This window comes from Papio anubis, chromosome 18 (genome assembly GCF_008728515.1).
Source record: "Papio anubis isolate 15944 chromosome 18, Panubis1.0, whole genome shotgun sequence".
Taxonomy (NCBI): domain Eukaryota; kingdom Metazoa; phylum Chordata; class Mammalia; order Primates; family Cercopithecidae; genus Papio; species Papio anubis.
This window is the reverse complement of record NC_044993.1, coordinates 44947046-45061060: the sequence shown is the minus strand read 5'-3', so window position 1 is coordinate 45061060 and position 114015 is coordinate 44947046. Positions and strand designations below refer to the sequence as shown.

Here is a 114015-nt window from a genome sequence, read left to right as displayed (position 1 = left end):
GTCCCTGGGTGTTACCCATCACTAAGTCCGTCCTCTTGGATAAGCTGGTCCTCACTGTTGTGCCCAGTTCCTGCGGAAGCAAAGATTTCAGATCCTGAAACCATCATTCTCTCCAGACGGAGAGAAAACCACAGAATTTTACTACAAACTGCAAAGGAGACTAAGGAAACTGCTTTCCGAATCCTATAATCAATGCTTCTTTATTATTATTTTCCTTTTTCCTTTTTTTTTTTTCTTTAAAGACAGGGTCTGTCTTTGTTGCCCAGTATGGAATGCAGTGGTATGATCTCTGCTCACTGCAACCTCTGCCTCCCCAGCTCAAGTGATCCTCCCACCTCAGCCTCCCAAGTAGCTGGGACTATAGGTGCACAGCACTAGGCCCAGTTTTGTTTTGTTTTGTTTTGTTTTTGGTAGAAGCCGGTTTTTATAATGTTGCCCAAGCTGTTCTCCAACTCCTGGGCTCAAGCGATTGGCCCGCCTAGGCCACCCAAAATGCTGGGATTACAAGCGTGAGCTACCATGCCCAGCCTCCTATAATCAATGCTTCCCCTCCCCCCCCCCCTTCCCGGCCCCTCGAGAGGGAGTCTTGCTCTGTCACCCAGGCTGGAGTGAAGTGGTGCTATCTATCTTGGCTCACTGCAACCTCCACCTTCTGGGTTCAAGCGATTCTCCTGCCTCAGCCTCCCCAGTAGCTGGGATTATAGGTGCCTGCCACCATGCCTGGCTAATTTTTTTTTGTATTTTAGTAGAGACGGGATTTCACCATGTTGGTCAGGTTGGTCTCAAACTCCTGACCTCGTGATCTGCCCACCTTGGCCTCCCAAAGTGCTGGGATTACAGGCATGAGACACTGCACATGGCCAATCAATGCTTCTTAATAGTAAGATTTATTTTAAAATTTGGATTGGGGTTATAAGACTTTTAGTAGTCTTGGATATTACCGTCTTTATCCTGAATGAAAGTGTAGCAAGAGGCTGGGCACAGTGGCTCACACCTATAATCCCAGCACTTTGGGAGGCTGAGGCCAGAGGATCCCTTGAGCTCAGGAGACCAGCCTGGGCAACAAAGCAAGACCCTGTCTGTATTAAAATTACAAAAGTGTGGTAAGGATCATTTCCTCATTAACCTTGAACATCCAAACACAAACCATCAAAAAGAATCAACTTCAGAAAGCCATTATTGCTTTATTGGTTACGGTGATTAAAAGAAGGGGGCCCCTCGGGTCACAAAGATAATTAACTGATTTGTCACAAACCATATTGAAACTCTTTTTTAAAAAGGGTATAGATAACTTTGTAATTTACAATTTTAACAGTCAAATTAGCCAAGAGTAGAGTTTACAATAGGACTAGAAAATACTCCAGTGGCTCACATATAAGTGGGTTAATTTTATCTATTTTTAGGCCTCCTAGGCCTATCAGTCTGGATTTTCCATTACTTGGAAATGGGGGCTGAGGAACAGATGCTTCTGGCCACTCTGAGCCCTGGCTTGATCCTTGGGACTCATCTCTCTCTCTCTCCCTGTTTGTGCGTCACCTCACAGCGGATACCTGGCTCTTATCTCAGGACCTGACCTCCCACTGAGCTCCAAGCCTGCAAAGCATGCTGCCACCCAGGTATTTCCCCCTTAACATCCTGCCATCACTTCAGATGTAATACCCCTATGCCAAAAAATCACTGACTCCTAATTTCACTTTTGTCGGTGGCACCAGTTTCATTCTCTTGGACACCTAAGCTTAAAAACGGTGGAACTTCTTTTGAATCATCCCTCTCCTTCCTTCCCTAGAAGTGAGCTACCATCAGTCACCTGGGAAATGCAAATTAAAACCACAGTGAGTGCCCTTATGCACCCACTAAAATCAAGCAGACCGATGATGCTAATTGTTGCTGAGGATATGGAGTCTCACACGTTTGCTGGGGAAATGTAAAATGGCCTGGGCACTTTGGAAACCAGTTTCGGTTAACAGTAAATTAAATGTACACTTACCACATGACTCAATCATTCTACTCTTAGGATTTACCCAAGGAAAATAAAAACGTATGTCCACACAAAGACTTTTTCACAAATGTGCATATCAGCTTTATTCATAATAGGCATAAGCTAGAAACATTCAAATGTCCATCAATGGGTGGAAGAATAAACAAAGTGTAGTTTACCCATGTAACAGAATACTAGCAACAAAGAGGAGCTGCTGTTACCTGCAAGCAATGGAAGAATCTCAAAATTATGTTAAACCAGAGAAGCCAGACACAAGAGAATGCATAATATATGATTCAATTTCTGTGAAATTCTATTTCTACAAAAAGCAAAACTTATTAATAGGGGCAGAAAGTAGACCGGTGGTTCTCTGCGGCTGGGTCAGGGAGAGAGCAGCTGACTGCACAGAGCATGAAAGGGTGATGGCAAAGTTCATTCACATCCTGAATGTGGTGATGGTTATGCCCATGTATACATTCACCAAAACCCAGCAACCTGGACACTTAAAATGGGTGTGCTTTATATATAACTTATACTTCAGTAAGGTGTCGACACAGATAGGCTAAGCTTTTTCAGAGATGTAACACAGGTAGACAGGAGTATCAGTGCTGACTGGCCAACTATCTTTACGAGATTTTATTAAGCTATAAATAAAATGGAATTGAAATAGCCAGGATTTACCGTGTACTTACTATGTGACAGGTACCATTCTAAGAGTTTCCACATACTGGTTAGACCTCACTACAACTCTCCAGGGCACTAACGATTACCCCATTTTACAGATGAAGAAACTGAGGCATAGAAAGGTTAAATAACTTTAAAACGCCATACATATGGTAAAAACATTTTTGGCTCCGGGGAGCTTCCTCTTTACTACTACGCCACAATACTTCTCATTAGGACAATTTTGAAATAGACACATCCCTTCCTCCATAATTTCATCTCTACAAAAAATATTTTCACATTTGCATATTTTATTCAGGCTTTGCCAACATGCATACGCATTTTAACTACTCCATAATCATAGTTTAGAGACAGAGCAAGAGGAAGCCATTCCAAGCAACAGACGAGTCTAATTTTGCTCTCTGAAAGATAATACATTTTTTTAACTTATGAACATTTCTCATTCATTCATATTCTTTCATAATGATCTATTTTAATGGCTTTTTTTGTTTGAAATACCATGTATATTGTATTAATTTCCTTTATTACTGGAATAGATCATTAGTAGAGATAATGCTGTAATGAGCATCTTCATGGAATGCACAGAGCTTAGTTTTTTCCCCTGTGGAATCTTTTTTATTTTTATTTTTTGAGACGGAGTCTTGGTCTGTCGCCCAGGCTGGAGTGCAGTGGCGCAATCTCGGCTCACTGCAAGCTCCGCCTCCCGGGTTCCAGCCATTCTCCTGCCTCAGCCTCCCCAGTAGCTGGGACTACAGGCGCCCGCCACCACACCCGGCTAATTTTTTTGTATTTTTAGTAGAGACGGGGTTTCACCGTGTTAGCCAGGATGGTCTTGATCTCCTGACCTCTTGATCCGCCCTCCTCGGCCTCCCAAAGTGGTGGGATTACAGGCGTGAGCCACCGCGCCCGGCCTTCCTGTGGAATCTTTTATGTAGGAATCATTCCCAGGAGCGCAGCTGCTGCCCCGTATAAGAAAGGGCCTCTGGCCTCAATAAAGCAGCAGCTTTTATACTACTATGAATGAGCTACTGTTCAATTTGCTAGTGCCTAAGACTGGTCCAGACTCCAGCCATTCATGGTCTTGAGGGCCCTAGGAAGACCAAAGCAATTCCCGCAACTCTCCTCTGGGAGTCAACGGGGACATGTTACCGAAATCAGTCCTTGTGCCAATTGAAAGTACCACAGGCTGCCAGAAATTTCCATCTAGTTTTCCACTATCACCCAACATTCTTCCTGTGACTATAACTCCTCTCCTACATTCCCTGTCACCAGCCTTGCCCAGGCTTTCCTGATCTCATCCCTAGATGAGTGTGTGTTTTCCAGTTGGCCTTTTGTGATTTGATTCCCCTCTCTTCCAATGAATGATCTGACACAAGGGCTGTCCAGCATGTTTGGTACTATAGGGCAGTGCTTCCTGTTTTCACAGCATGGAACCCACAGAAAATGTTACAATTTGAGCAACTCATAGGGATAAAGGGTTGAGACTGCTCCCTACTGGCGGTGCCCGGCCTAGCGCTTCGGGCCACCCTAGGCCCTACCTATCCGCCTCAGGGGTTAAAGCAGTGGTTCTCAGCACTAGCTGTGCATTAGGATTACCTGGGAGCTTTCAAAATTATTTTGCCTGTGCTGTACCCAGGAATAACAACATACAGCAAAGGTTAAGAACCTTTTTAGCTAAATGGTTATCTGTTTATCCTCAGTTACCTCCGCAGCTTATCCTTCTACTACAGTGCCTCCTGAGGAATGGGCACACCGTACACTATTATTATTGATTATTATTATTAGAGACAGACTCTCCCTCTGTTACCCAGGCTGGAGTGCAGTGGCACCATCATGGCTCACTGCGGCCTCGACCTCCTGGGCTCAAGCGATCCTCTGTCAATCTCCTGAGTAGCTGGGATCACAGGTGTGCACCACCACACCTGGCTAATTTTTTTTTTTTTTTTTTTTTAATAATTAGTGGAAACAGGATCTCGTTATGTTGCCTACGCTACTCTCAAACTCTTGGGCTCAATCGATCCTCCTGCCTTGGCTTCCCAAAGTGCTGGGATTACAGACGTGAGCCACAACGCCCAGCAGAATACAGAAGTAAAAAACTAAGGTCAAGGCCATGTACTGAGGTGTTCAAGGCTCTGAACTGCTGGACTCAATGTCACAAGATAAATTTTAACCTCACCAAACCCTCTCAGCTTAAAGAGTATTTGCTAAGTTCTGAGAAAGAAAACGGGGCGTGTGAAAAGATGGGTGTTCATGCCTATGTGTGTGTTGGGGGGGGGCGGTGATGTGGTTAAGGGCAGAACTCGGGGAAGGAGGCCGGGATTTTAAGGCGGGCAGGTGTGCTACAGTCAACACTGCCGGAGAATCTCTGGGAAACGGCTCCAGCAGGAGAATAGAGGGTGGACGGCCGCAAAGGCGGCGGAGGTGCTGGCCGCCCCTTCCCTGATAAGACCGACGTGCGTGTGGTGTCCACGGAACGCCCCACCAAGCCTCGCCTGGCGCGGGGTCGAGGGGCTCGGCGTTGGCGCGTGTTCAGAGGCGGAGGCAGTGGGCCCGGGCTGCGGCCCGTCGCTTTTTTTTTTTTTTTTTTTGAGACGGAGTCTCGCTCTGTTCCCCAGGCTGGGGTGCAGCGGTGAGATCTCGGCTCACTGCAACCCCTGCCTCCCAGGTTCAAGCGATTCTTCTGCCTCAGCCTCCCGAGTAGCTTGGACCACAGGCGTACGCCACCGCGCCCAGCTAATTCTTGTATTTTTAGTAGAGACGGGGTTTCATCATATTGGCCAGGCTGGTCTCGAACTCCCGACTTCGTGATCCGCCTGCGTCGGCCTCCCAAAGTGCTGGGATTACGGGCGTGAGCCACCGCGCCCGGTCCCTTAGCTCGCTCTTACCCGGTGAGGTCCCGTGCCCGCGTACCTCCCGCATGGCACTTGGGCGTGCGGCCGAGCCGCGAGTGCCCCTGCCCCGCGAGCCGCCCCCGAGGGACACGGCGTATTGGAACGCAGCCAGGCACGCAGCTCCGGGAAGGGGACGCGGCGAGGACCCGGCCGCCGCGGGGCCTGCGGGGAAACGTGGTCCCCGCAAGGGACCCTGGGAGCTGGAGGCGTCCAGGCCCGGCGTCCAGGGCCCACGCCCCAGGACCAGGATGCCGGGGGTCTCGGGCGTCCTCCCTAGCTTCAAGCCATAGGGCGCTCCGTATCCAGCCCGCCCTGCTTGCCTCTCGCTTCCCCCAAATACTGCCCCGACCTGTCCCCTGGCCCCCACCAAGACAGGGAGAAACGACCCAGGAAGTGAGGACGCCGCAAACAGCCGCCTGAGACCCAACCTCTCCACTCCCTGACCAGGCTAAGGGAGTCGGCGCCACGCGCATGCGCACGCCCCGGCCTCACCGCCTCCCACCTTCCGCGCCTTGACGCGCGTCTTGCCGGGGAACGCAGGGAAGCGAATGACGGCGCGACGGCGACCCCTAGGGGCGGGAAGAGGCTCGAGGAGCCAGGCTGGGGAGCTCCATGGTGCAGGTTGAAGGGGGACATTGGGTCACTGGGCTGGGATTAGGGTAGGGCGAGTGAGGCACTGGCCTCTGGCACAAAATTTAAGGAGGCACCCCAAAATTTAGTAATCAAGATAAACAGACTGGGCGCGGTGGCTCACGCCTGTAATCTCAACACTTTGGGAAGCCAAGGCGGGAGGATTGCTTGAGGCCAGGAGTTAGAGATCAGCCTGGGGAACAAAGCGAGACTCCCATCTCTACAAACAAATTTAAAATTTAGCCGGGGTTGGTGGTGGGCGCCTGTGGTCCCAGCTACTCAGGATGCTTAAGTTGGAGGATCACTTGAGCCCAGGAGGTTGAAGCTACAGTGAGCTATGATGGCACCTCTGCACTCCAGCCTGGGCAACAGAGCAAGACCATGTCTCTAAAAAAAAAAAAAAAACGCCAGACGCGGTGATTCACGCCTGTAATCCCAGCATTTTGGGAGGGCAAGGGTAGTGGATCACTTGAGGTCAAGAATTCGAGACCAGCCTGGCCAACATGGTGAAACTAAAAAAACAAAAATTACTCTACTAAAAATACAAAAGTTCGCCGGGTGTAGTGGCGCACACCTGTAATCCCAGTTACTTAGGAGATTGAGGCAGGAGAATCGCTTGAACCCAGGAGGTGAAGGTTGCATTGAGCTAAGATCATGCCACTGCACTCCAGCCTGGGTTAAAGAGTGAAACCCTGTCTCAAACAACAACAACAACAATAAAACAAAACAAAACAACCCCAAAGTATATTATACACACACCCTACTGAGTTTGATTCCTGTTCCACCAGTTAATAGCTGTGGGAGTTTGGGCAGTTTGGTGAGTCTAATCTCTGTATCTCAATTTCTTCATCTGTAACATGGGAATAATAACAGCACCTACCTACCTCATAAGGTTGCTGGGAAGATTCAAGGAGATAAGCCACGTGAAGAGCTTAGCACAATGTCTGGTTCATGGTAAGTGTTCAGTGAATGTTAGTCAGTTGGTAGCTATGGCAGCCATCTGCTGAGATAGTTCCCAGTGATCCTACTCCTGGTGTTCACACCCTTGTTAGTACCTTCCCACAGTGCACCAGGGTTGGTCTTTGTGACCTGTGGAATACTACAGAAGGAGTTTCTTTCTTTCTCTTCTCTTTCTTTTTTCTCTCTCTCTCTCTCTTTCTTTTTTTGTTTTTTGGTTTTTTTTTGTTTTTGTTTTTGACAGAGCTCTATCACACAGGCTCTAGTACAGTGGTGTGATCTCAGCTCACTGCAACCTCCATCTCCTGGGTTCAAGCGATTCTTGTGCCTCGGCCTCCCAAGTAGTTGGGATTACACACACAGCCACCACACCTGGCTAATTTTTGTAATTTTAGTAGAGATGGGGTTTTGCTATGTTGGCCAGGCTGGTCTCGAACTCCTGACCTTAGGTGATCCACCCACCTCAGCCTCCCAAAGTGCTGGGATTGTGGGCATGAGCCACGGTACCTGACCAGAATTACTTATAATTAGGTTATAAAAGTCATGACAGTGAAAACTTCCCAACTTATTCTGAGTTCAGTATTACCCTACTGTCAAAATCAGACAAAGACATCACAAGAAAACTAGAGACTAATATCTCTTATGAATATAGACATAAAAGTCTTCAACAAAATACCAGAAAATAAAATTCAGAAATATATAAAAAGGATAACCAGGTGGGATTTATCCCAGGAATGCACAATTAGCTTAACCTATGAAAATCAATTAATACACTACATCAATATAACAAAGGGAAAACATTATTATTTCAATAGGTATAAAAATCATTTGACAAAATTCAGCACCCTTCATCATAAAAATAGAAAACTAGGAATAGAAGGAAACTCAATTAACGTGATAAAGGTCATGTATGAAAAATCCCACTGCCAACATCATACTAACGGTGAGAGAATAAAAGCTTTTCCTCTAAGATCAGGAACAAGAAAGAGATGCCCACTTTTGCCACATCTATTCAGCCTTGTACTGGAAGCTCTCACCAGTTCTTGCCTTGAAGCTCTTGCCATCAGGCAAGGAAAAATAAAAAGCAAGCAAATCAGAAAAGAAGAAGTAAAACTATCTCCATTTACAGATGAGGTAATTTTATAGAAAATCTTGAAGAATCCATGAAAAAAAAAATCTTGGTAGAGCTAATAAACAAATTCTGCAAAGTTGTAGCAACAAAATCAATACACCGAAGTCAGTTGTGTTTCTACACTCTTGATATATTCTATATTCTGGTGTAGTCTATTTTCTGCTGCTATAACCACGCCACAGATTTGGTAATTTATAAAGAAAGGAGATTTATTTGACTCACAGTTCTGCAGGCTTAGAGGTCCGACAGCATGGCACCAGCATCAAGGGTTATCCATGGCAGAAGGTGGAAGGGCATTGTATTAGTCTGTTTTCACACTGCTGTAAGAAACTACCTGAGACTGGGTAATTTATTAAAAAAAGAAAAGAAGAAGAAAGAAGAAGAAGAAGAAGAAGAAAGAAGAAAGAAGAAGAAAGAAGAGGAAGAAGGAAGAAGAGGAAGAGGAAGAAGAGGAAGAAGGAGGAAGAAGGAGGAAGAAGGAAGAAGGAGGAAGAAGGAGGAAGGAGGAAGAAGGAGGAAGAAGGAAGAAGGAGGAAGAAGGAAGAAGGAGGAAGGAGGAAGAAGGAAGAAGGAGGAAGAAGGAAGAAGGAGGAAGAAGGAAGAAGGAGGAAGAAGGAAGAAGGAGGAAGAAGAAGAAGAAGAAGGAGGAGGAGGAGGAGGAGGAGAAGGAGAAGGAGAAGGAGAAGGAGAAGGAGAAAAGGAGAAGGAGAAGGAGAAGGAGAAGGAGAAGGAGAAGGAGAAGGAGAAGAAGACATGTGCGGTGGCTCACGCCTGTAGTGCCAGCACTTTTGGAGCCAAGGTGGGCAGATCACTTGAGGTACAGAGTTCGAGACCAGCCTCGCCAACATGGTAAAACCCTGTCTCTACTAGAAATACAAAAAATTTAGCTGACCGTGGTGGCAGGCACCTGTAATCCCAGCTACTCAGGAGGCTGAGGCAGGATGATAGTTTGAACCTGGGAGGCAGAGGTTGCAGTGAGCTGAGACAGTGCCACTGCACTCCAGCCTGGGTGACAGATTGAAACTCGGTTTCAAAAAAAAGAAAAAAAAAAAAGAGGTTTAATTGACTCACATGACTGGGGAGGCCTCAGGAAACTTACAATCATGGCAGAAGGCAAAAAGGAAGCAAGGCACGTCTTACATGGCAGCAGAAGAGAGAGAGCAAAGAGGAAGAGCCACACCAGATCTCCTGAGAATTCGATCACGAGAATAGCAAAGGGGAAGTCCATTCCCATGATTCAGTCACCTCCCACCAGGCCATTCCCCCAACATGTGGGGATTACAATTAGAGGCAAGATTTGGGTGGGGACACACAACCAAATCACATCAGGCATGCAATCATGTGAGATGTGAGACAGAGAGAGAAATGGTGCTGAATTTATCCTTGTATCAGGAGCCCACCCCTGTGATAACTAACTCATTCTCATGATAATGGCATTAATCCACTTATGAGGACAGACCTTTCATGACCTAATCACCTCATAAAGTCCCCATCTCTTAATATTGTTACAATGGGAATTAAATTTCAACATGAGTTGGAGGTGACGTTCAAACCATAGCACTCTCAATAAAAATTATACAATAGGCAGGGCGAGGTAGCTCACTCCTATAATCCCAGCACTTTGGGAAGCCCAGGTAGGCAGATCACCTGAGGCAAGGAGTTCGAGACCAGCCCGGCCAACATGGCAGAACACTCTCTCTACTAATAATACAAAAATTAGCTGGGCATGGTGGCACACACCTCTAATCCCAGCTACTCGAGAGGCTGAGGCACGAGAATCCCTTGAACCCAGGAGGCAGAGGTTGCAGTGAGCTGCAATCGTGCCTCTGCACTCCAGCCTCAGCAACAGACGATCCCTATATCATAACATATATAAAAGTTAACACAAATTGGATCATAGACCTAAATGTTAGAACTCTTAGAATCTTTATAACTTTGAATTAAGCAATGCTTTCTTAGACATGACACCAAAAGCACAAGCAACAAAAGAAAAAAATACAGAAACTGAACACCATCAAAATTAAAACCTCTTGTGCTTCATATGACATTATTCTTTAATTTTTTTTCTTTTTCTTTCCAAATACCCAGACTTCAAGGAGATTCACAGGACATTATTAAGAAAAGGAGAAGATTAAAAAAACAGAAAAGAAAAGGAGAAGATAACCCACGGAGCAGCTGAAAATCTTTACTAATCATATATCTGGTAAGGGATTTGTACCTAGACTATATAAAGAGCTATTGCAACTCAATGACAAAAAACACAAATAATCCAATTTAAAAATGGAATTAGGCTGGGCGTGGTGGCTCAACCCTGTAATCCCAGCACTTTGGGAGGCTGAGGTGGGCGGATCACCTGAGGTCAGGAGTTTTAGACCAGCCTGGACAACATGATGAAACCCCGTCTCTACTAAAAATACAAAAATTGGCTGGGCATGGTGGCATGTGCCTGTAATCCCAGCTACTCAGGAGGCTGAGACAGGAGAATCACTTGAACCCGGGAGGCGGAGGTTGCAGTGAGCCAAGATCTCGCCACTGCACTCCAGCCTAGGCAAGAGAGCAAGACTCAGTCTCAGAAAAAAAAAAAAAAGAAAGAGAAAAAGAAATTAATTAGTCAGGTGTGGTGACCTGGCCTTCTACTCAGAAGGCTGAGAATCACTTGAACCGTGGAGGTGGAGGCTGCAGTGAGCTGAAATTGTGCCACTGCACTCCTGGGCAACAGAGGAGTCCCTGTCTCAAGAAAAAGAAAGAAAAAGAAAAAAAATTAAATGGGCAAACGACTTGAATAGATAGTTCAAAGAAGTTATATAAATGGCCAATAATTACATGAAAAGATCCTCAACATCATTAGTCCCCAGATAAATGCAAATCAAAACTACAGTGAGGTGCCACATCATACATATTAGGATGGTGATAATAAAAAAGACAGGTAATCAGGCCAGTAGCGATGGCTCATGCCTGTAATCCCGTCACTTTGAGAGACCGAGGTGGGCAAACCACCTAAGCTCAGGAGTTTGAGACCAGCCTGGCCAACATGGTGAAACCTAGTCTCTACTAAAAACACAAAAAATTAGCCGTGCATGGTGGCGGGTGCCTGTAGTCCCAGCTACTCAGGAGGCTGAGGCAGGAGAATCGCTTGGACCTGGCAGGTGAAGGCTGAAGTGAGCTGAGATCACACCACTGCACTCCAGCCTGGGCAACAGATGGAGACTCCATCTCAAATAATAATAATAATAATAATAATAATATTTTTAAAATGATAATATTTACAGGTGGTGGCTCACGCCTGTAATCCCAGCACTTTGGGAGGCGGAGGTGGGTGGATCACCTGAGGTCAGGAGTTTGAGACCAGCCTGGTCAACTTGGTGAAACTCTATCTCTACTAAAAATATAAACATTTGCTGGGTGTGGTGACAGGCGCCTACAATCCCAGTTACTTGGGAGGCTGAGGCAGGAGAATCACTTGAACCTGGGAGGCATAGGTTGCAGTGAGCTGAGATCACGCCACTGCACTCCAGCCTGGGTGACAGAGTGAGACTCCGACTCAAAAAAAAGAAAAAAAAAGACAGGTAATTAACAAGTTTTTATGAGAATGTGGAGAGATTGGAACCCTCACACATGGCTGGTTGGAATGTAAAATCGTACACTAACTTTGGAAAATAGTCTGGCAGTTCCTCAGATGTTTAAACATAGAGTTATATGATCCAGCAATTTCCCTTCTAGATATGTAACCAAGAGAAATAAAAGCATATTCCACAAAATGCTTGTACATGAGTATTCATAGCAGCATTATTCATAGTAGCCCCAGAGTGGAAACAACCCAAATGTCTGTCAACTGATGATTGAAGAAACAAAAGTGGCATATCCATGTCTTAGTCTGTTTTGTGCTGCATCATGGAATACCTAAGGCTGGATAAATTATAAAGAATAGAAATATCTTTCTTTCCGTTCTAGAGGTTGGGAAGTCCAAGGTCAAGGGCCCTGCATCTGGTGAGGGCCTTCTTTCTGCCTCATCCCACAGCAGAAAGCAGAAGGGCAAGACAGTGCAAGAGAGGGGTTGGGGTGGGGGCAGAACCTATCCTTGATAACTAACCTACTCATGCAATAATGCCATTAATCCATTCATGAGGGAAGAGCCCACATAACCTAATCACTTCTTAAAGTTCCCACCTCTCAACAGTTGCATTGGGGGTTAAGTTTTCAACACATGAACTCTGGGGGGACATGTTCAAACCACAGTAATTCATAAAGTGAAACCGTATTATTCCTAATAAAAAGAAATGAGATGCTACGCTGTGGATGAACCTTGATAACGTTATGCTATGTGAAAGCAGCCAGACACAAAAGATCATGCACTGTATGATTCCATTTATATGACTTGTCCAGAATAGGTCATCTGTAAAGATAAGATGTAGAGTAGTGGTTGCCTAGGGTTGGGGGATAGGGGGTGTTATGGACTGAATGTTTGTATCGCTCCCAAATTTATACATTGAAGTTTAACCTCCAGTGTGACTGTATTTGAAGACAGGGCCTGGCTGGGCATGGTGCCTCACGCCTGTAATCCCAGCACTTTGGGAGGCCGAGGCAAGCAGATCACCTGAAGTCAGGAGTTCAAGACCAGCCTGGGTAACATGGTGAAATACCGTCTCTACTAAAAATTCCAAAAAATTAGCCGGGTGTGGTGGCAGACGTCTGTAATCCCAGCTACTTCGGAGGCTGAAGCAGGAGAATGGCTTGAACCCAGGAGACGGAGGTTGCAGTGAGCCAAGACCGCGCCATTGCACTGCAGCCTGGGCAAAAGGAATGAAACTCCTTCTCAAAAAAAAAAAAACAAAAAAGATAGGGCCTGTGAGAAGGTGACCTTAAATAAGGTCATCAAGACGAGGGACTTCCAAGAGGAGTGCTGGCGATTAAGAGAGCTGGGACCAGGTGCAGTGGCTTACACCTGTAATCCAACACTTTGAGAGGCCAAAGTGGGAGGATCCCTTGAGCCTAGGAGTTCGAGACCAGCCTGGGCAACATAACAAGACCTCGCCTCTATTTGTAAATTCAATTAAAAAAAAAAAAAGGGAGAGAACTGCAAGGAGATTAAAAAAAAAAAAAAAAAAAAGAAAGGGCCAAGGCTGGGTGCGGTGGCTCACACCTGTAATCCCAGCACTTTGGGAGGCCAATGGGGATGGATCACAAGGTCAGGAGATCAAGACCATCCTGGCTAACACGGTGAAACTCTGTCTCTACTAAAAATACAAACAAACAAAAAAACTAGCTGGGTGTGGTGGCATGTGCCTGTGGTCCCAGCTACTCAGGAGACTGAGGCAGGAGAATCACTTGAACCTGGGAGGTGGAAGTTGCAGTGAGCCGAGATCGTGCCACTGCTCTCCATCCTAGGCGACAGAGTGAGACTCCATCTCAAAAAAAAAAAGAGAGAGAGAGAAAAAAAGGGCCAAATAATTCAGTTCTAAGCTTTGGAATTTCTTTTTTGTTGTTCTGTTTTTATTTTGAGGGGAAAATGTTGAAGCAATTTAAAAGTGTACTGTAGAGAATAAATACAGCGATATTGTTACTAAAAAAAAAATCTAAAAACCAAAAACCCGAAACCCAAGAACAAAACCTTCCCAGGGTGCTGACAAAGCCCCGAATCTCCAGGCTGCAAACATTCTCCCAGCTGCTCATTTGTGAGGATCCAGTGACGTGTGTCCACTGCTGGGAAGCGAGGGCATCTGCTGGTGTGGAGCAGCCATGCCGAGGGTGCGGCGAAGCGTGTGATGGACGCAGTTCTCTGCGCTCTGCCCTGTGCTCTCTCTGATGTCTTCCACACCCCCACCTCTTCACCCTCCCCGGGGCTTTCTTCTCTACCCATCTAGGGACTACAGCCCAGAAAAATGCTGCCACACCACACATTGCATTTAGTTGTCACAACTCTCTAGTCTCCGTTATTCCAGAGCATCACCTCAACCATTTCTTGATTCTGATTACCTTAAAACTGTTTGTTACACACCTGTAGTACCAGCACTTTGGGAAACTGAAGTGGGAGGACCGCTTGAGCCCAGGAGTTCGGGGCGATCCTGGACAACGTAGCAAAACCCCTGTCTCAACAAAAAAATTTAAAAATTAGCTGGGTGTGGTGGCATGTGCCTGTAGTCCCAGCTACTTGGGAGGCTGACACAGGAGGATCACCTGAGCCCAGGAGGTCGAGGCTGCAGTGGGCTGTGGTCGCACCACTGCACCCTAGTCTGGGTGAGAGAGTGAGACCCTATCTCAAAAAACCATAAAAACCTTTTTGTTATTGAGATGGCACTGCTCCAAGGCCTTCCAGAGCTAGGGAACATATGGACATTTACACACATCTGCGTGCACATACACATATACACACCCATACTAATTTCTATGTCTATCTAAACACTTTCTGAAAATCCTGAGTCTACTCCTATACCTCCAGTTCCAATTCGACACACAAGCGCCACCCACATTCTCTCCCTTTCCTAATCTGTGTCTCGGTTTTCTTTGACACTGAGAAGCCTGACTGTCGTTATCTTTCATATGTGTACTTATTTGACCAATAGCTGGTGGAAGCAGTTTCTTATCTCTCTTGCCATCTCCTTCCCATGGCTGATGCCCTCCTAATCCTATCAGGTTCTGCCACGGGGAGCCAGGCCACCCTCTCGTGTGGACACCCTCCCCCCGCCTGCTGGAGCTCTGATGCGCGCTCTGGCCTCCTGCGTCTCACTCCCCACATCCAGCAGATGCCTCTTTGGCTCTGCCTGCCCCTAGAGGCTGTAAGACAGCATTGTTCAGGAAAAGGAGGAAAGGGAATGGGTGTAGGAAAGGAAGAGCAGATCTCCTTTGAAGAATTCTCTTTAAAAAAAAATATATATATATATATATAAATATATATTAGAGACAGGGTCTCACTCTGTTGCCCAGGCTGGGGTGCAGTGGCACAATCCTAGCTCACTGCAGTCTCAAACTCCTGGGCTCAAGCTGTCCTCCTGCCTCAGCCTCCTGAATAGCTGGAACTACAGTGAACATCACCACACCTGGCTAGTTTTTTAATTTTTTCTAGAGATGGGATTTGCTATGTTGCTCAGGCTAGTCTCGAACTCCTGGGCTCAAACTGTCCTCCCACCTCAGCATCTCAAAGTGCTGGGATTATAGGTGTGAGCCACCACCTTTTTTTTTTTCTAATTTACTATAATATTTCTAGTAAACCATTGGCTTAGAAACCAGATTGACTAATTCATTCATTTGTTCTTCACATTACAAAATTTTTAACTGAGTGAGGTCTTTCTTTTTTTTTTTTTTTTTTTTTTTTTTTTTTTTTTTGGTGACTTGGAGTCTCAGCTTTCCTGTCGCCTAGGCTAGAGTAGTGGCGGATCTCGCTCACTGCAAGCTCCGCCTCCCGGGTTCACGCCATTCTCCTGCCTCAGCCTCCCGAGTAGCTGGGACTACAGGCGCCCACAACCGCGCCCGGCTAGTTTTTTGTATTTTTAGTAGAGACGGGGTTTCACCGTGGTCTCGATCTCCTGACCTTGTGATCCGCCCGCCTCGGCCTCCCAAAGTGCTGGGATTACAGGCGTGAGCCACCGCGCCCGGCCTTGAGTGAGGTCTTTCTTGAGAATTGAGGGCATGAGCTTTGGTGCATGGACTTGGAAATCTCTGCTTCCTGAACTCCTAGGGGCTCCCTTTATTTCATTCACTCCCGGAGCTCAGCAAGGTTCTGAATCAGGGAGGTTGGCCAGCGTGGGAGAAGTCACCCACGCCAGGAGGTCTCAGTACCTCTCTTTTTATCCTATCACTTGGGAATCCTCTAGGATGTGTCTCAGGGAGTCTCTGGTTAACCCTGAGACATGAGTGGTGCGGTTGAGACTCCTGGGGTCCAGGAGAGGAGGAGTCTGGGATTCTCTGCTGACGGGATTCCTGGAATCCCAATCCTGGCTCCTTCCAGCCGATCCTAGCAGGAAACACTGGGAGCCTGGGAGCCTCTGGGTCCGAATTTTTGCCCAGATGATGACTGGAGTGGGGTTGGGGTTGTTTCTCCTTCATGATGAATGAAAGTTCTCCATTCTCAAGTTATTCATGAGGGCATGGCCCCAGATGGAGCTGCTGTCTCCCCTCCACCCCCTTCCAACTCTGAGTGGCTACAGCACAAGAGCCCAAGCACGCCTGGGGTGGAGGGAGGTGAGAGGCAGCATGTCCATGATCTGGAATAGCGTGTGTGGGGAAGCAGTGGAAGGAGAGAGGAAGGGAGACCCCATGGGCACTTCCCAGGCACCAGAGACTCATTTGCAGGCACCAGAGACCCATTCCCAAGAATCAGAGAGAGCCATTCCCAGGCAGCAGAGACCTATCTCAGAGGTCCTCACACCCCTGAGATTAAATCAGCCAGGAGGTAGGGTGGAGAGGGGAGTGTCCTATCAGGTCCGAGGAGGTTGTCAACTTCCTGGACTTCTTGCTAAGGACTCCTCTTCCCACCCTTCATGGTAGTTGAGGTCAGGGAATCTGTGGGGACAAGACTTTCTTTTAAACGCTAATCTGCTGACTAACCCTGAGTCTGGGAATGCCTCCAAAATGTCAAGCTGATGGTTTTTTTTGGTTGTCGTTTGGTTGTTTGTTTTTTGAAACAGAGTTTCACTCTTTCTTTCAGACTGGGGTGCAGTGGCATGATCTTGGCTCACTGAAACCTCCGCCTCCTGGATTCAAGCAATTCTCCTGCCTCAACCTCCCAAGTAGCTGGGATTACAGGCACGTGCCACCATGCCTGGCTAATTTTTATATTTTTGGTAGAGACAGGGTTTCTCCACGTTGGGCAGGCTGGTCTCGAACTCCTGACGTCAGGTGATCTGCCCACCTCCGCCTCCCAAAGTGCTAGGATTCCAGGCGTGAGCCACCGCGCCCGGCCCTCATGGGTTACTCTTTATGTAGAAAGACCTCTTCACTGTAAGTTTCCTCCAAAACAACCCTTGTGCTATTCCAGAAATCAGACGCTGTGACACTCACAACCACCTAGACATTCCTTCCAGGGCATGCATATTTTTTCCCCACGATATAAGTCCTGGGTCTGGGGCCTTGCAGTGCAGAGACCTCCATTTTGCAGGTAGACCACGCTTCTGCCTGTAAGTTTCCCTAATAAATCACCCAATACCGGCAAACTGGATTGTCTGCCTCCTTCTTTGGTTTCTTGACTCCATCAGCATTTGGAGTCACTTTACATGACTCTTTCTCAGAACTGAATCCTTGACCTCCTTTTTGCAGGTCTTGGATCTGCCAGCCATCCCCTTCCGAAATGGACCCTGGTCTCTGTCCCTGGCTAGGGATTCACCTGCGCCCATGGCTGAATAGCCCTGGGGCCTTCAGCCCTGCAGCTGCGCTGGGGTAGAAGGTAGGCAGGGCTGCCCTGAGCCAGCCTCCCCTCCTCAGCCCTTCCTGGGACAGCTTCCCCCTCTTCCTCTACTCCTTTGGGAAAGGGACCCAGATCCCAGGAAAGAGAAGCTGCCAATCACCTCGGCAGTGCGGGGCCCTTTCTCGTGGCTCTCTATGCTTGCCCCTTGTGGGATGTGGGGGACTTAGGAGGGACAGTGCAGACAACAGTCTCTGTCCTCCTGGAGAATGCCTATGGGGATGTCCAGGGAAGGGACGGAGGGAGGGAATCTGGCCTAGGACGGGGGACACTCCTCCAGCATCCCAAGTACCCCTCCAAAACTGCCTGCCTCACCACAGCTGAGCTTCCGGGTGGGTGGGCTCCAGTGGCCACGTCCACCCCACAGCACCAGCCTCTGTGTGTCTCACCAGGCTCAGAGCCAGGAACCTGGGACCCGGGACTGGGTGAGCTCAGAGACGTAACTGTGACTGTACTGGAGTCAGTCTTATGCCCAGAGCTAAGCAGGAGCAGGGCCAGCCCAGAGGAGACGATGCTACCCCCTCCTGTCTAGCGTTTAGAGTACCTCTATACTGGCTTGCTTCCTACAGTCGCTCCGGGAGGAATGTCTGCCAGGGACCCTGACCTCTGACCCATGTATGCAAGGGTCTGCCTTGCCTAGCTGAGCCTGTGCACTCTGTCTCTGCCTCCCTTCAGATAGGGAAAGGAGCTTCAAATGAGGGGGTGATGTCATAGCAGGGAGTGGAGGTGGGGTGGCAGGGGCTCAGGGAAGGAGGTCAGGTATTTCATAGAGGAATTCTGGGGGAGAAGAAGGAAAATGGCAGAGTAGGGAACAGGGAGAGGTGAAGGAAAGGGGAAAAGTGGCTTCACTGCATGGAAAAGTCCTTCTCACCCACAGTGGGGTGGGATGGAGACCGTAACCTCAAGTGCTTTTCTGCAGGGGACAGGCAAGTAACACATATGAAATGTACTGAGTCAGGGATGCAAGAGGGAGTGTCCCTGTCCCCATGTCCAGGACAGCCACTACTCGACAAATTGCTCCCATAAAGATCCAATGTTCCAGCATCTTTTTTTTTTTTTTTTTTTTTTTTTTTTTTTGGGCGTTTTTTTTCTCTCTGGCCGGAGGGTGGGGTGGCCGTTGCCAGCTTTTCTCCCCCCTCCCAGCTCCCCCCCCCGGGGTCACGCCCCTCTCCTGCCTCAGCCTCCCAAGTAGCTGGGACTACAGGCGCCCGCCACCTTGCCCGGCTAGTTTTTTTTTTTTTTTTTTGTACTTTTTAGTAGAGACGGGGTTTCACCATATTAACCAGGATGGTCTCGATCTCCTGACCTCGTGATCCGCCCGTCTCGGCCTCCCAAAGTGCTGGGATTACAGGCTTGAGCCACCGCGCCCGGCCTGTTCCAGCATCTTTTGATACAAATAATAAAGCAGGCCGGGCGTGCTGACTGACGCTTGTAATACTACCACTTTGGGAAGCTGTGGCGGGTTGGGGAGGGAAGGGCCAGGGCAGGGGATCTTTTTTTTTTTTTTTTTTCCTGAGATGAAGTCCTGCTCTGTCACCCAGGCTGGAGTGCAGTGGCAGGATCTCCGCTCACTGCAAGCTCTGCCTCCTGGGTTCACACCATTCTCCTGCCTCAGCCTCCTGAGTAGCTGGGACTACAGGCACCCACCACCACGCCCAGCTAATTTTTTCTATTTTTAGTAGAGACAGGATTTCACCGTGTTAGCCAGGATGCTCTCAATCTCCTGACCTCGTGATCTGCCCACCTTGGCCTCCCAAAGTGCTGGGATTACAGGCGTGAGCCACCGCGCCCGGCCGGCAGGGGATCATTTGAGCCTAGGAGTTCAAGACCAGCCTGCAACGTGGCGAGATCCTGTCTCAAATAAAAAAAAATGAGTAAACAACAAACCAAACCCCAGAAATCGACTGTGATGTGAAATCTCCTTATTTAAACGTTGGCTCTTTAAAAAAATAAAAAGACCAGGTTAGGTGACTCACACCTGTAATCCCAGCATTTTGGGAGGCCAAGACTAGAGGAACACTTGAACTCAGGAGTTCAAGATCAGCCTGGGCAATCTTGTGAGACTCCGTCTCTACAAAACATTTTTTAAGAATCAAAAAAGTTAGCCAGGTGTGGTGGTGTATGCCTGTAGTCCCGGCTCCTCAGGAGGTTAAGGTGGGAGGATCACTTGAGCCCAGGAGATTGAGGCTACAGTGAGCCACGATTGCACCACTGCACTCCAGCCTGGATGACAGAGTGAGATTCTGTCTCAAAAATAAAAATAAATAAATAAACGGGCGTGGTAGCTCACACCTGTAATTCCAGCACTTTGGGAGGCTGAGGCAGGGGGATCACTTGAGCCTAGAAGTTTCAGACCAGCTTGGGCAACACAATGGAACCTCAAAAAGTAAAAATCTTGGCTTGTTTGAAAACACGCACACACACACACACACACACACACACAGCCAAAACTAATGTGTTTCGCATCTCGGGTTTGGACACTGGGTCACAAGCTTGGACAGTGAAGCTGCTTCTAAACCCAGCACAGGGTACAGTGCATGCAGGACATGGGATATACTCCTGTTAGATTAAGCCCGTCCCTCTGCTTCTGAAGTCTGGCCTGCCTCCCTGTTCTGGTCAGAACCTGTTGTATGCAATTGGAGAGGAGAGGGGTTCCAGGAATACCTGCCCTAATGTGAGAAATTAGTTTACAGGTCTCTGAATCCTCCTTCCATCGCTACTCTACCCATACCTAAGCAGTTACGAATTTTGCAGAGGTCTACAACACTTGACACTTACTCAAGGCGACTCTGAGGAAACGGAGGCTTAAAGGCCACTAGTAAGCAGTGTAAAAAGGACCTGATCATGACAATTATTCATTGAGTGCCTACTATGCGTGTGCTGGGCTGAGGCCCTTCACTCAAACCCTGGCTTGTACTCCCTGAAGGGCCCTGGGTGAGGAAGATGTTAAGAACCCTGTATCTCATCACCGACCCTCTGCCAGGGGCATGTGCTGCTCCCAGCCTGAGATGAGTGCTGTTCATTACATGTCATCTCCATGAAGCCTCCCGCATTTGCCCCAGGAAAGGCCCCTTCGCCACCCCGGCGTCATTCACTCTGTGCTGTTGCTGATCCTGAGCATGTTTCCTTCAAGGGGCAACAAGCTACCCAAGGACTAAGGCTGCTACCTTCATTTCTGTAACCTCAGTGGGGAGCTCTCATGTGAGCTGCATGATGCTTGCTAACAGAGCTCTAGGCAGGAGGGAGAGGGAAACTGAGGTCTGCTGAGTCATCCCTGGCCCAGCTGCTTCGTGCATGTGCGGTGTTCCCATGGCATCTTTACCACAACCTCCATCCCTGTTTTACGGATGAAGAAACAGGCTCAGAAGAGGAAGACGTGTCTAAGGTCACACAAGCCTTGACACCATGAGCTAGAAGCTGAGGGCGAGGTCACTTCACATCCCTTCCCTTTAGCTTCTACTCTATGTGGGTAGCATCCTAGACACAGAAGGCCTGATAAAAGATGGCAAAATTGCCAGGCGTGGTGGCTGATGACTGTTATCCTAGCACTTTTGGGGGCTGAGGCGGGTGGATCACTTGAGGTCAGGAGTTTGAGACCAGCCTGGCCAACATGGTGAAACCCTCCACTAAAAATACAAACACTGGCTGGTGTTGTGGCGCATGCCTGTAGTCCCAGCTACTCGAGAGGCTGAGGCAGGAGAATTGCTTTAACCCAGGAGGCGGAGGTTGCAGTGAGCTGAGATCATGCCATTCCAGCCCGGGCAACAGAGTGAGACTCTGTCTCAAAAAAAAAAAAAAAAGATGGTAAAATTTGGGGGCAGCAGACCAGATGCCTGGATTGATGGTAGGACTGTCCTACAGGGGTGGGCATTAGGTCCTTGAAACAGACAACTCCCTCCCCTAGCAGGCCTTACAGCTTGGTCTCTGCTCTGAGCACAGGTAGGTGCTTGGGAAGCCTCCCCCCGGCTCCCACATACAGTAAGGACCAGCCCCACAGGGTTGGTGGGTTTTTCTCCCCGTGTGCGGAGAACAAGAGATCACAGAAATAAAGACACAAGACAAAGAGATAAAAGACAAGACAGCTGGGCCCAGGGGACCCCACTACCACCAAGACGCGGAGACTAGTAGTCTTGGTGGTAGTGGTCCCGAACGCCAGGCTGCACTGTTACTTACTGGATACAAGACAAGGCGGCAGGGTAAGGAGTGTGAGCCATCTCCAATGATAGGTAAGGTCACGTGGGTCACATGCCCACTGGACAGGAGGCCTTTCCCTGTTCAGCAGCCAAGGCGGGAAGAGAGGGTGGGGGAGAGAGAGAGAGACAGAGAGAGAAAGACAGCTTACGCCATTATTTCTGCGTATCAGAGAATTTTAGTACTTTCACTAATTTTGCTACTGCTATCTAGAGGGCAGAGCCAGCTGTACAGGATGGAACATGAAAGTGGACCAGGAGCATGACCATTGAAGCAAAGCATCACAGGGAGATGGTTACGCCTCCAGGTAACTGCAGGGGGGCCTAATGTCAGGCCCTCCACGAGAGGTGGTGGAGTCGAGTCTTTTCTAAACTCCCCAGGGAAAGGGAGACTCCCTTTCCCGGTCTGCTAGGTAGCAGGTGCTTTTCCTTGACACTGACGCTAGGGCTAGACCACGGTCTGCTTGACAACGGGCGTCCTCCCAGACGCTGGCGTTACCGCTAGACCAAGGAGCCCTCTAGTGGCCCTGTCCGGGCACGACAGAGGGCTCGCACTCCTGTCTTCTGGTCACTTCTCATCATGCCCTTCGGCTCCTAGCTCTGTATGCCTGGCTTTCCCTAGGTTATGATTGTAGAGCAAGCATTATTATAATATTGGAATAAAGAGTAATTGCTACAACTAATGATTGATATTCACATATAATCACATCTATGATTTATATCTAATATAACTATTCCTATTTTATATATTTTATTATACTGAACAGCTTGTGCCCTCGGTCTCTTGCCTTGGCACCTGGGTGGCTTGCCGCCCACACATACACAACGTTTTACCAGTAGAAATGTATGTTTGGGCAATGCCCAGGCAAAAGGGCCACATTCAGTCCCCAGTGTCCAAGCACAAGTGACTCTTCACCACTCTTCCCTCTCTTGACAGAGTGGCAGGAAAGGAGCCCGGGGAACTTGGAAGGGAAGGGGACAAGGAAGGGGAAGGGGCCTCTTGCCCCTGCCCAGAAATGCAACAAAGCATCTCCTGAACTCAACATACAGGTCTGTTCTGGGGGTCCCACCACCATAGTATCACCCATAACGATAGTTGTCACGTGCTGAGAGGACTTTTGAAGGGCTCACACACCCAGGGCTCACACAATGGTCCCAAGTTCAAATTCTCTGGCCCGTCTGCCAGAACACAAGCTCCCTCATGGTTCCCTCTGGAGGTTAGGAATGCCCTGCCCCGGCACTCCTCACGGGGCTTGCCTGATCTCTGGTCCCACTCCTCTGGGAAGAGGTGTGATTAACCCCATCACTCCCTAGGCTGTGAAGCAACTGCATCAGCTACTGCCACATCTGCAGGCAGCTGGGTCCAAAACTCTCTCCTGCCATCCCAAAAGTCTCCCTTCAGCTGGTCGACGTTCTGCCTTTGTAACTTCAAAGAACAAACCTAAGCCTTCTTAGCTGGGTGGGCTCTTTGAAGGCAGTGATCACAGACAGCTCTAGTGTTCAGATTCTTCCAGACTCGGGCTCCTTTCTTTAAAAAAAAATTTATTATTTTTTTGAGAGTCTCTGTTGCCCAGGCTGGAGTGCAGTGGCACGATCTTCGCTCACTGCAGCCTCCACTTCCCAGGGTTCAAGTGAGTCTCCTGCCTCACCCTCCCGAGTAGCTGGGATTACACGCGAGAGCCAACACGCCTGGCTTGTTTTTTTTATTTAGTAGAGACAGGGTTTCAATATGTTGGCCAGGCTAGTCTCGAACCCCTGGCCTCCAGTGATCCGCCAGCCTTGGCCTCCCAAAGTGCTGGGATTATAGGCATGAGCCACCACGCCCAGCCCAGACTGGGGTTCCTTGACTCGGCAAAGGTTGGGCAAAAAGATGTGGAGACCCCCCCACTCCGCCCCAACCAAATCCCATCATTAGCTCTAAAATTAACAGCCCTAGGGGAGCAGAAGGGGGTCTGCTTAGAGACCTGGTTCCTTCCATTTCCTTGAGGTCTGAACCAGAGTCAGAGCTGAAGTTTCAGCTAAAACTGAAGCCAGGGCTACAGGCAGAGGCTGCCGCCCTGGTGAGTCCGCCGGTGCTGGCCCAGGTTGAAGCTTCCGGCTAAGGCCTTGCCACACTGCAGGCAGATGCAGGGCTTCTCGCCGCTGTGGGCTGCGTACTGGACGAGGCAGGTGGGAGCTCTGGCGGAAGCTCTGGCCACACTCATCACCAAGCATCAGGTTTCCAGACTTTGTGACTGTGCTGGTGCCGCAGCAGATTCCAACTGTGCACAAAACTCTTACTACAAACAAGGCATTTAGAGGCCTTCTCACCCATGCGGACCGCAGGTGCTTCAACAGGTTGGAGTTAAGCCTGAGGCTCTTTCCGCAGTCCCTTCAGCGGTAAGGCTTTTAGCGGTGTGTAAGCGCTGGTGCTGGATCAGGTTTGAGGTGATGCTGAAAGTCTTACCACACAAGGCACAGGTGTAGGGCTGAAGCGATGGTCACACTCTGGGCAGGAGTATGGCTTTTGACCTGTGTGTACCCAGTGGTGCTTAACCAGATCAGAGCCACATCGGAAGCTTCTGCCATACCCCGGACAACGGTAAGGCTTGTCACCAGCGTGGCTGCCTTGGCGGTGAATGAAGCCGGGGAGGTAGGCTGTGGTCAGCCCACACTTCCGGCACTCGCAGGTTTTGGGGCTTGTAGACGGTTGCTCTTGGCAAAGGCTTCTTCCTCCCCAGGGCCAGAGCCTGACGATTTTCCAGGCGGGCAGCTGCCCCTGCCACACCAGGAAGGGCCCTCAGGCGGAGCCACCTCGCAATCCAGGGGTGACCTGGGGGCTCCCCGCGATGCTAACGTTCCGCTCCCCCGCCGCCCCGTCCCGTCCGGATTCTCCCTTGTCTTTTCTGGCACAGCCGACTGCACTGCGGGTGAAGAACTCCCTGTTTCCTAGACGTCAGCTCCTGAGCTCAGGACCACGTCCAGAGCGGAGGACACTCGGGATACCGGGGTCCAGCTCCGGAAACGGAAAATTCCAAAAGCCCGTCACCCTAGGAAGAGGCAGCGAACGTTCTCGGTAGGTTTAACCCTCTTCTTTAACCCGCGTCTGCGGCGCGGTCAGGACCCTCGCACTTTCGGCCCGGCTTGGGGTTCTCAGAGTCGGTCCCGGGGCCGGGCCGCACCACCGCTGGGGGGCAGCGAAGCGAGCCTAGAGGAGGAAAGGCGGTCCCCGCCGAGTGCACGCCGGGGGCGGAGCACGGCACGAAGGCTCCGTGGTCGGACGTCTGGGCTGTCCGGAGGCCCCGGCCCACCTGGAGGGCCTTGGAAGAGTTTCCCGCGCGTCCCGAGGTAGGCGTGCGAAGCTCGGCGCGGACCACACCTCCCGCATGCACTACCGGCGCGTCCCAGGTTGCGCAGCGATAAGGGTACCGCCGCACCTTCTTGCAAGGACAGACTTCCGGGGTCGAGAACTACAACTTCCGACTTGCATCGCTGCGACGGCGCTATTTAAACAGCGTCAGCGAGGCGGTGCCCGGCGACTCCCCTGTCTTCCAGTTCCGCTCCCTGGGATCAGCGGCGAGAAGCGGGGCGGAGTCTGAGGCCCGAGCCAAGATGGCGGCTGCGAAGCCAACCCTCACGGACTCGCTCTCGTTTTGCCTCGCGCAGCTCGCGGCGGCGGCCGGGGAGGGTCTGGGTGGGGAAAAGGACCCAGCTACCAACGAGACACCCCTGGGCCGCGCGCTCCTAGCCCTCCGCACGCGCCACATCAAGGCAGCGGGGGGAATCGAGCGCTTCCGGGCACGCGGCGGGCTCCGCCCCCTACTCGCGCTGCTACGGCGAGCGGCTGCAGCGGGTTCCGCCCCGTCCCAGGCAGGCCCCGGCTCCGCCCCCTCGGCCGCGTCAGCAGCTTCTAGCCCCGCCCCCGCATCGGGCCCCGCCCCCTCTGTGCCGTCGTCTACGCCTTCACCGCCAGTGCGCCTGCGCAAGACGCTGGACTTGGCGCTTAGCATCCTAGCCGATTGCTGTACGGAAGGGGCGTGCCGGGCCGAAGTGCGCAGACTCGGAGGCATACTCCCTTTGGGTAAGTGCTCCGCCTCCGTTTCCTAGAAAGATTGGGTTTGCAATTCGCTCGCTGTCTGGGCCGGGAGTTTGGAGTTCTTTGTGTCATATCCCGGAATAACGTGCTTTGTGATGGCGCACCGCTCCTGTTTCTCAAGCTGTTGTGCCCCGTGACGTCACTGTTGTCTCTTTAGATGAGAGAGAGTCCTCCCAGACCAGATAATTACAGCCATTATCTAGGAATTGGTTGTTGAGGACTTCTTTCGAAGCTAGACTAGCGGAGGCCAAAGGGTTATTTGGTGACTTTTCCAGATGATTCTTATTCTCCAGTTATGATGTTCATAGCAGATATTCAGTGCCCACTGTGTGTCCGGCCCTGTGCAAGGTTCTGAAGTCCCACTGTTGAGCTGGAAGGTGTAGTGGTTCAGAAAGGGAGTTCTGCAAAAGTCACCTAACCCCTCTGAGGCTAGGATTCCTTGTAAAATGGGACAGTGATAGCTACCTCAGAAAATCAAAGTGGGGAGAAAACGAAGTACAAATACAGTACGAATATACAAATATTCTAAGCATGGGGACTTCAGGTTATTAAAAACTAGCATAAGCTGGGTGCAGTGGTACACGCCTGTAGTTCCAGCTACTTGAGAGGCTGAGGGGGAAGGATCCCTTGAGCCTGGGAAGTAGAGGCTGCAGCGAACAATGACTGTGCCTGTGAATAGGAACTGCATTCCAGCCTGGGCAACATAACAAGACCTCATATCTTAGAAAACTAAACAAACCAGTAGTCACTTAGGAAGCAGGAAAAAATAAATAAAAATAATTAAAACCAGCACAGTAAGAACAAATCCTAGCAAAACATAAGCTTTTCTGTTTACCAGCTAAATTGGTGCCTCCTAGTGGCAGTGTGTGAAAGCAGTTTACATGTCACTACCTGCCTTCCACAAAATTAAGCTAGTTTTGATGGCATCTTAACTTTTTGGATAAAGGGAAGCATTAATGTATTTAAAATTTACATAAAATGCATCTGGACCATCTATGTTTGATAAGAGCCTTGGTTATTAAATAACCCCCATCACTCAGCTACTATTTTTCATTTTAAATGTCTTCTGAATCTATCTGCTTCTCTCTCTCCCTACTTCCGTTGTGTGCCCAGAGACTGTTACCTCTGTGCTGTGTGATGCTGGTAGCTGGGTTGGTTCAAGCTATTGTCTTTTCATGCTTGGGCTATTATGATAGCCTTTTGACTCCTCCCTTCCTATTCTTTCCCCCATAATGCATTCTCCCTATGGATGCCAGATTGTATCATGTCACTCCCCTTCATAAAACCCTTGTGTGGCCCCCAGTGCCTTCACATTCAAGTCCTGATCCCTCGGCCTGACATTTGAAGCCTTTCACAGACACTGCATCTTACCTCTGGGCCTTTGGAAAGGCTACTTCCAAACTCGAAATGCCTTCTCACTCCCCCATCCACTGTGCTTCTGGCAAATACCTTCCTGTGTACCCCTCCAGACCCAGCTCGAGTGTTAGCCTCTTCCTTTTATTTATTAATTTTTTTTGAGATGGAGTCTTGCTCTGTCGTCTGGGCTGGAGTGCAGTGACACAATCTCAGCTTACTGCAACCTCTGCCTCCTGGGTTCAAGCAGTTCTCCTGCTACAGCCTCCCAGGTAGCTGGAATTACAGACGCGCACCACCACACCTAGATAATTTTTGTATTTTTAGTAGAGATGGGATTTGGCCCCGTTGGCCAGGCTGTTCTCGAACTCCTGACCTCAAGTGACCCACCCACCTTGGTCCCCCAAAGTGCTAGGATTATAAGCTTGAGCCACTGTGCCCTGCTGAGCATTAGCCTCTTTTGAAAGCCTTCCCAGCCCTCTCAGGCCACATTCTCGAGGTGACTGATGAGAGAGACAGTAAGGGGTAGAACCCTCACAAGCCCAAACTCTCCTTGCAGTGACCATTCTTCAGTGCATGAAGACAGACAGCATCCAGAACCGAACGGCCCGTGCCCTGGGGAACTTAGCCATGGAACCTGAGAGCTGTGGGGACATCCACTGTGCTGGTGAGAGGCTTTGAGGGTGGGATCTGCTAGGGCTCGGAGTGGAAGAAAGGCTTGAGTGTCTGTCCTTCTTCACCCTCTGTGCTCCTCTTTCCTGCCCTCAGGTGCTGTTCCCCTGCTTGTGGAGAGCCTGACAGCCTGCCAGGACTCGCAGTGCCTGCAGAGCGTGGTGCGTGCCCTCCGCAACCTGGCAGACTCACCCCAGCACCGCCTGGCCCTGGCACAGCAGGGAGCAGTGCGCCCTCTGGCCGAGCTCCTAGCCACTGCCCCAGATGCTGCACTGACCTCAGCCCTCGTCCGTGCCCTCCTGGAACTCAGCCGAGGCTGCTCCCGGGCCTGTGCTGAGCAGCTAAGTCTGGGTGGGGGACTGGGCCCACTCGTCAGCCTGGCATCCCACCCCAAGCGGGTAGTACGCGAGGGAACCATTCTGATCCTCGCCAACCTGTGTGCCCAGGGCCTGATTCGGCCTGCACTGGGCAATGCTGGTGGGGTGGAGGTGCTGGTAGATGAGCTTCGGCAGCGCCGGGGTCCTAATGGAGCTAGTCCAGCCTCCCAGCAGCCCCTGGTGCGGGCTGTGTGCCTCCTGTGTCGTGAGGCCATCAACCGGGCCCGGCTGCGGGATGCTGGTGGCTTGGATCTACTGATAGGCCTGCTGCGGGACCCTCGTGCCAGCGCATGGCACCCTCGTATTGTGGCTGCCCTTGTGGGCTTTCTGTATGACACTGGGGCCCTGGGCCGGCTCCAAGCTCTGGGACTTGTGCCTCTCCTGGCTGGGCAGCTGTGTGGGGAGGCTGGCGAGGAGGAAGAAGAGGGAAGAGAAGCTGCTTCCTGGGACTTCCCTGAGGAGAGGACCCCTGAGCGGGCACAGGCTGGAAGCTTCCGGAGCCTCAGGTGAGTCCCTGCCTCAGGGCCTGGGAGGGTGAGCAGTGTGGTGGCGTGGGGTTTGTGTCTGTCTTGGTCCTCTTCACTACCTCCACCCCCATTCTGTCTGAATAAGACTTTTATTACCCAGACTCCTGATTCCCACACAGCCACCTGCCAGTTCCTGTCTAACACACTCTACTCCCCTGGGTCTACCTTTTTTTTTTTTTTTGAGACAGGGTCTCATTGTCATCCAGGCTGGAATGCAGTGGTGCCATCTCCACTCACTGCAACTTCCACCTCCTGGGTTCAAGCAGTTCTCCTGCTTCAGCCTCACGAATAGCTGGGATTACAGGTGCTGGCCACTATGCCCAGCTAATTTTTGTATTTTTAATAGAGACAGGGTTTCACCGTGTTGGTCAGGCTGGTCTCGAACTCCTGACCTCAGGTGATCCACCCGCCTCGGCCTCCCACAGTGCTGGGATTACGGGTGTGATCCTTTGCACTGGCTGGATCTACCTTTTAACCTTGGTTCCACCCCAGCACCTTTGAACTTTGGGCCCCAGACAGGTTCACTGGGAGGTGGGATATACGCAGATTAAGATGATGGACTCTGGAGTCCAAGTTCTTACTCTCTTACTGTCACTCATGAGCTGAAGCGTCACAGGAAAGCTGAGGAACTCTTTTTATTTTTTTGAAACATTAGAGTTGGGGATCTCGCTTTGTTGCCCAGGCTGGTCTTGAACTCTTGGCTTACAGTGATCCTCCCAGCTCAACCTCCCAAAGTGTAGGGATTACAGGTTTGAGTCACCATGCCCGGCCCCCAGCGCTTCCTATTTCCTTTTTATTTTCTCCATGACCCCTGTACTCTACACTGGTCCCACACTAACATAACTTATGGTACTCTCACTTCTTGTCTGCTTCTTCTCACTGGAACATAAACTCCAGGAGGACAGGCACTTTGTTCAGTGCTTCTACCCAGCATCTAAAGAACAGCTTGGCACATGACAGGCATCAGTAATTGCTGAATGAGATTTTAGTCCTATCCCCTCTCACTTCCATTTATCCCCTTTCTCCACGCTCCTCTCCCCTGGCTTTTCCTCCCTCCAAGACAGCTTTTAGCTCATGCAGTGGCTCACACCTGTGATCCCAGCGCCTTGGGAGGCCAAGGCAGGAGGATCGCTTGAGCACAGGAGTTTGAGACCAGCCTGGGCAATATAGCAAGACCCATCTCTACAAAACATTTAAAAAATTAGCTGAGTGTGGGGGCACACACCTGTAGTGCCAGCTACTTGGGAGGCTGAGGTGGGAGGATCGCTTGAGCTCAAGAGTTCAAGGCTGCAGTGAGCCAGGATCCCACAACTTCATTCCAGCCTGGGCTACAGAGGGAGACCACGTTTCTTTAAAAAAAAAAAAAAAAAAAAAAAAGACCGCTTAGGCCTCTTGGACTCTGCCCCTTCACCTTGGCACTGGGTTCAGTCTCCTTCCTTTCTTCCCTCCACAGGTCGTGGCTGATCTCCGAGGGCTATGCCGCGGGCCCTGATGACATCTCCCCCGACTGGTCTCCTGAGCAGTGTCCTCCACCGGAGCCTGTGGAGCCGGCCAGCCCGGTCCTCACCCCGACCTCGCTGCGGGCACCTCGCACCCAGCGCACTCCAAGCCGCAGCCCCGCCGCCGCCATCGAGGAGCCTTGGGGACGCGAAGGGCCAGCCCTGCTGCTGCTTTCACGCTTTTCCCAGGCCCCTGACCCAAGCGGGGCACTTGTGACCGGCCCGGCCCTATACGGCCTGCTGACCTATGTGACCGGCGCACCGGGCCCGCCCAGCCCACGTGCACTGCGCATCCTGTCGCGCCTCACCTGCAACCCTGCCTGCCTCGAGGCCTTTGTGCGCAGCTATGGCGCAGCGCTGCTGCGGGCCTGGCTGGTGCTGGGGGTGGCGCCGGACGATTGGCCGGCACCACGTGCCCGGCCCACTCTCCACAGCCGCCACCGAGAGCTGGGTAAGTTCCCACACCCACCCGTCTCCTTGCCCCCGTGCGCGTCTCCGTCCTCCCCCATGGCTTCCAGGGGCTCAGAACCTCACCTTTCCACTCACCCGTCCTCCCCAGCCCGTCCTCCAGACAACCTGTCACCGGAGTGGGGTGGGGAGCAGGACGTTCTGGTCCCTCCATGGGCCTACAGGCAGAATTCTGCTGTGTCCTCTGCCCAAGCCCTGGGGCCTAGATACCCTAACTCCAGATGCAGTCCCACGCCCAGGATCCAGGCCGGTCTGTGGTTCTTTCTTGGCTCTGCCATTGGTTCAGCGCTGTCCTGACTGCTCCCCACCGGCACCCTGACCTGTGAACCCCACCGGTGTGAACCCCGCCCTCACCACCACCCCCAGCACTGCCAGGAACTGCCCTGTCTGCTGTGCCCTGACCACAGGCTGCTTCAGGGGCCCAGACTTACACCCTGACCGTCCCACCTTCTGTCCTGGTCCTGGACCTCAGGTTCCCAGTGTCCCAAGCCCAGCACTGCCTCTTCAGTGCCCTGATTTCTCACCCAGAGGTTTTACCCTCCTTCATCTCATGGGCCCAGAGTCCTGTCTCAGACCCCAGCTCCCAGCCTGACAAGCTTTCCACTTGCAGGGGAGAGGCTACTGCAGAACCTGACGGTTCAGGCTGAGTCGCCCTTCGGGGTCGGCGCCCTCACACACCTCTTACTCTCCGGGAGCCCTGAGGACCGCGTGGCCTGCGCGCTGACCCTGCCCTTCATCTGCCGGTGAGTGGGAAGTGGGTGCCTTGCCGGGCTGGGGAGGAGTGCTGTGTTTCCCAGGCCCGTTTCTCACCTTCTGAAAGGCCCTCTCTTCCCTGTAGGAAGCCGTCTCTGTGGCGCCGGCTGCTCCTGGAGCAGGGTGGCCTCCGGCTCCTGCTCGCGGCGCTGACCCGGCCGGCCCCACACCCGCTCTTCCTCTTCTTTGCCGCGGACTCCCTTTCCTGCCTCCAAGACCTGGTGTCTCCCACCATGAGCCCAGCCGTCCCACAGGCAGTCCCCATGGACCTAGACTCACCGTCCCCTTGCCTCTATGAACCTCTGCTGGGCCCAGCCCCTGTCCCAGCTCCCGACCTGCACTTCCTGCTGGACTCAGGCCTCCAGCTCCCTGCCCAGCGAGCAGCCTCAGCCACCGCCTCCCCTTTCTTCCGGGCCCTGCTGTCAGGCAGCTTTGCAGAAGCCCAGATGGACCTGGTGCCCCTGCGAGGCCTGTCACCTGGCGCAGCCTGGCCTATCCTGCATCATTTGCATGGTTGTCGGGGCTGTGGGGCTGCCCTGGGGCCCGTGCCCCCTCCAGGCCAGCCCCTGCTGGGCTCAGAGGCCGAGGAGGCACTGGAGGCTGCTGGCCGTTTCCTACTGCCTGGGCTGGAGGAGGAGCTGGAAGAGGCCGTGGGCCGCATCCACCTAGGACCCCAGGGTGGCCCAGAGTCAGTGGGTGAGGTGTTTCGCCTGGGCCGGCCCCGGCTGGCTGCCCACTGTGCCCGCTGGACACTGGGGCCAGAGCAGTGCCCGAGGAAGCGGGGTCTGGCCCTGGTGGGGCTTGTGGAGGCAGCAGGTGAAGAGGCAGGGCCCCTGACAGAGGCTTTACTGGCCGTGGTGATGGGGATCGAGTTGGGGGCAAGGGTCCCTGCCTAGACTGTTGAAGTCCCCTGGGAAGGGGACCCAAGGATGAATTGGCTGTGAAGGAGCCTCCCTGAGACTGGCAAGGGAGGAGGCTGAGCAGAAGGAGTCGTCATAGAGGAGCGGTGAGAACATGGAGCCGGACCCCAGGATGACGACGATCTGAAGACCCGGGAGTGAGAAGCCAAGGCCAGGGTCTGGGCGTGGGGCCCAGAGAAGCAGAACAGCCCAGGGCCCCAGGTGCCTGGCCTGGCCCAGACCTCTGGAGTTGAGATTAAACACTTTGGAGTTGGATACCCGTGTCGTGTGGTGTGTCTGCTTCTGTTTCTTCGCCCACCAAGCAGGGGCTTGTTCAGGTCTTTGTGTCTGGATACAGACCACCCTTGCATGTGACAGTTTAATAAGTATTGGGACAGGGTTGAGTTCCCAGGCTGCTGCTTAGGATGTGGTTTTGGGCCCCAGGGGAAGCCTGCTTCCTGTTGTCAGGGCCTCACTGCTCTGACACAGCAACCCAACTGGACACGCAGACCTTGCTCGGGGCTGAAAGGGTTGTGCTGAGGGAATGCTGTTAGTCTGATGATGTGTTGAAGGCCTTTGCATTACTGACTGTTGCCCATCTTGGGTCCCCATTCTCTGGCTCCCTTTTCATCTCCTGGGCCATGTGCCCTCCTGCTGTCTGTCTGAGGGAAGACCTGCTGTGGAGGGAATCTCATGCCCAGAGACAGACAAAGACCTGTGCTGGCATTGAGGAGAGGGAAGGGCTCACATTGCTTTGGTCTCCAAGGCAGGGTCTCCATCACCTGGCTTCCAGATCTTTTTTTTTTTTTTAAACTATTATTTTGCTTTAGATTCAGGGACATGTGCATGTTTGTTACACGGGTGTATTGTGTACTGGGGGGATTGGGTTTCTAGTGAACCCATTACCCTAAGAGTGAACACTATACCTAATAGGTAATTTTCCAGCCCTTGCCCCACACCCACCCGCCCCCTTTTTGGAGTCTCCAGTGTCTATTTCCATCTTCATGCCCCTGTGTACCCATTGCTTAGCTCCCACTTATAACGGAGAACATGCAGTATTTGGTTTTCTGTGCCTGGGTTAGTTTACTTAGGATAATGGCCTCCAGCTCCATCCACTTTGCTGCAAAGGACATTATTTCTTTTTTTAAGGCTGTGTACTATTCCATGGTGTATGTGTATCACATTTTCATTTTTTTTAAAGAGACAGGGTCTTGCTATGTTGCCCAGTTGGTCTCAAAATCCTAGGTTCAAGCAGTCCTCCTGCCTCAGCCTCCCAAAGTGCTGGGATTTACAGGCACGAGCCACTGTGCCAGCCAACATTTTCTTTATTCAGTCAACTATTGATGGATACTTAGGTTGGGTCCATGACTTTGCTATTGTGAATAGTGCTGCAATGAACACAACGAGTTCAGCTGTCTTTTACATGATTTCTTTTCCTGTGGGTAGGTACTCGGTAGTGGGATTTCTGGGTCAAATGATAGAGTTGTAGGTCTTTGAGAAATCTCCATACTGTTTTCCATAGAGGTCGAGCTAATTTACATTCCCACCAACAGTGTATAAGTATTCCCCTTTCTCCACATTCATGCCAACATCTGTTGCTTTTTTACTTTTTAATAATTGGCTTGCAGATTTTTGACTCCTCAGTGGCAGGCTGATTTTGGGGAGAGCTGCACTGGGCCTGCCAAGGTCTGCTTCTGGGCAGCTGAGGTTGACACTTGCTGTCTCTGAGCCTCTGTGAGTGTTGGTTCAGGTCTCTGGTTTTCAGGCTATGCATTAGAACCAAGCAGAGAGCTTTGAAAAACTATCGATGCCTGGGACCTTTTTACTCACATTGGACTGGGCATCAGTATTTTATTTTATTTTTATTTTTGGAATCTTGCTCTGTCACCCAGGCTGGAGTGTGGTGGTGCAATCTTGGCTCATTGCAGCCTCCGCCTTTCTGGTTCAAGCAATTCTCGTGCCTCAGCCTCCCAAGTAGCTGGGATTACAGGTGCCACTATGCCCGGCTAACTTTGTATTTTTAGTAGATACAGGGTTTCACCATGTTGGCCAGGCTGGTCTCGAACTCCTGATCTCAGGCGATCTGCCTGCCTTGACCTCCCAAAGTGCTGGGATTACAGGCGTGAGCCACCACACCCAGCCAGGCCCTATCTTCAAATATAGTCACACTGGGAGTTAAACTTTGATGTATAAAAGTGGGAGAGGCACAAACATTCAGTCCATAACACTCCCTTTCCCCCAATCCTAGGCAACCACTAATCTACATCTTACCTCTACAGATGACCTATTCTGGACATGTCATATAAATGGAATCATACAGTGCGTGATTTTTCGTGTCTGGCTTCTTTCACATAGCATAATGTTTTCAAGGTTCATCCACACTGTATCATCTCATTTCTTCTTATTAGGAATAATACAGTTTCACTTTATGAATTGCTGTGGTTTGAACATGTCCCCGCAGAGTTCATGTGTTGGAAACTTAACCCCCAGTGCAACTGTTGAGAGGTGGGAACTTCAAGAAGTGATTAGGTTATGTGGGCTCTTCCCTCATGAATGGATTAATGGCATTATTGCATGAGTAGGTTCGTTATCAAGGGAGTGGACAGTTGATAAATGGATGGGTTCTGCCCCTACCCCACCCCCTCTCTTGCACTGTCTTACCCTTCCACTTTCTGCTGTGGGATGAGGCAGAAAGAAGGCCCTCACCAGATGTAGGGCCCTTGACCTTGGACTTCCCAGCATCTAGAACACAAAGAAAGAAATCTCTGTTCTTTATAAATTATCCAGCCTTAGGTATTCTATGATGCAGCACAAAACAGACTAAGACATGGACATGCCACTTTTGTTTCTTCAATCATCAGTTGACGGACATTTGGGTTGTTTCCACTCTGGGGCTACTATGAATAATGCTGCTATGAATACTCGTACAAGTTTTTTTTTGTGGAATATGCTTTTATTTCTCTTGGTTACATATCTAGAAGGGAAATTGCTGGATCATATAACTCTATGTTTAAACATCTGAGGAACTGCCAGACTATTTTCCAAAGTTAGTGAATGATTTTACATTCCAACCAGCTATGTGTGAGGGTTCCAATGTCTTCACATCCTCACAAAAACTTGTTAAATGCCTCTTTTTTTCAGGTTTTTTTCTTTCTTTCTTTTTTTTTTTTTTTTTTTGAGTCGGAGTCTCACTCTGTCACCCAGGCTGGAGTCCAGTGGCACGATCTCTGTGCACTGCAACCTCTGCTTCCCTAACTCAAGTGATTCTCCTGCCTCAGCCTTCCGAGTAGCTGGGATTACAGCTGCCTGCCACCACGCCCAGCTAATTTGTGTATTTTTAGTAGAGACAGGGTTTTGCCAAGTTAACCAGGCTGGTCTCAAACTCCCGACCTCAGATGATCCGCCTGCCTCGGCCTGCAGGCGTGAACCACCGAGACTGGTCTTTAAAATAGTATTATTACTACTATTTGAGATGGAGTCTCACTCTGTTGCCCAGGCTGGAGTGCCGGGGCACGATCTCAGCTCACTGCAGCCTCTGCCTGCCAGATTCAAAGTATTCTTCTGCCTCAGCCTCCCAAGTAGCTGGAAATACAGGCGCCCACCACCTTGCCCGTCTAATTTTTTGTGTGTGTTTTTAGTAGAGACTGGGTTTTACCATGTTAGCCAGGCTAACACGATCTCTGCTCACTGCAACCTCTGCCTCCCGAGTTCAAGTGATTCTCCTGCCTCAGCCTCCTGAGTAGCTGGGATTATAGGTGCCTGCCACCATATCCAGCTAATTTTTGTATTTTTAGTAGGACGGGGTTTCACCAGGTTAACCATGCTGGTCTCAAACTCCCGACCTCAGGTGATCCGCCTGCCTCGGCCTCCCAAAGTGCTGGGATTACAGACATGAACCACCAAGCCTGGCCTTTAAAATATTATTATTATTTGAGATGGAGTCTCGCTCTGTTGCCCAGGCTGGAGTGCAGTGGTGCAATCTCAGCTCACTGCAGCCTCCACCTGCCAGGTTCAAGGGATTCTCCTGCCTCAGCCTCCCAAGTAGCTGGGACTACAGGCGCCTGCCGCCATGCCCAGCTAAGTTTTTGTGTGTTTTTAGTAGAGACTGTTTGCAACATGTTAGCCAGGCTGGTCTTGAACTCCTGACCTCAGGTGATCCACCCACCTCGGCCTTCCAAAGTGTTGGGATTACAGGCATGAGCCACCACTCCTGGCCTAATTACCTGTCTTTTTTATTATTGCCATCCTAATAGATATGATGTAGCGTCTCATTGTAGTTTTGATTTGCATTTCTCTGGGGACTAATGATGTTGAGGATATTTTCACGTAATTTTTGGCTATTTATATAATGTATTGAACTGTCTATTCAGGTCATTTGCCCATTTTTTTTTTTCTTTTTCTTTTTTATTCTTGAGACAGGGTCTCCTCTGTCGCCCAGGAGTTCAGTGGCACAGTCTCAGCTCATTGCAGCCTCCGCCTCCCGGCTTCAAGCCATTCTCTCCTGTCTCAGCCTCCCAAGTAGCTGGGATTATAGGCACCTGCCACCACGCATGGCTAATTTTGTATTTTTAGTAGAGACGAGGTTTCATCACATTGGCCAGGCTGGTCTCGAACTCCTGACCTCAAGTGACCTGCTCGCCTTGGCCTCCCAAAGTGCTGGGATTCTAGGTGTGAGCCACTATTCCCGTCTGGCATTTTAAAAAGCTCCCCAGGTTGTTCTGATTTGCTCCTGGGTTGAGACCCACAGTCCAGTGCCCAGATCTGTCCAAGAGAGTGGCTGCCGCACAGTTGTCTGTCCACAGCTACCTCTAGGGCCTCTTGTTTCCACCTCCTTTCTCAGGGTCTCAGTCTAGGGAAGCCTTGCTACTTTGTGGCTGTGGCTGGGGGTTGGTTGCCTGCGAGTGTTTTCCCCGAATTTGCAAAGGGCTTGCGCCCGGGTTCGAGTTTACCTGTGTCTATGACCAAGTCTTGGAGGGAAGGTCCCAGTGTAGAGTCTGTGGGTGGGTTCACTGTGTCTGTCCCTGTCCTTGAGATTTCTTTGTGTCTAGTATGTATGCCTCTTGGGGCCTCTATTTAATCTGTCAGGGTCTCCGATGGGAAGGTCTCTGAACCTGAGGTCTGAGTCTTAGAACATCTCTCCCGCTACCAATCCAAAAATTCCGTCTGGGACAAGTCTCCCAGGAATGGCATGGGTGGGAGGGAGGCTCTTGTCTAGGACTCAGGCTCTGGCTGTGCGGGGTGTCTGCTTGGGGGCCGCAGTCCATGTCTGTAAGTCTCCCTAGGGAGCGGCTACGGGGCTTGGTCTGAGAAGCCACTTCTTTCTGGCACTGGCCTCCTGGGGCTCCCTGCAGCTGAGGCCAAGGCTGGGGTGTGGCCGCCTCCCCGGCAGGCCGGCGGGCTGGGCTCGGGTGGGCCGGGGCGCTCCCTCCTTTCCACGCCCCTACCTCGGGTTCCCCCGTTCATCGCCCCCCCATCCCCATCCCAGCGGGTCCCGGCTTCCTTACATGGTCACGGCCGGGCTTCCAGCTCCCGGACGTCCCCCGCCCCCCGCCCCCACCGGACACGGCCCCCGCCCTGTTCGCCCCGCGCCACCCGCCCGCGCCCCGCCATGGAGGACCTGGGTGAGTGGGGCCGGATCCCCGGGTCCGTGGCCCCTCACCGCTACCCAGATCTGCCTCCCCGCCGTCGCTCTCCCGCATCTCCCCATCCCTGTCTTCTTGCTTCTGCTTTTCGCCTCTGCCCGCGCCTCCTTTCCAACTCCACGTCCCCCTTCCTGCCTCTCCCTTCCTGCCTTTCCCGGGCCGGCCGCTCCCTCCCTTCTTCCCTCGCTCCGCTCCTCCATCCCAGGCTGCGGCGGGTGGAACGGGAGGTGCGGCGCCCGCGGGCGCCCGGGCGCGGGGCTCTGGGGAGGGAGGGGTTAAAGGGGCCTCGGCCCGGGGACCGGGAAAGTAGAGGGCACGGGAAAGTCTGGCACCAAGTTTTGGAGAAAAAAAGAGGGCCTGCCTGCGCCAGGGTTTTGGGAGAGGAGGAGTTAAGGGCTCCTGAGCACGGTGAGGGTCGGGTCCTTGGAGGAAGGAAGAGAATAGTAGCTCAGGAGTGCCTAGGCGCCCGCGAAGGCTTCAGGGTTTCACGCGGGTGCTCAGAGACGAAGACTGAGGGCAGGACTTCTGGGTTCTGGAAGTGAAGGGGCTCAAAGGACCCGGATCTCGGTATGCAGGGATGGAGAGTGGTGTCTTGTCCGGAAAGGAGGACCCAGGTATCTCGTCCTCCCTTCGGAGCCTGGGGCTGGAAGGCTGTGCGCTCCACCGGAGAGAGGGGATTCCGGCCCCCGGCGGTAGAGGGCGCTGCTCGGTAGGGGTAACTGCGGTACCGCAGAGAAGCAGCCAATCAGAAGACAGGTCCCAGCGAAGCGCCAGTGAGGAGCGCAGGGCGGGACTCAGGGGCCTGGTAGTGGCTAGGCTGGGCGGGGCCTGTGTAGGTAGTGGGAGGAGTTAAGGAGCACGGAAGAGAGAGCGTCCAATGAGAAAGCTGGGGGCCAGGCACTGGGCCAATGGAGCAGTTTGGAGGGGAGCCAAATTTGGCTTGGTTGAAGAGCCCATTTTGACTGCATCAGAGAAGATGGGGAGAATAAAATAATCAGGAGGCTGGGTTTGTGCTTGGCTCCCAGCGTGAGCAACTGGGATATTCCGGTCATAAATATTCCTTGCTACCCTTTGAGCAGTGCTCTGCCTGGCTCTGGCCCTTTGACCTCTGCTCTTAATAATGGCTTCTGTCCTTCTCCAGTACTACCCACTGGGAACCTTATCTTCCGATCTAACCGTGACCCCTGTCTCTCTCCCTGATGTCCTCTTCCTGCAGACGCCCTGCTCTCTGACCTGGAGACTACCACCTCGCACATGCCAAGGTCAGGGGCTCCCAAAGAGCGCCCTGCAGAGCCTCTCACCCCTCCCCCATCCTATGGCCACCAGCCACAGGTGAGATCGGATGTTGGGGCCTGGGGCAGCCACTAGGGCCAGACTCGGCCTAGTGTATGGGGGATCTCAGCCTGAGTGGGGCAGAGTGCAGGCCTGTCATCCCACCTGTGCGTCTCCGCTCTGTAGACAGGGTCTGGGGAGTCTTCAGGAGCCTCGGGGGACAAGGACCATCTGTACAGGTGAGGGGTCTGGCAACCAGGGCATAGGGGGCCAACTGAGGTTCATCCGTACAGGTGAGAAGGCTTGGATTCCCCACCCCTGAACCCAGGCTCCCACTCTGCTTCCCAGCACGGTATGCAAGCCTCGGTCCCCAAAGCCTGCAGCCCCGGCGGCCCCTCCATTCTCCTCTTCCAGCGGTGTCTTGGGTACTGGGCTCTGTGAGCTAGATCGGTTGCTTCAGGAACTTAATGCCACCCAGTTCAACATCACAGGTACCAGGGTGACTGAGAGAGACCTTGATGGGATGGGGGCAGGGGAGGGAAGGGCAGGGCAGAGACTAAGAAGAATACACGTCCCAGAGTAGCAGTTAAAGGGACCTAAAGCCTCAAGTGGGAGGGTGCGTTGAGCACAGCCCTATATGCAGCTTCCTCCTCCCCTCTCTCCAGATGAAATCATGTCTCAGTTCCCATCTAGCAAGGTGGCTTCAGGAGAGCAGAAGGAGGACCAGTCTGAAGACAAGAAAAGACCCAGCCTGTGAGTTTGGCATTGTTGTCAGGGCTGAGAGGAGATTAGTCCTAGATGTCTGAGTCACTAGAGGGAGCATTGCTCTGGGAGGCTCTGAGATGACACAAGCATGTTCTTCACAGCCCTTCCAGCCCATCTCCTGGCCTCCCAAAGCCTTCTGCCACCTCGGCCACTCTGGAGCTGGATAGACTGATGGCCTCACTCTCTGACTTCCGTGTTCAAAACCATGTGAGTTGGGCAGTGGGCCAGTGTCCATTTGTGGCTCCCCAACCCCTTCTAGATAATTCCACATCTGCTGCCTTGCTGACTCAATTCTCATGTCCTCCCCGCTGCAGCTTCCAGCCTCTGGGCCAACCCAGCCACCAGTGGCAAGCTCCACAAACGAGGGCTCCCCGTCCCCACCGGAGCCGACTGGCAAGGGCAGCCTAGACACCATGCTGGGGCTGCTGCAGTCTGACCTCAGCCGCCGGGGTGTTCCCACTCAGGCCAAGGGCCTCTGTGGCTCCTGCAATAAACCTATTGCTGGGCAAGTAAGTGGAGCCTTGTGAGAAGGGAGGCAGAGACCGATCACAGACCCATCTTTAGTGGGAGCTGGGCTTTATGCTGTTGCCTTTTAATAAGTTAATCTGGGAAGTGGGTATCATTGTTACTTATATTTTATGGATGAGGAAACTGAAGCTCTGAACCACACAGCAGATTAGTGGTAGGGTGAAAATTCCAACCATGTTACCATTTATTATGGTCCTACTGTGTGCCAGGCACTGTGCCAGCTCCTTTACAAACCCTCATCTCATCCAATCTTCACAAAACACTCAGTGACTCCATTCACCATCTCTTATGCATCTACAAAGGCTCTCTCTTCCTCCGTCAGAGTCTGGACTGGGTTCACTGGTCCTTGGCTTATTGACTGAGCAGATGTGATTGACAACAGCTGTGCCTAGGGTTTAACCTAGTGCCCCCTGCTAGATCAAGTACCTGACTCCTAGCCCAGAATTGCCCATCTCAGCAAAGGAGGGTGGCATTGTGACTTTTGTAAATCATAGGCACTTTCATCTTCATGAATCCCTTTGTCCATTAAAATACATAGTTTTTTATGCCTGTGTTGGTATAAAGATGGGTATGTTATTATTATATATTAAAGCATTTTCTTCTAGTTCATTTTTTTATTCTGAATTTTTAAAAACTGATTTTTCACTTCCTCCCTCTTATTTATTTTGAGACAAAGTCTCACTCTGTGACCCAGGCTGGAGTGCAGTGGTGCGATCGTGGCTTACTGCAGCCTCGACCTCCTGGGCTCAAGCAATCCTCCCACCTCAGCCTCCCGAGTAGCTGGGACTATAGGCGCCCGCCACCACGCCCGGCTAATTTTATTTATTTATTGTAGAGATGGGGTTTCGCCATGATGCACAGGTTGGTCTCAAACTCTTGGGCTCAAGTAATCCTCCCACCTCAGCCTCCCAAATGCTAGGATTAGAGGCACGAGCCACCCAGCCTGGTCTTAACTCTGATTTAAAAATAAGTAAAACGTTTTTATGGGCCCCTAAATGTATTGTGGGCTCCAGGCTCTGTGCCTGCTGTGCCTCATGCATAGGTCAATCCTGGAGCGCAGGTGGAAGATGGGAGCTGGATCTCCATCGCTTACAGGCTGCGTGATCTGGAACACTGGATTCTTTATTCTGATAGCTCAGAGAGGACTCGAAAAACGCCGCGTAAACCTTGCCTCGCTGGGCATGTGGCCGTCAGAGCCGCTCTGACCACGCCTCACCTCCCACTCGCAGGTGGTGACGGCTCTGGGCCGCGCCTGGCACCCCGAGCACTTCATTTGCGGAGGCTGTTCCACCGCCCTGGGAGGCAGCAGCTTCTTCGAGAAGGATGGAGCCCCCTTCTGCCCCGAGTGCTACTTTGAGCGCTTCTCGCCAAGATGTGGCTTCTGCAACCAGCCCATCCGACACGTGAGCTCTGCCCGGCCGCACTGAGCCCGCCCTGTCTCACCCGGAAAGCTGTGGGACGGGCCTCCACCGCATGGGTCCCGCCCCACCCGCGCTACCCTACCCTTACCCCTTGGCAATGTCCACGGCCCCTTGGACTCCACTCTTCCTTTCTGACTCCCACGTTCCTAGTTAGATCTTCTCCCCCTCCCCCCACGCATGCCTTAGCCCAGTCACCCGGGTTCCGCGCGGGAGAGGAAGGCGCGAAGGCCGCGCTGAGTGTCCTCTCCCTCCCTGCAGAAAATGGTGACCGCCTTGGGCACTCACTGGCACCCAGAGCATTTCTGCTGCGTCAGTTGCGGGGAGCCCTTCGGAGATGAGGGTGAGAGTGAACTTGACTCCCACCTTAAAAGCTGCGGGTCCCCTCGACGTCTCGCCCCAGCCCCTCCGATCTCCGGAGTCCTCAGGGCCATGGTTTTCCTTCTGCTCTCTTCTAGCCCTGCCCTCTCCCACACAGACTCCGGACCCAAGCCCTCCCGCTCCGTCCCGCCCCAGACCCGGCTCCTCCTTCCCCAAGCCTCCTTCGGACTGCCCCTCCTCCCGCCCCAGATCTCAGGTCTTGTGGGTCCCCCGTCCCGCCCGCACCCTTTGCCTTCAGCCCACTCGGTTCCCTCTCCTAGGTTTTCATGAGCGCGAGGGCCGCCCCTACTGCCGCCGGGACTTCCTGCAGCTGTTCGCCCCGCGCTGCCAGGGCTGCCAGGGCCCCATCCTGGATAACTACATCTCGGCGCTTAGCGCGCTCTGGCACCCGGACTGTTTCGTCTGCAGGGTGCGCGCTGCGGGGCGGGGCGTTGGAGGGGCGGGTCAAGGGTGCAGGGCTGTGGGGCGGGGCCTTGGAGGGGCGGGTCACTGGAGGTGCTGCTAGGAGCCTCGGGTTGGGCGAGTTTTCCTGGCAGGGTCCCACTGGACGGGAGGCTTCGCGTCTAGGAAGGGCGGCGAGGTCCCATGGCGTTATCCGCTAGTAACGCGCGTTGTCTGGCGGGGGCCGCTGACCTTTCTGTCCTCTTTCGCGGCCTCCCTTCCCCAGGAATGCTTCGCGCCCTTCTCGGGAGGCAGCTTTTTCGAGCACGAGGGCCGCCCGTTGTGCGAGAACCACTTCCACGCACGGCGCGGCTCGCTGTGCGCCACGTGTGGCCTCCCAGTTACCGGCCGCTGCGTGTCGGCCCTGGGCCGCCGCTTCCACCCGGATCACTTCACATGCACCTTCTGCCTGCGCCCGCTCACCAAAGGCTCCTTCCAGGAGCGCGCCGGCAAGCCCTACTGCCAGCCCTGCTTCCTGAAGCTCTTCGGCTGACAGCCCGCTCGGCTCGCCCTCTCCCCCGGAGGCCACGCCCTCCCGGTAAAGCGGGTCCTGCAGACCCAGAGGCCTCGCTTTCAGAGTGTGAGGCCCCACCCACTGGAGAGCCCCGCCCCTAAGGTACTCTGAGTCCTTAGGGGTCAAGTTCAGAAAAGGCCCAGCCAGACCTAAACCCACACGCCCACAAAGTGAATCGCACACAGACGAGAGCTCCTGTGCGAGCCTCCACTCTCTATTCCCACCCTTGAGGGGGCCCCCTGACTGGGGGAGGGTCCTTGCAATTCCAGCGAATCGGAGGCCAGGCCAGGACGTCCTTGCTCCCTGCACCCTCACTGTTCTGTGCACTTTTTCTACCTACATAAACACACGCATTCCACGTCTCCCTCGTGCTGTCTCTGAATGCGCGCGGGAGCCTGGCCCTGACGCCCCGCCCCCGCATTGGCTCTGTCCCCGGCCGTCTCTAGGCCACTGCCCTGTGGCCGCAGCGGGACCTGCAGCCTCAGCCCTTGCAGATAGCCACTCCTGCACTTCCTGCTTCAAGTATCAGATGAGCCCGAGGCTGGAAAGGGTGGCGACCCGCGCAGGACTGTACAGATAGTGGCAGAGCCAGGACAAGAGCTCCAACTGAGGCCCCACCGAATCTTCCCGCCCTCATTACTCCTTCAGTTCTATGTTTGCTTTGTTTTCTTTTGTCCTAAGAGATGAGGTCACACTTTGTCACCCAGGTTGGAGTACAGTGGTGCCATAGCTCACCGCAACCTCGAACTCCTGGGATCGAGGGATCCTCCCGCCTTGGCTTCCCAAAGGTGTGAGCCACTGTGCCCACCCTTCCCTTTATTCTTGAAATAAGCTCTTACGGTGGTTCATGTCACTTTGGGAGGCCAAGACGGGTGAATCACTTAAGGCCAGGAGTTCGAGACCAGCCTGGCCAACATGGTGAAACCCCGTCTCTACTAAAAATACAAAAATTAGCTGGGCATGGCACACGCCTGTAATCCCAGCTTCTGGGGAGGCTGAGGCAGGAGAATCGATTGAACTCGGAAGGCAGAGGTTGCAGTGAGCAGAGATGGCGCCACTGCACTCCAGCCTGGGCAACAAAATGAGACTCCATCTAAAAAAAAAAAAAAAAAGAAAGAAAAGAAAGGAAGAAAGAAAAGAAAGGAAGAAAGAAAGAGAAAGAAGAAAGGAAGGAAGGAGAAAGAAAAAAGAGAAAAGAAAGAAAGAGAAAAGGAAGGAGGGAGGGAGGGAAGGAAAGGAAGGAAGGAAAGGAACAAGCTTAATCTGCTCCCCTCCTGCACTGCCTTTGGTTCCTAGATTTTTTCCCCTATTAAAGGGCCTTGAGGGATGGAGCTCTACCCAGAGTGCCAGCTGTGCCCACCTTTTGGTTCTGGGCACTAAGGTACAGCTTCTGTCTTACTATTGACCCACAACATCTCGGATCAGCTGAATGCTTCATGTAGAAAGGGTTAAGCCTCAGCTTAACCCTTTCTCACTCCCACCCCCAGGTGTCCCAGTCAAGGCAGAACAATCAGCGCATTCAGAGCCATTACTTACTGTCCCTGCTGGCCCATCTGCCACCACCTGAGGCTTCTCCCAGCCTAGCCCTGTGCTGGGTGGTGCTGGGTCTAGAGATGAGTGAGGCTCACTGTCCTGGAGAGCCCCAGGCTGAGGAGGCAGATACTTGGACAGAGGATGATGACACTTGGTGTGGCCAGGGTGTGACTGAAGGAAGCACTGGGGGTATAGAAGCCAGAAGGTGGCTTCTTAACCCAGACTGGGAGTCAAGGTATGCTTCCTGGAGTGACTGACACCCAGGACCTGAGCCAAGTCCCAGCAGAGAAGGATGGGGCCAGGGGTTTTCAGGTATGGAGGATGGGGTCACGGGTTTCAGGTGTGAAGAAGTTCAGGTTCCATCTGAGTCCCTATGTCCCAGGGTGGCCCTCTGGGTCCAGACTCTAGGGACCTCTGGTGTTGGAAGCGATAGGTCCTCAGAGTCCTTTCCAGCTCATCAGGAAGAGCTAGAAGCTGCAGGAAGCATGTATGGGCACGAGGAAAAGGTGAGGCATCCTTGGCCCCAGCCTCTCCCAGGTCCCCAGATCTCTTCCTTTCTAAGGCTCCTCTCCCATGGTCTTCCCAGGTCTCCTGCTCTTTCCCTTCCATATATTCTCCCCGAAGAATGTCCCCCCCACCCCAGCCTGTAACCACCTTCCTATCTTGAGGATGCCCAAATTGGCATTCATTCATTCACCAAATATTTATTGAGCACTCCTGTGCCAGGCTCTGGGGAGACAATGGGGAACCAAGCAGCTATGACTCTTGCTTTCAGGGAGCCGAAGTCTAGTAGGGGAGACAGATGACAGCCAAGTACAAAGGTGACATGAGTAATGAAGGAGCGGTACCTTCCCGATCGCCTAGCTAAAGCCAGCGCTTCCCTGGTGTCCATGCCACAGCCCCTCCCTAGTTCCTCCCGAGCATGCAGTGCTCTTGCAAGTAGGAGTTTTTGTTTTTGTTTTTTTGAGACAGAGTCTCGCTCTGTCACCCAGGCTGGGGTGCAGTGGTGCCATCTGGGCTCACTGCAACTTCTGCCTCCTGAGGTTGAACCTCCAGGTTCAAGCGATTCTCTTGCCTCAGCCTCCTGAGTAGCTGAGATTACAGGCATGTGCCACCACGCCTGGCTTTTTTTTTTTTTTTTTTTGACAGAGTTTCACTCTTGTTGCCCAGGCTGGAGTGCAATGGCATGATCTCAGCTCACTGCAACCTCCGCCTCCCGGATTCAAGTGATTCTCCTGCTTCAGCCTCCACTGGGATTACAGGCATGCACCACTACACCCAGCTAATTTTGTATTTTTAGTAGAGACGGCATTTCACCATGTTGGCCAGGCTGGTCTCGAACTCCTGACCTCAGGTGGTTTCCCTACCTCAGCCTCCCAAATTGCTGGGATTACAGGCATGAGCCACCGTGCCTGGCCCTTATTGTTTTTGGCTTCTATCTGATTCTGCAACCGGAACAGAAGCTCTGGAGAGCAGGCAGTGCATTTGTTTTGCTGACCATTTTCTCCCTGGTGTCTACAACAGGTCCAGTATGTAGCCAGTCTCCATATGTGTTTGTTAATGAAGGAAGGAGCCAGGAAGGAAGGAGAGAGAGAGTACAAAGGACAAAATAGAGAACTAAGTTAGGGGAGGTGGGGAAGAGATTCCTTTCACCAGGTAGTGAAATGTAAGGTCTCAGCTGAGAGCTGAACATGAAGGAGCCAGCCATGCAAGTCGCCAAGGAGAGCATTCCCAGCAGACAGGAAGCAGGTGCAAAGGCCAGGGAGGAGGAGAGAGTCTGACGCCTTGGAAGAAAGAAAAGAAGGCCACTGTGGCTGAATTGGAGCCAGCAATGGGGAAAGCAAGAGGGGGCGAGGCCAAAGAGGAAGGAGATGTCACATCATGAAGGCCTTTGACGGCTGTGGTGAAGGGACCTTATCTGAAGTGTCTGTAACACACACGTGTCCTCTGACACTTGGCACTGGATTTCTCTCAGACACTTTAAACTCATCAACCCCTGAAGCAGACACTGTGGGTGCCCCACCCATTTACCTGCATGGCCCACCTTGGAAGTCACATACAGACAGTTTCCAGACACCCTGACTTGCAGCTCCTCCCGGAGTTTCTTGTCTGAGGCTGCTCTTGGGAGGAGGGAGTGTGTTCCGTGTTCTCAGCAGGCCTGAAGCGTGTGTGGGCATCTCTGCAGCTTTTAGCCAGTGACAGACACAAATCAGGAAATAAATACCCCAAGCAGCTGACCCTCAAGGATCATTGCTATGGTGCGTTCTTCACAGTGTCTCAGAGTGTCCTTTTTGGGATCAGGCTCCAACCGCTCTTGGTGGTAACCTGATAAATGACACAGCCTTGCGCCAGATGCGGTGGCTCACACCCGTCTGTCATCCCAGCACTTTGGGAGGCTGAGGCAGTTTGGCTCAGGATTTTGAGACCAGCCTGGGCAACACAGTAAAACCCCATCTGTATAAAAAAATACAAAAATTAGCCGAGTGTTGTGGCGTGCCTGTAGTTCCAGCTATTCGGGAAACAGGTGGGAGGATCCCTTGAGCCCCAGGAGGTCGAGGCTGCAGTGAGCTGTGATCACACCACTGTACTCCAGACTTGGTGACAGAGCGAGACCCTGTCTCAAAACAAAGAACCACATGCTTTATTGGCTTTTCTCCTTGTTTCATGTCTCTTCCCTACTCCTTCACAGTCCATACTGGAACCACCTCCTCAGGAAAGTCGTTGCACACAAATTCTCATCTCAGGGTCTCCTTTTGGAGGAACCCAAACTAAGGTACTCCTCCATCCAAACTCTGTCATATTACACTGAAAGCATTTTTCTCTTTTTCCCATCTCTGGGATGACCATCACTGCCATAATCAGGCAGGACTTCCCTTCAACTGTCTCCTAACATTCAAGTCTGGACCATTCTTCTAGAAAGGTAGACATACAGATATTAACCAGCCTAGCCCTTCTTGAATCCAGTCCTGTGCTGAGCAATGAGACTCCAGGGATAAATCAGATCAGTCCTGCTCTTTTAAATTTTTATTTATTTTTATTTATTTATTTATTTATTTATTTATTTATTTTCTGAGACCGAGTCTTGCTCAGTCGACCAGGCTGGAGTGCAGTGGTACGATCTCGGCTCACTGTGAACCCCGCCTCCCAGGTTCACGCCATTGTCCTGTCTCAGCCTCCCGAGTAGCTGGGACTGCAGGTGCCCACCACCACATCAGGCTAATTTTTTTTTGTATTTTTAGTAGAGACAGGGTTTCACCCTGTTAGCCAGGATGGTCTCAATCGCCTGACCTTGTGATCCACCTGCCTCGGCCTCCCAAAGTGCTGGGATTACAGGCGTGAGCCACCACGCCCGGCCTATTTATTTCTTTTTTAAGGGACGAGGTCTCACTCTGCTGCCCAGGCTGGTTTCAAATTCCTGAGCTCAAGTGATCCTCCCGCTGCAGCCTCCCAAAATGCTAGCATTACAGGCATGAGTCCCCACACCCAACCAATCCTGCTCTTGAGGAGGCTCTAGTTTGTTGGGAAGACAGACCTGGACCCAGGCAAGGGCCACACAGTGTGCTCAGAACTGCATCAGAAATGGCAGAGAAGTCTTTCTTCAAGAGGCGACATAGGCTGGGTACTGAAAGCTGAATAGGAGTTGGCCATTTGGGAGACAGGGAACCGCTCTACACAGAAGACACAGTTTGTGCAAGGATTTGGTGGGGATAAAAATATCTGGGCAAAAAAAGCAAAAAGCAAAAATCTGGGCTGGGTAGGTTAAGGGAGTGGGAAAGGATTTCTGATTTCCTCTAGATTTGGTTTGGAGAAGCAGGGGGAAGGATGAGCGGGAACTGGGGCACGGCTGGGGTTGGAAATCAGGCTGAAGAGCTTGTACTAAGAGCTATGGAGGGTTCCTGAGGAGGGTGAGTGGCCCTGTCAGACTTGGGTTTGAAAATGATTCCTCTGGATTAGTTAAATCCAGGGGTGCTCGCTTAGCTAAGAAGGAAGAAATGCATTTTTAGGGAGTAAAAGAGGTGATTTTGAGCCTGGGGCACAGGGAAGAGGGCAGAGGCTAAGGCCCAGGAAGGAGTGCTCTTGAACTTGGAAGGGCCCAGCTCCCCAGGACCAGCCTTCAGCCTTGATATGACCTGATTCAGCTAAACAAAGCTGGGGAGCGGGAACGAGACCTGGGGGACTTGTCGGCTCAGTGCCCCTGAGGTAACCATTAATCCTTCCCTGGGGGAATCCAGGGGCTGGTCCCTGGATGGGGCAGATCCTGGGGAGAATGGAGGAGCACACAGAGGCAGGCTCGGCACCAGAGCTGGGGGCCCAGAGGGCCCTGATCGACAATCCTGCTGACATTCTAGTCATTGCTGCATATTTCCTGCTGGTCATTGGTGTTGGCTTGTGGGTAAGAAGTTGGGGGTGGGGTGCTGCTGGGGGCTGCTGGCTTCGGGGCCTGGGAGAAAAGTCTCAGGGGGCCAAGGGTGGGAGAATGATGCTTGGATCTTTGAAGGAGAAACCTAGGCCTGGGGGCAAACAGGTCTTTGGAGGGCCTCAGGAAGGCCCAGCCAATATTCCTTCCTTGTCTTCCCACCTTGGGACTGTGCTAGCTGAAGGGGTCCATGGATTTTCATCAGGGTCGACATTCTAAATGGGGTATCATTCCCCTGGCCACATTTGGCTGACCAGCAGAAAATATCCAAGGCCCCCAGGAAGGTCAAGCCAAATCCACGCACGATAAATCCTGGGGAGCTGGGACGGGACTAGTGGCTCACACCTGTAATCCCAGCACTTTGGGAGGCCAAGGCAGGGGGATCACTGAGGCCAGGAGTTTGAGACCACACTGGCCAACGTGGTGAAACCACATCTCTGTTTTATTTTAAAAATTTATTTACTTATTTATTTATTTATTTATTTATTTATTTTTTTTTTTGAGACGGAGTCTCCCTCTGTCGCCCAGGCTGGAGTGCAGTGGCCGGATCTCAGCTCACTGCAAGCTCCGCCTCCCGGGTTCAGGCCATTCTCCTGCCTCAGCCTCCCGAGTAGCTGGGACTACAGGCGCCCGCCACCTCGTCCGGCTGGTTTTTTTTTTTTATTATTATTTTTTAGTAGAAACGGGGTTTCACCGGGTTAGCCAGGATGGTCTCGATCTCCTGACCTCGTGATCTGCCCGTCTCGGCCTCCCAAAGTGCTGGGATTACAGGCTTGAGCCACCGTGCCCGGCCAAAAAATTTATTTAAAAATTATTGATTTTTAAATAGAGAGGGGTCTCACTCTGTTGCCCAGGCTGGTCTTGAACTCTTAGGCTCAAGCAATCCTCCTGCCTCTGCCTCCCAAAGTGCTGAGATTACAGGTGTGAGCCACTGTGCCTGGATGAAACCTTGTTTCTTAAAAAAAAAAGGAAAAGAAAAAAAAAAGAAAGGGAAAATTAGCCAGGCATGCTGGTGTGTGTGCCTGTAGTCACAACTACTCGGAGGCCAAGGTGGGAAGATTGCTTGAGCCCACGAGTTCAAGGCTGCAGTGAGCTATGATCATGTCACTGCACTCCAGCCTAGGAGACAGAGCAAGACCTTATCTCTAAAAACAGATGTGGGGCTGGGCACGATGGTTCATGCCTGTAATCTCAGTACTTTGGGAGGCCAAGGCAGGTGAATTGCTTGAAGCCAGGAGTTCAAGACCAGCCTGGCCAACTTGGTGAAACCCTGTCTCCACTAAAATATATAAAAATAAATAAATAAATAAATGCAAATAGCTGGGTGTAGTGGCACGTGTCTATAATCCCAGCTACTTCGGAGGCTGAGGCATGAGAATTGCTTGAACTTGGGAGGTAGAGATTGCAGTGAGCCAAAATCATGCCCCTGCACTCCAGCCTGGGCAACAAGAGCAAGATTCTGTCTCAAAAAATGAAGGAAAAGAAAAGGAAGAAAAAGAAAAAATATGTGAAAAGACTTGGGGAATTGGACACTGGGATTAGAGCCTGGGTTGTCCTGAGTGGGAGGAGTTGGGGGTGGCAGTGCAAATGATCAGGGAAACTAGGGTCGTTAATCTTCAGCCAGAAACAAGGCTGAGGAATGTGTTGAGGACGCTAATGAAGTCCAAGGCTGTGCCCCAAACCCAGGTCTCCCCCACCTCTCTCCCAGTCCATGTGCAGAACCAACAGAGGCACTGTGGGCGGCTACTTCCTGGCAGGACGCAGCATGATGTGGTGGCCGGTGAGACGGGCTGGACTGGGAACGGGAGGGGGCCTGGAGAAGCAGCCCTGCTCACTCCCTCCTCTGGCCACCCAGGTTGGGGCCTCTCTCTTCGCCAGCAACATTGGCAGTGGCCACTTTGTGGGCCTGGCAGGGACTGGCGCTGCAAGTGGCTTGGCTGTGGCTGGATTCGAATGGAATGTGAGGCCCTTTTTTTCCAATAACCCCACCCCCACTGAGAAAATCTGGAAGGGTCACACCTTGGGCAAACTCCGGGAAATGGGGAATGAGACTGGCAGTGGGACTTTCCACCTGCGGGGTGAGGTTGGGCTGGGAGTGGAGGTCACACATCCAGCCAGGAAGCAGAGGGGTGCAGGGGTGACCACTGTCGGTCCTGCTCCTGACTTGCCATGTGAGCCAGCCTGCACCAGCCACTGCCTCTAGGAGCTTCCATTTATTCCTCTCTGAGTGGGGTGAGCAGCCTCAAAGCCAGGGAAGCACCTGCTCAGATGTGCTCTGAAGCTGTGGTCTGTGAGGAACTTGGGGCCAAGTTAAAGCCTTTTGTAGAAGTGAGGAGCAGATACAAAGCTCTGGGACTGAGGCTCCCGTTGGAGGGGAGATCAGGCTTTGAGCTCAGGGCTTCCTCGAGGAGGAGGCCACTGAGCTGAGCCTTGAGGGACACAAGGTTTGGGTGGCTTTGGCTCGGGTCAGTCTGAGGGGTCTATTATGGGGTTCATATCTAGATGAACATAGGGACAACATTGGGAGAAACGGGCCAGGAGTGATAACCTGGGAAGACAAGGAGGGCTCCAGTTAAGAACCCAGGGGGGTGTCAGCTCTGTTCCTTGGTGCCCCGGGCCCTGGGGCCATCGCCTGCAGTTGTCCTCTGGGCCCCAGATGTGGCCCTTTCCAGGGTCACTTGCTTGGAGTAGCACCTTCACAAAGAGGTCAGATCCTCAGGGATGAGGGCAAAGCCACCCTCAGCAGCAGTACTGCCCCCGGCAGGCGCTCTTCGTGGTGCTGCTACTGGGCTGGCTCTTTGCACCCGTGTACCTGACGGCAGGGGTCATCACGATGCCACAGTACCTGCGCAAGCGCTTCGGCGGCCGCCGCATCCGCCTCTACCTATCTGTGCTCTCCCTTTTCCTGTATATCTTCACCAAGATCTCGGTGAGCGCGTGTGACGGACGCGATGGGGCCCTAGAAGGGCGGAGTCATGAGTGGGCTCTCTAGAGAACTCTGGAGGGCGTGGCACCTAGGAGAAACCACTGTGAGGGTTATGATGATGGAGGCAGAACCTGCAAGGAGTGTCTCCAGGGCACTAGCCACAGTGCTGGGACCTGGAAAAATGGAGGGAAGCTTTGAAGCTAGTAGGGCATGGTCTGGGCAGAAGGTGGGCCAGGGACACTGCCCTGGGTCCTGACCTGGCACTTGCTCCTCCCCAAAGGTGGACATGTTCTCCGGAGCTGTATTCATCCAGCAGGCTCTGGGCTGGAACATCTATGCCTCCGTCATCGCGCTTCTGGGCATCACCATGATTTACACGGTGACAGGTGCCAGCAGGGGCTTAGGAAAAAGAGTGGGCCTGGGACACTGCTGCCAGCTGTGGCCAGGGTTTGGGGAGTTGCCAGAGGAAAGCAAGCTGGAGAGGTTTGGAAGTGTGGTGTGGTCCAAGCAGGAGAAGGGACTAAATATTTGGAGAGCAAAGGCTTCCTCTCTTTCCACTGTCTCTTGGATTTTGACCGGAAGTTCAGAGAGAGAAAACCATGCTGGGCTTGAGTGAGGACTGCGAGAAAAGGAAGATTTAGCAGCTCTTGCCTGCCTTGAACACCTGGGAGAGTGCACCTGACGAGTCTCCAAGACCTCTAGACAAACCCAGTATGGTTCAGAGGGACCTGGGGTGGGGTCTGAGGTCAGATGTGGACCAGAGTAGGCAGGGCTTGGTGCCAAGGCCCACTTGAGGGGCCCCACCTTGAGAAGGAACAGAACTGAGTATTGGATCTTAGAGAATCACCCTCTCCTATGATGACAGAAAAAACTGGGGGTGGCTGGGAGCAGTGGCTCACGCCTGTAATCCCAGTACTTTGGGAAGCCGAGGCGGGCAGATCACGAGGTCAAGAGTTCGAGACCAGCCTGGTCAACATGGTGACACCCCATCTCTACTAAAGATACAAAAAATTAGCTGGAGGTGGTGGCACGCGCCTGTAATCCCAGCTACTCCGGAGGCTGAGGCAGGAGAATTGCTTGAGCTGGGGAGGTGGAGGTTGCAGTGAGCTGAAATTCACCATTGCTCTCCAGCCTGGGTGACAGGGCAAGACTCCATCTCAAAAACAAAAACAAACAAAACTGGGGCCTAGAGGGCGTTGCTAGTGGGGGTCCTGCAAGTGTGGCCTGGCCCTAAAACTCAGCCACACTCTGCCCGCCAAGCCCTGCTTGTTGGTGCCTGCGTGCATGAGCCCCGAGAATGGGCTATCGTTTTGAAATTTATTCTCCAGGAAGGGGAACTCTCTTAAATTCCCGCAAAGACGCCTTATTGATAAGACCAGCCTGTCTGTGACATAAACAGCTGGGCTGTCCCCTGACCCCGGCCTGTTGCAGGAGGGCTGGCCGCGCTGATGTACACGGACACGGTACAGACCTTCGTCATCCTGGGGGGCTCCTGCATCCTCATGGGTTACGGTAGGAGCTCGCCTACCAGGGAGGGGCGCGAAGGGCGTGGTCGCGGAGCTCTCGGCCTGCGCGCGGGGCCGTCGCGCCTCTCAGGTCTAAGGATCCTAAGAAGGGTCCTCTGACGGCCTTACCCGGCAGCCTTCCACGAGGTGGGCGGGTATTCGGGTCTCTTCGACAAATACCTGAGAGCAGCAACTTCGCTGACGGTGTCCGAGGATCCAGCCGTGGGAAACATCTCCAGCTCCTGCTATCGACCCCGGCCCGACTCCTACCACCTGCTCCGGCACCCCGTGACCGGGGATCTGCCGTGGCCCGCGCTGCTCCTGGGACTCACGATCGTCTCGGGATGGTACTGGTGCAGCGACCAGGTGCGGAGACAGGGCTGCGCCTGCAGTGAGGCCGGGGCGAAGCCGAGACGGGTGGAGCCTGAGTCCCTCCCTGCCTTTCCCACAACTGTCTAAGGCGCAGTCTGAGAGGCGGGAACCCCTCCAGGGTGGTGCTAAGCCAGACAGAAGGCTCCATCTGCTCCGAGCGTGCAGCTGAACTTGGGGCACTCACCAGCCAGAGGCGGGGCACATATTAGAGCCGGGGCGCGGGGCGGGGCCAAGGAGAGGCCCGCACGTGGGCAGCTGAACGCCCCTCCCGTAGGTCATTGTGCAGCGCTGCCTGGCCGGGAAGAGCCTGACCCACATCAAGGCGGGCTGCATCCTGTGCGGGTACCTGAAGCTGACGCCCATGTTCCTCATGGTCATGCCAGGAATGATCAGCCGCATTCTGTACCCGGGTAACGTCCGCGTCCCCGCCCCGCCCCTTTCCTGTGCCAGCGACCGGGCACCCGTCTCCCAGTTTAGCCACCCTCCTAAGACTCGGGAGTTTGGGCGCGGAGTCCCGCCTCCCTTCGGGGATCGCACGCCTCCTGTGCTAGGATTCCCAGTCCCCACCTCCTGGGATTCCCAGACCAGGCCCCGTCCTAGCCGCGCGGTGGCCTTTCTCTGGCAGACGAGGTGGCGTGCGTGGTGCCTGAGGTGTGCAGGCGCGTGTGCGGCACGGAGGTGGGCTGCTCCAACATTGCCTACCCGCGGCTCGTCGTGAAGCTCATGCCCAACGGTGAGGGCGGTCCCGGGCCACAGGCGCAAGCTCGCTGCGGAGCCCGCTGCTGGGAGGGGTCGTCCTTCGCGCAGCTGCAGCCGCCCTGGACCCCCAGTGGCCCCAGCCTCACGGCTGCCCTCGGCCCGCAGGTCTGCGCGGACTCATGCTGGCGGTCATGCTGGCCGCGCTCATGTCCTCGCTGGCCTCCATCTTCAACAGCAGCAGCACACTCTTCACCATGGACATCTACACGCGCCTGCGGCCCAGCGCCGGCGACCGCGAGCTGCTGCTGGTGGGACGGTGCGGCCTGGGCTCCCCTCCTCCCTAACGGATCAGCCCGGGTCGGGGGCTTGCGCACGCGCAGGGGAGTCCAGGGTCCGGGGTTCGATCCGACGGCCTCCGCCGCAGGCTCTGGGTGGTGTTCATCGTGGTAGTGTCGGTGGCCTGGCTTCCCGTGGTGCAGGCGGCGCAGGGCGGGCAGCTCTTCGATTACATCCAGGCCGTCTCCAGCTACCTGGCACCGCCCGTGTCCGCCGTCTTCGTGCTGGCACTCTTCGTGCCGCGCGTTAATGAGCAGGTGAGCGGCACGCGCGCATGGCGACGGCGGGCTGGGTTTGCACATCCTGAGCAGGCTGACCTGTTTCCTTCGCAGGGCGCCTTCTGGGGACTCATCGGGGGCCTCCTGATGGGCCTGGCACGCCTGATTCCCGAGTTCTCCTTCGGCTCGGGCAGCTGTGTGCAGCCCTCAGCGTGCCCGGCTTTCCTCTGCGGCGTGCACTACCTTTACTTTGCCATCGTGCTGTTCCTCTGCTCCGGCCTCCTCACTCTCCTGGTCTCGCTGTGCACCGCGCCCATCCCCCGCAAGCACGTGAGTGGCCGGGTGCCTCAAACAAGCACTGTGCGACACAGCAACCACTTACACCTGCCCTCTGCTTCCTGGAGTGCACAGTGGGGAGGACGTGAATTTCTAGACTGAGCGTTGGGAGCGGGCTGGGGGTCCAGCCGCAGTTGCAATTGCAGAGCAAGCATTTTTATTTAAATACATTTATTTGAACCGGCCTGGGGGAGGCTTGATGTTGATGGGTTGGTGATTAAAGCCTCCCAGAGCCAATCCTTGGCATGGCCTTTGGGACTCAAAACACAGGATCTGACTGGTGGGGCACAATACCATCTTGAACGCCCACAAAAAGGTTTGGTTTTGTTGCTGAAGGGCAGGTGGCTCCAGGCAGGGCTGATGGTGGCAGGGTGGGGTGAGGACAGGACAAGAGATCTGGGTGTGGAAGGATGACAGGGATTCCGCAGCAGCAGGAGGGAAGGGTGGGAGCACACAGGCACAGAACACTGTGAGCAGGACTGCCAGGCCAGGGTCGCAAGCGCTACCATCTGGGTGTAGACAGGGGACCTGAGCTGATGAAGCTGGGGGAGCAGGGCCAACGGCTGTCAACACAAGCTCAGGGGCTCGGGGTTTACCCCAAGAGCACAGGGCAGCCATGTAGGATGGAGTTGGCATGAGTTGAGCCTGGGCTGGCTGTGTGGTCTCAACAGAGGTGGGTAGGGCAGGCAGTGACGAGCTGGTGTGCAAGAGACTTCAGGGTCGGGCATGGGGGTACAGAACTCCCACCTAGTCCGTGCTCCCACCCTCCCCAGCTCCACCGCCTGGTCTTCAGTCTCCGGCACAGCAAGGAAGAACGGGAGGACCTGGATGCTGATGAGCAGGAAGGCTCCTCACTCCCTGCACAGAATGGGTGCCCAGAGCGTGCCATGGAGATGGATGGTAGGGCACCATGCCGGCAGGTGGGGCTGGGGGAGCTGAGTTCCCGCAAACTAACTGCAGGGCCTCAATTTCCCCCAGAGCCCCAAGCCCCGGCACCAAGCTTCTTACGTCAGTGCCTGCTCTGGTTTTGTGGAATGAGCAGGGGTGGGGTGGGCAGTCCTCCGCCCCTTACCCAGGAGGAGGCAGTGGCAGCAACCAGGCGGCTGGAGGACATCAGTGAGGACCCGAGCTGGGCCCGTGTGGTCAACCTCAATGCCCTGCTCATGATGGCGGTGGCTGTGTTCCTCTGGGGCTTCTATGCCTAAGACCAACTGTGTTGGACACTATAAGCCACAGCCTCACAGGAAGTGGTCGGGAGGAGCCTGCGGTGCTCCCCAGAAAAGGGGAAGGGGCAGTGCGGTGAGAAGGTCCTGGCTCTCCTTCTCCCAGCCTTCCTCTGCCTGGGGCCCACTGCATCTGATTGGCAGTCACTTCCCATGAGGGCCTGGCCCACCCGCTGCAGTTGCCCTAAGGAGAAATAAAGCTGCCTTTCCCCTGTCCTGCTGTGGCCAAAGTGTCCTTGCTCCAGGTTCCTGTCCTGGGCTTGGGCCTCTGTCTGGGCCGCTCACAAGACCTTCTTTTCGGGAGACAGAAGCCATGTAGCCCTCCACTCATCCACCTCTAGCTGGTGCTTCTCGGTCTTCCAGCCAGCATCCTGCAGTCCTGGGGAGAGATCATGGGTGCTGCCAGGAATGCTGGGGACAAGGGTAAGGAGAGGCACAGGCTGGGTGCGGGCTTTGTGCACTACTGGGGCTCCCACTGCCTCTGCTGGGTGAGTCTGGCATAAATGAGGCTGAAACCACACCTGGCTGCAGGAAGAATTCATTGAAATGGCACGCAGAAGAGCGCTGGGATGGAACAGGCACCAGACAAAACGTCCTCATCAGTCAATGTGAGGGCCTCCCCACTCCATCCTCCCATTTCCTACATGCCAATGGGGATTACACAGACTGTCCACGCTGATACCACCTCAGAGACCATTCTAAGCTGTCCGTCCTATAGACAGGGAAACTGAGTGCTAAACTTAGGATTACAGGGAGAACCCATCTTTTTTTGGGGGGGGATGGGGGTCTCTGCCACCCAGGCTGGAGTACAGTGGCACCATCTGGGCTCACTGCAACCTCTGCCTCCTAGGCTCAAGTGATCCTCCCATTTCAGCCTCCTGACAGTCCCACAGGCGTGCATCACCACGCACAGCTAATTTTTTTTATATTTTTGGTACAGACAGGGTTTCACCATGTTGCCCAGGCTGGCCTTGAACTCCTGAGCTCAAGTATCTGCCTGCTTTGGCCTCCCAAAGTGCTGGAATTACAGGTGTGAGCCACTGTGCTCGGCAGTCTTTTTTTTTTTTTTCTTTTTTGAGAGAGAGAAGATCTTGTTGTGTCACCCAGGCTGGTACAATCATGGCTCACTGTAGCCTCGACCTCTCCCAGGTCAGGTGATCCTCCCACCTCAGCCTCCTGAGTAGCTGCAACCACAAGTGCAGAATCACACCTAATTTTTGTATTTTTTTGTGGAGACAAGTTTTCACCATGTTGCCCAGCCAGGGTGTCAAGCAATCTGCCCACCTAGGCCTCCCACGGCGCTAGAATTATAGGTGTGAGCCTCTGCATCAGGACCAAGAACCCAAGTCTTTCACCTTTCAGATGGAAGGGTGGGAGTGGGGGGAAGGTGGGGCCCCCAGGGACAAGGCTTCAGGGACCAAGCAGCCATGAGCTGAGGTATGTTACCTTTCAAGAACTTTGGGAACAGCATGTCCAACACTTGGTGTGTCTCCTTGACGATGACCCAGCTCTCTTTCTTAGGACCTGGGTGCGGGGGTGCAGAACCAGAAGCTCTGTATCCTCCAGCAGGACAGAGTCTGTCCCCTCTCCTCCCCGCCCTGAGGCATCAGCAGTCTAGATTGTGAGGCACTTACCTGCCCGCACTTGGTTCCTCAGCTCCTCCAGCTCTGCTGGAAGGGGTCCGTCTCCCTGCAGGGCCCCAAGCATCAGCCCATGTGTGGCGGCCCTTAGGACGGTCTTGGGGCCTGCGTTCTGGTTCAGAACTACCTGTACCTGGTCTGGAGGGACCCAGAGACAGACTGGTATCAGGGAATGGAAACCTTCCAAACCCCCTCGATCCCATCACCCTGCTTCCCCTGTCTGCCCCGAGACCTTGGCCTGGCATGGAAGGCCAGCACCTCACCCTTTCCTTTCCAATTCATCTGTTGCTCCCCAATGTTTGGGCCAAACTGACCAGTTTCCAAATACAACTTCACAGCAGCTCACTGGGCTGGGTCTATTTTGCATTTCTTTAATGGCTGGTGAGAATAAGCGCCTTTTCACACTCACCAGCAGACCAGCACACTCAAGGACTTGTTTACCCAAGAGGCAACCGAGGACGGGAGAGAAGGGTGGTTTTCCCAGCGACAGCAAAGATCACAGCCTTACTAAGAGTGCTGCAATATATAAGACGCTTTGCAGTCACATTATCTGATCCTCATAAAAACACCGCAGGGAGTAAGGCGGTACCGTTAGCTCCGTTTTACACAGGGGTGAAGAGAACTTCACTGGGGCATTGCAGCTGTAATTTGAATGGTCTAGAGCAACCCCCAGAACACGCAGCCTCCAAACTGCCCAGAGCTGGGGGCCCTGGATTGGAGGAATGAGAGGCTGACCCGGGAGGGTGCATCGTAGGCTGGGAGAACTAGGCACACTCACTTCGTGACTGGTTCCAGCAGAGGAGGTAGGGTTCTTGGTGCCCCTCAACCAGCTGTTGCAGCTCAAAGACACTGTGGGGGAGAGGAGAGTGCAGTGGGGGTGGAGGACAGCAAAGGCAGGCATGCCCAACCAGCCACTGAACAGCCACCCACGGTGAACCGAAATGATCCAGGCTTCACTCGGGGCCCCTCGCTTCCTCTCTCCCTCAGCCATTACCCACACACCCAAATCTATCCTTTCTTCCTATATCCAGTCATCCAAACTCCCCATCTGCCCATTCTTCCTTCACCTTTCAAACACATCCCTTCCATCTGCTTCATGTTATACACCCTTTCCTCCCTCACACACCCACACTGCCCCCATGTCTGTTCAGCAGCAATGAAGAACCCAGGACAGAGAGGTGGGGCCTTGCCAGGGAGGCCAGTGTGTAACTGGAGTGAGGGGTGTGTGCGGGGAGTGTGGGTGGCAGCGGTGATGAGTGGGAGACGCCAGGCCACTCACCTGGAGACCAAGCGGTGTAGGGGGACTCCCAGGGATAGAGACGGAGCTGGCCAGAAACCTGTGGGAAGCTGGGGTCAGGACGCCTAGGCAGTGGGAGAGGCTGAGACACAGGACCCGAGACAAGGGGCAGAGTCACCTGTCCACAGCGGCTCCATGCGATTGGCTGCAGTGGGGTCGAGTACCTCTCCCCTCTGAAGGTAGTGCTTCAGGACCAGCCGGAGCCGGCCTTCGTTCAAGGTCTCCATGACCAGGGATCGGACCGCGCGGTAGTTGGCATAGATGTGGAGGGCAGTGAGGAAGAAGAAACATCCAAGGCTGAAGCTGGGGTGAGAGAGTGAGGTAGCCGAGACGGGCAGAGGCCCAGCTGGGGCTCTCCTGCCCACCCTGCTGGCAGCTTACCCAGGGCAACCTGACACCAGAGGGAGCATCAGGAGGCTGACCAAGAGCCCTGCCAGGTTCACCAGCGTCTCCTGGAAAACGGCAGAGGGAGTAGGAGTTGGAGGGTGCCCCTCCAGGCCACTGAGTACCCTTGAGTGCCTTTCACCCCATCCTCCCTGCTCCACAACCTCCCAGGGCTCCCTACTGCAGTGGGAGTAAATTTTTAGTTTTTGGTGGGTAAACTATCATTTAAAAGATGCCAGCTCGAGGTGGCTCACACCTGTAGTACCAGCACTTTGGGAGGTTGAGGTGGGCAGATCACTTGAGTCCAGGAGCTTGAGACCAGCCTGGGCAACATAGTGGGACCCTATCTCTACAAAAAAATTAAAAATTTGGTGGGGCATAGTGGCTTATGCCTGTAATCCAAGCAATTTGGGAGGCCGAGGTGGGCAGATTCCCTGAGCTCAGGAGTTTAAGACCAGCCTGGGCAACATGGTGAGACCATGTCTCTACTAAAAATACAAAAAATTATCCGGGTATGGGGGTGTGTGCCTGTAGTCCCAGCTACTCAGGAGGCTGAACTGTTTGAGCCTGGCAGGTGGAGGTTGCAGTGAGCTGAGATCACGCCACTTCACTCCAGCCTGGGCAACAGAGCAAGACTCTGTCTCCAAAAAAGAAAAAAACAATTAAGCCATGATTGCACCACTGTACTCCAGCCTGGGAGACACAGTGATACCCTGTCTAAATACATATATGTGTATCAGTTGCTTCTCTGCCCAGGTAGGTGCCCTTGGAATACCCATGAACGCGTCATCTTTGTCTTGCAAGTCACCAGAATAGACCCACACTCAGGCACTTACTAATGTGTACTTTTTTTTTTAAAGAAATAGGGTCTCGCTCTGTCACCCAGGCTGGAGTGCAGTGGTACAATCATAACTCATGGCCACCTCAAACTCCTGAGCTCAAGTGATCCTACCACCACGCCTCCACTGATTATTACTGCATTTTTTGGTGAAGATGAGTCTTGCTATATTGCCCAGGCTGATCTCGAACTCCTGGGCTCAAGCGATCCCCACCTCAGCTTCCCAAAGTGCTGGGGTAACAGGCATGAGCTGGAATAACTTTTATCTACTGATTTTAAGTTGACTGCTCCCCTCCCACCAAGCTCCTTTGGTATGCAGTAACTGGCAGATAAATTTGCAAAGGGGTCAAGGAACCACCCTGGAAGAAAAGGAACAAGACCCACACCTCTTCCCTTGTGTATCGATGTTATAAGAACACTCTGATGGCTGGACTGAGATCACCCTAGGGGACCCCAGGCTACCTGCCCCCAACTCATCTTGAGAGTGGAGTCTGGATGAGTGCCCCTGACAGCTGGGCTCCCAGGTAGAGCTGGTCCTGGCATAGAGAGGACCTGAGACTGGAGAGCTCTTCTCACCCAGCTCCCCACCCAGGAAGGGCGTATGCTGTGGGAATAAAGGCTGTGGGTGTGGCAGGAAACTGGGGATCAGGAACCTTGGAAGCTAAGGAGCAGAGGGACCTCCTCTCTCCCAGGTGGGAAGAGTCATTTCCAGTGGCCACATCCAGTGACAGCAAAGCTGCATCGGCAGAAAGCTGGGGTCTGCTGCGGGACTGACACATTCCCAGGTTGGTCCTGGATACGTTCCCGACTCTGTGGACCGAGGAAGCCCTGGGGCCTTGGGAAAAATGGCTTGGGCTTAGGGTGAGGGCTGAGGGCCAGCGAGAGAACAGGCGAGGGACAGCAGGCATGGAGCCGGGAGTCGTGTGGTGAGGGGCCTGTGCTGTGCTTCCTTCTTGCTCCTTAACAGCCTGTGGACTTAGGTTCGGAAGAGACAATGGGTGGAATGAGCCTGAGCATCCTGAGAGAAGGGACTTCCCCAGGGGTCCCCAGGGAGATGGGACCTCTTCATGCTTTATTTCCTCATCTGTACTAAGGCAACCATGAGCATTTACTGCACATGCCCACTGTGAGAATTTAAAGAGTTCCCAGAAATGAAATACTTGGCACATGGTTAGTGCTTAATAAATATTAGCTTGGGTTAAGACTATTGAGCCAAATAATGGAAGAGAAGGCCAGAAAGTAGGAATGCATAGAACAGCAGTTTCTAAATTGCTTCAGCGTCAAAGAAAACCATCTCACACTTCTGGGACTTCCCTGGACCTTAATTTCCTCGTCTGTAAACCAGGGCTAAGTAGTACCTACCTCGCAAGGTTGGTGTGAGAGTTTGTTTTTGAGACAGGGTCTTGTTCTGTCACCCGGGCTGGAGTACACTGGGGTGATCATAGCTCACTGTAGCCTCCACCTCCTGGGCTCGAGGCTGGGACTACAGGTGTGCACTACCACACCTGGTTAGCGTTTCTTTTATATATTTTGTAGAGATGGGGTCTCGCTGGGTTGCCCAGGCTGGTTTCAAACTCCTGGCCTCAAGTGATCCTCCCACCTCGGCCTCCCAAAGTGCTAGGATGACAGGCGAGAGAGTTAAGCCCTCAGCACGGGGTTTGTGGAGGTCTAATCCATGCAGAGTTCAGCCTTAGGGGTGTCCCTACTCCAACTCTAGGCTCCCTGGGGCGGGTAGGGGGGCTGGGCCAGCAGGCCTGCTAAACTGCTGAGTGGAGGCCCCAGCCAGTGACCCAGCAAACCCACGTGCTGGGTGCCTCTGACTTGCCAACTGCCTTGACATGTGGGGCCTCATGTGATCAGAACATCCAGCTTGCAAGGTGGGGTCTGGAGAGGGCAAGGCTGAGGGCTTGCTCTCAGCCACCCAGGTGGTGGGCAGGGCCTAAGATCAGCTCAGACTTGCTGCCACCAGAGCCCAAACCCTACTCCTGCTTGGGTATCTTGAGTCAGCAGGGAGCACCCACACTTCTTCCTGTGTATTCCTGGGCCCTCCAGGGCACTCAGGGGCTTCTCCCCACGTCCCCTCCCCACCCCACGCCCTCCCTCCAGCTCTGGCGCTCACCTGGCTGCTGTCCTTGGCTGACACGTCAGCCATGTTGTTCCTCCGAGCCTGGTGCACCGTTAGGGCAGCCCGAGTGGCCCCACCAGCAACACTCACGATACACTGGGTGGGGAGGGGAAGAGAGAAGGTTGGTGGAGACACGTGTCCTGGTAACACAGGCACTCAGACCAGCTGGAGAAAACCTGGCCCTGACCAAACTCTGAATGCTGTCCTTGGTATCTACTTCTCACCTGGATGCCCCCTAGGCTCAACTTCCCTGTCCTGTTCTAGGAAACTGGAGTCCCACCTGCCACTACCACCTTGGGGACTGGCCTCACAGAAACTTAATTTCCTTCTCCAAGGTGGAGGCCCAAAGACCATTCTCATCCCAGAACTCCCAGCCCTCCAGCTCCTGCTTTGGCCACACCCTCCCCATTGCTGGCAGGAGGCTCAGGTTGGTTTCCAGCTTCATGCTTACATCTGCCTCCTGTAACTCCTCTACTCTCCTCCTGCCCCAGTGAAAGCTGTCGAAACCTACACTGATGGCCCTGACCTCCCAGGGCGCCCAGATCTCTCCCTCTGAGATTGCAGGATAAAGCTCATCAAGGAGGGTCACTAGTCACCCACAATCATCCTGAGTTCATCAAAGCTCTTTTATTACTATTTTAATTTATCCTTAGTTTTTGAATACAGAGTCTCCCTGGGTTGCCCAGGTGGGCCTGGAACTCCTGGGCTCAAGAGATCTTCCCATGCCAGCCTCCCAAAGTGCTGGGATTACAGGCGTGAGTCACCACCCCTGGCTGAGGGCTCTTTTAGAGGCCAGACATAGACTTAAGTGCTGTGATACAAGTCAGACCCAGGCCCTGCCCTCATGGAGCGTATAGATCAACAGATAATAAATAAACAAGTTAATATGCAGACAGAGGAAACAGTCTGTTCCAAAGCCAGAGGAACGAGGGACAAAGTGAGGGCAGAGTGGCTGACAGGGACCTGACCACGCAGAGCCTGGCAAGGCTGGTGAAGGTCTTTCCCTAAGAGCAATGGGGCAGCAGAGTGACTTGATCACTTTTCTCTTTGAAAGGATCACTAGGCTGCTCTGAGAGGGGAGCAGCAGGGAGGCTACCCGGGAAGCAACAGTGCTCTCTCAGCAGTGAGAGGTGGTGACAGGGAGACGGAGGAGAGAATGGATTGGAGATTTTGAGGAGGGAAAAATAATAGAACTGAAGGTTCAGCTGAAGGTGACAGGTAAGGGGAAGGGGGAAGAGGAGGAGGAGGTGGCAGTGGTGGTGGCGGTAGCATGGATGACAGCCAAACTGGCTTCTCTTGGTGCAGCTGGACATGGAGGTTGTGGAGAGGGGAACTCTAGAGAGGCATCTTCAGAGGGAAGCTCATGGCCCTGTTCCATTCCCTTGTTGGACAGATGAAGAGACTGAGGCCCCAAAGGCAGAGTTTGAAGCAAAAGCCAGAGGGCACAACCCTCGGTCCACAGCTATAGCCGTGCTTTTCTCTGGGTTTTCCTACCCTGTTTAGGAGTGCTCATAGCATTTAGGCCTGCACCAGGGAAGCTAAATGTCCTCCACCATAAGGAACCGTTGTAACCCAAATGCCAGTGCTTATGGAGAAGCATGGCCCTAATGTGATTTTAAGTTGATAGACGGGCCTTGGAATGGGTCTTCCATTTTTTTGAGTTTCTCCTCTGGGCCAGGTACTTAACTCTGACAGGATATGCTCTTTGCTGAACCACGCCAGGCCTCAGTGTCCTCATTTGGATGAGACCAAGCTGTAAAGGTTGTGCGGGCAACAGCCTGGCGTGGAGGAAGAGTGTACCTGCACCCGACATGTCCCCCAGCTCACGGTGCGGTCTGTGCTCCATCTCCATCTTGCCTCCGGACCTGAAGCTGTGCTGTTTCTTTTGCCCAGAACACCCGCCCTGCACCTTAAACTCCATCTTCAGGACCCAGGCTCAGGGGAGCTCTTCCTACACTCCCTGACCAGGCTGGAATCCCCGCCTCACTCTCTTGCAAGCCCCTGCATTTCTCATTTGGAATACCTGTACCTATAATTCCACAAACACTGAAGCAATGATGTGTGGTTTCTTTCCAAAGCCAGGGGGCCACATTCTGTGCCAAACATGCAGCAGGCACTCCATAAATACTGTACTGAAAGAACCAAACGGAAGTCAAGGAAGCTGGTCCCAAATGTTGACGTTGGACAACCCCCTTCCACTTCTCAGCTCGGAGCTCCCTCCCCAGTCCTGTGGCTCTAGACATTGCCTTACACTTTCTGGGGCACTAGACGCTGTCTGGCTGGAGGAGGGTCAGAAAGGATGGTTGGGTTTGAGTAGAAACATCTGAACTTTCTTGCTCTTCTCAGAGTGGCTTGAACACAGAGCCCAGGTAAACTCACACACTACCAAGGCAGGTGTCTTGGGCAGATGGGTGCCCCACAGGTGGCTACCTTGGCCAGGTTGCTGGTGGAGACGGTCATAGTGAAACAGATTGGGTATACAGGAGCCATAATCTCAAGGAACATGGCTACATCATTGAGGATGTCCGCAAAAAGCCTGGGGAGGGATCAGAGGTTAGAGGTCAGAGGTAGGAGACTTTCATAATGGAAGACTCTCCTCCCTTATCCCCGCTCCTCCTCACCTCCACTGCTTGGCGTTGCAGTCCAGTTTGCTCCTGTTGGGGAGGAGAGGTTGTTGTAATGTGGATTTAAGAAGAAACACATCGTATGGGCAGTTGGGGGAGTCCTGGACCACAGTAAAGTCTGAAGAGCTCAGGAAAATCCACACCCCCAGACAGACATCTGTCCCCACACCCGGTCACTGCTACCTAAAATGCCACCATTAGCTGGGAGGATCTTCAGTGACTGACTGATTGCCTAGTGTCTCCCGCTTATGAACTCATGATTTACCAAGGAAAACCCTGATTGTCTTGTGGCTGCTCCCCAACCTCTGTCCGTCCTTAGAGGGAGGCTCTTCCTGGGTTCCTCTGCCTCTCCCCGGGTTCCTCTGCCTCTCCCCGTTCTTCTTGCTTTAGAGTAAGGGTACCCAGCGAGTGTATTTTGGACTAGTAAACATCACATTGAGTGTGTAACCCTGCATGTTACAGACAACTAGCCCTGATAGGGGATATGATTTCCCTGGATCACATGAACAGTGGGGGAAAAGGCTAAGAGAGCCGGGCTCCGACATCCAGGCCTAGGGTACTTCTGTTACATAACACCGTGGATGACTACCTCACCTGCCCTTTTCGTCAGACAGTGACTCCCTGCCCTGTGCACAAACACTTGGAAACAACTTCTCTAGGGTCAGGAGGATACTGCAGCCCCAGGCCAGCTCAGGATTTGCAGCATTAGGCCCAAGTCTCAGTGTGAGATCTCCTGGAGGGAATGGGAATATTCTTGGGAGGGGTATCAGACACACATAAGGAGATCCTGAACACACAGCCTGGTTGAAGGTTCTGCCCAGTGAACTGCCCAATACCATGGAAAGCACAGGCTTCAGGTTCAAATCCCGTCTTGCTAGTTATAAGCTGTATGGTCTGGGCAAGTAACTTCCCTCATTCACATTTATGAAATGTACATATCCAACCCCATCCTACAGAGTTGCTGTAAGGATTAGAGACAACATACAGAGGCTCAGGGGGCACCGTTACAGCTGTTAATGGTGGCTAGCGTTTACTGAGCCCTATTATGTACGATGCCACAGGCATTAAGCACTTTGCATAGACCATCTCATGGAACCCTTACAATCAAAATTAATGGCAATACTATTACTATCATTACTACCCCCACTAGGAAGAGTTGCCAGAGTTGCTGGCCGGGAAGACAAACTCACCCTTTCCACCAGGCAAAGACGATGCGGCCCAGCATGCCGGTTGAATCTGGGGAGAGAAGGCACGGGTAAGGAGCAAGGAAGAGGTGTGGGAGCTGTGGGGCCTGGCAGACCCTGGCACTGAATTGGCCAGTTCACCCTGAGTCACTGCCCTTGAGAACTCAATCTGGTACTAGAAGTTGCGGACAGTCATAGCTGCATGACGGGGTCAGAAGTGCCTACACATAGCAGTTCCTCAATATGTCCCCTAGGAGACACGGACAAGAAACGTTCTTTGCAGAATTGTTCACAACAGCAAAAAACCTGGGAATAATGCGAATGTTGACTGACAGAATACATACATTCTAGTATATTCACCCAGAGGCATTCATTCATAGATGAACACTACTATTAAACTCTTGTATGAAAATAACTCATGAAGACCACATACAGCACAGTTCGTAAAGCTCTAAACTTAAAACTAAACAACATAGCACTTAGGAATATTTACCTATTTGGTAAAACTATTCAAAAAAGCAGGAAATCTTAAGTGGAAATTCAAAGGTTATTGCTAACCTATTCTAGCTGTTAGGCTGGGCAGGTGGCTCACAGATGGTTATTATGGGATAAATAAATAAAAGGATTTGGGCTGGGTATGGTGGCTCAGGCCTATAATCCCAGCACTTTGGGATTACAGGGGGTTTGGGCCCAGGGATCGCTTGAGGCCAGGAATTCAAGACCAGCCTGGGCAACACAGCAAGACCCCATCTCTACAAAAAGTACGAAAGAAATTAGCCAGGCATGGTGGCATGCCTGTAGACCCAGCTACTTGGGAGGTCGAGGTGGAAGGATGGTTTGAACTCAGGATATCAATGCTGCGGTGAGCTATGATCACGTCACTGCACTCCAGCCTGGGTGACAGAGCAAGACCCAGTCTCAGGGAAAAAAAAAAAAAAGATTTGAACTGCAGCTGGGGTTGCACCGCAGAGGGACAGGCCTCCGTAGGCTGGGCAGAGTAAGAGAAGTCTCTGGAATCAGTGGGACCTTCGTTTGCACAACCAATGCTTTCTGGCTACCTAACTCTCTCTGCCAAGTACTTCATGACCACAGTGACCGAGATGATTCCACGATCAAAATCCAGCCAAAGAGCAGACAGCAATCAGTATAGAAAACACTGATTTAGACCAGGGATCAGTAAACTGTTACTACTCCCTGGTTTTGGAAATAAAGTATTACTGGAATGCAGCCATGCCCATTTGTTTACAGATTGTCTATGGCCGGTTTTGCAAGACAATGGCAGAACTGAGTTACTGCAACTAAGATTATAAAGTCTGCAAAGCCTTAAGATCTGGCCCTTTACAGAAAAAATTTGTCAATTTGGACCATCCATTATACAGAGAGTAGCACCCATTAAGCCTGGCAGGAATATTTTAGAATGAGACACCTGGGAGAGACTCATACAGTGGACATGGGAGAGGACAGATACCATGGGGAGAGGATTTGGACTTGTCTGAGCTTGAGGGCACTGACCCTGAGGTGGGGATGTAGGAGAAAGGACACTACGTTATGGGAACGAGGGCTGGGAGCTTCCACAAAACATAAATGCGATGACCTGGGCCAGCCCTCCCATTCTCCACTGAGAGCAGATGCATTCTCCCCTTTCCAGAGCCTTCTTGGGCACTGAGTCATGCTTGCCCACCCTGGACTTGAGGGAAATCAGTAAGCGCTCCGGTGCACACCTGAAATACCTGTGCCTTTTCATCTTCACAATGATCCTGAGACCTTGGGAGGGATCATTCCCTTTCACTGAGACTCCCATTAGATTGATGAATAAAATTGGGGCATTTTACAAGAAAATATGGATTTCCAGCTTCTCTGGAAGAACCTGAAGACATGGCCACACTGGGGCTGCCCTCTCTCACGGCCACCATCAGCTGGGGCTACCTCACTGAAGGAAAGCATGGGTCCAAGCTACTGCCATCTGGTCTGCTTTGTTTCTCCATTTCTGTCCTGTCTGACCCTGGAAGTAATATGCAACAAGGTGGTTTTACAGGCCTCCCATCACTCACTTTAACCTCTTCCCTTCAAGTACATTATATTCTTGGCAAAATCATCATTGTGCCATTCAAGATTCTGGTGCTGGATCAACTTAGTGACTGTGAACATGGCAGGATTACTTTTACCTGTTGAGAAGGAGTCCAGTGGGGCAGACTCTATTTTTCTTTTTTTTGAGATGGAGTCTCGCTCTGTTGCCCAGGCTGGAGTGCAGTAGTGTGATCTTGGCTCACTGCAACCTCCATCTCCTGGGTTCAAGATCTTCTCCTCCCTCTGCCTCCTGTGTAGCTGGGATTACAGGCATGCGCTACCACACCTGGCTAATTTTTGTATTTTTAGTAGAGACGAGGTTTTACCATGTTGGCCAGGCCAGTCTCAAACTCCTGACCTCAGGTGATCTGCCTGCCTTGGCCTCCCAAAGTGTTTGGATTATAGGCATGAACCACTATGCCCAACCCAGACTCTATTTTTCTTCCCTTTGGCTACACACTTGTATCCACTCAGGTGTATGTCCTCCTTGGGTCACCTGGCAGAAAGGGAGCCTATGCTACCTTTCCATAGATCATCAGAGGCATTTACAGGACAAATGATATATATACTCCCTATCATCTGAGTCAATACTGTCCACTAGAATAGAAAACTTAACTCCCACTTGCTTTTTTTCCCTCCTCATTTACAATTAGCCAAGTTGTAAGATCTAGAAACATCTGAGTCCTAGTAAGGAATGACCACAATTGTACTTCGCTCCACTTGAAAATCTTAGCTGGCAAGAGTGTGGTAGTTAAGAGTGGAACACAGGAATAAGTCTGCCTGGGTCAAAATCATGGCCCTGAGTGACCCTGGATAAGTTACATAACCACACAAAAAAATTTGTCTGTTTTTCCATCTAAAAAATGAATAATGGTAGCTAACTAATATGGCTGCTGCAGAGATACATATAATGGTACAAAATGTGTGGCTTAAGGTAGGTTGCCAAAATATTAGCAACAAGTTTTATTACTACTGCTACTCATGACAATTTAGCATCATGTTCCACTGAGAGACATGTAACTGAAAATGATCACATCAAAAAATTCCAAGTAATTTTCTCATATGAAGCTCTGCACAGAAATTTCCCATGTCTGATGAAAATGAGCTTGTAAAATCCTGAGAACTTCTTTTACTATTGATAACAAGCCTTATTTATTTATTTTTTAGATGGAGTTTCACTCTTGTTGCCCAGGCTGGAGTGCAATGACACGATCTCGGCTCACCACAACCTCCGCCTCCCAGGTTCAAGCGATTCTCCCACCTCAGCCTCCTGAGCAGCTGAGATTACAGGCGTGCACCACTACGCCCAGCTAATTTTGTATTTTTAGTAGAGACGGGGTTTCTCCATGTTGGTCAGGCTGGTCTCGAACTCCCGACCTCAGGTGATCCGCCTGCCTCGGCCTCCCAAAGTGCTGGGATCATAGGCATGAGCTACTGCACCCAGCCAATAACAAGAAGCCTTTAGGCCGGGCGCGGTGGCTCAAGCCTGTAATCCCAGCACTTTGGGAGGCCGAGACGGGCGGATCACGAGGTCAGGAGATCAAGACCATCCTGGCTAACACGGTGAAACCCCGTCTCTATTAAGAAATACAAAAAACTAGCCGGGCGAGGTGGCGGGCGCCTGTAGTCCCAGCTACTCGGGAGGCTGAGGCCGGAGAATGGCATGAACCCGGGAGGCGGAGCTTGCAGTGAGCTGAGATCCGGCCACTGCACTCCAGCCTGGGCGACAGAGCGAGACTCCGTCTCAAAAAAAAAAAAAAAAAAAAAAAAACAAGAAGCCTTTAAAGTAGATTTTTCATCCTTTTTCTTTGAGACAGAGTCTCAGTCTGTCGTCCAGGCTGGACTACAGGTGCCTACCACCACGCCAGGCCAATTTTTGTGTTTTTTGTTAGAGATGGGGTTAAACCATGTGGGCCGGGGTGGTGTCCAACTCCTGACCTCAAGCGATCCACCTGCCTTGGCCTCCTAAAGTACTGGGATTATAGGCGTGAGCCACCACACCTGTCCCCCCTTTTTTTTTCGTATCTTAAAATGATTTTAATTTTTATTAATAACTTGTCTGAGTTAAAGGTTGAGCGTTCCTTTTTTGTTTCAGACAGGATACTGCTCTGTTGCTCAGGCTGCAGTGCAGTGGCACTATCTCGGTTCAGTGCAACCTCCACCTCCTGGGTTCAAGTGATTTTCCTGCCTCTGCTTCCCGAGTAGCTGGGACTACAGGCATGTGCCACTATGCCCGGCTAATCTTTGTATTTTTAGTACAGATGGGGTTTTACCATATTGGTTAGGTTGGTCTTGAGTTCCTGACCTCAACTGATCCGCCCACCTTGGCCCCCCAATGCCAAAGTGCTGGGATTACAGGGATGAGCCACCATGCCTGGCCAAGGTTAAGCATTCCTAATCAAAAAAACCTAAAATCTGAAATGCTCCAAAATCCATAGCTTTTGGGAGTGCAGACACGATGCCAACAGTAGAAACAGCCAATGGTGAAACAGCACAAACTGTTCTTGTAGGGAAAAGAGAGATCAGACTGTTACTGTGTCTGTGTAGAAAAGGAAGACATAAGAAACTCCATTTTGATCTGTACTAAGAAAATTGTTTTGCCTTGAGATGCTGTTAATCCGTAACTTTAGCCCCAATCCTGTGCTCACAGAAATGTGCTGTATGCAATCAAGGTTTAAGGGATCTAGGGCTGTGCAGGATGTGCCTTGTTAACAATATGTTTACAGGCAGTATGCTTGGTAAAAGTCATCACCATTCTCCAGTCTCGATTAACCAGGGGCACAATGTACTGTGAAAAGCTGCAGGGACCTCTGCCCAAGAAAGCCTGGATATTGTCCAAGGTTTCCCCCACTGAGACAGTCTGAGATGTGGCCTCGTGGGAAGGGAAAGACCTGACTGTCCCCCAGCCCAACACTCTGTAAAGGGTCTGTGCTGAGGAAGATTAGTAAAAGAGGAAGGCTTCTTGCTGCTGAGGTAAGAGGAAGGCCTCCGTCTCCTGCATGTCCCTGGGGACAGAATGTCTCGGTGTAAAACCTGACTGTACATTCGTTCTATTCTGAGATAGGAGAAAACTGCCCTGTGGCTGGAGGCGAGATATGCTGGCGGCAATGCTGCTCTGCTAGTCTTTGTTACACTGAGATGTTTGGGTGGAGAGACGCATAAATCTGGCCTACGTGCACATCTGGGCACAGTACCTTCCCTTGAACTTATTTGTGACAGATTCCTTTGCTCACATGTTTTCCTGCTGACCTTCTCCCCACCATCAGCCTGTTTTCCTGTCGCATTCCCCTTGCTGAGACAGTGAAAATAGTAATCAATAAATACTGAGGGAACTCAGAGACCAGTGCCAGTGCCGGTTCTCTGCATGCTAAGTGCCGGTCCCCTGGGCCCACTGTTCTTTCTCTATACTTTGTCTCTGAGTCTTATTTCTTTTCTCAGTCTCTCGTCCTGACAAGAAATACCCACAGGTGTGGAGGGGCTGGCCCCCTTCAGTTCTGAATCAAGGCAATCATGGTAACAGTGACAATGAAGAGGACGTTGTTAACACTGCAGAAAAAGTGCCTATAGACAGTATGGTGAGGATGTGGGAGGGGATTACTGAGGCACTAGAGCAGCATACATTCATAATAGAATCCAAGAGAGACTTCTAAGATAGAAACCACAGTTAATGAGGCAAATGACTCTGGAGGAAACATTTTAAAAAGCCACCCAGCAGAACACTTCCTCATCCCTAGAAGACCCACTTCCTGTCCTTCAACCGCTTCTGTTTCTTCTCACCTTAAAAAAATAAAATATGGTGTCCAGTAACCTTTTCATCAAAACAGCTGAAGACTGACAGCCTGCCGTTTTTGTTGCTGCTGCTGTGGTTCAGAAGCTGATACAGGTGTTCTGGTGACCTGCTGTGCTGCTTAGTTACCCTGAACACACAATTTCTCACTGTATTAGTGGTGTATCATGTTTTATACTGTTAAGTACTTATGTGTGAATAGGTATAAGAAAATGACTGCTTCTTGATAGCATATGCATTCAGAGTCAGGAATGATGGGGAGGTCAACCAACCAGATTGTCCACATGTGTGGCTGAGACAGTGACATCTTTGCTTTCTGATGGATCAATGAACACAAACTTTGTTTCAATCACACTATTGAAAATATTGTATAAAACTGCCTTTAAGGTATGTGTATAAAGTATATATGAAACATAAACGAATTTCATGTTTAGACTTGAGTCTCATCCCCAACAAATCTCATTATATACATGAAAATATTCCAAAATCCAAAAAAAATCCTGAAATCCAAAACACTTCTGGTTGCAAGCATTTTGGATAAGGGATATTCAATCTGTATAGGCAACACGCTGGTAGTATCACATGAAAACAGCAACTACTGACCCAAGCTCCAAATGCATTCCAAAAATACGGCCAATAAGCCGGGTGCAGTGGCTCACGCCTATAATCCCAGCACTTTGGGAAGTTGAGGTGTATGGATCACCCAAGGTCAGGAGTTCGAGACCAGCCTGGCCAACGTGGTGAAACTCTGTACTAAAAATACAAAAAATTAGCGGGGCAGGGTGGCACACGCCTGTAATCCCAGCTACTTGCCAGGCTGAGGCAGAATCGCTTGAACCTGGGAGGCAGAGGCTGCAGTGAGCTGAGATTGTGCCACTGCACTTCTGCATTCCAGACAGTGAGACTACGAGTCTAAAAAAAAAAAATAGAGATGGGGGTCTCCCTATGTTGGCCCGGCTGCCTCGGCCTCCCAAAGCGCTAGGATTAAAAGCGCTGTGAGCCACCGCGCCCGGCCCAGTTTTCTCAGTCTTAATGGTAAAGATGTAAACAAGAGGCTCCTGTTTCTCAAAAAAAATCCAGAGAGGCTCACAAGGGATGTGGCCAGACTGATTCTACTAACGGAATGAGCTTTCCCTTAGAGCTGATGTATCAGTTTGGTGCAAACGTAATTGCGGGTTTCCCATTACCTTTAATGGCAACGACAACAAAGAAATTCCACAATTACTTTTGCACCAGCCTAATATCCCCTGGGAGCAGTAGTGAAAGACAAAGGACAGTGGCAAAAGCCATGGGACCTCCTCCTGTAGAACATGTAACGATTTCCCTTTTCTGTTCTATTTCCCTCTCTGGGTGGCATGGTACCAAACTGTATCTTTTTTTTCTTTCCTTAAACAATTTTTTAAAAGCTGTACACACTCAGCAGATAGTCACTCTATTATTTACAGCATCATCTGGTATCCCAGAGCATACACAATACCTTCCATTCTTTCCAGGCTCTCCTCCCTTCTACTCAGGACCAATCAAATATTTTTTTTTTGGAGCTCACCAATTTCCCCTATCCTGGGCAGCGGGCAGTTTTATTCAATCAATCGCATTCTCATGCAATCTTCCACAAAGAGAATAGGGATAAAGGGGAGGGGACGGGATTTGGGATCCAGATGATTTAGACTCAGAAGTCTGTGTGGGGAATGGAGTGCGGCTGCCAAGCTGGTGAGTGGGATGAGGGTCTTCCAGATGTCGGCAGTAAGACTCGGTTACAAAGCACCGCTCTAATCAATGGGGAGACCTGCCTGAATTCTACCTAATGGGGCACGAGTCCATACATATATACACATAAGAGCCCAGCGAAGGCAGGGCTGAGAGCAGCAATACGTGAGGCTCCGGGGGTGCAGCTCACCTTTCACGAGCCAGGTGGCCGTGGCAGCTGAAACAGTGGCTTTTGCGTTCCCCACCCCTATGCCCAGCAAGACTGCCTGGGTGGCCAGGGAGCCGGAGAGGCTGGAAGCAAAGGCCTGGAGAAGAAAACAAGTAGGGTGAGAAGCGGGCGCAGGAGCGTGGCGGTCTAAGTGCCGTCATCTGTTCTTGTTCTTGTTGTACGGGGCATGTCGGATCCCGCCCGCTCGGCTCCGGGCCTCAGTCACCCGTCCATAACTGGGGAGGGAGGGGTGGCCTGCACTGTCCCCTGCCCCAGACGACCGAGCTGACCTGCACAGAATCCCACAGTTGGTAGGGCAAATAGTCCGGGCTGACGCTATCAGGGAAGCCCTGCGGCAGGAACACGGCCTGGAGCCCGGAGAGGGGTGGTGAGGCGGCCCTGGGAGCCCCCACTTCGCCCGCATCTCGTCCTTCGGGTTTGACCGTGAAGGCCCTGGAGAGCCCCCACCAGCGCCAGCCCCCGACCTCCCACTGCAGGCTCCCGTCCGCGGCGGCGCGGCAGCCCCGTGCCTCCCCGGACCCGAACTGCTCGGAACACAGTTGGGTCTCTAGGCCCACGTCGTCAGCCATGCCGAGCTTCTGGCTCCCAGTCCCTCCCCTGCCGCACGGTGGACGTGGCAGGTGGCACTTCCGGCTGGGCTACGGCGGCTGCGGAGGGACATCATTCACGAACAGGCGCCGCGCGGGAGTCCCCAGCTTAGTTAGGAAACTGACGGTTGCTCTTACTGGACTACGCACCGCTTCCGACACCCCGGCACCGGCCGGGCCCCGTTGCTTTGTAGCATTCTGCAGCTGGGCCGCAGGCGACGTGGGCCTCCGCTAGTTGTGTTGGAGACGCGGTTCGTCCACAGAAGTTTTAGCTGTTTGACTTTGGGCAAGTCAGTGGCCCTCTCTGGGCCTTAGGTGCCTTTTTTGCTGTGAGGCCGGCGACTGTATTTTTAACCCTGATTTTATCCCTAGATCTACCCAACACATAGTAGGTTCTTAAAAGATATTTATAAGTGAATGAATGCATCATGAGAAGAAATTGGACCAGATGAGGCCCTGTGAAGCTGCTTGGGTTTTTGTTGTTGTTGTTGTTGTTCTCTCTCTTTTTTTTTTTTCTCTCTCTCTTCTGAGTGTCCCTGGCCTGAACTAGAAATTATCCATCCTTCGGCCTTCTGCGAGACTGCAGGAACATTACTTTTGAAGGATGCTAAGGAATTCGAGGGATGAAAAAAATCAAGGGATTGCAATGATGTCACAAAACACGGAAACAAGGCGGGAAGTTCCTGTGTGTTTTTGGGGAGGGAGAGTCCATGAAATTGGGGGGAGTCCAAAGAGGGAGTGTTTCTGTCCTTGAACTCACCTTTTCTTCTTTGCATTTCTCTTCTTCTCCTTCCCATCTAGCGCAGCATATTCATTTCAAAGCATAAATTTGCCAACAAAGCGTCCTCTTTTTATCAGAAAATAAAATATCCTGGTTTCTTAGCCTGGCATTCTTGGACCTGCACAGTTTGATCCCAACGACAACTCCTTACTTGAAACTTCAGATTCTCCCAAACTGTCACCTTCCTCGTGGACTTAACCCTGGAAGGCCCTTCTACCCCACTTCGCCTTGTCTCACACTAACACAGTCTCTCTCAGACTGAAATGAACACTTCTTTTCTTTTTTTTAAATTTCGGGTTTCAAAATACAAATGGCCTAGTCACAACATTTCTGTAACGTTGTCTAAATTCAGGTACTGGTTTGAATAGCGGACAAAAATAAAACAAGGTTTGAAGACTAAGTACTCTTTAAAAACATATTTATTTAAATAGAGATAGGGCCTCCCTATTTTCCCCAGGCTGCTGTCAAACTCCTGGCCTCAAAAGTGATCCTCGGGCTGGGCGTGGTGGCTCACACCTGTAATTCCAGCACTTTGGGAGGCCGAGGCAGGTGGATCACTTGAGGTCAGGAGTTCAAGACCAGCCTGGCCAACATGGTGAAACCCCATCTCTACTAAAAATAAATACAAAAATTAGCTGGGCGTGGGTCTGGTGTGCCCATAATCCCAGCTACCTAGGAGGCCGAGGCAAGAAAATCGCTTGATTTTGTCATTGACTCTGTTATCTTTTTTTACCAATGGTTTGCCAGTTTCTTCTACAAATATCTGTTGCTACCTATTATGTGCTCATTGGGATAGTGAGCAAAAACAAACATGGGTCTTGGTCTTCTGGAACTTATATTAGGGAAGGATATTGATCAAATCATACAAATAAATGCAAAGTTGGCACTACTTCAATTGCTGTAGGGGGTATATGCTATTTAATATGAGGGCTTTTAGAAGGAGAATTGAACTAATCAATGGAATCAAGGGAAACTTTTTTTTTTTTTTTTGAGACAGAGTCTCCCTCTGTCACCCAGGCTGGAGTGCAGTGGCGCAGTCTTGGCTCACTACAACCTCCGCCTCCCGGGTTCAAGTGATTCACCTGCCTCACCCTCCCGAGTAGCTGGGATTACAAGCCTGCACCACCACACCCAGCTAATTTTTGTATTTTTAGTAGAGATGGGGTTTTTGCCATGTTGGCCAGGCTGGTCTTGAACTCCCAGCCTCAACTCATTTGCCCACCTCGCCTCCCAAAATGCTGGGATTACAGGCATGAGCCACTATGCCCGGCCAAGGGAAACTTTTTAAGAAAAATTTAAGATGGGGTCTCTCCGTGTTGCCCAGGCCTCCCGCCTCGGTTTCCCAAAATGCTAGGATTATAGGCATAAGCCACTGAGGCCAGTTGGGAAACTTTTTTTTTGAGGAAGTGTGTATTTAGCTGAGATCTAGAGTAAGAGTTAATTTGATTATGATGGGAAAATAATTTTCTGGAAAGAAGGAGCAGCCCATCCTGAGTGGGGAGGGAGCATGGTACCTAACATCCAACAAAGGCCAGTGCAGCAGAATTCTAGAGCACGAGGGGCGTGGGGAAAGGGCTGCTAGGGAGTTAGGGCCCAAACTGCAGGACATTGTAGGCCAAACTCTTCTTCATCCTTAGGGTTAAGATTTATTTTTTATTCCATCTATCTATCTATCTATCTAAGAATGAATGAGACAGGGTCTTCCTCTGTCACCCAGGCTGGAGTGCAGTGGTACGATAATAGCTCCACCGCAGCCTCAAACTCCTGGGCTCAAGTGATCCTCTTGCCTCAGCCTCCCAAGTAGCTGGGACTATAGGCATGCACCACCATGCCTGGCTAACTTTTAAAATTTTCTGTAGAGATGGGATCTCACTGTGTTAACCAGGCTGGTCTCGAACTCCTGGCCTCAAGCGATCCTCCTACCTTGGCCTCCCAAAGCTCTTGAGATTAAAGAATATACTGGTATATATTGGAGGGCATTACAGAGAAGTAGTTGAATAAATTTAATTTTTTTTTTTAAAGACAGGTTCTCTGTCACCCAGAGAGTGCAGTGGTGCGATCACACCACAGTCTCACTACAGCCTCAACTTCCAGGGTTCAAGCGATCTGCCTCAGCCTCCATAGTAGTTGGCACCACAGGCGTGTGCCACCATGGCTAGCTAATTTTTGTATTTTATTTTTGTAGAGACAGGGTTTTTTTATGCTGCCTAGTCTGGTCTCAGACTCCTGGGCTCAAGTGATCTGCCCACCTCAGCTTCCCAAAGTGCTGGGCTTATAGGCATGAGCCACCGTGGTTGGCAGAAATTTAATGTTTAATTCTTATTTTCCATTTAGCTTATAACGCTGTCAATAAATTATCTTTTCAAAATAATTTTGAGTTTCCTTGTACAGTGAAAGATAGAAGGGCTACAAGCATTGTGTTATATTTGAAAGGTTAGCTTCTGTGAGTGGATAGGACTCTGGGGCAAACATCTTTGAATGAATTCCATCAGAGGGCCTTGCTGTGAATGTAGGTTCTGTCCAGGATTGTAGCTGTGAGATCTTGGGCAAGTTACATATCTCTCTGTCTTTCAGTTTCTTCTTCTGAAAGACGAAATGGAAATGGTAAAATGGAAATAATACTAGTACCTACCACATAAAGTTGGAACGAGAATTAAGAGTCATGTCATGGCTGGGTGCAGTGGCTCATACCTGTAATCCCAGCACCTTGGGAGGCTGAGGTGGGCGGATCACGAGGTCAAGAGATCAAGACCATCTTGGCCCATGGTGAAACCCCATCTCTACTAAAAGTACAAAAATTTAGCCGGGCATGGTGGTGGGCGCCTGTAGTTCCAGCTACTCGGGAGGCTGAGGCAGGAGAATTCCTTGAACCTGGGAGGCGGAGGTTGCAGTGAGCCGAGATTGCACCACTGCACTGCAGCCTGGGCGACAGAACAAGACTCTGTCGCCAAAAAAAAAAAAAAAAAAAAAAAAGTCATATCGTATGTGCAAAACTCTTAAAGTATTTAGCACATAGTACATACTGTTTAAGTGTTGGTTCTTATTTGGAGATAATATCAAGTGTTCAAATGTGAGGCGCTTGGCTCCATGTGAGGCAGGTGGCCTTCATGACTAGTGTCACTACATAATTTATTGTGCAAACCAGGACTTTTGAGAGGGTCATTAAAGGAAGCACTGGTAATAATTGTGTTGGGAAAACAGGTCTGCAGTGGAGCTGTTTCAGGCAAACGGGAATATACGGTCACATTAATTATGAACCCACCGCAGCTCTACTGATCACCGTTGTCCACCTTGACCTCTCCCTACTCAGAGACCATGACAGCCCTGTTTGTTGTAGCATTTACTTAGCCCTTAGCCTATGCTGTCTGGAGCCAGTTTGCATTTGCTTTTGTTAGGTATCGATGTCCTGTCTTCCCAAGTGGACTGTAAGTGCCTGAGGGCAAGAACCCCATCATACACTTCCCTGTGACCCGAGTGTGCAGATAGGTGGCTTGACAAAGAGATGAGTGATAGTTCCACTTTCTCTGGGGCTGAAAGCCACCATCACTACTTGAGACCATCATTACAACAGTTAGTACTGTTACTACTTGAGACCTTCACTACGATATTACTACTGTTACTACTTGAGACCTTCACTATGACAGTTACGACAGTTACTACTGTACTACTGTTACTACTTGAGAACATCACTATGACAGTTACTATTGTTACTATTTGAGACCGTCATTACAGCAGTTACTGACGCTACTCCTTGAGACCCTCATTACAAGACTGAATGAAGGGATGAAGGTAGAAAATGAAAACTTAAAGAAAAAGAAACGGTTTTAAAGGAAGGGTCCAGGGGAAGAAGAAGAGAGCTCCCTGCTTCTCGTGAGCAGCCCTTGAGCTTCCACAGCCCTTCATATTTATTGGGTAGCAAGAGCAGGGAGGAGGAGGTAATGATCAGTTGGCTGCTTAACTGATAACAGGTTTATATTATTATTAACAGGCTTCAGATGTACCTAATTTGCAAGAAACACTGTGCTTGGGGCATGACTGCCCTCAGCATTCCTTCTGGGTGGCAGATGCAGTTTGTCAGGTTGCCAACATTCTGCATTTACAAGAAACAGTTTGTTGTTTACTCATATAGCCTCCAGTGGTATACTGAGTTGATCATGACCCTCATTCTTTCGGCCTGTAACATTTCTCTACCTTATGAGGTCTCTTGAGGGCCTGCACCTAAATCCTGTCATTTGACAGTGCAGTTGTCTCTTGTTATAGTTGGGGAATTGGTTCCCAGACCCTGGAGTATACCAAAACCTGCACACACTCATCTTGCAGTTGGCTCTGCATATATGTGGCTTTTGCATCCCTCCGTTACTGTATTTGCTTTTTTTTATTTTTAAGACAGAGTTTCGCTCTTGTTGCCCAGGCTGGTGAGCAGTGGCAAAATCTCGGCTCACTGCAACCTCCGCCTCCTGAGTTCAAGTGATTCTCCTACCTCAGCCTCCCAAGTAGCTGGGATTACGGGCATGTACCACCAAGCCTGGCTAATTTTTGTATTTTTAGTACAGACCGAGTTTCACCATGTTGGTTAGGCTGGTCTCAAACTCCTGACCTCACATGATCCACTCGCCTTGGCCTCCCAAAGTCCTGAGATTATAGGCGTGAGCCACTGCATCGGGCCTGCTGTATTTTCTTTCTTTCCTTTTCCTTTTGTTATTTAACTGAATAAGAAAAAATGTTGGTATCCTTTCTTTTCTTCTTGCTCTGTTCTCCCCTCCTTCCCTCCCTTCTTTTCCTTTCCTCCCTCCCTCCCTTCCTTCCTTTCCCCCTTCCCTTCCTTCTTCCTTTCCTTCCTCCCTCCCTCCCTTCTTCCCTTCCTCCCTTCTTCCTTTCCTCTTTCTGGAGATAGAGTTTCACTCTGTCACCCAGGCTGGGTGCAGGGGTGTGATCATGGCTCACTGCAGCCTTGACCTCCTGGGCTCAAGTGATCCTACCATCTCACCTCCTGAGTAGCTGGAATTACAGGTGCATGCTACCACTTCCAGCCATTATTATATTTTTGATCTGTATTTGGTTGAAAGAAATCTACATTTTAAGTAGACTTGCCCAGTTCAAACCTGTGTTTTCAAAGATCACCAGTATATCAAGCACAGGGCAGAATACTCCAAGCTCTCAGCCCCTCGACTTTCCCCTAGTTGATTTCCCCTCTTCCATTCCTGCCTCCTGCAGTCACTCTCCACACAGCTTCCAACTTCCTGGTTTACAACCTCTCAGTGGGCTGGGCACAGTGGCTCATGCCTGTAATCCCCGCACTTTGAGAGGCCGAGGTGAGTGGATCACTTGAGGTCAGGAGTTTGAGTCCAGCCTGGCCAACATGGTGAAACCCCATCTCTACTGAAAATAGAAAAATTAGCCAGGCGTGGTGGCACTAGCCTGTCATCCCAGCTACTTGGGAGGCTGAGGCAGGAGAATCGCTTGAACCTGGGGGGCAGAGGTTGCTGTGAGCCAAATTGTCCCACTGCACTCTAGCCTGGGCGACAGAACTAGACTCTGTCTCAAAAACAACAACAAAAACACCTCACAGTGGCTTCTCATTACTTTTATGGAAGGAGATTGCAACATTCTCCTCCAAACCCTTCAATGGCTTTTCTTCATACTTGAAAATAAAACCCGAACTTTTTGTCAGAGCAAACAAAGCTCTGCAGATCTGTCCCTGCCCCATCTCTCGAACCTCACCCCTGCCACTCATCCTGTCGCTTCCCCTAATGATCATAAGATCCAGGAGCACTAATCTATTCCCAGGGCTTTGTATCAGTGCCTGGCACGAAGTAGGGTCCAAATACCTATTTGTGGAAAGTATAAATTTTTATTTTTTAAAAAATAGAGATGAGCAGGCTGGGTACGGTGGCTCATGTCTGTAATCTCAGCACTCTGGGTGGTCGAGGCAGGTGGATCCCCTGAGGTTAGGAGTTCGAGACCAGCCTGCCCAACATGGTGAATCTCCGTCTGTACTAAAAATGAAAAAATTAGCTAGGCGTGGTGGTGCGCACGCCTGTGGTCCCAGCTACTTGGAAGGCTGAGGCAGGAGAATCACTTGACCCGGGAGGCAGAGGCTGCAGTGAGCCGAGATCACGCCACTGCACTCCAGCCTGGGTGACAGAGCAAGACTCCATCTCAAAAAAAAAAAAAAAAAAAAAAAAAAAAAAGGTATTTCAATGTCAGAATTGTTATATATATTAAAACATAAGTCTATTATGTAAAAGGAAAACTTGAGGTAGGGAAAATTATTCACGGAATTAAGTGTTACTGAGTATTGAGCCAAAGAATGGCTTTAGAACATTTCTAAAGACAGAGTAAATATTACCAAATAACTTACTTATGAAAACTACTGAAGTCCATGAGTTTTGTTCTCATATGAAAACCTAAGGTCACCAAGATACGTTTCCTTGACCGCTCCTCCCCTGGCTTCATGAAAGAATATGGTCTTTTCATCATTCTCAGGGACCAGATGTTTCCTGTCACCACCCATCACAGTCTCCATTAGGTACTTTGTATGTCCAGAGTAGGTTAAAGCCCTATATTTAATACTTTTGAAAAAGAGTAAGATAATTTAATCAGCTACATCTTATACATTATCACAGGCATGAAGGAATGGTAGAAATGCTTCCACTTATCCTAGAAATGTTTCTGACTCTTGTGGAATTGATAGAACAACTAGTGGATTAATTTCCAACTTAAACTACAAAACTTTTTAAAAAACCCATTATTCCCAATTTACGGGTAAGGAGATCTTAGACAAGAAAGATAAACAAAAACAGATTTTGGGGGCCAGGCATGGTGCACTTTGGGAGGCCGAGGCAGGCAGTCAGGAGTTCGAGACCAACCTATGAAAAATACAAAAAAAAATTAGCTAGGCATGTTGGTGCATGCCTGTAATCCCAGCTACTCAGGCGGGTTAGGCACAAGAACCCCTTGAACCTGGTAGGTGGAGGTTGCAGTAAGCTGAGATGGTCCCTCTGCACCCTGGGTGACAAGGCCACACCCTGTCTCAAATAAAACAAAACAAAGCAAAAAAAAACAACAGATTTTTGGCCTGTTGCCTCAAAAACCAACAATGACACAAATGAGCCGCAGTTGGGGACTGGCTCATGTTCTTAGAACTTTGTTCCCTCTCTACAACTTAGCCCATGACCCAGCAATTATTTCCTTTCCCCACACGGCCTTGGCACTAGTCAGTTTCTGGCCCAGTGAAGTCCCCTTTCCACACTAGAGCATTTCCCCCACCTCCTGACACACTTCCTCCCCTTGCAGGCGCTCTCTCATAGATCAAAATGTAACACACCCACCAGGCGCCTCCCTGCTGCGGGGCTGTGGAACTCAGTGACTGTCAGGAAGGCCAGTGAGGGTGTGGAGGGAGGCGGCCAGGTCAGAGATATGGTCTCGGGATCCTGTGACCTCACCTCCCCACAGAACTGTAATTATACTTTCACCTGGGGCAGCAATGACAGTACACACTTGAGGAATTGAAAATATTTTTGAAGAACTTTGTCCCAGTTACAATGACCAAAAACAATGACCACTTCCTTGCAGCACTCCAGAGAGATGACAGTGCCTGGAGAGGCAGACAGGGGCTGTCCTGGAGGGAGCAGAAAATGCAGAGTCTGAGACAGAAGGGGATGACAATGAAGCACGGTGGGTGCTGGATTCTGTGCCTCCTGGGATGTGTTTTTGCTGAAACTCTAATTTTCTGTTACTCCCCAAATTCTTTAAATGAGCAATCATTGAATTATAAATAGAGAAATGGGATCACACAAGTAACCTGAGAAGGATTTGTCAACAGATTACAGTGCCAGGAAGAATGTGAGGTTCAACATTGACAAAATAGAGACATCTGTGTAATTCAATACAAGTTGATACGCACATGTAGATTGCATATATACATAAGTGTGTGTGTGTGTTTGGAATATATGTTTTATCAAAATCTAACTCAATAGAGATAGACTCTAAACTGAACAATATTCATAGAAGAAACAAAGATATTTAATAAGGAATTTCCCCCCACACACAAGCACCAAGTTTATGTAGTTGAGAGGGAAATTCTACCGATAAAGTAATCAATAAATCAATTCTAGTTAAACTACTCAAGAGTTATAGAGAGGTAAATATTTCCTAAAATAGCTTTTAGGAAGAGTATATAAAGGTGATACCAGAACCTTGCCTAGATTTAGCCATATAGAATACTGTAGACAAATAGGACATACACTTTTTCCTTTTTTTGAGGCGGAGTTTTGCTCTTGTTGCCCAGGCTGGAGTACAATGGCACGATCTCGGCTCACCGCAACCTCTGCCTCCCGGGTTCGAGTGATTCTCCTGCCTCAGCCTCCCGAGTAGCTGGGATTACAGGCATGTGCCACCACGCCCAGCTAATTTTATACTTTTATTACAGATGGTGTTTATCCATGTTGGTCAGGTTGGTCTTGAACTCTCGACCTCAGGTGATCTGCCCCCTCAGCCTCCCAAAGTGCTGGGATTACAGGCATGAACCACCGTGCCTAGTAACATATACATTTAAGAGTAAAATATTAAGTATTAGAAACTATTGCATCAGTATATTAATGCATAATCAATCGCCCTTTATGTTATAAAAGGAAGTATGATTCAATATTAAGAAATTCATTAATGAAATTAATCACATTAATAGAATGAATGAGAATGTCATGTGACTATGGTCATCAATGCAAAAAAATTGGCAGAATTCTACAGAAAATTATGTCTAATAAATTTAGTAAGAAATTGGTGTAAAAGATTTCTGAAAAACATGAAAATAGACGTATACGGATGAAAAATAATGACACCAAATGTTTGGGTAGGAAAGTTCAACAATATTGAGAAGTCAATAATCTATGAATAAATCTATATCTTCAGTTTGACCCAAATATAATATCATGTACTTGAGTTCTGAAGATTTAAAAAATATATTGCTATGAAAAGTAAACAAAAAAATCCATGAACAATTTGAAATGAAAAAAAAAAGAGTGACTTCCCCTGTCATATATTATTAAAACATGGGGACCCAGCACGGTGGCTCACGTCTGTAATTCCAGCACTTTGGGAGGCTAAGGCAAGCAGATCACCTGAGGTCAAGAGTTTGAGACCACCCTGACCAACATGGTGAAACCCTGTCTCTACCAAAAATACAAAAACTAGCCGGGTCGCGGCGGGCACCTGTAATCCCAGCTACTCAGAAGGCTGAGGCAGGAGAATCGCTTGCACCCAGGAGGCAGAGGTTGCAGTGAGCCGAGATCACGCCACTGCAATCCAGCCTGGGTGACAAAGCAAGACTTCATAGGAAAAAAAAATTATTTTTATAAACATTTTATAAATATTTATAAATAAAACAAAATAAAGAAAACATGGGAATTAAAACAGTGTACTGTGGATTCATGAATAGAAATAGAAATGAGTGGAATACACATTTTAAAATAGAATAAAATGTGTGAAACTATTTTACAATTTTAATTACAATAAGACGGCAGGGACAAAAGTAGAAATGTCGATTTGGGGTGTCTCATTGGAGACCACAGCCCATAAATATGTAGCTGAGCCTTTGTCTCCGCACATGTTTTGTTGCCACAGAGATAGTGTCCTTCATTCTCACAGTGTTCATTTTTGTTGCCACAGAGATAGTGTCCTTCATTCTCACAGTGTTCATAGTAGCCAGCCACGTCCAATGAGGAGGGTTTAGGTGCACAGAACGGTCTTCTAAATACTAGTCTACATCTTTTTCCACCACAAAATTTTTATCAAGTCAATTTTAAAAGTTTTGGTTGATTAAAGAAACCTTTTTAAGGCCTGGTGCAGTGGCTCATGCCTGTAATCCCAGCACTTTGGGAGGCCAAGGTGGGTGAATCTCTTGAGGTCAGGAGCTGGAGACCAGCCTGGCCAACATGGTGAAACCCCATCTCTACTAAAAATACTAAAATTAGCTGGGCGTGGTGGCAGGTGCCTGTAATCCCAGATACTTAGAAAGCTGAGGCAGGAGAATTGCTTGAACCTGGGAGGTGGAGGTTGCCATGAGCTGAGATTGCATCAGTGCGCTCCAGCCTGAGTGACAGAGCGAGACTATGTCTCAAAACAAACAAGCACAAACCTTTTAAGTATATAAACATCAGTTTCAAAATTCTGGTTGGCAAAACAACTGTGTTAAGTTCACAAAGTATAGGGGAAGTTCTAATGAAGTGTCAGAGCCAGAGTTACTCCCAGAGCGAGCTTCGAGCTTCGGGACCGCTGTCCTGTCCTCAGGATGCTACAGTCTTTCTAAGCTACATAGGTCACACATGGGGCTGACCTTCCAAACATGCAGTTGTCACTTTGTAAGCGAAATAGGGGACCTTCAACTCCGCTTCTCTGGTTGGAAAGAAGGTGTCTCATAGGTCCTATTTTCCATACTAGATGTTAAATACAGTTGCTATAAGAAGGTCAGTTTCAAATGATTTGCAAAGTACATTTACAAACTCTTCAACCTCATGAGCATGCCCCTGAATACTACAAATAAGAGGGGTGGGGAATCACTTTGAAATCAAAGCGGGTGAGGCCTTTCTTTTCAGTGACCAAACAGGGTCCCTTGTACAATTCACAGATCCAGCTGCCAGCCCAGCCTACACCTCAACTGGCTCCTGTGGGAACCCCAGCTTAGTTTGCCCCCTATACCCCCAAATACTCCAGCCTGGATGCTGTCTCCAGGATCCACCCTTGTGGGGTTTCCTACTGAGATCCCCCTCACCAGAGCCCAGAGAGAGCCAAGTCAAGCTCAGTCCACAGTGGCTGCTCACCCCGGATGATCTGTCTGCTCTGCCGTCAGTTACACCACTGCTGTCTACTCTCAACCAAGTCCACAACAAGAGACGTTGGTGGCACATGCCCGATTATGCCTTTGGTAACAATCCCCCTGCATCTCACCTGTCTCCAGCTCCCCACATCCCTTGAAGCTTGGTTTCCTTGATTAGGATAAGGGTTTTCAGTGTGGCGGGGGCTCCTGATAGCCGCAGAATGGCATCTATGAGGCCAAACCACGTCTGAATTGACACTCCATGTTATCTAACCTTTTCACTCTCCTCTGCTCTGCAGTGTGGGGTGGAGTTCCCCAAAGCAGAAGCAGTAGTGAGAATTCCGCTGTCTCCTAGTAATCCAGGTATTTCAGAGACCCCTGCAGTCAGCGCACCATGGTCCTGAGATGAGCAGGAAGAACCCTTCCAGTGGGTGTGTTGTCCTGGGAAGTTTTAGAGAATCAAATTCCAGATCTTTGAAGTCCATACTCACTCATTCTCAAAATCAACTAGACCCAGAAACTGTGTCCAGGGGAATCCCCGCTCCCAGACCCTTCTCACGCTTCCTTCCTTCTCCCGCTTGCCAACCTCACCTGCCTGACTTACAAGGGGCATCGTCCCAGACCACCAGAATGGGGACCCTTCAACAATTCCCTCAATTCTATGCCTCCAGCTGATCAGAGGATTTATTTCCAATACAATTAGAATTTCTGTTTCATAACTATTTATTAAAATTTGAAACATTCACTTTGGCAAACTGCATTTTACTAAATATGTGTCTATATATGTTTATATATATATATATAAAAATAAATTTCCTCTTGAATATGTATGTCAGAGCTATCCATCCATGTATCTATACAGAGAGAGAGTGAGACAGAGAGACCAACAGAAAGACACAACGAATGAGAGAAGTTGCAAGTAAGTAGAATGAGACTGAACAAAATACTCACAAGCATGAAAGCATGTGAGTTATCTTAGGATCAACTTAAGTGGGGTAGTGGAATAGAAATACAAGTTCGAGAAGTAAAAGGAGTGTTGTGAAACTCCCAGCTGCTAAGGAAGAACTTGTTTGGTTTTTAAAAAAATATATAGTGGTCAGGGCCAAATCACCACTCCATTAACATTGTGTTGGACACATTCACAAGAGTGATGTGCGGTTTGTTTAAATGTGTTTGGATCCTGTCACAGTTAAAAGCCTTTGCTATGATTTAAATGTATGAGGCAAAAATAAATGTCTACAAAACTTGTGTGGGAGTGAACACAAAGATTCTTTAGAGGGATGGGATGAAAGAATTTGAAGACCATTAAAGGAAAGATTATCTGAAAGTCTAATCCCTAGCTGACATTACTTTTCCTCCTGAAACATACAGTGGGGTTGCCCAGGCCTTGTCTCCATTTGTTCTATTTACCAGTAGGAAAATAAGACTCGGTTCTCATCATAATTGTAGCAGTCATGACGTACATGCCCTCAAGGAAGTGCCACAGGATGTTTTAGGCTCCAGGAGCCATTTCCGGGATGTTTCTTTCCAAAGAAAATGTTCATGTCATGAATTTTATTCTATGAACATAATTTGAACATACAGGTCTACCTTCAAATAATGGGCCAGATGACCCCAGTTTTTCTAGGAGTGCAGTCTTCTGTTGGGGTAGATGTCCTTTCTACTGTGGAGAATTGCATTTTGAGATCCTATGAGTCTGAGCATGTTTGTAAGGGGCTGCCGCTGTCTATTATTAGGGTGGCCTCTTTAGCTTTGGCTCTACACCACGTGGCTTGAAGATTTTCCTTGAATTTGACCTGAGGTCCCTGACCCCACTCACATTGCTGGGGAGGAGGGGCCCGTTCTGGACTCTGGCAGCTGTAACTCCTGACCCCCAGTCTTGCTTGCAGTGGCAAAGGAGAGGCAGAAGTGGGAGGTGCACACTAAGCCACTCTGGGCATCCTTCCTGGGTGGGCTGGGTCCCCCTCAGAGCCTGCTCTCGCCTACCCAGGAGTACAGCTGATCTCGGCTGGGTCTCCCTCAGCACCCTCAGGATGCATGCGGCAGGTATCTGCGAGTCCCCAGGAGACTCTGGTTCCTGGCCAATCTCACTGCCCCCTGCCCCAGCACTGGGACCCTCATGTGGCTGCAGGTGTGGCTGGTAGTGCCAAGGGAGCCTCAAACTTAAATTCCCAAACTTAAATTCCCCTACCCATAACTCATACCTTCAGCCCCCTCCACTTTCTGAGCTAAGCTCCAATCAGTGAAAACAAAGTCAAGTGGGAGTCAGGGACAGGAAAGTGTCCCGGGGGTGGGGCAAAAGAGGGGAAAGGGACAAGTCTCTCCCAAATGGATCCAGAGCAAGCTCCTCCCTCTTGCTAGTAGCCACACTGCCCAGATGCTGACCTTCAGATGTGCAAGGCCCCTGTCTCCTCCCCAGCCCTGGGACACTCTGGTGGCTGCAGGTCCTGATTGCTGTGCCAGTCACAGCAGGAACAGGTCCCCAAAACGTCACATCTCCAGGAAATAAGAGCAAGGTTCCACCTAACCAGTTCAGCTCTCACCTCCCTCCCAAAACATTCACAGGGGAAACCACGTAACACGAAATCTACAACCTTTTGGCCCTGACTCTAACCTGGTACCGCCACGAGCAAGTGAGGCTTCTGTGTTGACTGAGAGTGGAATTTGTGTCATCAATTCCAATCAGATTTCTGGAGGAGGCTCTTCTTTCCCTGATGGTTGAGGTCTTCATTGCAGTCCTCTCAGTGGAAGGAGAGGCCTTCCTGGAAGTCCAAACAGTTCCCTTTTCCTCCCTGGGCTAATTTCTTGTTCAGCTGAAGCAGAGCCTGCCTCGATGAGGGAGTTCCTATTAGGTTTCTTAATTTAAGAGACCTCACCAGCTGTGAATTCCTCTGTAAATCAGCAGTGCTTTATTTTTCTGTTGCAGAATGAGTTTGTGATCCTGGTTTTCTACAATTTCTTTAGCAAATGTGTTTTTGTAACCTCACATTCAACCCTTCCTTCATTGACTCATCTAGCATGCTCGGAGGGAATCAGTTTCCCCTGCTATTCTCAAGACACTGGGTTGAGGGAAGAGACTTCAATTCTTCATATCTCACTAATGTTACCCTGAAATTCATTATAGTCCAGGGAGTTGGATTAGTTCCAACTGTGCCAGGAAATGTTGAGGAATGAACAAAATTAGAAGTTTTTTCTTTTCTTTTTTTAAGAGATGGAGTCTCACTATGTTGTCCAGGCTGGTCTTGAACCCCCGGGCTCAAACGATCCTCCCGTCTCTGCCTCTTACAGGCATGAGCCGCTGTGCGTGGCTTCAATGCTAGATGTGTTCATGGCAGCACGGCCTTCTAAGGCATCTGAGGGAGCACCATCTCCTCTGAGTTTCCTGGAGTGTACCAGAGGCCTTCATGAAACTTTTCCTTAATGAGTTTTGAAAGGGCATTGGAATCTTGATCTTTCCCACCTGGTAACGAATTATTTTTAAAGAAATATTTAAGAAACGTTATTTAGAAGTGAAAGGATGCAGGAGAGAGTCGGCCTGGTGTGATGTGAGAAAGACTGGACCTGATGGTCACTGCTGGCTTTCAAGCTGGAAAGGGACCAGGAGTGAAAGAACGTGGGTTCTTCTATAGACTAGAAGAGGAAAGAAAAAGAACTCTTTTCCAGAGACTCCAAGGGGAACACAATCTAGAGGACAACTTAATTTTAGCCTAGTGAGTCTCATTTTAGATTTCTGACCTCTAAGTCTGTAAGATAATAAATTTATTTATTTATTTAGAGGCAAGGTCTCACTCTGTCACCCAGGCTGGAGCTCAGTGGCATGATCTTGGCTCACTGAAGCCTCTGCCTCCTGGGTTCAGGCGATTCTCCTGCCTCAGCCTCCCTAGTAGCTGGGATTACAGGTGCATGCCACCATGTCTGGCTAATTTTTGTATTTTTAGTAGAGATGGGGTTTCGCCATGTTGGCTAGGATGGTCTCGAACTCCTGACCTCAAGTGATCCGCCTGCCTTGACCTCCCAAAGTGCTGGGATCACAGATGTGAGCCACCGTGTCTGGCTGGTAACACATACTTTCCACCCTATATAAATGAAAACATGTTCACATGGAAACCTGTACACAAATGTTTATAGCAACTCTATTCACACTTGCCCCAAAGTGCAAACAATCTAGATGTCCTTCCGTGGCTGAATGAACAAACTACAGTGCGTCCATACAATGCACTGTGTGCACTGACACTTGCAATAACTTGGATGGAGTTCAAGAACATCATGCTGACCAAAAAACGCCAGCCTCAAATGTTACAGACTGTATGATTCCATTTATATGACATCCTGAAAAAGACTTAACTGTAGTGATGAACAGATAAGTGGTTGCCAGAAGTTATGGGTGAGGGGAGGGGTGGCTACAAAAGGGTAACATGAAGGAGTGGTTTTTGGGTTATGGAAACATTCTGTATCTTAACCGCGGTTGTAAGCCGGATGCAGTGGCTCACACCTGTAATCCCAGCACTTTGGGAAGTGGGTGGATCACTTGAGGTCAGGAGTTCGAGACTAGCCTGGCCAACATGGTGAAACCCCATCTCTACTAAAATACAAAAATTAGCTAGGCGTGGTAATGCACGCCTGTAATCCCAGCTACTTGGGAGGCTGAGGCAGGAGAATCGCCTGAACCTGGGAGGTAAAGTTTGCAGTGAGCCGAGATCGCGTCACTACACTCCAGCCTGGGCCACAGAGGGAGACTCCCTCTCAAAAAAAAAAAAAAAAAAAAAAAAATTAATAAATTGTACACCAAAAGGAAGTCAGTTTTGCTCTATATTGATTTTAAAATGCTACAACCAAAAAGGCAAATCAACAAAGCTTTATGAGTGTATAGGTACCTATGAATGTTGGGTTTTGAATGGAAAAAAAAAGTGACAGGAAATATACCATGTTTAATGCTGGTTATTTTGGAGGGGCAAAAATGATTGTTTTTCAGTGTATGTTTTTGTATTGTTTTAATTATTTAAATTAGTATATAGTGATTTTGAAATTTGAGAAACATCTACTGAAAATGGAAAATACCAGGAAAAATATTTAAAAAGAAGAAAAAGAGTATTTCTGCTTTATTGGGTACCTGTTGACGGGGTAGTGAAGAAGACAAATGCATCTCCTTCATCTTGTTGGAGTGCTGTGGCGTGATCTTGGCTCACTGCAACCTTTGCCTCCTGGGTTCAAGCGATTCTCGTGCCTCAGACTCCCAAGCAGCTGAAACTACAGGCACCCACCACCACGCCCGGCTATTCATCTCCATTCTTGTGGAGTGCAGCGTGGTGGAGTTCGGTCTACATGCTTACAGATGGCTTATCTGCAAAATGTGTCTAAAAAGAAATTTTATAGGATAAATATTTTATACATGTTTGAAACAGTGCTTGGCGCAAATGAATAGATGTAATGCAAGCTGCTATTAATACATCATCTCTGAATTGGGAGAATAATTGCCATCACATCGTTGTGAATACACAAAAGCCTCTGTCATGTAATAGGGCTCAGTAAATGTCAATTTCCATAGCTTTTCAAGCCTGGATACTAAATATGGGGCCAAGGGCAACGACATGTCCCTGGTTTGACTCTTGCATTCTTGGTTTCCTGGGTTTCCTCATTTATCTTTTTTTTTTTTTTGGCCTTGTTATCTTTCTACCTTCAGGGAAGCCTCTCCCTTCTTCTCCTCCCCAGAATGACCTATCACCCTCCTTCAGGACCTAGATGCAGGGCGTTTCTATCTTAGGCTGACATTTGACTCACTGCCTACATCTATAGCTTGGCACAGAGCGATTCACGCACCCTCAAGAGTGTGGGTGAGACATATACACCTTGTTAGACCTGAAGGTGAGCCCAACCTGGGAAAATCGTGACCTCAGAACAGAGCAGGATGTGAAAGGTTTTGGAAAGGAGGTGGCCCTGCAGGGCGGGAAGAATTTTTAAGGGGCGGGAGCAAATTGGGGGAAATACCCAGTGAGGAGGGAAACGGATATGTCAATTCTACCCTTTTCTCTACCCAGGCAGATGGCTCTTCTTAAGGCCAATAAGGATCTCATTTCTGCAGGACGGCAGGAGTTCAGTGTTCTGCTGAATCAGCAGGTGAGTTCAGGCTTTCGTTTCAGAGGACTGGCCTGGAGACTGGGGGGTGCTGGGGAAGTGGAGGATGAGGGCAGAAAACAGAGGATAACTGGAGCTGATGAAGTAATGGTGGAATTGTTGGAAACAATGAGAGACACGGGATACAATGCAGAGGAAGGAGGATGTGAGAGCTGGTGCCGTGGCACTATTCTGGGTATTCCTGAATCCCACTGCTGACCACATTCTCCCTTGCCAACTGCCTCTCCGCAACCCCCCAGGTCTTCAATGATCCTCTCATCTCTGAAGAAGACATGGTGACTGTGGTGGAGGACTGGATGAACTTCTACATCAACTATTACAGGCAGCAGGTGACAGGGGAGCCCCAAGAACGAGACAGGGCTCTGCAGGAGTTTCGGCAAGAGCTGAACACTCTGGCCAACCCTTTCCTGGCCAAGTACAGGGACTTCCTGAAGTCTCATGAGCTCCGGAGTCACCCACCGCCCTCCTCCTAGCCCAGGGACCCAGCCCCTCCTCTCTGAGAAACTCTGACCTTCATGTCCTTAGGCTGTGCTCCCGCCACTCTACACTGACACCTCAATAAAGACCAGTGCTGGTTTTGTTGGACTTCCTGGCTTCTCTTTCACGGTCTGACCTGACATGTGGAGGCAGTCGGTCCCTCTCCTTCCGCCCTCCTTCTTAGATATGCTCTTGGAAGCTTAATTCCTTAGAGCAGAGGTTAGCAGCCTTGAGTGAACACTGGGCAGGGATTCTAAACTAAAACAGGCTGAATGAGGGCCAGGAAGGCGGGACTAGAGAGAGTGCGGAGGCGCGGGGGAGGGGGTGGCAGAAACAAGAAAAGGGGAGAGAAGCCCTCCAGACGTTGTCCTGTGACCTGCTTGTCGAGGAGGAAACTGCTGGAAGTCTCCCAGTCTTGTTCATCCTGCGCCAGGTCCACCGCCTCGACTTTTCAATCCCCTGTCCTTAGCTCCAGCTCAAACAACATTCTAGGATCTTCGGACTCTGACTACCGCAGAATACCTCCCCGGAGGCCCAAGCATCGTAGGAATTTAGAGTTGTAAGGGATCTTGAGAACCCTTCAGCGCGCCACTTAGGTTTCAAGCCGGGGAGCCCCTTCCCTTTGGCTCCAACATCCCTGGGCGCAGATGCCAGGATTGGGAAGCAGAGGAGCCCGCCTTTCCCCCGCCCCAAGCTTCTCAGGTCAATTCCCGGTCTAGGCTCCCTTTCTCCCAGACCTCCAGACTCGAAGCCTCTATTTTAGGGCTCTGGGCGGAACCAGGGCCCGGCCAGACTCAAGACCGTTTTAAAAACGAAATGAAGCTGTTAGACCGGCGTCGCAGTCTCCAGGAAAAGCCTCCAGGCGCAGAGGGGAGGGCGCTCAGGAAGAGTGCGCGGTGCGGGGGCGCGCGGGGGGAGTGGGTTCCCGGGGTGCGGAGCCGGGCCCGGGGTGCGCGGAGGGGTGCGCGGAGGGGTGCCGGGGCGGGGCGGGGCTGGATGGGGGTTGGGGGTACCGGGGGCGGGGAGCGGGGGCGCGCGGGGCGGGGGCGCGGCTAGGAGGCTCCGCACACCAATCAGAGGCGGCTCAGGGTGCGCGCGGGAAGCTGGAAGGCGCCGCCGTGGACGTTTTCCGTGTTCTCTCTAACGCGGGAAAAGTTTGGGTCCCAGAGGGATTGCTCCTAGTGTCAACCTCCAGCAAGTTTTCTTCTGGGACTTGTGAACCGACTGTTGTTTTTTGGGTCTCTGCAGCCTGGATCAGGGTGGAAAGGGAACCAGCTCAGGGTCCCCAGCGGTGCTTCCAACCCTAGGGTGTGGTCGGCCGTAGACCCAGCTTGGGGGAGTGGCGCCTCCCAGGGAAGCAGGCGGCGATCACCTCTGGGGTGGGGTCGGTGGTCCAGGCAGAGGCTGGGGCCTTACACGGCACCCCTCAGGAAATCTCAGTCCGTGAATGGGGACCGGGGCCCGAGGCGGCAGTAGTCGGCAGCCTCACCTTTGCAAGAGAAACCTGGCCTGGTGTGCGTGGGTGGAAGACGGTGACTGGGGGAGGCTAGGAGAGCACACAGCACAACGCTCCGGTGCCTTATGCAGAATGGCGAAGTGTTTGCATGTAACCCATGCACATCCTCTCGTGTACGTCACATCGTGGCTGAATTCCTTATAATACCGACTACAACGTCAATGCTATGTAAATAGTGGTTACACTGTATTATTTAGGGAGTAAGGACAATAAAAAAAAGCCTGTTCGGTACAGAGGCAACCATCCATTTTTCTCCCCAAATATTTACCATCCTTGGTTGGTTGGATCTACAGATGCGGAACCCACAGATACGGAGCGACCACTGTATCTGTCTGTCAGCTTAGCTGTAAAGAATGTCAGAAGCCACTTTGGCTCAATTCATGAAGATGAACTTTCCATACCTTTATAACTATCCAGCTATGGGAGCTGCTGAGCTAACCACTTCTCAGGTGCTCAAAGGAAAATGACCAATTACAGGTAAAAGGTAGAAAAGATTATCACTGGGAAGTTCCAACATTCTAAGCTTGTGCAATTGAGAAGCTGCAAAAAATATTTTTAAGACAGAAAAATCTGTTACCTGCACTTTCTGCTCTCACATTACTATCAACGAAGTGACTGGTTGTAAATCTACAAGAAGTAAAACTGAGAATATTTTGATTTTTCAGAGATGGTGATCTGAACCTGATGGTTCATAATAATAAAAATAAAATTACTAACGCAGTGAGTGCCCCAAATCCATTACTGTTCCTGAAGGAAAATAAATTAGAATTAGCAAGAATAACCTTCCTTTGCTGTGGTAGCAGTATCTGAATTAATACTAGAAATAATATTGTAAATAAATGATAAAACATTATAGCCATAACCCTGCCCTTATCCTGACACTGATATTGAACCTGACCTAGAGCTGACCCTGAACTTGGGCCTCACCTGTAGCCTCACCTTGCTCCTGATCATAATGGACACCTTGCCTTCACAATGACCCTGACTCTGACACTGACATTGCCTCTCATTCTCATTCTTATATTGATCCTGATGCTGAATTGGACCCTAAACTTTACCTGATCCTAACTTTCACCCTGTCTCTGACCCTCAACCTGAATCCTACCTTGACCCTTACCCTGAACTTGACCTTCACTGACCCTTCCCTAAGCATGATGTTGACTCTGACCCTCACTATGACCCTGACCCTTGATCCTCAACTTGACCTAGATGGTGATAATAATTATGACTCTTTCTTTTTTTTTTTAAGAGGCAGGGTCTTGCTCTGTTGCCCAGGCTGTAGTGCAGTGGTGCCAGCATGGCTCACAGCAGCTTTGACCTCCAGAGCTCAAGTGATCCTCCCACCTCAGCTTCCCGAGTAGCTGGGACCACAGGTGCATGCCATCATGCCTGGCTATTTTTTTTTTTGTATTTTTTGTAGAGATGGGGGTCTCACTATGTTGTCCAGGCTGGTCTTGAACCCCTGGCCTCAAGCAAGATTCCCACCTTAGCCTCCCAAAGCACTGGGAATACAGATGTGAGCCACTGCACCTGGCCTTTAACCATGATTCTTGACCCTGAAGCATATACTCTCACCTTGACTCTGACCTTGCTCTCGTTCTGACACCACCCCCTCCTCCACACCTGAGCCTTACCCTGGTGCTCACTCTCACCTTGCACCTATGACACTCACCAGACCCTGATCCTACTGTCACTTACACACTCCATCTCATTCTCACCCTGACCCTGATTCTGTACTTGACCCTGACCCTCACTTTTGCCTTCAATTTTAGCCTCACCCTTAATCCCGACCCGAACATTGAAGCTAACCCTACAGTGGCACTCAACTTGACCCTCCCCTGGCCTGGAATCTTAATGTCACCATGACCCTCATCATGACCATAAATCTGACCCTTGCCTGACCCTGACTCTGCTGCTTACTTTCCACTGACCCTAACTTGACCCTTATGGTCTCCCTGATCCTGACCTCACCTTGACTCTACAAGAACCCTTATCCATACCTTCACCATGTCCTTGAACCTACTGTGAATCTGAAACTTATGCTGAGCCTGACCTACACACTCAGGCTGACCCTGGCACTAAGTCTTTCTCACTCTGTGATAAACTCTGACCCTGAAACTGACTCTGACCCTCGCCCTGACCCTGGCTTTGAATGTTTGCCTCACACTCCTCATCCTCACTCTGACACTGACCCCCACTCTGATCCTCATGATGACTCTCAGCTGGACTTTGACCCTGGAACATGACCCTTACCCTCATCAAGACCCAGCAATTTGCTCACACCTGTAGTCCCAGCACTTTGGAAGGCTGAGTTGAGAGGATCACTTGAGGCCAGGCATTCAAGACCAGCCTGGGCAACATAACAAGACACCCAACCCCCATCTGTACAACAAAATACTCACATTGCATTACAAATGTCTGCTACATCATTGTAGTAAATTCTTTCTTTTTACTCCAGTTAGTAGCTGCAATGTGGTCTTATGATAAAACTCTGTGCCCCAGTTCTGACCACTGGAACAAGCTGGACACATCTGGCTTCTGTTTTTTTTTTTTTTGAGACGGAGTCTTGCTCTGTCATCTAGGCTGGAGTGCAGTGGCGCGATCTCGGCTCACTGCAGCCTCTGCCTCCCAGGTTCAAGTGATTCTCCTGCCTCAGCATCCCAAGTAGCTAGGATTAACAGGCACCCGCCACCACACCCGGCTAATTTTTGTATTTTTAGTAGAGAAAGAGTTTCACAATGTTGGCCAGGCTGGTCTCAAACTCTTGACCTTAGGTGATCTGCCTGCCTCAGCCTCCCAAAGTGTTGGGATTACAGGCGTGAGCCACCAAGCCCAGCCACTTCTGGCTTCTTACCAGGGCTGCGATTTGGTGAGACAAAGGAGGAGTTAGTGGGAAATTTAAGGAAGCCCTCTCTCTCAGGCTCGTGAAAGTGCAGGGTCAGCTCCTGAGAGGGGGGCCTCCTTAAATGTTGTACCCTGGATGCCCCACTTGCCTCTAGGGCCTGCTTCTGGCTGCTCCTAAAGGGTTTTGCCCTCTGGATATTTTTCAGTCCTCCTGCAAATGCAGATGGGTGGCCCATGCCCACTAGTGTTCCGGGCACATCCCAACACGTCCAGGTCCTCTTAGAATGCACTGGAATCCCCGATACATTTGATGCATTTATATATTAATAATGCAGCAGCTCATGCCTGTAATTCCAGTACACTGGGAGGCCAAGGCGGGAGGATCACTTGAGTCCAAAAGTCCTAAAAGACCAGCCTGGGCAACACAGGGAAACCCTGTCTCTACAAAAAATACAAAAATTAGCCAGGCGTGGTGGTGTGTGCCTGTGATCCCAGCAACGTGGGAGGCTGAGGTGGGAGGATCACTTGAACCCAGGAGTATTTTTTTTTTTTTGATGGAGTCTTGCTCTGTTGCCCAGGCTGGAGTGCAGTGGTGCAATCTCAGTTCACTGCAGCCTCTGCCTCCCAGGCTCAAGTGATTCTCCTGCCTCAGCCTCCCAAGTAGCTGGGACTGCAGGTGTGTACCACCATGCTGGGCTAACTAGTCCAGGAGTTCTAAGATACCAGCCTAGACAACACAGGGAAACCCCGTCTCTACAAAAAATACAAAAATTGGCTGGGTGCAGTGGCTCACACCTGTAATCCCAGCACTTTGAGAGGCCTAGGCAGGCAGATCACAAGTTCAGGAGATCGAGACCATCCTGGTCAACTTAGTGAAACCCTGTCTCTAGTTAAAAATATATATGAAAAAAAATTAGCTGGGTGTGGTGGCGTGCACCTGTAGTCCCAGCTACTCTGGAGGCTGAGGCAGGAGAATTGCTTGAACCTGGGAGGTGGAGGTTGTGGTGAGCAGTGATCCCACCACTGCACTCCAGCCTGGGAAACAGAGCGAGACTCTGGCTCAAAAAAAAAAAAATCTATCTATCTACCTACCTTTATCTATCTATATCTATCTATATATCTATCTATATAGATATAGATAGATAGATAGATATAGGTAGATAGATAGATATATAGAGATATACAGAGACATAGATATATAGATATATAGATGATATATAGATATATAGATGATACATAGATATATAGATACATAGATATATAGAGATAGATATAGATATATACATATCTCAAGGTAGGTAATCTAGCTTCTGTAAGCCTCAGTTTCCTATTTTTGTATGTGTGAGGGAATAAACTACTTGATCTTTCTATAGCAAATGTCATGTTTTTGTGAAAGGTTTTCTGAAGGTAGATGAACCAAATTAAAGATTCTACAGATGTCAGAGGCCCATTTGTCCATGAGCATCCCCTCTCCCAACCTTGCAAATTACTGTATCGATTGGATTTTCCATTTAAAACTTCTATTGTAACCTCTAGAGTTTGTGTACTCATGATAATTACATTTTTCATGAATATTTTGTTTTTTTACACTTTCTTCCTTCTTACAACTTAAGAGTTTTTGCTGATACCATAAACAAAACAAATCAAACAGAAGGAGTGTCACATAATGGAGTTAGTGCCCCAAATTAAAATATAAAAGACTTTAGTGTATAAATTAGACTGGGCGCAGTGGCTCACGCCTTAATCCCAGCACTTTGGGAGGCTGAGGCAGGTGGATCATCTGAGGTCAGGAGTTCAAGACCAGCCTGGCTAACATGGTGAAACCCTGTCTCTATTAAAAAAAAAAAAATACAAAAAATTAGCCAGGCATGGTGGCAGGTGCCTGTAATCCCAGCTACTTGGGAGGCTGAGGCAGGATAATCGCTTGAACCCAGGAGGTGGAGGTTGCAGTGAGCTGAGATTGTGTCATTGCACTCCAGGCTGGGCAACAAGAGTGAAACTCCATCTCAAAAAAAACCCCCAAAAACAAACAAAAAAGACTTTAGTGTACAAATTGAGTTGACTATAATGACTGTATATTTTTTGTTGACACATTATTCATCACAAATGTTTTAGGACAGATGTGGTTGAATTTTCAATCTTAAGGGTGCACAGTTTTGTAGTTACAAATTCTATTACTGCTATATCGTTTCTAATACCTTCTACAGAAGTGAAATGTCTTCATGCTGCTAAATAGCATTTACCTGCAAGTGGAGAAGGAATGAAAGCTCATAAAACTGCAATACAAAATTTGTCTTCAGCAATAGGTTTAATTTTATTTCTGTAGATTTTTGAACCTAGAAATTTATTGCTGGATATTTAATATATCAAAATAGCAGAACAAGGAGCTTGTATTAAGAAATGTATCAATAGCCGGGTGTGGTTGCTCTGCCTGTTATCCGAGCACTTTGAGAGAATGAGATGGGCAGATCACCTGAGGTCAGGAGTTCAAGACCAGTCTGGCAAACATGGTGAAACTCCATCTCTACTAAAAATACAAAAATTAGCTGGGTGTATTGGTGGGCGTTTTTAATCCCAGCTACTCAGGAGACCGAGGCAGGAGAATCGCTGGCACCCCTGAAGTGGAGGTTGGAGTGGTGAGCTGAGATTGCACCACTGCACTCCAGCCTGGGTGAGCAAGCATTAGTCCACCTCAGCTTGGGTGTCTCAAAAAAAAAAAAAAAAAAGAAAAAGAAAAAGAAAAAAAGAAAGGTATGGGAAATTTGTGATTTTCCTGGGTCTTTTTTTCTTTTTCTTTTTCTTTTTTAAGACAAACTGAAGAGGCAAACAATGAGAAGTAATGTGTCTTCTCACACAGCTCAGTGAACATGGGATCTGCTCAGATGCTCTGATTTCTGAGCCCTCCGCTCCCCACTCCTGTTAAGCTATTCTAATGCCAGGGTATGTTGGAATTTTTTTTTTTTTTTTTTGAGACGGAGTCTCGCTCTGTCGCCCAGGCTGGAGTGCAGTGGCCCGATCTCAGCTCACTGCAAGCTCCGCCTCCCGGGTTCACGCCATTCTCCTGCCTCAGCCTCCCGAGTAGCTGGGACTGCAGGTGCCCGCCACCTCGCCCGGCTAGTTTTTTGTATTTTTTTAGTAGAGACGGGGTTTCACCGGGTTAGCCAGGATGGTCTCGATCTCCTGACCTCGTGATCCGCCCGTCTCGGCCTCCCAAAGTGCTGGGATTACAGGCTTGAGCCACCGCGCCCGGCCTGGAATTTATTCATCAACAAAAACTGCTGAACAGTTCTAAACAAGGAAATATCATGTTTAAAAAAAAAAAAAAAAAAAAAAACGCTCTGGCTGCAGTAAGGAAACAGATTGTAGATGAAGATAGCATCAGGGAACCAGTAGAGAGGCTGCTGTGGTATCTCCAGAAGGTAGTGGGGTGATTTAGACAAGAGGAGTATAAATAATCACGTGAAATTCTCTCCTGGAGCTCCCACCGCTATCTGCCTGAGTTCCACCAAAGAAGTAGAAATGTGACACTGATCGTTTACAGATCATCTTCCTTGAATTTACCTAAAAGAAGGCAAAACCTCCAAATGTCTGTGTAGCTATCATTGGTAGGAACCGTTCAAATGTCTGTGTAGCTATCATTGGTAGGAACCGTTCAAATGTCTGTGTAGCTATCATTGGTAGGAACTGTTCAAATGTCTGTGTAGCTGTCATTGGTAGGAACCGTCATACTCCAGAGCCAAAACACTGAGAGTGTGGACCTGCTTCTCTAGGGCTCTGTTTTACTTATAGGACTCATATTAATTTTTTTCCCAACAAAGCTTAAAAGTAAGTCCTGTGTGACATCATCCAGCCATGGAAATTCTGTTATTAAAATCTGAGCCTTGCCGGGCGTGGTAGCTCACACCTGTAATCCCAGCACTTTGGGAAGCGGAGGCATGTGGATCATTTGAGGTCAGGAGTTTGAGACCAGCCTGATCAACATGGTGAAACCCTGTCTCTACTAAAAATACAAAAATTAGCTGGGCATGGTGGCTCCTGTCTATAATCCCAGTTACTCAGCAGGCTGAGGCAAAAATAGCACTTGAGCACGGGAGGCAGAGGTTGCAGTGAGCCCAGAGTGAGGCTCCATCTCAATAATAATAATAATAATAGTATCTGAGCCTCAAAGTCTACTAGGAGGAGGACTTTGCTTCTCAGTGTCATTTTTCTAAAGGGAGCCGGGAGCCAAGTGTATGGCTTCCTTCCCTTGTCGCCCGCGGTCCTGAGCAGTTAGTGAGCCTGGCCGGGAGGGACTCAGGTGCCCACATCCTCTTCTAAACACGGCCAGAAAGTCCATTAGAGTTGAGAATTATCACGTCATTTTCCATCACAAGATTTTTATCAAATCTATTTAAAAATTGTTGGTTTGATTTAAAAAAAAAAAACAACAACAAAACCCTTTGAAGTCCAAAAACAAGAGTTTCAAAAATCTAGTTGGTAAAATACAACGACGTCAAGATTGCAATGGGTAGGCGAAGTCGCAGGATTTGAGAGCAGGACAAGCGCATTCCTGGGCTGCGGTCCTGTCCTTGGGCTGTGGCCTTTTCGGGCTTCTAAGGCTGCGCAAAGGCTGCTGTCCCAAGGCAAGGTGGGGGCTGCGGGGTTGCTTTTGGATCGAAGCGCGACCTCCCTAGGCTCCCTTTTCTGTTCCTAGATGTGAGTCCAATCCCATTAGGAAGGTCGGGTTCAAAAGGTTTGCCAAAGCAAAGCTGCAAACTCATCCACCTCAGGAGCACACCACTGAATAAGAAAAACAAGGGTATGGGCGGCGGCGCGGGTGGCGGGAGGGGGGTATCCCTTTGAGAGCAAAGGAGCGAAGACGTGACGTTATGTGATAATTTAGGATGGTCTGTACAATTCACCGACCTCGATGCCTCCCGGCCGCCCTTTAACTGACCTGTGGGAACTCCAGCATGTCCCGGGCCGCGCCCCAGGGCGCCCCCAGAGCCCATTGACCCAAAGTCCTGCATCCAGGACGCTGTCACCAGGCCCTGCGCCTCTGGGGAGTTTCCACTCTGCGACTCCCTGGCCAGAGCCCAGGAGCAGCCGGGCCCAGGCTGCGCCCCCGGCGCGTCCCCGCGGAGGTCATGAGGTCCCCACGGCCTGGGCCAGGTCACCGGACAGCCCCGGGTGCCCCAAGAGCTCCGGCCGCAGCTCAGCTGGGACCAGCCGCCCGCGGAGCCACGCCTCCCCCAGCCGCCCCCAAGTTCCCGCAGGAGGAACTGGCTACAGAGACCTCCCGACAGCAGCCGCCGGGCGCACAGGCGCCGCACAGATTGTGACGCGCCCAGGGTTCGCGCTGGCTCGGACCCGACCAGACACCGCTCCTCCACCGCCGCCCCGCAGGGACCTCGGCGCGCCGTCCTCCCTCCCTGGGTGCCCGGGGCTGCGCTTCCCGGGAGGGCCGCACACCGATGCAAAGTGAGAAGGAGATTCCGATTCCGGAGCCTGAGCACACCTCTGGGGGTCATGGGAAGGTCACGCTGTGGATTGTGGTGATGGCTTCAACAGGTATTCAACTTCACACATTTTACACGTTGAATATATGCGGTTATTGATATTCCATTTTACCTCAATAAAGCTGCTTTAAAAAAATTCTGTACATGTTGTTTAGCAGGCTTTGGGAAATAGAAGACTGTACGTTTCTAGCCATTAGTATATTGGGTCAGAGGACAAGTCCATGTAAAATAGCTATGTATATTTCCAAATTACCACCTTAAGTGTTTGAGCTAATTTTTTTTTTTTTCTTTCTCCAGTAAGGAACCATGGTATCATTTTTTCTACTGACTGGCTCAAGGATATTAAGGTTTTTCTTTCTTTTTTTTTTTTATTCGTTTAAAACATTCTTTAATTAATGCTAACCTAGTAGGCAAAAAAGAAAAAAAAAAGATGATCTATTTTTTTCCATGACTTTCATGGTAAGTGAAGGTGAACATCTTTCCATATCTGTGGTGTGGTTTCACATGACTGTCATTACAAATGATCACAAACTTGGTGGCTCAAAACATCATCAATTTATTATCTTACTGTCTGGGCAGATGGCTCACACCTGTAATCCCAGCACTTTGGGAGGCCGCAGCAGGCAGATCACCTGAGGCCAGGAGTTCAAGACCAGCCTGGCCAACATGGTGAAACCCTATCTCTACTAAAAATACAAAAATTAGCTAGGTGTGGTGGTGTGTGCCTGTAGTCCCAGCTACTCAGGAGGCAGAGGTGGGAAAGTTGCTTGAACTTGGGAGGCGGAGGTTGCAGTTAGCCGAGATCACACCAATGCACTCCAGCCTGGGCTACAGAGCAAGATCTTGTCTCAAAATAAATAAATAAACAAACAGATTTATGATCTTATGGACTTAGAAGTCAGAAATCTGAAATTAGACTCAGCAGGCTAAAATTAAGTTGTCCTCTAGGCTGTGTTCCCCTTGGAGTCTCTGGAAAATAGTTCTTTTTCTTTCCTCTTCTAGTCTACAGAAGAACCCACATTCTTTCACTCCTGGTCCCTTTCCAGCTTGAAAGCCAGCAGTGACCACCAGGTCCAGTCTTTCTCACATCACACCAGGCCAACTCTCTCCTGCATCCTTTCACTTCTAAGGACCCTTGTGATTTTGCTGCACCTACCAGGATAGTCAAGGATGATCTCCTCGTCTCATGGTCAGCTGAATAGAACCATAATTTAGCCTGTAATCTTGACATGGACAATTAACAAGAACTTGAAGTTGTGAAAACTTTTAATTAGAGGAATATTACTTACTTGGAAATTGAGGCTCACAAAGTTGCCAAACCACATGGCCAGTACATAGGTATATGGAGTGTCAATTCAGACATGGTTTGGCCTCATAGATGCCATTCTGCGACTATCAAGAGTCCCCGCCACACTGAAAACCCCTAATCCTGATAAAGGAAACCAAGCTTCAAGGAATGTGGGGAGCTGGAGACAGGTGAGATGCAAGGGGATTGTTACCAAAGGCATGATAGGGCATGGCCGCCCACGTCTCTTTGTAGGGTGGACTTGGTTGAGAGTAGACAGCAGTGGTGTAACTGACGGCAGAGCAGACAGATCACCCCGGGGTGAGCAGCCACTGTGGGCTGAGCTTGATTTGGCTCTTTCTGGGCTCTGGTGAAGGAAGTCTCAGTGGGACCTCCCACAAGGGTGGACCCTGGAGGCAGCGTCCAGGCTGGAGGATTTGGGGACACCCTGAGAACGAGACAGCAGCCTCAAAGCACACTCTAGGAGTAGTTACAGCTCTGACATTTTCTTGGAACTTCTCCTATACTTTGTGAACTTCACATAATTGCCTAACTGCTGGGGATAGGCCCCCAAATCTGTCCATAAACTGGCCCCAAAACTGACCATAAACAAAATCTCTGCAGCACTGTGACATGTTTGTGATGGCCATGATGCCCACGCTGAAAGTTGTGGGTTTACCAGAATGAGAAGAAGGAACACCTGGCCCACCCAGGGCAGAAAACCGCTTAAAGGCATTCTTAAACCACAAACAATGGCATGAGCGATCTGTGCCTTAAGGACATGCTCCTGCTGCAGATAACTAGCCAGAGCCTTTGTTTCAGCCCATCCCTTTGTTTCCCATAAGGAATATTTTTAGTTAATCTATAATCTATAGAAACAATATTTATCACTGGCTTGCTGTCAATAAATATGTGAGTAAATCTCTGTTCAGGGCTCTCAGCTCGGAAGGCTGTGACTCCCCTGATTTCCTACTCCACATGCTATATTTCTGTGTGTGTATCTTTAATTCCTCTAGCGCTGCTGGGTTAGGGTCTTCCTGACCGAGCTGGTCTTGGCAAGCAGCACCCAATGTGGGGGCTCGAACCCAGGTTGAATGGTCACCGGAGCAAGGGCTGGAGAACGTGGAACTAAGCTGTAGGACACCTGAGTACTCTTAAGCAATCCCCGTGGTGAGTAAGAAGGGGAGCTTGGAAGCATCAGGGTAACAATGGAACAAGTGTGGGCTCTGGTTCGTTCCACCTTGGAACCTTTTCACACTCATGATGAGGAGGAAGGAAAGTATAACAAATTAACAGAAGAGATGACAGAGCAGGTTTGTTTGCCAGCTAAAGCTAAAGCAGCAAAGGAGGGACAGGTTCATTCCTACCCTTCTGAACACCCTCATTATTTTGAAGAAAAAGAGTGGCCTGATCCTCCAGATCTTTCTTTTCCAGAGGACACTGGGTGAAAAGTAGTTGCCCTAGTGACTGTTAGAGCAGCACCTTGAGCGACTGCTCTCAGTTCTATTCAGGCAGGAATTTAGCAAGCTAGATGAGAGGGTGATATAGAGGCGTGGCAGTTCCCCGTTAGAATACACCCCCCAGATCAACAGGGAAATATTATAGCTACATTTGAGCCTTTTCCTTTTTAATTCGGGAAATGGCATGAGGGGTCCGTCCTGGGCCCCATTCCAAACTGGGGCATTTCTGGCTCAGGCCATTCCCTAACCCCTGTACAATGTCTGTCACCTGCTACAGCTGGGAGTGCCACAGTAGATTTATGCTGCACAAAAGCTGTGAGCCTTCTGCCTGGGGAACCCCCACAAAAAGCTGCAGCAGGGGTCTGTGGACCCTTGCCAGTAGGGACAATTGGATTACTTCTATGCAGGTCTAGTTTAAATTTAAAAGGAGTGCAAGTACAAATAGGAGTCATTGATTCAGATTATAATGGGGAAATTCAAATTGTTACATCTACTTCTGTTCCCTGGAAAGCAGAACCAGGAGAGTTCATAGCACAGCCCCTGATTGTGTCATATGTAGAAATGGGGAAAAGTGAAATTAAACGAACAGGAGGATTTGGAAGCACAAATAAACAAGGCAAAGCAGCTTATTAGGTGAATCAAATTACTGAAAAACATCCTACCTGTGAAATAACTATTCAGGGAAAGAAATGTAAAGGTTTGGTAGATACAGGAGCGGACATTTCAACCATTTCTCTGCAGCACTGGCCATCCGTGTGGCCAATTTAACTCACTAAATTTAACATAGTTGGATTTGGTAAAGCCCTGAAGTATATCGAAGCAGTTATATTTTGCATTGTGAAGGGCCCGATGGACAACCTGGGACTATTCAACCAATTATAACTTCTGATCCTATAAATTTATGAGGGAGAGATTTATTACAACAATTGGGAGCACAAGTTCTAATTCCAGAGCAATTATACATCCCTCAAAGTCAATATATGATGCATGAAATGGGGTATGTCCCTGGTGTAGGACTAGTAAAAAATTTGTAAGTTTCGAAGGAACCGCTTCAAGTGGAAAGACAAAGTTCCCGCAAAGGTTTAGGATATCATTTTTGATGGTGGCCATTGTTAAGCTTCCAGAGCCTATACCTTTAAAATGGTTAACAGATAAGCCAATTTGGATAGAACAATGGCCGCTAAGTAAAGAGAAACTGGAGGCTTTAGAGGACTTAGTTGCTGAGCAATTAGAAAAAGAACACATAGCTCCAACATTTTCCCCTTGGAATTCTCCAGTTTTTGTAATTAAGGAAAAATCAGGTAAATGGAGAATGTTAACTGACTTAAGAGCCATTAATTCAGTTATACAACCTATGGGAGCATTACAGCCAGGATTGCCTTTTCCTGCTATGATTCCAATAAATTGACCTTTAATAGTCATAGATTTAAAAGGCTGTTTCTTTACTATTCCCTTAGCTGAGCAAGACTGTGAACCGTTTGCATTTACAATTCCTGCAATAAACAACCTGCAGCCTGCTAAGTGTTTTCATTGGAAAGTGTTGCCACGAGCCATGTTAAATAGTCCAACAATTTGCCAGACTGATGTAGGGCAAGCAATTGAACTTACTTGTAAAAAGTTTTCACAGTGTTACATTATTCATTATATGGATGATATACTTTGTGCTGCCCCCACTCTAGAAATATTACTCCAATGTTATGATCACTGGATTGGAGCATAGTGTTGGAGCACAGTGTGCCACAGCTACACTATGTTCAACTGGTCTAAACAAAACAGTCAGATGGTAGAAATGGTAACAAGTATGGCAAGAGTTCCTATTATCTGGAAACATGGCAGTATAGTGGCACTTCAACCTCAAATGATATGGCCTGCTGTAGGAGTTAAACATAAGGATTTGTGGAAACGATTAATGGTTCTTAATAAGAACAAAATTTGGGAAAAAATAAAAAAGCATCTAGAAGGACACTCTACAAACTTGTCTTTGGATATTGCAAAATTAAAAGAACAAATATTTAAAGCATCCCAGGAACACCTGACCTTAATATCAGGAACTGGAGTGCTTGAAGGAGCTGCAGACGGATTAGCAGCTATTAACCCATTAAAATAGATAAAGACACTTGGAGGCTCTGTAATTTCAATGATAATTGTGCTTTTAATCTGTATTGTTTGTCTTTGTGCAGTCTGCAGATGTGGATCCTAACTCCTGTGAGAAGTAGCTCACCGTGATAAAGCCACCTTTGCTTTTATTGCCCTGCAAAAACAAGAAGGGGGACATGCTGGGGATAGGCCCCAAATCTGGCCATTTAATGGCCCCAAACTGGCCGCAAAAGTGGCCATAAACAAAATCTGCAGCACTGTGATTTGTTCATGATGGCCATGATGCCCATGCTGAAGGTTGTGGGTTCACCGGAATGAGGAGAAGGAACACCTGACCCACCCAGGGCAGAAAACCGCTTAAAGGCATTCCTAAACCACAAACAATGGCATGAGCGATCTGTGCCTTAAGGACATTTTCCTGCTGCAGATAACTACCCAGAGCCCATCCCTTTGTTTCAGCCCATCCCTTTGTTTCCCATATGGAATACTTTTAGTTAATCTATTATCTATAGAAACAATGTTTATCACTAGCTTGCTGTCAGTAAATATTGACAATATTGACAAATGTTGACAATATGGGTAAATCTCTGTTCAGGGCTCTCAGCTCTGAAGACTGTGAGTCCCCTGATTTCCCACTCCACACGCTATATTTCTGTGTGTGTGTCTTTAATTCTTCTAACACCGCTGGGTTAGGGTCTCCCCAACCGAGCTGGTCTTGGCATTTAACCAACCAGAATTTTGAAAGCAATGTTTATATATTTAAAAAGTTTTTTAAAAATCAAACAATTTAAAAATTAACTTGATAAAAATTTTGTGACGGAGAAAGATGTAGATGATTTTTAAACCGAATTTGTTTTGGTCAGTATTTAGAAGACTGCTGTGTGCACTTGAGCCCCTTCTTCACTGGACATTGCTGGTTATTCTGGACACTGTGAGAATGAAGGATAGAAGCCATGTACTTGGCTCTTGGCTCTTGTAGAAATGTAAAAAATGAGAGGGAAATACCTCCTGCTTTTCCTCTTCTCTTATGTTTGGCAGGGGTAATAACCCTGTCTCCATATAACAGGCATAGTTACTAATAGCAATCTCATCAGCCTCACAGACGGGTCCCTCTCTGGCCCTCAAACCCCATTCTGGCCTCACCTCATCCTCCCAACAACATCACCTACCATGTTCCTCCCACCTAAGGTATTCTAAGCTCTTGTTCATCTTGGTCATGTTTTAAAAAAAACCTTTAGGCAAATTAAGTTGAACAGGATTTAATTGAGCAAAGAATGACTTGCAAACCAGGCAGCTCCCTTAACCAGAATGGTTCAGAAAAACTCCATGCTGCTGTGTGGTTGGAGAGGATTTATGGACAGAATCAAGAAAGTGACATACAGAAAAAAGTACAGAAGTGAGGTGCAGAAAAAGTTGCATTGCGTGTAGCTTGGCATTTATCTTATTTGAACATGATGTGAACAATTGGCCATCTTTGATCAGCCAAAGCTCAATGATTGGTATAAGAGCAGGCCATAGTCTATCTATACATCCAGGTAAGTTACAGTTAACTAGGTAGAGAGAATCTTTTAGGCCAAATTTAAAATATATAAGAAGACAGCTTTAGGCTAAAGTTAATTTAACTATCTCCTTTTTTGGTCAACCTCTCAATTTTGTGTGTGACCAAAATATAGGACTTTAGTGCTACTCTGAGTCACTATCATGTTGGGCTTCTGGTCTCAGCAAATCATTCATAGATTGTGGTGCTTTCACGATTGTAAAAAAAGTAAAGTAGGGTTCCTCTTCAAAGACTTTCCTCCTCATTTAGTTAGGAATAAATAGTAACTTCTCTTAGAAGCAAAATTGATTCAAAGACCTGTGTTAACATTCTTAAATATCTGCTAGCCATGATAAAGAAATCAATGTACTTTATGTTCTTAACTCCCACAGTTTAGCCTAAATATTTGCCCTGGCGTGCTCATACTGGTTCAAGCAAGCATTAGGTCATAGCCTATTCCTCTTCCTTATTTGAAGGCGTTTTTACCTTTTTCAGTATTCCACAAGTTACTTCCTCCTTCCTTTGTTCTCCTCTGCCTTTGCCTCTTTTAAAAAGTTCTAAGTTGCTAGCCGATCAGAACAAATACAGAATGTGAGGTCCCATTCCAGCCAATGGAAACCGGACACGGCAGTAGGGTGGACACGTCAGGTTATAAATGACACTGTCTCCTTTGTTTGGTGTACTCTCATGGCAAAACTGCTGGCAAGTGTACCCTTTCTGCAGGAAGTAAAAATGGCCTTGCTGAGTAAATTAAATTTATGCTCAAGTGCTATTTCTTTACAGCACCAGGGAACAAGCATTTCAAACAATGATCAAACATTTCTTTGATTTTTTTTCATTCCAGTCAAAGAGATCATTTGCCATTTCATAGATGACTGCACACAAACATTTAATACTTTTGAGGGAATACAATGTACTTTGGAGACTACTGTTGTGAGTATCTGGAGGATAATACCAAGAGTTTGGAGTATGCTCCTTAGCCAGGGTCTAAACCAAACCAACTAAAATCAAATAGATCAAGGAGTGAGCTGGATAGAGTACTTGTTTTAACCCAGCAGGCTGTTTGTTAATTCCCTACAACTAAATCTCTCTAATACCTATATATTCAACCATGTGCAGATTCTTCCCCGTTCAGTCATTAGGTCATCTAGAGTTATTCTATTATCTAGCACAACTATAGCAAGGAAACTTGAAGACTGCTGTACAACCAAAGCCTTTGCAGTAGAAGCTGCTATAGAGCCCACTACGAGGGACAAATGTCTAATCATTGCCTCATTTATATTTACTCTAAACGATAGAAAAAGAGACCTAAGAAATGAGGCTCATCTGCAAGGGTGAAGGCCTCCTGGCAATATTTTCTTCACCCTATGCTGTAGGTTAATAGGAGTGAACCAACGTTCTGTCTCTGACTGTTATGGAGCAACAAAGCTACCATTAAAATTCCTCATCCACATTGGCTCTTCATCTTTTATCCCTTAAGGCATAAAGTTGGCCATGTAGAAGACTGGCTTCAAAATACCCCACAAATAGGCCGGGTGCGGTGGCTCAGGCCTGTAATCCCAGCACTTTGGGAGGCTGAGGTGGGTGGATCACCGGAGGTCAGGAGTTCGAGACCAGCCTGGCCAACATGGTGAAACTCTGTTTCTACTAAAAATACAAAATATTAGCTGGGTGTGGTGGCTGGTGCCTGTAATCCCAGGTGCTTGGGAGGTTGAGGCAGGAGAATTGCTTGAACCCAGGTGGCGGAGGTTGCAGTGAGCCGAGATCACACCACTGCAACTCCAGCCTGGGAGACAGAGCGAGACTCTGTCTCAGAAACAAAACAAAGCCAGGCACAGTGGCTCACACCTGTAATCCCAGCACTTTGGGAGGCCCAGGCTGTTGGATCACAAGGTCAGGAGTTCGAGACCAGCCTGACCGACATGGTGAAACCCCGTCTCTACTAAAAATACAAAAATTAGCTGGGTGTGGTGGTGTGCCCCCTCTAATCCCAGCTACTCGGAAGGCTGAGGCAGGAGAATCGCTTGAAACTGGGAAGTGGAGGTTGCAGTGAGCTGAGATCGTGCCGCTGTACTCCAGCCTGGGCGACAGAGTGGGACTCTATCTAAGAAAAAAAAAAAAAAAACAGAAAGCAAAACCAAAAGCAAAATATCCCACAAATAATAGTATGCCATATGAGTTTACACAAAGCCCCTTTTCCAGTCCTAATGTTCAGAGAAGCATAAGGAAGGAAAAAATTAAGAGAGGCAAGAGTCTTCTGATAGCAGAGAAGTCTTGATCTGTGATCTTGAGAAAGCTGTCCACATCTACAATATCATCTGCTTTTGGACAGAAACTTCCTTGGTTAGCTTTACCTTAGTTCTCTACTGGGTGTGCAGTTCCAAGAGTCTGAAAGTGTTCTCCTGAGTTGTGAGATTATGGACCCAAGATTCAAGGTCCCAAGTTTTGTTACAGAGTGGTGGCAAAGACAGCCTTTCTCTGATGCTGTTTTCAGAAGACCCAAGGTCTAGGTTTTAGATTGTGAAGGGCTTGATTGTCCTCAGTCGGTGGCTCATGAAAGCTTCCTTTGCCTGGTGAAAACACTCTGGCATAATACATTACAGTTTTGCAGCATTTAGTCATAGGAGAGTTTAGGAATGAAAGATACATGAGGTTCTATTATTAGGGGCACAGGCCTTGCAGTGACTATTTCATAAGGGGTCAACTTATGTTTTCCATTGGAAGTGGAACTGATTGTCATTAATCTGCAATACCTTTGACCAAGGCAATCCAATTAATTTAGTTAGCTCTGACTAGTGCTATTGTCTCTGTAATAGCTTATCTGTTCTATAACTTGTCCAGTGAAACGAGTACTTCTATCACTGGAGATTTCTCCAGAAATGTCTCACGAGGGAAACACGTTTCCTAAGGACCTTTTTGCTACTGTTGTAGCATCAGCCTTCTTGCATGGAAAACCCTTTATACAGCCAGAAAACATGCATTGAAAATGACAATTGAATGACATTCCTCTATAAATGTTCAAATGGCCCAAAAGTTGGAAGAAATGTATCTAAAGTTTTGATTGTCTTCTCAGGATTATGGGTTTAACATACCAAACATTGAACATATATATTTGTTTTGGATTATTTTATTTCTTCCAGGAAGAGTCCTGGAGTGTAGAGCTATAATAAGGGAAGCTTTAAGGACTCAGGAAGGACTAGGCAGCTGTCCACGTTCTCCATGAGTCCACACTTAACACTGAATTGATATTTTCTTAAATTCCAGTTCTGTTGCCTCAAATCAGGTATGTTGCATTGTTTATTAAATGGGTTTCCATTTGACTTAGATCATGAAGTTCATTCAAATTGCATATGTAAATGATTTCAATACTGGCTGATTTAGTATGAAAATCTGGCAGAGTATTCCCTTGATATTCAATTAATTCTTATCCTGCTTGGGTTAGCAGTTTTATAAAATAGTCAAATCTCTTCATTAGAGTTCTGGGACTTCTTACCTGGCCCAAATGAAATGACTCTAAAATTATCAGAAACTTGTATTCATAAGTGCTTATCAGGGTCCTTTCTATCCTCCCACGAACCTCCTTGAAGACACAATGTTCTAAGATTTTACTGGCTTGTGAAGACTTTCCAGAAAGTTCATAAGACTTAAGCAATTAGCTGTCGAAATGACTTAAAATAGTCATAAAGACACGATAGATAAGAAAATTTGATTATTTCTGTGGCTTACAATTATTTTACATAGTAACCACAATTATGACTTATAAGCTACCAAGACATATGTTAGGAATCAGAATTTTAGAAATCTCATGCAAATTTGGGACTTATATTAATAACATATCCACAAGATATAACTAGAATAAGGTTAAACATTATATCTTATTAGATAATGCTTCCCACATAATTTAAAATAGCAAATAAGTCTGGATGCTTTTGGATCCTTCAAGGATGCTTCAAGGAACTTCTGTAACATCCCAGAGTTAATTTGGGGTCCAAAAGACTTAATTTTAAATTTAAAATGTGATTTTTGGGAAGGATGTGACATATATTAAAGTTTTAAAACACTAGATCAAAATAGAATCACAGGTCACTGTAAAATAATAGT

General features: G+C 49.8%; 5 protein-coding genes and 1 long non-coding RNA gene across 14 annotated transcripts; 4 read left to right on the top strand and 2 right to left on the bottom strand.

Moving 5' to 3' along the window:
- Positions 1-23966: 23966 nt before the first annotated feature.
- ARMC5 (armadillo repeat containing 5) lies at positions 23967-32757 on the top strand. 2 transcript variants are annotated; one of them, XM_003916805.5, is made up of 8 exons: positions 23967-24437; positions 24789-24911; positions 25391-25916; positions 27844-27951; positions 28053-28839; positions 30314-30810; positions 31438-31570; positions 31666-32757. In XM_003916805.5, the coding sequence occupies exons 1-8, from the start codon at positions 24333-24335 to the stop codon at positions 32474-32476; spliced, it is 3090 nt and encodes a 1029-aa protein (XP_003916854.3). In that variant the 5' UTR covers positions 23967-24332; the 3' UTR covers positions 32477-32757. The 2 variants fall into 2 exon arrangements, with proteins under 2 accessions (XP_003916854.3, XP_031514147.1); XM_031658287.1 differs by having other exon boundaries at positions 23967-25916; positions 31648-32757.
- A 5206-nt stretch (positions 32758-37963) lies between these two features.
- TGFB1I1 (transforming growth factor beta 1 induced transcript 1) lies at positions 37964-43802 on the top strand. 2 transcript variants are annotated; one of them, XM_003916806.4, is made up of 11 exons: positions 37964-38100; positions 39338-39453; positions 39580-39632; positions 39742-39884; positions 40059-40146; positions 40260-40365; positions 40473-40667; positions 41916-42089; positions 42366-42447; positions 42746-42894; positions 43153-43802. In XM_003916806.4, the coding sequence occupies exons 1-11, from the start codon at positions 38088-38090 to the stop codon at positions 43417-43419; spliced, it is 1386 nt and encodes a 461-aa protein (XP_003916855.1). In that variant the 5' UTR covers positions 37964-38087; the 3' UTR covers positions 43420-43802. The 2 variants fall into 2 exon arrangements, with proteins under 2 accessions (XP_003916855.1, XP_009194588.1); XM_009196324.4 differs by lacking the exon at positions 37964-38100 and adding an exon at positions 38406-38735.
- Positions 43803-49076: 5274 nt separating this feature from the next.
- Positions 49077-57221, top strand: SLC5A2 (solute carrier family 5 member 2). Of its 2 annotated transcripts, XM_003916809.5 has the most exons (14): positions 49077-49366; positions 51099-51170; positions 51246-51350; positions 52155-52319; positions 52597-52702; positions 53748-53828; positions 53958-54187; positions 54468-54603; positions 54819-54926; positions 55058-55208; positions 55317-55485; positions 55561-55776; positions 56556-56682; positions 56761-57221. In XM_003916809.5, the coding sequence occupies exons 1-14, from the start codon at positions 49220-49222 to the stop codon at positions 56985-56987; spliced, it is 2040 nt and encodes a 679-aa protein (XP_003916858.2). In that variant the 5' UTR covers positions 49077-49219; the 3' UTR covers positions 56988-57221. The 2 variants fall into 2 exon arrangements, with proteins under 2 accessions (XP_003916858.2, XP_009194589.1); XM_009196325.4 differs by having other exon boundaries at positions 49104-49366; positions 56556-57221.
- Positions 55928-75497, bottom strand: C18H16orf58 (chromosome 18 C16orf58 homolog). The gene is made up of 13 exons (XM_003916810.5): positions 75157-75497; positions 74849-74963; positions 67104-67149; positions 65911-65943; positions 65720-65825; positions 63284-63385; positions 60324-60394; positions 60061-60245; positions 59925-59982; positions 59424-59494; positions 58640-58783; positions 58452-58529; positions 55928-57384 (listed from the first exon to the last, which is right to left on the bottom strand). Exons 1-13 carry the CDS (start codon positions 75454-75456, stop codon positions 57287-57289), a joined length of 1407 nt encoding a protein of 468 aa, XP_003916859.1. The 5' UTR covers positions 75457-75497; the 3' UTR covers positions 55928-57286.
- Positions 75498-80010: 4513 nt separating this feature from the next.
- On the top strand, positions 80011-93785 carry AHSP (alpha hemoglobin stabilizing protein). 6 transcript variants are annotated; one of them, XM_009196328.4, is made up of 5 exons: positions 80011-80190; positions 83831-83932; positions 87931-87987; positions 93104-93182; positions 93440-93785. In XM_009196328.4, exons 4-5 carry the CDS (start codon positions 93108-93110, stop codon positions 93671-93673), a joined length of 309 nt encoding a protein of 102 aa, XP_009194592.1. In that variant the 5' UTR covers positions 80011-80190; positions 83831-83932; positions 87931-87987; positions 93104-93107; the 3' UTR covers positions 93674-93785. The 6 variants fall into 6 exon arrangements, with proteins under 6 accessions (XP_009194592.1, XP_017808790.1, XP_017808789.1 ...); XM_017953301.3 differs by lacking the exon at positions 83831-83932; XM_017953300.1 differs by lacking the exons at positions 80011-80190; positions 83831-83932 and having other exon boundaries at positions 87912-87987.
- A 16654-nt stretch (positions 93786-110439) lies between these two features.
- Positions 110440-113769, bottom strand: LOC108583455. Its single transcript, XR_001898128.3, has 3 exons — positions 113408-113769; positions 112269-112498; positions 110440-110631 (listed from the first exon to the last, which is right to left on the bottom strand). It is a non-coding gene; the product is annotated as an uncharacterized LOC108583455 (long non-coding RNA).
- Positions 113770-114015: the final 246 nt, after the last annotated feature.

Excerpts from the sequence above, each read along its gene's own strand:
- TGFB1I1 (XM_009196324.4), top strand. The coding sequence starts at position 38,699 with ATGGAGAGTGGTGTCTTGTCCGGAAAGGAGGACCCAG. Across the intron at positions 42,448-42,745 it reads GGAGCCCTTCGGAGATGAGG|GTTTTCATGAGCGCGAGGGC; the intron begins GTGAGAGTGAAC and ends TCCCTCTCCTAG. Across the intron at positions 42,895-43,152 it reads CGGACTGTTTCGTCTGCAGG|GAATGCTTCGCGCCCTTCTC; the intron begins GTGCGCGCTGCG and ends TCCCTTCCCCAG.
- AHSP (XM_017953300.1), top strand. The coding sequence starts at position 87,917 with ATGTATCTATACAGAGAGAGAGTGAGACAGAGAGACCAACAGAAAGAC. Across the intron at positions 87,988-93,103 it reads ACGAATGAGAGAAGTTGCAA|GCAGATGGCTCTTCTTAAGG; the intron begins GTAAGTAGAATG and ends TTCTCTACCCAG. Across the intron at positions 93,183-93,439 it reads GTGTTCTGCTGAATCAGCAG|GTCTTCAATGATCCTCTCAT; the intron begins GTGAGTTCAGGC and ends GCAACCCCCCAG.
- C18H16orf58 (XM_003916810.5), bottom strand. The coding sequence starts at position 75,456 with ATGGCTGACGACGTGGGCCTAGAGACCCAACTGTGTTCCGAGCAGTTC. Across the intron at positions 65,826-65,910 it reads TGCAACGCCAAGCAGTGGAG|GCTTTTTGCGGACATCCTCA; the intron begins GTGAGGAGGAGC and ends ATCCCTCCCCAG. Across the intron at positions 60,246-60,323 it reads CTGGTGTCAGGTTGCCCTGG|CTTCAGCCTTGGATGTTTCT; the intron begins GTAAGCTGCCAG and ends CTCTCACCCCAG.
- SLC5A2 (XM_009196325.4), top strand. The coding sequence starts at position 49,220 with ATGGGGCAGATCCTGGGGAGAATGGAGGAGCACACAGAGGCAGGCTCG. Across the intron at positions 53,829-53,957 it reads CTGCATCCTCATGGGTTACG|CCTTCCACGAGGTGGGCGGG; the intron begins GTAGGAGCTCGC and ends CTTACCCGGCAG. Across the intron at positions 54,927-55,057 it reads CGTGAAGCTCATGCCCAACG|GTCTGCGCGGACTCATGCTG; the intron begins GTGAGGGCGGTC and ends CTCGGCCCGCAG.
- ARMC5 (XM_003916805.5), top strand. The coding sequence starts at position 24,333 with ATGGTCACACTCTGGGCAGGAGTATGGCTTTTGACCTGTGTGTACCCA. Across the intron at positions 25,917-27,843 it reads CGGAGGCATACTCCCTTTGG|TGACCATTCTTCAGTGCATG; the intron begins GTAAGTGCTCCG and ends CTCTCCTTGCAG. Across the intron at positions 31,571-31,665 it reads ACCCTGCCCTTCATCTGCCG|GAAGCCGTCTCTGTGGCGCC; the intron begins GTGAGTGGGAAG and ends TCTTCCCTGTAG.